Raw genomic sequence first — 141,534 nt, forward strand, 5'->3', positions numbered from 1 at the left:
GGCCATCTCTGCTCCTCATCCCCAGCGTGGTTCCCAGCAGGGTCTCCCCAGCCCCTATCAACCCGGGCAGCAAGTGGTGTGGAGCGGCAGCTGGGAGGGGCCCTGGGCTGGGGTGGCAGGGACTCGGGGGGCAGGGCCCTGTGCCCTTCTGCTTTGGGCCCAGCGGCACTCCACGTCACGTGCGGGGATGGTGGTGTGGAGGCTGGCCCATGAAGCCCCTTCCCCCAGAGTGGAGTCAGAGCCATCCTGACCCCACAAGTGTTGTTTCTGCAAGAAGGATCCAGGGCTTACCCTGCTGGGACGGGTGAGACCCGCCCCTCGCACCGCCACCCAAGCCCACCAGGCCATGGAAGGCTTCCTGTGGGCTCTGAGGAGGGGGCAGGTGTCAACTCCTGGGGAAGAGGTTGAGGCCTTCATCTCACCCCATCCTCGCCGCCCCACTCTACAGATGAAGAAACTGAGGCTAGGGGAAGGGAGGCGTGGGCCCAAAGCCGGGTCTGGCCGGTGTGTCTGACACCGTCCTCGCTGGGTGACGGGGCCAAGGGCTTCGGCCTCCCCTGAGCTCGCGATTTCACTCCTGGGTAAACCTTCCGGTAGAAGCATGATCAAGGCAGCTGTTTGTAACGGCCCCAAACTGAACTTCCCAAGTGTCCATCAGCCTGAGGATGCAGCCCATCCGGGAACACAGTGGGTGACCTACCGACACACGCGACGCAGGTGGAGTGAGGGGCCCAGAGCACCGGCACAGACGCCCTGTGAGCGCCTATGTGCGAAGTCCACGGTCAGGCAAAGCGAGTCTGGGGAGAGGTGACATGGCCGGAGGGGCTGGAAACCATCAGCCTGGGTGCCGGGGAGCAGGACACCGGGGACTGGCGCGCCCCGCACTCCAGTCACCCCCAGCACCAGAAGACGCCTGCACCCCGGCCGCCCCATCCTGCCGTCCACGGGGTCGCATAGGTCACGGGAAAGGGATCCCGGCTCCCCGGCACCTCACAGCACATGCCCGGGATGGCCGCGGGGGGGCCTGGGTGGTGACTGGGGACCTCAGGGCAGACACGCAGCTGCTTGGGGCGGAGGGGGCGCTCAGACAAGGGATATCCATCGCTGGAGGTATCTGGAACTTTCTGGAAAACCCGCCGCAGAGTGTAGAACCAGCCTGACGTGACCCTCCCCCCATCCCCCCCACCTCTGGATGAAGACTTGGGCCAAGTACAGCTCTTCTGGTCACGAAAAGTCCTCTGGATACTTTAGCTAAGAAGAAATCTCCACTCAGTCCTTGACAGGCTCCAGGTCACAGCAGGGTGGGCCCCGTGCAGAATGTCTCTCTACATCATCTCCAGCAACCCCCAGCTCGGCCCCAGAGGCAGGTGCCACCAGTGACTCCACTTCATGGAGGAGAAAACCGAGGCTCTGAGGGGGAGTCCCGGTAGGGGGCGAACGGGGGATCGAGAACCCAAGCCCCCAGTCACTAACAAGGGCTCTCATCGTGTGCTCTGGGGACCCTGGTGGGACCCCAGGCCTTTCCGGGGGACCTGCCATCCAGCCTTGCCAGCCACAGATCCCAGTGAAGCCCAGTTTCTTCAATAGGTTCTTTCAATACACAGTTGATTTCTCATAACGGACCATGGAGCCGTCAAGACGAAGCCCTGGCCTTCTGGGGAGGAAGCATGTGACCAGCTCAGAGGGAAACACACCAGGTCCCTGGTGCGGGGGGAGGTCTGGCTGGGAGGCGGGGACAGGCCCTCTGAGAAGGTGCTGTCTGAGTGTTCCCGGCAGGAAGCGCACGGGTGGGAGGGTCTGGAAGGACAACAGGGAGGCCGGGGGGGCCAGCCGGGTGGGGCCTCGTCCAGTCCCGTCCCCAGCTCTGCGCTCCTCCCTGCACAGGACGTCCGCCCGCCCGGGGACCGCCATGCATCCTCGCTGAGTCACCCGCCACCTCCCGCGGGGCCCAGCGCCATCTTCTCATGAAGGACTCGCTTCGTTGATCCTCCCCCTCTCCCTCCACCCCGCAGAGCCCAGAGGGCCAAAAGCTTGAGAGTGTGTTTGCTTTTAACTTCCAACCTTCTCATCCATTCATTTATTCACTCGAGCAAAGTGTGTGCCGTGTGCTGAGTGCACAGCGGGGCTCTGAGGACAAGCAGCCCAGAGCCTCCCTTCCCACCTATAACCTGGGCCGGCTACACCTGAGCCCGCCTCAGACTCCGCTCTCCTAGAGCCCTGATGCTGGGGTGGGGGGGCCTGGAAGCATCTCCCCCAACATCAGTGTTCGTGACAGAGGGCTGGGGGGAGGCGGGAGGGAGGGAGACGGGGAGAGGGGTTCCTCTTGATCTCAAACCTAAGATACAACCAGCTGATGAGTCTGGAGCCTCACAGCTCCACTCCGCACCTACCCAGGCTACAAACAATCCAAACACTGCAAGAAATTAAGAGATCACCAACCCACCTCTCCCTCCTAAGCTGCCCTGCAGAGAAGCACTGGCTGGCCTTCTCTGTCTTCTGATCCACAAATCTGGGCCAGAGGGCTGGGAACTATTTGCAAGGTTGGACATTTTAGTTAACCAACAAGTTCTTTGCTCACAGCCAAGGGGAGGAGCAGCAAAACCTGAGCCTGACTCTTCTTTCAGTGAGAAGCCATTGTTTATTTATCCTCTCTGGGAACTTCCCCACGGGTGGGAGGGGCCACGGCGTGGAGGGAAGTGTTTGGGACTGGAGACAGTGCGCTTACCAGCTCTGTGACCCCAGGCAGGTCAGTGCACCTCGCGGACCCTCCGTGTCCCCTTCAGCAAAGTAAGAATAATATTAAATGCATTCCCGAGGGAATTAAATGAGGTCTGATTAAGTAAAGTGCCTGGTGCATGGTGAGCCAGCCATGGGCAGCAAGTGTTTCTATTAATAGAAATATGGGAGCCTTAGGAACTGAGAATAATCACACCCCCTCCACGACGCCCACCTGACAGTCGCTAATGCAGTATCTCCACTGGCCTCGGGGGCCCAGGTGCACTCCCCGGGCCTCTTCCTTCCCCGAGTGACCGCAGGCCTTCTCCCAATGGCCAATAAGCACGTGTGCACAACCTTGCCAGCAATCAGGAAATTAAAGCAGCAAGATACACTTCTCACCTGTGAGGTTGCCAAAAAATCTAAATGAAACAGCCTGACCCTGTCCTGTGCAGATAAAGTCAAGAAGGAACGAGGAAGGTCACCCCTTGCCACTGGGAGTGAGTAGGAGTGTGCCCAGTTTGGCGACAGCCACCGAAGGCGGGGCATGCGGACCCTGCAGGTCAGAGGTCCTGCTGGAAAACATCCGCCCAGGAGAGACGCTTGTGTGTTTGCACAAAGAGGCTGCACATGTGCCCAGGATGGCGTTGCTCACACCACCAAGGAATCGGAACCTAGATGTTCCTCATTTGAGGAGGGATGGGAGTGGGTGTGGGGTTCCAGACAATGGTGAAAAAGAACACACCAGAACACACCAGGACCACAGCAGCAGCACACCAGGAATGCACTAGCCGTGTGTGCGCTAACGCGAGTTGGTCACAATGCCGGGTGAAAACAGGAAGACGTATGATGATACACACCAGAGTACTATTTATACAAAAAATTTAAAAATAACATGCAAAATAGTGCTATGTACTATATGTTCATAGATAAACACATTCTTTTGAAGGTATAAAAATGAGCCTGGAGGACAGAGCTGTGTTCATGATGGTGGTTCCTTCTGGCGAGGGGACGGGTAGGGTTAGGGCAGGAGATTTCAGAGCTTTCACTGTCATCTTTTCCTTTTTAAAAGAAAAACTTGAAGGTGAATATGCCAACCTCATATCATGCGATTCCGGGTGGTGAAAATACAGGTTTTGTTATATTATTCATGGTTATTTTCTGTATTTTTTTTTCAAAAAGGGAAACAAAAAGGAAGTTCTCCTTCCTAGAGAACACAGGCTGGGGAACGTGGGAGGAGTGGCAGGTTTGGAAAGCCACCACCCTCAGTGAAAGCTGAAGCCATCTACCGAGGTGTCTGGGAACCAGGACACACAAGATGCCAAAGCATCAGCCACCAGTGACTAGTTGGGGGGGCACCGGGGCCTATACGTGGGGACACCTGGTGTCACCACCGTAACAGGTGGTCCTGTCAGTGTCACTGCAGGGTGAGGGGAGGTGAGCTGACACCAGGCTCCACTTGATGAGATGCAACAGGAAGGACACCCATCACCTGGGGCTCTTCTCCCCAAAGTGTGTGATCCAGGGGAGCCGTCAGAGCCACCATTCAGCTTTCAGAACTCACAGAGGACGAGCACGGTGTTAAACCACACAGGGAGGAAGCAAGCAGAGAAGGGGCTGTAGGACACTCCACACGACAGGCCACGTCCATGTCAAACCAAGAGAAGACAGGAAAAGCAGAGAGAAGAAAAGGAAAAAGAGCAAAAGGGAGGGGACGATTCTAGAAGAAAGATGGCTAGAGACAAACCAATGCCACGTGTGACCCTCGCTGGATCCTGAATCAAAGGAAGCAGCCACGGGCTTCCCTGGTGGCACAGTGGTTAAGAATCCGCCTGCCAATGCAGGGAACACGGGTTCGAACCCTGGTCCGGGAAGATCTCACATGCCGCGGAGCAATTAAGCCCGTGTGCCACAACTACCGAGCCTGCACTATAGAGCCCGTGAGCCACAACTACTGAGCCCGCATGCTGCAACTACTGAAGCCCGCGCACCTAGAGCCTGTGCTCCGCAACAAGAGAAGCCACTGCAATGAGAAGCACTCGCACCGCAACAAAGTGTAGCCCCTGCTCACTACAACTAGAGAAAGCCCGCGCACAGCAACGAAGACCCAACACAGCCAAAAATAAATAAAATTTAAAATAAATTTAATAAGAAAAAAGGAAGCAGCCACAAAAGCTTCTTAGGACAACTGGGAAACTTAAATACAGACTTGATATTAGATGATGCCTTTGAATTATCACTGATTTTCTTAGGTGTGAAAATGACAGTCTATGTGAGAGACGGTCCATCTTCTTTGAAGATGCTGCAAAGCATCTAGAAGGGGTGTTCTAAGGTCTGCAGAAGGTATAGGCAGAGAGAGGGTGTGGATGACAGACACCAATGTGAACACCGGTCAACCCGCTAGAAGTCCTGGGGGTATTCATTTCACCTTACTTTTTTGTTTGTTTGTTTGTTTGTTTTCTTGGTACGCGGGCCTCTCACTGTTGTGGCCTCTCCCGTCGCAGAGCACAGGCTCCGGACGCGCAGGCCCAGTGGCCATGGCTCACGGGCCCAGCTGCTCTGTGGCATGTGGGATCTTCCCGGACCGGGGCACGAACCCGTGTACCCTGCATCAGCAGGCGGACTCTCAACCACTGCGCCACCAGGGAAGCCCCTTACCTTACTTTTAACTTTTCTCTGAGGTCTGAAGTTTTCATAATAAAAAGTTTTGAGGGGAAAAATTTTTTTAATGGGAAATAGGTCTTCCCACAAAAGGTTGGGAATTCACTGTGAAGAAACCGCTGTTTCCTTCTCTGAAGTGGGTTTTGCTAAAGTACCGGTCTCTAGCTAATTTCTGAGAAATTAGTACAAATCAAAGCAATGTAGGAAATTCAGCACATCTGAGTCGTATATGTAAATTGCCATCATGAAAATCAGGGCTTTCGCTGCATTTCTAAGAAATGTCCTTTTTTGGATACTCTTGCTTTTGTCTTGCCTGTGGAACTCTCTCAGAGAAGACTCAGCCACATGGCCTCATGGGGGCAGCGGACACCAGGCCCCAGGGAGGCCCACACAAGGTCTGGGGGCAGGGAGCTCCGGGCCCAAACCTCACAGGCGCATGCCGACAGTGGAGTGATCCCACCGGAACGTTCATTTGGCCAAGTAATTCCACTTAAGTAATTCAAGCCATTGCATGAGACATGGAGAAGGTAAATCATGTACGAAATGAAGGCAGGGAATGTTTAGAATAGCGTCTGCAATGCTGTTTTGTTTTTCCTGGTGACCACTGAAGAGCTCATTTAAAAAGATGAGGACTTGATTGATAGGATATATTAAGTGGAAAAAAGGAGACTGTTAACAGTGTGTTTAATCTGTAAGAAAAAAATGGGGGGGTGATAAGGCAAAACCCATCCCGTGGTGGCACGTACACACGTGTGCCCAGATCAGCTCATGGGTCTGCAGCTAAGCCTCCCGCTGGGAGGGAGGGGTCCTCTGTGCTGGATTTCCTCGCACAGCTTTTGAACTTCTCTTCACTGCGTGCTCATTCTACCTTTTTAAGGACACATGTAACGGAGCCGGCTCCCAACCTGGAGGTAACAAAGTCTTTGCTCCAGGTTCCCAAACCCTTCTGTCCCCTTGATTGTGGAGCTTAAAATTAGATCCCGAGCCTCCCCCGAGATGGCTGAGAAAGGGCTGGTTTCAGAATGAGGCTCAGAAACCTCGGCACCTGTTCTGAGGGAGGCCAGCACAGGGGGTCACACAGGACAATTCCTGCAGCACGGCGGGGGGAGAGGTCCCACGGGCTGCGGTTCTGTTTGAGCTTCACGTTCATCATTTGGGCAGGGGAAAACGAGGCCCCCAGAGACCCCCAAAGTTCCTCCAGCTTGTTCTGTCTGGTGTAATAAAATCTAACTTTGAGCAAAGAGGCCAGAAAAAAGAAGTGGACGATCTTGTTTGTATGTTCCCTGTTCAGGAACAGACAAAATGCATCTGTGGTGACAGACGTCAGAATACTGGTTATGCTGGGTGGGGTGGGGTGTGCTGCTTCTGGGGGCTGCAAATGCTCTAGGCCTTGACCTGGGGACTGCTGCCCGGGTTTGCACACACGTAAGCGTCACTGGCCTGCCCGCTGAGAATACTGCCTCTTACTGCGTGTACATTACACCTCTAATTAAAGAAAACAGAAAGTCAATACAATCCATTATTTGTAAACAGCGTTTAAGCAAAAGCATTAACAAGCTGTGATTAGCAGTGAGACGCTGGGGACCCCATCATTCCATTCTCGCCGCCCAAAGCCAGGCTGGATTTTGTTTTTCACTTCCTGGGTAACTGTGCCAGTGTTAAGACTCCAAAGGGCGGTCTCACCAGGCGAGACCACGCGTGACTGTGGAAACTGAGGCCCAGTCGGCTCACCCCCTGGGAGCCAGCTGCTCTGTGAGGTGGTCAGAGCCCCAGCCCCAGGGCTGTGCAAGCAGAAGGTGCGGAGGACGCGGCGAGGTCATCCCACAGGGACGCTGGGCTTGCCCCACTCCAACAGGCAACAGCATCTGTGGTTGCCCCCGCTCACAAATCCCCCCACAGCCCAGCCGTGGGCTTGTTACTTTTCACTGACACAAGGAATATGTACCTCCGTGTAAAAATTAAAACGTTACAAACAGGGCTGAAGCCCCTCGGTCCCCATCCCCAACCTGGTCCCCTCCTGCCCTACCCAGCAGGACCACTGTCATCGTGCCCATCCTTTCCATAGCTCTGCCACGCCTGTGCGCACACAATCGTAGGCAAGGAGGCCTGTTCATCTTTGTCTCACGGAAAGGCCCCTTACTGCAAGAATCATGCCACAGACTACTTTTTTTCACTCAACCATTGGTCTTGACGATCTCTCCACGTCACTGCGTACAGACCTGTCTCGCTCTTTTTGACGGCTGCGTAGTATTCCTGGTTATGGCCCTTGAGCTTCACGTGCTCGGCCATCGCTGCTGAGTGGGCACTGGCTCTGTTTCCACTGCTCCACGTCAACGGTGCTCCGCCGGGCATCCTTGTGCGCCTGTGGCCCCTGGAGAAGAGCTTCCGGGTCATGGATCAGGCGTAGGTTCTCCATCTTACGGGACCCTGGCAGGTCCCCTTCCACACAGAGGCACCAACACGCTCCCTCCCGTGGGCCCAAGCTCAGGCTTCCCCAGATCTCCTCCTCTCGGTATTATCATGCTTTAAGACTTTGCCGACTGGGTAGATGAAAATCAGCTTTTCTGATTATTGATGAGACTGGGTGCTTTTTAGGTCATCCAGTCATTCGTATTTCCTCTGCCATGCGACCCACCACTCACACCAGCCCTGCCCTAAGTCTTCCTGGGCCGCCTTGTCTCTCCCTCCACCCTGATTCCTCCTCAAACTCCATGGGCTTCCTGTGACTTCTGCACCTGCCGCCCTCCAGCCCTGTCCCCGCGGAGGTTGGGAAGGCGGGAATAAAGTGACCACTGACAAGGGCAGCGGTGCTCACCTGGACACCAAGCCCTGAGAACTCACTGTGCCAGGAAAGTGCTCTGAGGCCTGAACTGTGCACACATCCCGTTCTCATCACCACCTGCACCTTTATACCCACTTCACAGAAGAGGAAACAGGGGCACCAAGAAGTTAAGTAAATTGCCACCAAGGCTTCCTGCTGGTACGTGGCTGAGCCGAGACTCAAGCCCAGTCTGTCTGGCTCTAGTTCAGCCTCTCAAGTGCTCTGATGGGGGTAAGGCCAGGGCTCAGGAAGCACAGAGAACGGGCACCTCACCTGGCCTCGGGCAGTCAGGAATGGCTTCCCAGAGAAACTGACACCTCAGTGGAGCCTGAAGAAGGGAGAAGAGGAACTGATGGGGCAATGAAATAGGAAAGGGCTGTTGAGGAAGAGGGAAGGGCCCTGAGCAATGCCTGGCGGCTAGGCCACCCTGGCTGCAGCCTGACGTGTGTGATGGGGCAGGAGACCAGGCCTGGTGGGCAGTGCACCCTGGGGGCTCAGCAGACAGCGTGGTGGGGTGGCTCCTGGAGCATCAGGCTGGGCCCACACCCCTCAGCTCCTGAGACAGAGGGCGCAAGCGCGGAGGGAGGGGAGCCGCTGATTTACATCCTACAGGTGGGGGGGAAACCCAGGAAGTGCAGCCCGGGCACTAATCAAATCTAGGCTAATAATAAACGTCCTGAGTAATGAGTGGCCTGGGCCGGAGCAGGCGAGGTGGCCGGAGCCGGGTGGGCCAGGAGGAGCCATGTGAGTAGCCGGGGAGGTGGGGGTGGGCGCAAGGGGCTCCGCCTGGGGCTCTGTGTGGCATCGGGGACACAGGGCAAGCTCGGGCTGCCCCGGGGCCTCCCGTGCCCGTGCACGTGGAGAGCCCTGGGTCTGGGGCCCTGGGGGTCTGGCCTTGCTTTCCTATGAGCAGCTGCAATGTTGGAGGGTCGGCCTCACAGGCAGGAAGTCCCTCTCCCTCCCTCCCACCCCAAGCTTGCCCCAGGACCCACAGCCAGATGGGCCAGGACGTTTTTTAAACATCAAGAGTCTTTAACAGGCCCTCCTGCAGACGTCGACCAGTGTCCACACTTCCAGGATTACCCATGCCCCGCTGGATCACTTTAGAGACAAGTCCAAACAGCGTGTTACTGATCTGTAAATACCTCTGTATTTCTCCCTTAAAAACAAAAACTCCTTAAAAAACACCCCCCCCCAAAACTCTCATGCCATGACGACTTCTGCAAAGAATGATTCCTTAGTGTCACCAAAGCGCCCATGTTCAGACACCCCCAACTGTCTTGTCATTGTCTTTTCCAGATGATTTGTTCAAATCAGGATCCAAACACCATCGTTTTGGTTATATGATTTAATCTAGAACATTCCCACTCTGTCTGTTTTCCCTTGCTGTTTTTTTTTTATTTTTTTATCAAAGAAACCAGATCATTTATCCTATAGAATTTTTATCAGGGCAGTTTTGAAGGTTTGTTCAAAGGCCCAAATCTGGAAGCGTGGGTGCTAAAGCAGGTGGAAGGGTCCAGGCCCCTCACTGTGCAGATAGGACCCACGGCCGGGTTGGAGGGGCCACGGCTGCTCTGTCCACCACACGCCGGGCAGCGGGTACATCTCCTCTGTGAATCCTTTGGATGGGAATCCTTTGTGTCAAGCAGCCACATCCCCAGATGTGTTCCCAGCTAAGGGCTCGGATGTATAAGATTTCTGAGCGAGTTGGACCAGGAAGGGACAAGAGGTTGCCTTGACACAGGATGGAACCGCCCAGGCCCAGGCCCACGAGTCGGGAACCTGTCAGAACTGGGACCAGGCGCTGACAGAGGCCGCCAGGAACAGCAGAGTCGGGCCTGCCTCCCCTTGTCCACCGACTCGCTGTGTGACCTTGGAGGAGCCCCTTCACCTCTCTGGGCTCCATTTCCTCGGTCGTAAAATGAAGGAGAGCCTCTCCCCCACCAGAAGTCCCTGAGAAAAACACAGAAAGGCTTTGAACCTGCCTGAGCTCCTCCTGAAGAGCCACAAGCAAAGGCGCTGAGAAGGGCTGCAGTTAAAAACAACAACAAAACTTTGGCTTTCTTTAGCCCAAGGTTTTTCAAACTAATTTGACCACAGAGGCCTTTCTTGGTCCAGCACCTACAAAGCCAGGCATGTGAGGGAGATGGGCAGACAGCTGGGGTGCAGGAGAGCCCGGGCCATGAGCCCAGTCCACAAACCCAGGCCTGCGAGAGCTCTCCCCTTCTTCCCGTGGTCAACACGGCTTCTGTTTTGCTTGCCAGTGTCAATTTGGGGCTTTTCCTGCCCTTCTTTGGGGCTGGATGATGGTTCTGGAACTTTATGTAGGTTCCGGTGGTGTTGGAGGAGGGGTGGGCAGGGACAGTGCAGACATCTGGTCAGCTGGGTGTCTGCCATCTGGCCAAGTGGGCTCTTGTGTCCCTGTCAGATCCAGTGGCTTGGTGCCCTCTGACCAGGAATGGGTCTTTGAAGCTTCCTAGGCTGCCCTCGTCCGATCCAACCTGCTGTCCACTGGCCATCGCTTCCCTGTGGGTGGGGTGGTGGCAGCTTCCACCCTCCTCTCCCCAAATGAGAGAAGGCTCAGGGGTCTCTTCAGTTTTGTGTGGTCCTCTGCTTATTTTCTTTTAATTGAAGTATAGTTGATTCACAATGTTGTGTTAGTTTCTGGTGTAAAGTGATTCAGTTATACACCTATATATTCTTTTCATATTCTTTTCCATTACGGTTTATCACAGGATATTGGATATAGATCCCTGTGCTCTACAGTAGGAGCTTGTTGTTTATTTTATATATAGTAATGTGTATCTGCCAATCCCAAACTCCTAATTTAGGTCCTCTTGCTTTTATTTATTTATATTTTTTGGCTGTGCCGTGTGGCTTGTGAGATCTTAGTTTCGCCACCAGGGATCGACTCGGGGCCCCAGCAGTGAAAGCACCAAGCCCTAACCACTGGACCGCCAGGGAATTCCCAAGCCTCTTGCTTTATAAGTTTGCTTTGTGAACAGATGGTAGTCACAGGCTGGAAGCCCACAAAGTATAAAAAGGTACATAACACAGCCTTCCTTTCCTCCTGGTCCTCTGTCTGCCCAGCTTTCCTGGCCCCTCTAGAATAAACAGCTCTGTTCAGATGCTTTACATGCCACAAAGTTCACCTGTTTAAGAGCTCTGTGCAACCATCACACTAATCTAATTTTAGAACATATCATCATCCCCAAAAAACCCCTGTCACTCCTCATACCTCCCCACCCCCAGCCCTAGGCTGGCACTGACCTACTTTCTGTCTCTATAGATTTGCCTACTTTGGACATTTTATAAAAATGGCATGTGCTGTCTGGTGACTGGCTTCTTCCATTAGCATGTTTTTGAGGTTCATCCATGTGGTAGGGTGTCAGTACTTCATACCTTTTTGTGGCCAAATAACATTCCGTTGTACGGATGGACCACATTTTACTAATCCATTCATCAGTTGATGGACATTTGGGTTGTTTCTACTTTTTGGCTATTATGAACAATGCTGCTGTGAATATTCAGGTACAAGTATTTGGGTGGACATGTTTTAATTTCTCTTAGGAGTGGAATTGCTGGGCCATATGGTAATTCTGTGTTTAATGTTCTGAGGAGCTGCCAGACTGTTTTCCAAAGCGGCTGCACTGTTTTTTTTTGTTTTTTTGTTTTTTTTTTGCGGTACGTGGGCCTCTCACCACTGTGGCCTCTCCCGTTGCGGAGCACAGGCTCCGGACGCACAGTCTCAGCGGCCATGGCTCACGGGCCCAGCCGCTCCGCAGCATGTGGGATCTTCCCGGACCGGGGCACGAACCCGTGTCCCCTGCATCAGCAGGAGAACTCTCAACCGCTGCGCCACCAGGGCAGCACCCTAACCCATTTTTAAACTGGGTTATTTGTCTTTTCATTATTCAGTTGTAAAGGTTCTTTATATATTCTGGATACAAATCCCTTATCAGATATATGATTTGGAAATATTTCCTCCAAGTCTGTGGAATATCATTTTATTCTCTTGATGGTGTTCTGTGAAACACAGAAGTTTAAAATTTTTATGAAGTCCAATCGCTCAAGCTTCTTTTTAATCATTTGTGCATTCCATCTCACTGCCTAACCCCAAATCATGAAGATTTACTCCTGTTTTCTTCTAAAAGTTGTCTAGTTACATTTAGGTCTATGACCCACTGTGAGTTACTTTCTGTGTATGGTATGAGTTAGGGGTCCACAGTTCATTCTTTTGAAGGTGGCTTACCCAGTTGTCTCAGCACCATTTGTTGAAAAGACTATCCTTTTTCCCGTTGAATCTTCTTGGTATCTTTGTTGAAAATCAATTGACCATAAATGTTAGGCTTTAGTTTTTGACTCTAAATTCTACTTTACTGACCCACGTCTGTCCTTATGCCAGTACTACACTGTCTTATTTACTGTTGGTTTGTAGTAAGTTTTGAAATTGGGAAGTGTGAGTCCTACAACCTTGTTCTCTTTCAAGAGTGTTTCAGCTCTTCTGGGTCTCTTGCATTTCCATATGATTTTAGGATCAGCTTTTCAAATTTTGCAGAAAAGCCAGCTGAGAATTTGATTGGGATTGCACTGAATCTGTAGAATTATTTGGGGAGCACTGCTAGCTTAACAATATTAAGTCTTTCCATCCATGAATATGGAATATCTTTCCATTTATTTAGGTCTTCTTTCAGGAATGTCTGGTAGTTTTCAATGTGCAAGTTTTGTACTTCTTTTGTTCAATTTATTCGGCAGTATTTTATTTAAAACACCGTTTTTGGTTTCTTATGTTTCCTTACAGTGTTTCTTTATGTATATACTAATACTTATAAATCTAGATTAGAACTTTCTCCCTTTTTGCAGAAAGAAAGAAAGGAAGGGAGACTATGAACCATGCTGTTATGGACCTTGTTTTTATTTTTTTATTATTTTAAAACAATTATTTATTTATTTGGTTGCGCCGGGTCTTAGTTGTGGCAGGCGGGCTCCTTAGTTGTGGCATGCAAACTCTTAGTTGCGGCATGCATGTTGGCTCTAGTTCCCTGACCAGGGATTGATCCTGGGCCCCCTGCATTGGGAGCACAGAGTCTTAACCACTGTGACACCAGGGAAGCTCCTTGTGTTTGTTTTTCCACTTAATATATCCTGGAGTTCTTTCTAAAGCAACATACAGAGAGCTTCCTCACCCCTTTTCTACAGCTGCATAATAGTCCAGTGTATATAATTTACTCAGTCAATCCCCTACTGATGGACATTTGTGCTACTTCCAATCTTCGGCTATTACAAACATTGCTGCAATGAATTTATCATTTTGCACTCTGAAATAAATCCCAGAGTTTAATCACTGTATCAGCAGGTAAAAACATCAGTCATTTTGACTAATGTTGCCAAATCTTCCCCCTTGAGGGTTATCCCTATTCCTCTCCTTCCAGAGTGAATGAGTGCCACTCTCCTTGTGACCTTGCCAACAGGAGGTGTTATTAAACTTCTGGATTTTTAGCAATCTATTAGGGGGAAGATGGTCTCAGTGTAGTTCAAATTTGCTTGTCTCTTAGGAATGAGACCAGACAAATTTATGCTGTTCGTCCCTGTCTGTGAACTGTCTGTTCATTACCTTTGCCCAATTTTCTGTCGGGTGGCTGGCCTTTTCCTTTCTGCTTAGTCTTTTTTTATATCTGCGTTTCTCCTTTTGTATTATTTTTTTATTTATGGCTGTGTTGGGTCTTTGTTGCTGCATGTGGGCTTTCACTAGTTGTGGCGAGCAGGGGCTACTCTTCATTGCAGGTGCGCAGGCTTCTCATTGCGGTGGCTTCTCTTGTTGCGGAGCACAGGCTCTAGGCTCACGGGCTTCAGTAGTTGTGGCACTTGGGCTCAGTAGTTGTGGCTCACGGGCTCTAGAGCACAGGCTCAGCAGTTGTGGCGCATGGGCTTAGTTGCTCCGCGGCATGTGGGATCTTCCCGGACCAGGGCTCGAACCCGTGTCCCCTGAACTGGCAGGTGGATTCCTAACCACTGCGCCACCAGGGAAGCCCATCTGCTTACTCTTTAGATACAAGTTGCAAATGTTTTTTTCCTGTTTTTCATTTGTCTTTGGACTTTCCTCCTTAAGCTGCTTTTTACCATGCAGAAGTTGTTTGTTTTGTGTAGTCTATTTTATCAATTTTTTATTTTATAGAGTTGGGATTTGGGGTCACAGAAAGGCCTTTCATACTCCAAGGTTACAAAGAAGTTATTGAATGGTTTCTTCTCTAGAAGTTTTAAAAATTTTATTCTTTTTCACACTTAAATCTTCGGGCTGTTTTTTCAATCTAGGGGAAATTATTTTCTGTGCTGTTTTCTGGCCCAATCATTTTGTGCCAAGAATCCTTTCCTCTAAGTTCTGAAAGCAAAAGCCAGGGTTTCTGCTCTTCCCACCCCACACTCCAACCTCAGGACAGCTCTGTCCTGAGTCCTACTTGAAGGGAGGAGATGCAGGCAGGGGAGGGGGCAGAACAAAACTCAGACATTACGCAATGTCAACACAGCGCAAGAACGAGGGTTGCTTTCTACTCCACATGTCTTCACTGAGGACAGCTCTGTATAAAGTATTTGGTTATTTGTGAGCACTGGCCGAGGACCTACTGTGTGTCTGGTATTACAGAAGCACTGGGCTCAGAGATGAATGAGACAGTGTAAGGAGGTACATGGCTACACCCTCAGATGTCAAATTACAAAGTAAGAAACATCACCAGGTAGAAGGTGCTCAGGCCACATGGCCATCCAGGAAGGCACACCTGAGACATCTCAGAGGAGAGGTCAGGTGACACGGCAGCATACAGGGACAAGTGTCTTTGGGAAGTTATAGTGCTTCAGCCAGAGGCTGAGGTTCTGGGGGCAGTTCCCAGGCCTGGAGTGTGGATTTGCTGATTATGAAATGATTATAATTAATCCATTATATTTTAAACCACTTTATCCAAATAACTACCACTTGGCAACCGCACCTCAGGCCAGTTCCACGCGTGTCCTGTGCATGTCCTCAAGGAAACCTCCTCTGCAAAGGAGCACCCACAGTCCCCGTTTACAGAAAAGAAAACCCGAGGCTGTGCTGCCAGCCTTTCCCAAGCTGGCTGGCGACTCAGAGCTGTGCTGTCCTCCACAGGCATGGCTACGCTCACACACATTCTGTCACTGAACCATGGGAAATCGGTTTTCAGAATGAGTCAACAGGAGGCAGAAATTACAATGGGAAGAAATGGTCATCCCCACCTTTCTTTCTTCCTCTTTCTTCCTGATTCATAAAAGAGAGACTGTAAACGATCACTGTAATTCTCTCACCTGTCACCCAGAATGTGGAAACTGCTGAAACTCTTTCGGACCCCCTAGCCCACCACATGCTCAAGGAGAGACCACCCTCTTTGCTGCCAGCTAATCCATTTGCCCCAAATGCAAAACACTCTGCAGTTTTTCTCCCTCCTTCCTCCCTGTCTTATAAGTTCTGTCATTGCCCTGTTCACTGACAGTGGTCTAGGGGTGTCCCCTCTCACAAGTGAGTGACTACTGTAGACACAAAGTCAGAGTTATTCTCTGATTGTTGTTCACTTCAACATGACGATGTAAATTTTGTTCACAGCTGAGCCATGTGACCTCCCTGGAGTTGAAACTCCTTGGTTTTCTCTGCATGTCTCAGTAACTCATCCCCAGCTCTGGGGCAGATCCAGCCTGTCAACTGGTCAAGCAGACTCGCTTATATACAGTTCCCTGGTTCCACTGGAGATGTTCCTCCTGCTTTTCTCCTATTTTAGTTGAGACAGGGCTCCCCCTTGGCCTCCAGGCCATGTCCCAGGGACTCCCTTCACCATCATTCTGAGAACTTCTATCTTTCCCTCTTGACTGAGATGGACCCTGCTTTCCCCCCTCCTCCATCAGTTGAAAATCAACTGACCATAGGTGGAGAGCTTATTTCTGGGTTCCTTTCTATTCCACTGCTCTGTCTTTATTCCATTATCACACTGTTTACTTTAGCTTTGTAGTAAGTTTTGAAATCAGGAAGTGAGTTCTCCAACTTTATTGTTCTTCTTCAAGATTGTTTTTTGACTAATCAGGGTCAAATGAATTTTTTTTTTTTTTTTTTTTGTGGTATGCGGGCCTCTCACTGTTGTGGCCTCTCCCGTTGCGGAGCACAGGCTCCGGACGCGCAGGCCCAGCTGCCATGGCTCACGGGCCCAGCCGCTCCGCGGCATATGGGATCCTCCCAGACCGGGGCACGAACCTGTATCCCCTGCATCGGCAGGCGGACTCTCAACCACTGCGCCACCAGGGAGGCCCCAAATGAATTTTTAAGACGGGTTTTTCTTTTTTTGTGTAAAAAAGTCACTGGGATTTTGTTAGGGATTGTATTGAAACTGTAGATCACTTTCAGTAGTACTGACATCTTAACATTGTCTTTCAATCCATGAACATGGGATGTCTTTTATTTAGATCTTCTCTAATTTCAGCAATGTTCTGTAGTTTTCAGGGTATACTTCTTTCACCACCTTGGTTAAGTTCATTCCTAAGTATTTTATTCATTTTTATGTCTCTGAATATGGATTTGTTTTCTTAATTTCCTTTTAGGATTGTTCATTGCAAGTATATGAAAAATGCAACTGATTTTTTGTGTTGCTTTTGTATCTGCAACTTTGCTGAATTTTTAACAGTGTTTAGTGTGTGAAATTTTTAGAGATTTTACATATAAGATCATATCACCTATGAACAGATAATTTTACTTTCTCCTCTTCAATTTGAATACATTTATTTCTTTTTCTTGCCTAATTGCTCTTCCAGTACTATGCTGAATTGAAGTAGTAAGAGTGGGCATTCTTGTTTTGTTACTAGTCATAGGAGAGAGGTTTTCAGTCTTTCACCACTGAGTGTGATGTCAACTGTGGGTTTTTCATAAATGGCTGTTATCATGTAGAGGAGGTTGTCTTCTATTCCTACTTCACTGAATGTTTTTATCACGAAAAGGTGCTGAATTTTCTTAAATGCTTTTTCTGCCTCAAAATGATCATGTAGTTTTTTCCTTCATTCTTGTAGTGTATTACATCTATTGATTTTCATGTGTTGAACTATTATTGCATTCTGGAAATGAATCCCACTTGGTTATAATGTATAATCCTTTTAATATGCTGTTGGACTTGATTGGCTAGTATTTTGTTGAGAATTTTTGCATCTATATTCACAGGGCATATTGGTCTGAAATTTTCTTTTCTTATGACATCTTTATTAGGCTTCAGCATCAGTGTTATGCTGACCTCACAGATTTAGGAAGTGCTCCCTTTTCAATGTTTTTGAAAGAGTCTGAGAAGGATTAGTTTTAATTCTTCTTTAAATGTTTGGTAGAATTCACCAGTGAAGCCATCTGGTCCTGAGTTGTTTTTTTTTTTTAAATGATCACATTTTTTTCTTTTAAAAAAACTTTATTTTTGGCAGCGTTGGGTCTTCATTGCTGTGCACGGGCTTTCTCTAGTTGTGGAGAGTGGGGACTACTCTTCATTGTGGTGTGCAGGCTTCTCATCACTGTGGCTTCTCATTGCGGAATGTGGGCTCTAGGCACATGAGCTTCAGTAGTTGTGGCACACAGGCTCAGTAGTTGTGGCTCACGGGCTCTAGAGCACAGACTCAGTAGTTGTGGCGCATAGGCTTAGTTGCTCCACAGCATGTGGGATCTTCCCAGACCAGGGCTCAAACCCGTGTCCCCTGCATTGGCAGGTGGATTCGTAACCACTGTGCCTCCAGGGAAGCCCCAGTCCTGGGCTTTTTGTTGGGAGGTTTCTTATTACTGATTCAATCTCCTTACCTGTTATAGGTCTATTCAGATATTCTTTCTTCATGTATCAGTTTTTGTAGATTGTACGTTTCCAGGAATTGTCCATTTATTTAGATTACCTGATTTGTTGGTGCACAATTGTTCACAGTACTCTCTTATAATCTATAAAATATGTACCAATGCCCCACTTCCATTTCTGATTTTAGTAATTTGAGTTTCGTCTCTTTTTCTTAATCAATCCAGCTAAGGGTCTGTTGGTTTTGTAAATCTATTCAAAAACCCAACTTTTGGCTTTGTTGATTTTCTCTACTATAGTTTTTCTTTTTAATTTATTATTATTATTTTAATCAATTCTTTCTATCTTTATTTATTTGGCTGCATCAGGTCTTAGTTGCAGCATGCAGGATCTTGGCCACGGCACCTGGGCTCTTTGTTGCGGTATGTGGGCTCCAGAGTGTGCGGGCTCAGTAGTTGTGGCATGCAGGCTTAGTTGTCCCACGGCATGTGGGATCTTAGTTCCCCAACCAGGGATTGAACCTGTGCCCCCTGCATTGGAAGGCAGGCTCTTAACCACTGGACCACCAGGGAAGTCCCTATTACAGCTTTTCTATTCTCCTTTTTATCTCTGCTCTAATCTTTCTTTATGCTTGCTTTGGGTTTAGTTTGCTTTTTGTTTTCTAGTTCCTCATGGTATAGATAGGTTAAGATCTGAGAAATTCTTCTTTTTTAGTGTACCCATTTGTATCTATAAATTTCCCTCTTAGCATTACATTCACTCTATCCCATAACTTTTGGTACATTGTGTTTTCATATTCATTTATCTCAAGATATTTTCTAATATCTCTTGTGATTTCTTCTTTGACCCATTGGTTGTTTAAGAGTGTTTTGGGGGGAATTCCCTGGTGGTCCAGCAGTTAGGACTCTTTGCTCCCAATGCAAGGGGCCCGGGTTCAATCCCTGGTCTGGGAACTAGACCCTGCATGCTGCAACGAAGATCCAGCGTGCTGCAACGAAGATCCGGCACAGCCAAATAAATTTTTTTAAAAAGTGTGTTGTTGAAGTTCCACATATTTGTGAACTTTCCAATTTTCCTTCTGTTATTGGCTTTTAGTTTCATTCCACTTTGATCATAAAAGATTCTTTGAATTACTTTAATCTTTTAGAACCTATTAAGACTTGTTTTGTGACCTGATATATAGTCTGTCCAGGAGTATGTTCCAGTGACACTTTAGAAGAATGTGTAGTCTGCGTCGCTGAGTACAGTGTTGTGTATATGTCTGTTATATGGTGGCTTTACAGAGTTGCTCAAGTCATCTTGTCCTCATTGATCTTTTGTCCAGTTCTCCTACCCACTACTGAAAGTGGGGAATCGAAATATCCAAATATTATCATAGAACTGTCTATTTCTCCCTTCAATTCCATCAACTTTTGTTTCATATGTTTGCACCCTGTTGTAACACACGTGTTTATAATTGTTAAATCTTCTTGCTGTATCAAACTTTTAATCAATATATCTTGTCTTTGTCTCTTGTAACCTTTTTTTTTCTTTTTTTTTTTTTTTTTTTGCGGTACGTGGGCCTCTCACTGCTGTGGCCTCTCCTGTTGCAGAGCACAGGCTCTGGACGCGCAGGCTCAGCGGCCATGGCTCACGGGCCCAGCCGCTCCGCGGCATGTGGGATCTTCCTGGACTGGGGCACAAACCCACATCCCCTGCATCGACAGGCGGACTCTCAACCACTGCGCCACCAGGGAAGCCCTCTTGTAACCTCTTTTGATTAAACTACTTTGTCTTATAATAATATAGCCACCTCAGTTCTTTTTTGGTTATTATTTGCTTGGACGATATTTGCCCATTGTTTTACTTTCAAGCTCTTTTGTCCTTTTATCTAAAGTAAGTCTCTTATAAACAGGATATAGATGAATACTGTTTTTTTAATCCAATCTCTCAGTCTCTGCCTTTTGTAATAGCAGAGTTTACTCCATTTACATTAATATGATTACTGATAAAGGAGTTACTTCTGCCATTTATCTATGTGTTTTCTGTATGTCTTATGTTTTCTGTTCCTCAGTTCCTCCACTAGTGACTTTTCTTTTGTATTTAGTTGATTACTTGTAGTGTGCCATTTTTATTCCCTTTTTCTTTCAGTTTCTGTATGTTTTTAATTATTTTTTTAAGTGATTACCCTGAGGATTACAATGTCTTAAACCTCTAACAACTTAGTTTCAATAATAATTAGTTTCAGTAGTGTACAAACACTGTTCTATATCTCTGTCCCTTCCTATTGATATTGATATTGTCATAGATTACCTTTACCAGTGCTCCTTATTTTTTCTTATGACTTCAAGTTACTGTCTAGTGCACTTTCATTTCAGCATGAAGGATGACTCCCTTTAGCATTTCTTGTAGGACAGGTCTACTGGAAACAAACTCTCTCAGCTTTTTCTTATCTGGAAATGTCTTAACTTCTCCTTCATTCCTGATAGTTTTGCCAGATATGCAATTCTTGGTTGATAGTTTTTTTTTTCCTTTTTGCACTTTAAATGTAACAGCTCACTTCTAGCCTCCATGATTTCTAAGGAGAAACCAGCTATTAATTTTATTGAGGATCCCTTGTATATGACAATTGTTTCTTTGTTGCTGCTTTCACAATTCTCTCATCTTTGCATTTCCACAATTTTATTACAATGTGTCTCAATGTGGGCATCTTTGAGTTTATCCTGCTTATTCACTGACTCTCAAACATGTATATTCATGTCTTTCCTAAGATTTGGGAAGTCTCCAGCCATTATTTCTTCAAATATTTTCTCTCTCTCTTCTCTTTGAAATTCCTATGTGCATACGGTGTTACATTTGATGGGCTCCCACGAGTCCCTCAGGTTCTGTTTATTTTTTCTCATTCTTTTTAATTTGTTTCCTATTCTAAATAATTTCAATAGTCTTATCTCCAGGTTCACTGATCCTTTCCTTCTGGCTGCTCAGATCTGCTATTGAACCCCTCTAGGGAGTCTTTTCATTTCAGTTAATGGACTTCTCAATTCCAGAATTTCAGTTTGTTTCCATTTTTTAATAGATTATTTAGAGTGGTTTGAGGTTCACAGAAAAATGGAATGGAAATTACAGAGAATTCCCATATACCCCGTCCCCAAACATGCACAGCCTCCCTCACTATCCATAACCTGCACTAAAGTGGCACATCCACTACAATTGAGTAACTACATTAATACATCATTATTGTCCAAACTCCATAGTTTACACTGGGGTTCACTCTCAGTGTTGTACTTTCCATGGGATTTGACAAATGTATAATGACTTGCATCCACCATGACAGTATCATACATAACAGTTTCTCTGCTCTGTAGAATCCCGTGCTCCACCTTTCTCTCTCCCTCCCCCTCAACCCCTGACAACCACTGATCTTTCTTCTGTTTCCAGAATGTCACAGAGCTGGGATCATACACCGTGGAGCCTTTTTATCATGGCTGTTCTCAGTCACATGCATTTAAGATCCCTCCTTGTCTTTCCATGGTTTGAGAGCTCATTTCTTTTTAGTGCTGAATAAATTCCATTGTCTGGATGCCACAGTTTATCAGTTCACCTACTAAAGGGCATCTGGATTGCTTCCAAGTTTTGGTTCCTTTTTTACAACCTCTCTTTATTCATATCCTCATTTTGTTCTTACATCATTTTCCTGATCTCCTTTAGTTCTTTGTCTGTGGTTTCCTGTAGCTCATGGAACATATTTAAGACAGTTGATTTAACATCTTCGACTAATATTTCCAATGTCTAGGCTTCCTCAGGGATGTTTTCTGTCAAAGTCTTTTTTTCTGTGAATGTGCCATATTTTCCTGTTTCTCTGTATGTTTTGTAAGTTTTTTGAGAACTGAACATTTTGAGCATTACATTGTGGTAAGTCTGGAAATTTAACTCTCTCACTCCTCAGGGATTGCTGAATTTTTTGTTGCTGAGAGCTGGAGTCTGTGACTCTTCCAAACTGTTTTTGCAAAGTATGTATTCCTTGTGTGTAGTCACCAAAGTTTCTGTTCCTTCATCTCTGCAGTCAGCCAGTGACCTGACAAAGATTTTCCTAAATGTGTGACTCCCCAAATGGGGGGCAGTAGATCTCTTTCAATCCCCTGGGAGCCACTTCAGCCAGGGAGGCTGAAACAATGCCCACCACCCTCTGTGCTGGCTCCTCAGTGATCAAAAGTGGCAACCAGCGATTAGAACCCACAATCCCAACATTCAGAGGACAAGGTCCTTATTGCCCATCCAGGTCCCAGCAAGTTGCCCCAGGGACATGAACAGCCACCACCCCACGACAGGCTGAAAGGCACCAAAACTCCCCCAAATCTACCTGTCTCTTTGCCCAACTGTCCCATAGACAACCCCAGAGCTCCAATATCGTTACTTCAGCCAAGGCTGCCAGCTTGATGGCCACTAGGGGAGAAGCAGGTCGCTGGGGCTTCCTCCTGGCCATCTTCCCTGGCATCGCTCTCACGCCCCCACTTTGATTTGAAACGTCCACAGAGTTCCTAACTCACAGAGCCCTCCCTGTAGGTGACCTGCTTGTTCTCAAGGAGGCTTTAGAATCTCCTCCAAGTCTCCATTGCTCCTGAATTTCAGGATGGTGGGTCTTGGTTTGAGATAATTTATTGTGCAGGACACCTGATTGGCTCTTTGAATCTGGAGGCTGTCTTTCAAATCTGTTTTCTCTAGAACTCCCATCAGTCAACCTCCGGACGTCCTGATATAATTCCATATTTTTCACATCTTTTCCAATTTTCTGCGATATTTCTTCAATTACATCTTATAACCCTTCAACAGATGTTTTTATTCTGGCTATTATATTTTAAAATTCCTAGTCATTCTTATTTGTTCTATGCATACAGTTCTTCAAAAGTAGCACATCACCGGGCTTCCCTGGTGGCACAGTTGTTGAGAGTCCACCTGCCGATGCAGGGGATGTGGGTTCATGCCCCGGTCTGGGAAGATCCCACATGCCGCAGAATGGCTAGGCCCGTGAGCCATGGCCACTGAGCCTGTGCATCCGGAGCCTGTGCTCCACAACAGGAGAGGCCACAACAGTGAGAGGCCCGCGTACCACAAAAAAAAAAAAAAAAAAAAAAAAAAAGGTAGCACATCACTGAGAATTCCCTGGCAGTCCAGTGACTGGGACTCCACACTTTTACTGCTGAGGGCCCGGGTTTGACCCCTGGTTGGGGAACTGAGGGCCCGGGTTTGATCCCTGGTTGGGGAACTAAGATCCCACAAGCCAGAAAAAAAAAAAAACAGATTAGCACACCATTCTTTCTCGTGGATATAGAAGTTCTCTTCTCTTTCTAAGGATGTCTTGTTTTCATCTTGTAGTTTTTTTCTGTTCCCTGCATTGTCTCTATTGGCTCTGGATGGATTTCTTCTGCTTGCATCGTCCAAGGTCTCTTTCATGCAGAGGTGGTGCTCCAATATCAGGTGACCCTTGGCTGCGGCTCACAATTCACATTGAGGCAGTAATGGCTGATTGGAAGTTCTGGGTAAATGGACGGGGTTTTCACATAGAAGCTTTGCTCTAGTGGTCAGGCAGCGGCATGGTCATTTTCTTGAAAGAATCTCCCAGTGAGTGCCTCCACAGCTTTTCCTTTGGGTCAGTTTTTCCAGAGCAGAATCTGCTGGTTTCCTGCCAGTTGGAGGATGGGGAAGGACACATCTTTTACAAACCTGGCCACAGTACTCCTGAGGTATGGCTGGGGGGATAGTGGACCTCACTGCCACCCCTCCTCAGTTGTGTCTGAGGAGACCCCAACCTCCTGCTCGGATGGGTGAGGGGCTGTCACCTGCCTGGGGTCAAGCCCTCTTTATGTAAGTCTCCATCCAACCGTATTTCACTGCTCTGCCCTCCTATCCCCCACGGTCAGAGGTCCTAGTGCCCCAGTTCCAGGAGGTTCCTAGCATTCGGCAACTCAATTCTGCTTCCTCCCCGTGAGCTTCAACCGAGAGAGATCTTCAACTGAAGCCTGTCACCCCAGGCCCTCTGCCTTCCGTCTTCCAAAACGTTGCTGACACCTGTCCCCTGCTGCAGTCATTTCTTCCATTCCATCTTTGAGGACAACTATCTTTTCCTGCCCTTTCAGTTTGGTTTCAAGAGGGAAGGAGGATAAACCCAGGTGGTTAAGCTGCCGGGTCGAGTGGGAGCCACTGGTCTTTCCTCAGTGGACTTCCATTAAAGAATAAACAAGTGCCTCAAAAAATGTTTAAAAGAAGTTGTTGGGGAGGAAAATGCCATGAAATTAGGCAGAAAATTACAGAAGACTCAGCAACACACAACCATCTGGAATGAGTCCCAGATACCTTGCAGAGCCAAAGAATCCAGACAATGAAAGTTCAAGAACAGGCAGTACCAGCAGCCTATGGCCCTGTGGCGTTCAAACTCAGAACAGAAGTTACCTCTGGGAGCGGATGTTGGGTGGGAAGGGCTCATGGGAGTCATCAGGGTGCAAGAAATGTTCACCACCTTGACGTGGTGGTCATGACACAGGTGTGTACACGTGGAAAGATTTGTCAAGCTGTACTCTTGAGATTTGTCATTGTGTGTGTCTCACATCTCAGCAAAAGAGCAAGGGAAGGAAACGGACATTTATTGAGTGCTTGCTGTTTGCTAGGCACTGGCTAGGTCTGCTTTTCTACTTCATTCATTTAATGAGCACCTACTATGTGCTCCCAGTTAATGGGGAGACAGTATCAAATAATTGCATCACAAAAGTCAAGTGACAATAGTGATAAGAGCGTATCAGAGTGCAGAAGAAGGGGCAAGTCCCAATCCAGGGTGGGAGGGTGTCAGAAAGGCTTCCCTGAAGAAACGAAGTTGCAACAGACATCTGAGGGGTCAGGAGGAAATGACCAGTCTTGAAGCATGAAGAGCATGGGGTGCAAAGGGACCAGCACGTGCAAAGACCCCGTGGCAGGAGGCGTGTGCACGTTCATGAGGGCAGAGAACAGGGCCGAGCAGGGCTGCACTGATGCCAGAGGGGCCTCAGAACTGCCGTGCCCCAGACGGGAAACTGAGGCTCAGGGTGTCAGCCCCAGGTTGCCCAGCAAGTACAACTGGGGCAGAAACCAACTCTGTCTGTTCCCCCTAGGGAACGTGAGCGGGAGAGGCCTCCTGGGCTCCGGCCTCCAGTGGTGCCAGCTGCCCTCACATTCCCTGCCTCTCAGCCCCACAGGGCCTGCGGCTGGGGGTGGCCATGGAGCCCTGCCCCGAAGAGCAGTACTGGGACCCACTGCTGAACACCTGTGTCTCCTGCAAAACCATCTGCAGCAATCAGAGTCCACGCACCTGTGCAGCCTTCTGCAGTGAGTTTTGGGGCCCGAGCCTGGGCTGGATGCCCCTCCTGCCCCCGGAGGTCCCCTTGGCCTGCACTTGGGGCCTGAGGAGGGGTGGAGGGAGACGGGAGATGGACAATGTGGCACCTTCTACCTTTCGACCCTCCTACCCTCCTTGCAGCTTCCCAAGCATGCTCTGTTCCTTCCTGCCTCAGGGCCTTTGCACAGGGATGCATTTCCCCACCTTCTCCCCTGGGCTCCCTCCTACCCGGCCTTCAGGTCTCAGCCCCAAATCAAGAAGTCCTCTCTGACTGCCGGATGGAAAGAGGGCCCCTCCTTCATCATTCTCTGCTCTTTCTTCTGAAACTTTTTATTACAGAAATTATGACAGAGAGAGAGGACAGCATGATAAACCTGTCTACCCATCAGCAGCTTTAGAAATTCCACCTTTTCAGTCCCCAATTTTTTTACTTGTGTATTTTAAAGCCAATCCAAGAACTCGTATTATTTTACCTGTAAATACTGGATCACGAATCCCTAACACATAAGGGCCTTTAAAATATAACCTCAATATTTTATCACTCCCAGCAATAATTCCTTAATATCATCTGCACTCAGGCCGTATCCAGTTTTCTCTAATTGTCTGGAAAAGTGTCTTTTGCTTGCTTTTTCGTAACTTGTTCTTTCCCTGATGGAACTTATCACAGCTTGTACCACACGTTCTTTCCTGTGTGTTCATGTGTCTCAACCACCTGAGAGCTCAATTCCTTCCTTAAGCCTAGCACAGTGCCTGCCACATAGTAAGTGCTTGATAAATACTGGCTGAGTGGGACTCAGAGAGGCTGAGTGACTTGCCCAAGATCACACAGCACAATAATGGAAGAGTTAGGATTTGAACAACAACTTTGAGTCTGCAACACCATGGCTCTGAGCCACTATCCATTAATGAGGTGGACATTCACTGTGTTGACCCACAAACCCCTGGGAAGAGGAGTCTGACAGACCCTTCAAGGAGGTTATTATCTAGTGGGAGAAATGACTCCACTTCATGGTAAAAAGGTGAACTACCGTAAAACGTCACAGCTGGGAGAGACCACGTCCGGCTGATGGGTTGGGGAGCAAGGAAGTTTTCTGGTAAGAAGCCACACCTGAGATGGATCGTTAAGAGTCCACAGATGCAGAAGTCAGATGAGGGGGAACGGCACCCCTGGAGGAGAGACCAGCATGGACAAAGGAATGAAGGCGGGAAAATACAACAGGGAATATCGAGGCCCAGAGGGGAGGTTGTGAGGTCAGGCAGTGAGGGCTGGTGGTCTGTGGAGCTGTCACCTGCACAGCCACATGGGGGTTCCCAAGGAGGAGAGGAGGTCACGGCAAACCCGGGAACACTGCTGCCATCAGGCTAACTCCACCTTGTGAGTGTCGGGGTCAGGAGGGTCCAGGGCCACAGCAGGGTAAGGGCAAGGGGTGGTCATTGGTCCTGACAGGATCACCCGAGTCTTCCCTGAGGTCCCAAATGCATGCCTTCCTGGTTTTGTCTTCTACTCTGAAAAGGATGTAAGTGTTGGCGTGTTTGCAACACAAAGAGGCACAAGTGAACATTCTATTTAAACCTTGAGCGTTATTCATTATGTGTCAGGCACTGTGCTGGGGACTTCAAATCCTCGTGGCTTCAAGGTCTGGGCTCTTGGCCTCTGTCTTGTGCTGCCTCCAAAATGCGCCCTGAAAACCTGCATGCGAGTCACATTTTCATATGAATGAATCTTAGAGACAAGGGAAACCTACGCTGTGAAAGTATAGGTTTCTGTATGGCACTCAAAACTGCTCTCTCCAGCAAGTGTGAATGGGCTTCAGTTTGCTTGGCTTCTTCCCCTTGGCACTGATGCCCGGTTAAGCTCCTGAAATTCTCATTTATTATTAAGACAGAAAAAACACTATTAATTTGAGCTTTCTCACCTTCCTTCCAGTCCCCTTCCCCAACTTGCTAAGGCAGATTCTGGCTTTGTTCTCCATTCCTTATGTTTATATGAAATATGCTTCTCCCTTATGAGGTTTGAAAAACCCAAGTAAAGAAGTTATGTGACAATGTAATAACTTAAAAGATAACTAGAAAACCCTTATACAGTTAGTACTAAGAAATGTTCTTTTAAATAATATATAGGTCAAAGAAGAAACAATAGTGAAAAACAAGAACATTCTAAACTAGGTATAGAAAAAACACTACATGTCAAAATGTGTGTGATGCAGCTAAAACAGTACTTAGAGAACAACGTATAGTCTTAAATTTGCATACTGGAAGAGGGCTTGGATTACCCTGGAACTGCTTTTGGGGAACTGGACTAGGATTTTTTTTTAACTTTGATACCCTTTGAGGCCAGACCCCCAGTTCCTGCCTGCGTCTGTCACCCAGCAGCATCACGCATCTCTGTCTCCCAGAGTCACTCAGCTGCCGCAAAGAGCAAGGCAGGTACTATGACCAGCTCCTGGGGGACTGTATCAGCTGTGCCTCCATCTGTGGACGTCACCCCAAGCAATGCACACACTTCTGTGAGAACAAGTTCGGGAGTCAAGTGAACCTCCCACCAGAGGTCAGGAGACAGCGGACCGGAGAGGCCTTGACCCGGACAGACAACCTAAGGAGGTACCAGGGATCAGAGCACAGAGGCTCGGATATGGGTCCAGGTAAGCCACCTAAGGTTGGCCTGCGCGGTGTCCAAGGGTCAGAGTGGGTGGAAGGCAGGCACCAGGCCTCAATAAGGAGAGGCTGCAAAGCAGGAAGTCCAGTGCAGGCAAATGGCCAGAAACCAGGGGGGTGGGGGGATCATCACAGGATAGAAAAAAAGAATTAGGCAAAGTTTGCAGAAGTCTGTGGGCAAGAAGAAGCAAAAGGAGAAAGAAGACCTGACAGTTGGGAGTCTCGTAAAGGTGGCTGAATGAATTCTGAGAACACAGGGCAGCGAGTGGACAGCACAGCTAACCTGTGAGCACCCCCCACTCCATTTAGAGGCAACAGAGACTTCCCAAGAATGAGGAGGAGAAGTGCTGCCAGAAAAGCTCACGGTGGAGATGGGCCTCCTGAGATATGTGAGAGGGGTCCCCTGAACTGGGCACCTACTAAGCGCCGAGCACTGGAAATGACCTAATTAATCCTCCCAGAAAACACCTCTTGGCTCAGCAACTCGGCTCTGTGGTGTCAGAAAGGACGGGGCTTGGGTGGGGATGTGGACCCAAACACTTGATATTTATGGTGCTCTTGGTCTGCCAGGCGCTGGCTGGTTTTCCTCCTTTTCTGTGACTTTCCTCATGACATCACTTCCATGAGAACAGGCTTCATGTGTCCTGATAACAAAGTGCCCAGCCTGGTTCTTCTCAGTTAGACCGTTGTCTCTTACTCTGTTCTACTCTCCTGTCAGTAAGCTGCTGCCGTGTAACAAACAGCCCCCAGATTCCACGGCGTGTTATTCCTCATGGCGTAGGGCTTGGCTGGAGTCAGCTGGAGGGGCTCTGCTCCTGAGTCTCTCCTCCTCCCCTGGGACCAGCGGGTGGGCAGGAGCATCAGAGGTGACACACGGGCCTCTGAACCTCTTGGCCAAGAGCTGGCACCCATCATCTGCTGCATCCTATCCCTCCAGATGCAAAGCCAGCCCGATTCAAGGTGGGGGAGACAGACCCCACTCTCAGCTGGAGGAGAGGCGAAGGATTTGTAGCTGTGGGGGGTTTGTGGCCGGTTTTTATCCAGCACAGCCTCTTGTGAGAGGAAATGCAGATTCACACACAGAGGGCGTGGATATGGGGGGAGGGGGTGACGAACGGAACCACAAAGGGGGCTGCTCTCCAAGGTCTGGTGACCCCCACGCCTGCCCTGCAGTGACGTATTTGACTCTTCCAGCCAAACCCAAAACCCCGTCCACCTCCGATGCCACAGATTCCCCTTTACAGACAGAGAAATTGAGTCTCAAAACCTAGAGAGTCAGTGCACAGTTGAGCGGGGACTCGGGCCCGGCCTGAGGGTTCCAAAGTCTGTCCACTCTGCAAGAACCAAACCCCAGAACAGTGTTCTGTGGCACGTCGCCCACTTAGGGGGACCTCTTGCCAGTGTGACACCGTTAGCCCTTCCTGTCTGTGACCACCAGCCAAGCCCCCTCCCCAGAGGGCCTGGGGTGGACCCTCCAGGTACGAATCCCCCAGGAAGTGTGGACAGACATTCCAGGAGCTAGTGGGGTCAGTGTGACCACGTCTGACATGACCGCTGTCCCAGTCATTCCATGGTGCGGCCTCCTGAGCCTTGGGGGCTGGGTGACGCCTCGCCGTACCTGCCCCTGCCCCGTGTCCCTCTGGAGGTCTGGGGCTTACGTGTGTCCCACTGTGTCCTGATAGCTGGGCGTGCAGGTGGGGCGAGAGCTGGGTTTGGTGGGGACTGTGAACAGGAAGTGCCGGGCCCACACCCTGGGTGTTAAGGGCAGGGCGTGCGGGACACTGCCCGTGGCAGCGGGGCTGACCTGTCCCCCCCTCTCACTCCCCGCCCTGCCAGCCCCCACCTTGGCCCCTCCACGTCTCTCAGAATGGCCGTTCCTTCATTTGACGGTAACTGTGGAGGGCTCAGCTGTGCCTGGGGGGCGGGTGCAAGAGACAGGCAGACCCTGTCGCTGACCCCACAGAAGTCACAGTCTGATGGGAGAGACAAGACAAATGATTGAGTAACCTCAGTGCGTGGCGACGACATCCCCCAGCCAGGGTGCGATGGGGCGAGGAAGGTCTTCCCGAGGAGAGGCTTTCAAGGTAGACTGGGGACCAGACCCCTGGTTCCAACTACCACCGTGTGACCTTGAGCAAGTCACTTAACCTCTCTGAGGTTAAGTGTTTCCGTAAGACTGAGATCATCTGCCTTCACGGGGTTGCTGCGCTGCGTGTCAGGATCAGCACGTAGTAACTGCTCATTTAAAAGGAAAGCATACATCTAAGAGACGAGGTGGAGAAAGGTGTTCCAGGCAGAGGGCACAGCATGTGCAGGTGCTGGGAGGGGCTGGGAGCGGAAACACACGGATTCTCTGTGGACAGGGTACAGCCACTGCTAGTACCACTGGGGCTGCGACTGCTACAAACAGTGGGAGCAAAGACTAAGTTTTAGTGAAAATTAAGGTTTGCTTTTCTTATCCGAGCCCACGGAGCCCCCAGGCCCTATTCAAGAGCCTCCTGGGTCCCGGGTTCAGAGCTCTGGGTGGTGTGAGCACGGGTGACCTGGGACGTCTCCAGACTCTGTATCTCCCCGTCCCCACCGGGGACAGTCAGCCCGGCACCCCCTCACAGGGCTCTTGCGGGGCCTCAGCGACCCTGGGCCTTGATGCTCCAAATCCTTAACTTGATTACATCTGCATAGGCTTTTTCCCCAAATCAGGTCATGAGGTCCCACGTGCAGGTTACCAGGCCCCTTGTGGGAGGGTGATGCCCACCTTGGGAGCACATCCTGCATGGCGGCCTGGGGGTTGGTCTTGTCTCTGGCTTTTTATCTCAGGGTGTGGAGCGTTTTCTCCCCACACACGCACCGCCCCCATCCGCCCCCGACGGCTGCAAGAGATGTTACCGTGGTGGCTGCCCCAGGCCCCCCTTCATCCCCAGGGCTGAGGCTAGGGAAAGGGGGCAGAAAGCCTCGGGAGCCCACCTCACCCCTCCCCTGACCTGCCTGCTTGCTGGGCTGGGGCCATGGGGATGCTGGCGGAACGTTCCACTGGGTCAAGCTGCTACCAACAGCGCAGAAGCTGGAGCGTCCATCCCATTTCACCAGGAGGTAGGCAGGCCTGACCGTGAGCAGGGGTGGCCGCAGGGCCCAGGCTCAAAACCTGCCCTGTCATGGCTACATCAAGGCCCCTCAAGACAGGTCATAGCACTGCCGCCTGGCCAGCTCGAGCTCCAGCCCAGCAGCAGCAGTCAGGGAAATCCTGTTTCTAGGTGAGACTGACTCTGAAAACAGTACAAGCACGGAACAAATCTAATGGAAAACCCGCTTGGAAATAAACCATCCGCGGTGCCCCCTGGTGGCGGTGCTCAGAACTGTGCCGCAGGCCTGGCTCTCAGGCAAGGACAGAGCTCACATCCTTTCCGGACTGAAGCCCCTGCACCCACCGGAGTCAGCAGACAGGGAGGCACTGGGCGAGGCCGCTCCGCTCCGGGGCTAGGTCACTGAGGGCCGACAGAGGGCAGCGACTGAGCTTGCAGACCTGAACAGCTGGCGACTGAACAGAGGAAGCACAGCAGTGGCTGGGGAGCCCGTCCCCCGACCTGGCCAGCCTCTGACTCGGCTTTAACAAGCGAGGCAGCCAGCATGCTCCTTGCCGTTCCCATTTGGAAAGGACGACACACAGGGAATGGGACGGAAGAAAGAAGGTATTAAAAAAGCGAGGTTTGGGGAAAGTCTCTCCCCAGGAGCAACACCTGCTGCAGCCTGGGTTTGTCGGTTCCCACATGGTCTCGTCTAAGCGTATTTCACACCAGGCAGAGAATCCCGGGCACCCACCTCTCTCTCCCTGTTCACTTCCTGCTCCTGAGGCTCAGCCCATCTCAGGACCCACCACGGAGCTGGTCTCTGGCTCTCACTGTAAACAAAGCCCCGCAAATGCCTGCATCCACGTGCCTAGAAGTGAAGGTGAGTCCACAAGCCTGGAAAGGGCGTGTTCGTGTTGGCAGGTGGTTGTACGTGGCCCTCAGAGGAGACCACCCCACCCAGATGTGCCTGTGTCGCCAGCCTGGGACAGAGGCGGAAGGTGACATCTTTCGTAGTTTTAACTGCACCGCTCCTCTGGATCCAGGGCCTTTGCGAAGCATGTTCTAGGAGCGGGTCACCAGGCAGGAACTGGTTCCATTTCCCTCAGGAAGCCCCAAATCACCCTCCTCACATGGTGGCTCAGGGCGCCCGGGAGAGCAGAGCAGAGGCTGCCAGGCCTCGTCATGGCACAGGCCAGGCCCTGCGTCCCCTGTACTGCGTACTGCTGGGTGCAGGGGGGCCCAGCCCAGCCCAACTTGAAGGGCGGGAATCGAGGACCATCTCCGAATGCCAGCAGCCAGCCTCGAGGTAGTTTGAGTGTTAGAATTCAGCTGAAAACACCTGAAATATGCAGATGTTTGGTCTCAAATCCACCCAGCAGTTCACTGTGTACTTAGCAGCGTCTGGTAGCTGGGAATTCCACCTCCCATATGAAGGCTGCCAGCCTCTCCCCCGCTAATCCGGCCAGGCCGACGGCTTTATTTTATCCCAGGGACGCACAGGAGCCGGTGGGCAGAAGGGGGCCCGGGAGCTGGGACACATGGACGTCGCTGGCCGGGGGGGGTGCCAACAGCCCACCCAGAGCTCTGTGAACGTCAGGGTGGTGCCAGCCAGCTGTCACTTCATAAAATTCTGCCTCTAAGGAGCGTGCATAACGAAGAGGAAGTGTCCACCTCCCCATCTGTGCGCGGCTGGCCTGGAACCCCGGCATGGAGCCCATCAGACCTGTCCCCAGGTGCAGCTCTGCAATTGTGACCAGATCTGAGGCTCAGTTTTGTCATTTGAAAAACAGAGCATAAGATGGTGTGGCCAGGGCTTCCCTGGTGGCGCAGTGGTTGAGAATCTGCCTGCCAATGCAGAGGACATGGGTTCAAGCCCTGGTCTGGGAGGATCCCACATGCCGTGGGGCGGCTGGCCCCGTGAGCCACAATTACTGAGCCTGTGCGCCTGGAGCCTGTGCTCCACAAGAGAGGCCACGATAGTGAGAGGCCTGCGCACCGCCATGAGGAGTGGCCCCCACTTGCCACAACTAGAGAAAGCCCTCTCACAGAAACGAAGAGCCGGCACAGCCATAAATAAATTAAAAAAAAAAAAAAAAAAAAAAAGATTGTGTGGCCACAGCGGGAACAGGCTGCAGGATCCTCAAACAGCTCAGCAAGGAGGCGCCACCTCACCCAGCAACTACACTCGTAGGATGCGTCCATGAGAGCTGCACACACACGTGCACACGGAAACCTGCACACAAGCCTTCACAGCCGCCAAAGGGTGGAAACCGAAATGCTCATCGTGGACAAATACACACGATGTGGTGCATCCACACTGTGGAACGTTACTCAGACCCAACACACGTGGCCACACGCCTCAGCCTTGCAAACACACGGAGGGGCCGGACGTGAAGGTCCCGTGCTGCACAGTTCCATTGGTGTGAAGTGTCCAGAACAGGCGACAGAGACAGCATGGTGGTGCCCGGGGCCTGGGGCGGATGGGGGGCGTCATGTGGTGCCGGACACACCCCAGGAGCACAGGCAGCAGCTGCATAAGCCCGAGAACACACTAACCACTCCCCCTCATCTTCACGGCCGTGAGCCTGGCAGCATGTGGACTACACCTCAACCTCTAAAGGGGGCAAGCGACCCTCCTTCACAGAAGCGCGAGGGTCAGGGACACACTACACAAAGTGTTGCGTGCAGCAAGACCAGCAGGCAGCCAGCAGCCCCTCCTCCCGGGCTGGGGGCGCCCAATCCCAGGGCCCGGGACAGATTTCGAGGGCAGGGCTTTGGCTCAGGGCCCTGCGCCCCATTTCCCCAGGCCCCCCTGGTTTACACCTGCCCCCCAGGCTCAAGAGCAACAACACCGTCTCTCTCCAAGCACGTGCTCCCTGGTCAGACAAAGATCCTCCCTGGACAACTGTCCACCTGCTCACCCGTCCACCTCTGGTACTGTCCCAAGCTACACCCCACAGCGAAAGAGAACGACAAAGGGCGTCCAGCTCCGGGGTCTCCTGGCCCTCCAAGGGGGTGTGGGGGTGACCGCATGGCTTGTTTGGGGCTCACGAGGAGGAAGCAAGCGAGCAGGACGAGGAGCTGCTGGCCGGAGGGGGTGCTTCAGGGAGGGGTCCCTCCTGACTCTGGGTCCCCCGCTGTCTTGCAGCACCCCCAGGGCTAAAGCTGAGCGCCGACCAGCTGGCCCTGGTCTACAGCACGCTGGGGCTCTGCCTCTGTGCCATCATCTGCTGCTTCCTGCTGGCCGTGGCCTGCTTTCTCAAGAGGAGGGGGGACCAGGTCTCCTGCCAGCCACCCCCCGGGCCATGTCGGATGCAGGACAAGTCCTCCAAGGGTGAGCACGCAGTGGGGTCCTGGACATCCCTCTGTCCTGGCTCTGCCCCCGCTTCTAAGTGGAGAGCGGTTGCCAGTTCTCCCGGGGAGCAGCCTGGCGCCAGTTCCTACAGTTTCCTATCTGTCTTGATGAAATTGGGTCAAACATCAAGGCAAGAGACAGAGCCCTGAGGAAGGGTGGGTGTTGGGCCCCGGGGCTTGTCCCACTTGCCAGGAGAGGGCAACTAAAACCGGAGGTGGTCCCCTGGGGGTGCAGGGCGCAGGCAGGCTGTGAGGCCCGCTCCTGGGGGTGCAGGGCGGGGGAGGAGGGGTCCAGGCCGAGGCCAACGCCCTCTCCCCCTCAGCAGATCACTGGATGGAAGCGGGCAGCGCTGCAGGGGCAACGCCCGAGCCGACGGAGACGTGCAGCTTCTGCTTCGCGGAGTGCAGGGCGCCCGAGCGTGCTGGGAGGTGGGCGCGCCACGGCCAGAGCGCAGCCGGACAGCCCTGCGTGCGCGCCCCGAACGGCGGCCTCTGCGGCATTGAGGTCGTGTGCACGCCCGCCCAAGAAGGAGGCCTGGCCACATGAACCTGGGGGTGCTGAGGGGGAATGGTGATGGGAGAGAGAAATGTCGGTGGGGGGAGACTGGGGACAGAGGAAGAGAGCAAGGGGAAAGGACAGGGAAGGGGGAAGGGAGTGGAGGGATCAACGGGCAGAAGGGCCAGGGCCACCATATTGACCCCAGGGCTCCACTGTAGGTCAGTGGCACCTAAACGCACCTGCAGTAAAAGCACCCACACCTGCCGGACCCAGCCCCGGGCACCCTTTGCAGAAATAAAACCCCCCACACTGCCCACTCCTCACTGCGGCTGGTTTGGGTCGCATCTCCCCGTGGTGACTGCCCCACCCCACCTCTCCCGCTGCCCCTGGGCTCCAGGCCTGGTTTCCAAGGATCTGAGCGAGTGTGTGGACTGAGAAGCAGGCTCTGCTGTCCCGTCACCTGGAGAAAGCAGCTGGCTGATGGTGGGGCCCTAGGGCTGGGCCCGCCTGTGTTGATCTCAGAAAACCAATTTCCTCCCGTGTCTCCTCAGGAAGGCATGAAGCAGTGTGACTGTGTGTGCGCGTGTATAGTCACGTGTGTGCACGCATATGCTGCTCCCACGTGTGTCACGGGGTGTGGGGTGGACAGAGGGCAGGCGGGCTGAGCCCAGGCGTCCAGCTGCTCTCAAAGCCCAGGACCACGTCCCTGCATCACCTCAGGAGTGCTCTCATTTGGACACCAACCTGCACTACTGTTTAATATTTTTCTTTACATCCACCTACCTTTTCTTCCAGACTTATATACTAAATTTTTCGGATTCTGACTGATTTCTGAGCATTCACAATTTTTTTTTTTTTTTTTTTTTGCCGTGCGCGGGCCTCTCACTGTCGTGGCCTTTCCCGTTGCGGAGCACAGGCTCCGGACGCGCAGGCTCAATGGCCATGGCTCACGGGCCCAGCCGCTCCGCAGCATGTGCGATCTTCCTGGACTGGGGCACGAACCCGTGTCCCCTGCATCGGCAGGCGGACTCTCAACCACTGAGCCACCAGGGAAGCCCACACAATTTGTTTTTTTGGCCACACCATGTGGCTTGCGGGATCTTAGTTCCCTGACCAGGGACTGAACCCGCACCCCCTGCAATGGAAGCGCAGTCTTGGCCACTGGACCGCCAGGTATGTCCCACATTCACAGATTTTTGATACTACATATATTTTATATCTGTATTTGCAGCAAAGTCTATACTTTAAGAGCATTTAAACCTGAAAATACATAACTATTTTAAGCAGCAGCTACACAGATAAACACAGGATTATGCAAATCATTCATCCGGAAACCACCTGGCGTACCTATGTGCACCAAAGCTTCACACAACACACTCTGGGAGGTGTAGATAAGAAGCCTGATGCTCCATCCTTTCACCATCCACTGGCTAACTGGCCCTGCTACCTTCCCAGGCTGCTGGACAAAGCCCCACACGCTGTGTGGCTTCAACACCGCAATCTCCTGTCCCCCGTGTGGAGGCCGGAGCCCACCCAGGTGTCACAGGGCTGGTCCTGCTGCGGCCGTGATGGGAGAACTGCCCCGGCCTTGCCCCCAGGGCTGCAGACGGCTGACTTCCCTTGATGCGTGTCTGTCTGTCCAAATCTTCCCTTTTTATAAGGACACTGGTCACCCTAATGACCTCATTTTCACTTGATCATATCTGTAAATCTCCAGATAGGGTCACGCTTAAAGGTTCTCGGGGTTAAGACCTCAACCCATGAATCTGGGGGCACACATTCAGCCCAGAACACAGGTCCTCCCAAGTCCAGTCTCGCTTCAACGCGGTCTGAAGCCAAGTTAGCTTCTAACAAACACCCGCCCAAGACAAGCGTCTGACCCAGTGTTCAGTGGGCCCAAGGTGGCAATGGGGACATCTTGGTGCAGTGTCCATCGGTCACCAAGCCCATGGCAGCATCTCTTGGCAGCACGGACCCTGTACCTGGTGTAGCTGCCTGCCAGATGCTGGCAAAGTCCCAGCACATCTCTGAGCTGCACAGACGCACTTGGGATGCAAAGCTTCATCCGAAACGTGTGCAAACTCCTCCAGCTGTTTTCAAATTCTGCTCATCTGAGCCCAAGGGGCCCTGGGGGATGCTTCTGGACTGTGGCGGGAGTGAAGGCTGCCGAAAACACAGGGAAATGTGTGCCTGACTACGGCTTTCCACAAAAATAACCTGTTTCTTTTTGTCAGTTTCTCAATTGGTCTTTAGTGTAAGTTGATGTGGCAGGTTTTTTTTTTTTTTTTTTTTTAAAGACCAGGATCCTCTGCTGCAAAGAAAACCTGGAACTCTAAATACCATCAATTTTATCCACGTTCTGTGTTCTGCTGGTCCTACTTCCAAAATACACTCTGATTCCCGCCACCTGCCACAGCCCCAAGCCCAGCTCCCGCGACGCCAGCCCCGAATCCACCCTGTGCACCCTGCCCAGGGCTCAGCAAGCTCCTCTGAAAACGACCAGACGGCAGAGACTCTCGGCGACTACTCAGCGCTCACCCAGCCCTGCCGCGCTTGTGCCCAGGCAGCCAGAGCCAGGGGAGGCGGGTCAGACTGGGCTCTGCAGACGCGGCTCAGACCAGGCACCACAGCTCGCCCTCCCCGCCCTGCTGCACCGCAACTCGGGCCTTTACCTCCAGCTTTACTGAGACATAAATGACACGTAACTCTGTGAGTTGCCAGGTGACGCATCTGTACATTGTAATACACTCCCCACGTGGCATCAGGAACTCCTCCACTCCAGCCCACAGTCACCCGTGTGGTGAGAATGTGTAAGATCTACTCTCTGCAACTCTCAAGCACGTGACACAGTATCAGGAGGTGTCAGTCTCACCCCTGGGAGTCTGTGCCCTTTGGCCAGCATCTCCCCCTTTCCAAGCCCCTGGCAACCACAACCTACTGTTTCTCTAGACACTGGCCTCTGTGTGTCTCTCTACGGTTTTCTGAAGAGCTGTCTGCAAGCAGCATCGCCTCACTCCCGCCCCATCTTCGGTGCTGCTGTCCTGGAAGCCCACGATCCGTCGCTACTGTTTTTGCTTTAGAAACTCAGTAGCATACAGAATGATTAAAAATAACAAAAACAATGCTTTTTAGATCGACCTTCACGTCTAAAAATCTTCATTTTCTGTGTGTAGACCTAGGTCTGTCTGGTATCTCTCACTTCTTCTGTCTGAAGAGCTTCCTTCAGCCCCTCTTGTGTGAGTCTGCAGATGATGAATTCTGTTTGCTTCAAAAGTCTATTTCTGAGAGATTTTTCTGGGAAGACTCTGGGATGCCAGTTTTTTCTTTCCAGCATCTCAGAGACATCGCCCCACTCTCTCCGGCTACCACAATTTCTGAAAAGACAGCTGCTATAATTCCTACCTTTGCTTCTTTGCAACGTATGCCTTCAAATTTTTCTCTTTAACTTTTTAGAGGTTTGAATGTGATGTGCCCCGGAGTTTTCTGTTATGGGTAGGTTTGTTATTTATCCTGCTTGGGGTTCTCTGAAATGTTCGGATCTGTGGCTTGACGTTTTTCATTATAAAATTACTGGCCATTATCCCTTCAAACTGTCTGGTACTGCCCCACATCCCAGGTGCCCTATTCTTTCTGTGTTCCCCCCATTCTTCTCTTTGTTCCAGTCTGGGTGGCCCCAATGCCTCTTCCCGCAGCTGTGAGGTCACTGACGGGCCTGTCAGGGACATCCTTCCTGTCACCACGATCCTGGCTCCCAGCACCTCCATCCACGTGGCCCCTCCGCACACAACCCCCATCCCGCTGAAGGCCCCCGCCTGTTCCACACATTCTCCCAGAGAGCCGTCAACACACTAACCCTAATTATCCAGAATCTCCGCCTGACAGCTCCGACATTCAGATCATCTCTGAGTCTGGTTCTGTTGCTTTGTCTCTTGGCAGTGTTTCTACTTGCTGTTTTGTGTGTCTTGTGATTTTTTTTTTTTTTTTTTGACCAAATTCCAGACCTGTGTGGGATGGCAGAGACTGACATACCAAGTTTTTATGCCTGGAATTGGCCGGCCTTTCTCCTCCAGGCCGTCAGTGAGGGGGCCGAGTCACAGGCTGAGCTGGTTGGGTTCTGTCGTCGCTGTGATCACCCCCGGGCCCCAATGGCTTCACCTGGCCCCGTGGGGTCACTCTCTCAGGGGGGGGGCTGCTCCCTGGCAGCTGCGTGCCTTCCTGCCCTTCCTCAGCGGTAGACGCCCCTGTCACTCAGTGTTTCCTCCCCTGGGGTCCCGTCCCGCTTGCCCTCCCCCCACCCCGCCCCGAGCCGTGCCCTTCCAGTGCCCCTTCCTCCCCGGAGCAGGAGCCCACAGTACCCCTTCCGATGGAGCCTCAGGGCTACACTGACCCTGCTTCTGCTGTTGAGTCCAGACACGCAGACCATCTCGTGCCGCACAGAGCGTCACTCCCATCCACCACAGTGGGGACATTTTGCTGACTGGATCTGATGAGCAGACAATTTAATAACAGTTAACTAAATAAACCACAAGATTAAAAGTAAAAATGGCACAAATGAACTTATTTACAAAACAGAAATACAGTCACAGATGTAGAAGACAAACTTATGGTTACCAGGGGGAAAGGAGGGGGATAATAAACTGGGAGATTGGGATTGGCATGTACACACTACTGTATATAAAATAGATAACTAATAAGGACCTGCTGTAGAGCACAGGGAACTCTACTCAATACTTTGTAATGACCTAGATAGGAAAAGAATCTAAACAAGAGTGGATACATGCACGTGTGTAACTGATCCACTTTGCTGTACACCTGAAACTAACACAACATTGTAAATTAACTGTACTCCAATGAAAGTTAAAAAATAAACAAAGATAATTTAAAAAAATTAAAATCAATCAATCCATCACAAGATATAAAGTGTCCCAAACTCAGGGGTCCCCAGCTCAATGGCATTCCTGTGGATTCCGTGCTCTGAAGCAAGAAGACAGGGCACTGCATCTCCCACACCCTCCCGAGAACAGGCAGCCCTGCTGGGTTGAGAAGCAGCACAAACCATTTTGGGTGTGTTAATTCCATCCGTCTACACAGGCAGCATGTGGCTCCCAGTTAGAGGGACCCAAATGAGTTTGAAAATGCTACATGACCACTGAGCCTGAGGATGCAAGAGACCTAGTAACTCAACATCTGTGGCAAATGAGGATGCGTCACAGCCTCCAGCAGGGACCAAAGGACACCAGCACAGACCTTCCAGGCACGTCAAACCTGTCCTCCTCCGTGGGTGTTGATCCTCCGTAGAAAGAGCCTCCGCTACGCGGGCCGAGCGCCTAACCTCGGACATCAGTGACCGCGTGGCCTGAGTGCCCTGGACACAGTGAGTGCTGTCGGCCGCTTGGCCCACCCCTGGGTGTGCAGCGACGGACACTCACGTGCAAAGGTACAGCGGGAGCCGGCGGCTGTGACATCCACAGACACACCTGCTGCACAACCGCAAGTACCCTTGTGACCAGGGACCCGAGGACCATCCTTGTTTACTGTAACTTTGTTTTCAAAGTTCAGCTCGGCTGGATGGTCAAAGATTCGGAAGCAACAGGATTTAAGGACTGGCGACAGAAGACACCTCACCAAACGGGCACAGACTGTGCTCACCAAGGAGAAGCCCGACAGAGGACACTCACTGCCAGGTGGACAAAACGGCCAGTTGTGGGAGCAGACAGCTCGCTGAGAACCCCCGCCCCGCTCCATGAGCAAAGGGGCCATCGAGATGGGGACGGGGCTGTCTGAACAGGCTCGATGTCAGGCCCTGGCCCTGGCTCACCAGCTAGCCCTGCCGGGCCCCCACTTGGCAACTGGACCAGCACCGAGGCCCAGGAGCAGCCGGCCACCTGCTGGCAGGCCCACTACATGGAGGCCAGAGACGTGTCCTCATGGGATCGAACCCATCTCCTGGACGCGGATCTGCCTGCCCTGCCTGTCGGCACCACCCCAGGCGACGACAGTCCACAAGCCCCACAGGACACAGAGCAGGGGCCTCGTGCCCACGCGGCTCCCTGCTGAGACGCAGGCACGCGAGTCTGTCTGCCAGGACAGCTTAACGCTTTTAACCAGAGCCTGCGACCGGAGCGTGTGGCTCCTGGGGTGCAGGGCTTAGGGCTGGGCTGGCGCTCCACAGCTTCACACCAACAGCCCCACCACACGTCTTCCTTCTAGGCCTGGAAAACTCTGGTGGGAAGGTCTCGGAGCCCCGGGGTAGCTGCTTGCAGGCACGCAGCAACGGTCCTCCCGAATGTGGAGAGGCCCCCGGGGAGGACTGCCGCTCTGGAACCCAGGGGCACTCGCTGGCACTTCCTGATGTTTCCGCGTACGTGAAGCGAAGGAACGTGCGACAGAGGCATCCAAAAACAGCACACTTCAGAAATGAAGGGTGGACTGGGGGGGTGGGCAGAGTCAGAACAGCACTGACCAGGTCGGGGGCTGCCCTCCGACCACACCCTCTGCCTTCTCAGCGCCCAGGGAGCCGCACATCGCCGCACCGCATCCCAGGTCCTGTAATCGAACTCCAGCAGGGGTTCCTGCGTTTAAAGAAGCCCCTCGGGTGACTTTTAAGTTCGTCAAAGTCTGACAGCCCACGGTGTCCTGAGTCCCAGATTTGTCACCATCCTGCCGCTGGGAGGACGGGCCACAGGGGGCATGGACTTCCCGGCCCAGGGCAGGTCTGGGCTGGGACAAACCGAGAAGGGGCTGGTGTCACAGATGGGACTCGGGTGCTAGTAAGGGAAGACGGGCCAGTTTTCAGAATAAAATGTAGCTTTATTACGACACAGGAAAAGACTACAAGCCATTAGGGAGAAGAGCCAAACAGTCCCTCAAACACGGAAACATCCCAGTAATAAAATCCACAGCACAATCATTGGAATCTTTTTCTTACGATTTCTGTTTTCAAAGTTATAGTAAACGAAACAGTCACTTGCATTGTCAAAAGAACAGCAATTTTATACGACGAAAGCATCCACATCAAGCAGAACTACAACAGCACGAGTGTACGTGATGCAGGAGGAGCGTCCTGGACATCCTGGCGCCGACAGGAGGCCCGAGGCGGCCTGGGGAGGGCCCGGGCCCAGCCCCCCGCTCAGGACACCCAGGAGGAGAGCCCACTGTCTCACTGTACAGCGCTGACACGGCCGCCAACGTCTCACAAACACAAGTCACTGTAAACACACCAGCCGGGGAGGAAGGGTCGCCCAGGGATTCCTAGTGGTCTGGACATCGACACGGGTGGTGGTTTGAAACAGGAAACCATTTTCCCGTATTTAGTAGCCGCATCGGGAGCTGAAAGAAAACAAATTCCCCAACCCATCACGCAGTTCTCTGTTCCTGCCGAGGTGACGTCAAAGCAGGACCGCAGTGCACGGGACGGGGGTGGGTGCACATGCAGGCAGCTGAAGTCTCACCGTCCCCCCCCAGGTAGTTCTTCCAGCCACAGGGGAATCTCAGCAGCAGACAGAGAGATAAGTGCTTAGAACACCAGGCCAGAGGGAACAGAGGGTTAACTTCGACATAAAAATTCAAAAAAACACCCAGAAAAGAGAAACGGCCTGTCTCCTGAATCTTCACATTCTTGGAGCAGGTGAGCCCTGGACGTGAGCAGGCAGCAGGGGAGGGGTGCAGGGCTGACCAGACCATAGGCGACCCGCCAGAAACCCCGCAGCCAGTACATCTACTCTGTCCCCACTCTGCACGGAGGCCCAGGACTCCAGGGCCGCCTCCAGCCCAGGGTCCTCAGAGCAGCCACAGCGGACGGGCCACGCAGGGCAGGTGCCTGAGCTGCGTCACTGAGGACTCTGCCGGATACGACACCCCCGCCGCAGGACCCCAGCACCTTCCACAGGGGGCAGGAGCCATGCCGCGCCCAGACCCGAGCAGCTGATGAGCTGGACCTGGTTCACGGTCTGTCGGCTGAGAACCGGGCACACGTTTTTAAAGAGTGAAAACAGTTGAAATTTTGTGATGTGGTCAGAGTATATGAAATTCAACTTTCCGTGATCATGTAAAGTTCATTGGAACTCAGCTACACTCATCCATGTTACCTGCAGCAGAGACCACAGGGCCCACAAAGCCAGAAACATCTACTACCTGGCCCTTTGCAGAGAGTCCGCTGACCCTGCCGCAGGAAAGAAACCTCACGGTTCAGGGGACACTGGCTCACCCCCCGTCTCTGGGCTGGAATCTCTCAGAGACGGACAATCGAAGTTTGGGTGTGAACAGACAGATGCATGCAAGACGGCTCACAAGGAACAACGATGCTGCACCTCCCCCATCAGCCCCTCCAACCAGCTCAGTCCCGGCCGTCTGTCCTGCGGCAACAGAAGCTACCGGAACGCACGGCAGAGGCCAGAGCCAGAATGCAGCCCCCCAGGAGGCAGCCTGCATCATCCGACACACCCGCCACCCAGCAGCGACCAGGAGAGTTCATGGGACAGGTGGCCAGGAAGGAAACATGGGAGGGAAAACAGTGAAACCACTGGCAACGCTTCAGTTACTAAAAGATTAATACGACAGAGACCATTCCCAGTGCAGCCTGACTCTCCTCCATTGAGCCAGGCAGCTCTGACCAGGTCAAAGATGCCTGGCGGGGGCGGGCGGTGGGCAACAAAAACAGCACCGATGAAAAAGCAAGATCCGCTCTCCAGAATAAAAGGAAAACGATCTAAATTTCAGCCTGAACTCAGTAATTCATTCACGTTACCATCATTACATTTAAGAGATTCACCATCATGGAAAAAGAGAAAGGGGGACCATACGCAAACGCCTATTTCTAGAAAACGGGGAGCTGCTTCCACATGCAGGATGACGCTGCTCGTCTGCAGGACAGATGTGCTCGGAGGCCCCACGGGGTCTTCAGCTCCACAGGCTCCGGGGCTCACGCCCGAGTCCATGCTGCGCACAGACACCAAACTCACCAAGAGGAAGACCTGCGAGGCCTCCATCTCCTCCACCTCCTGCTTTCGGGGCCACAGCGTGGAACGGCTGGCGCAGGGGCTGCGCCTGCCCCAGCTCGCGGGGGACACAGGAGACACTCTGGCGCACGTCTCCTCTGCCCCCCAACCCCCAGCCCACCTCGTCAAGTGTCCACACAGTGCAACCCCGGGCACCCGGATGACTTCGGGGGACTTGCCGGTGCGCCGACGGCTACTCGTACTCCAGGAACTGTTTGTGATAGAAGAGCAGGTACCTGAGGAGAGAGGACAGAGCACGCTTACTTCCACCTCCCGGGGCGTCGGAGCAAAACCACCCTGACCAGGACAGCTGCGTTCAGCCTGTCACCACAGAGAAGAGACGGCAGGGAGGCGGCAGGGCCCCCAGTCCACGACCAGCCCGGCCTCCATCCACCTGCTGGACCCTGGCTGCGGCCGCCCCCCGGCCCTGTACACGGTCCCTCTCGGAAGGACGCCAGCCCAGGGTTCCAGCCCCAGTCCACCCGCCCGGCCTCCTCACAGCCACCGCAGAGCCTCTCAGGGCTGCCCCACTGCTCACGGCTCCAAGCCCAGACGCCTGCTGGAGCTCAGGGCAGCTGCGGGGGGGGGCAGGAGCCCCGCGGATGGTCTCGAGACCGAGGGAGGCAACGGTGAGCAGGAAGGAGCAAACGGGGCGCAGAGGGTGACATGGCCCCGGGGGCCCAAGGGACGCACCCCTCGCTGTCCAGCACGTCCGCAATGCTAGCCTTGGTGATGATGGCATCGTCACACTTGAACCACTGGTCCTTGTGCTGCCGGATGAAGCTGGTGTAGTGGCCACTCTCCAGGGTCCCCTGGTGGTTGACCACCGCAAACAAGGAGTACCTGGTTTGGGGACGGTGGCGGGAGACGGAGGTCACGACCCTGTTCCCACCAGGGACTGCAGTCCCCACCGGGTGGCCACTCAGGAGCAAACGCTGACAGGCGACAGCAGCGCGAGGGAAAGGGGAACAGGCCCGCCCGGGAGGCGCCGTGGCTGCTCCACCCTCCCCGCCGCCACCAACAGGAGGCACGGGCAGAGGGGCCTCACCACAACGCGGGGGGAAGGCCCCTCCCTGACAGAGGGTCGGTGCCAGCACGACAGGAAGCAGGCCAGCGGCCAAGAGCAAGCAGGCCCGGACGCTGCCCCTCACACGCAGCATCTCCCGGGAGACGCAGGTGGGCCTCCCGCGAAGCCCCCAGCCCCGCTCGCGCTCGAGACACTAGGAGGTGCATGAGGGGCCACTCACTTGTTATCGTTGCTGAGACTGTCCGCCGGCTGCTGGTACTGTCCGTTCATCCTGCTCTCTTTGCTGGAACAAACGGCGCAAACTCAGGCTCGATTAAAACAATTCACTAATGACCCGCAGTTCACACGGTATCGTGGGCACCGGGGATGCGCGACCCCGGACGCCATGCTGGTGCGGCTTCCATGGGTCCGCTTCTCCCAACAGCTCCATCTCAGGCAGAGATGACCCCCGAGTTATGGTGGGGAAACCAAGGGCCAGGCTGGGAAGCGGACTGCCAAGATCGAGGCTCAGAGCCCACCCAGACCCACGTCTCCCCGCCAACCCCCAGGCAGGCAGGCAGCCTCCCCAGATCCTCCTGAGGCCCCGCCAACACTGGACTCAGGCCTCTGCTGCTTTAAGCAGCCCCGCCTGTGGTTATTATTCACTACAGCAGCCCTCCTACAGCGTCCTCGTATTTTGCAAGGGTGAATTTCAAGCAGTCCCTGATACAAAGACTCCAAAACAAGATAAATGAAACCTACAACCACAAAACCACTGTGTTGATTTGTATCCAATCTCAGTGCCTATGGCTGAAACGCCTGAAATGCTGCCCTGAACCAGCTGGTAGGAGGACAGCCTCCCTCACACAGGGACAGTCCTGGGATGAGATCAGGACAGTGAGGGGTCACGGACGAAGTGACATCAGGGCCCACTGGGGCCTCATCAGGGACCTGGTGCCACGCCCACCCGACCACAGACACAGAGGACGAACCTGGAGGCCATGAAGGGGGTCATGTCCAGCTCGAGGGGGAAGGACACGTAGGTGGTGATCTTGCGCCGAAGTTTGGCGGAGTGTTCGAATCGCTGCAGAAGTGGAGGTGGGAAGGCTGTAGGGCTCCTCCGACAGCACAGCCTCTGTGGCTCCCTAAGTGGGCCTTTCCTGCATTTTCTGAACCGCCCTTGGCCACAGCTAGAGCTCAGAGTCCACAGGGCGACATAACCCACAGGGCTCAGCCCAGCCCTGAAATGATGGGCCCAACAGCAGGTGTGGACCTAGCACAGTGCCCGGTAGGAGAAACGGGTAGGGCTGGGGATTTGGTTTCTGTCTTACATCTTTAAAGGGTCATGAAATAAAAGAATGAGCAACAGAGACTGTATGCTTTACATGTAAAATCAGATCGCAAATACCCAAGACCAGCACACACACCATCTCTGCTGCCATATTCTTTTGTAATACATCATACACATGATTCATATTTGCTACTGGGCCTTCACAGGAAAGCCGTGCTGACCTCCAGACGAGACCTTAATGCTAAGGGTCCTTGCTTTTAAGTAAAAGAAAATCAGAAAACTTGGGCTGAGGACAGAAGAACTTGGAGGGGAGGAGCAGTAAATCCCTAACCACCACCCACCCAGAGTAACTCACCGTTTTCATTATGAAACAATTACTTTTTGATTCACGGGCAAACCCCCCGGTGACAGACACGAGCAGAGTAATTTATAGGCACCATCCTCTTTGCTCCACAAGCACAGATGGACGCTGCACACCCGCCCACCCTCAGGCCTTGGATGTGCTCAGGGAACTCACTTTGAGATGGAAACAGGCCACGATGGGCAGCTTCTTCATGGTGAGCTGCTTTGTGGACTCCTGGTAGCTATGGCAACCGCTACACTTGATCTTCGCACTGCTTCCTAAGTGCTCTGGTCTGGTAAACCTGCAATGCATTGAAAACATGTATTTTTAGGAAAAAAGATGGCAGCAGTAAGAGAGGAAAAAGAAAAGTTATTTTATCACTTTCATGAGGTTCACTTCCTTCCTAAAAACACACACACAATTAGGGACGTTTATAACTTCACAATGAAAAAGCTATTCCTTCCTTTCTCTTCTCTATCACTTCAAAAAATATTTATCCTCAACTTTTTTGGAAGATGAAAGTCTGGTGAACTCAAAATAATTTTCTAACTACTGTTAAGACCCAGCAATCAAATTTGTCCCTGAAAAGTGAAAACCAGCATTCACCCAAAAGCTGTACATGAGTGGCTACTGCAGCTTTATCTGTAAAGGCCAAAAAAAACCCTGGAAGCAATGCAGATGTCCTTCAGCGAATGAGTGGTTAAGCCTGGTTAAGCCGTGTACACCATGGAATACTAGTAAGCAATAAAAAGGAAACAACTGGTGATGCACACAACCTGGATGAATCTCCAAAGAATTAGGATGAGTGAAAAGTCAATCCTTGAAAGGTTATATGATGTATGATTCCATGGACATAACATTCTTGAAATGTGGAATTTCTAGAAATGGACAACAGATTTGCGGCTGCCAGGAGTTAAGGAGGCAACAGGGGTAGGAGGTGCAGGACGTGTGGTTGTGAGGGATCCTGCGGGGATGCAAGTGTCCTGCATCTTGACTGCAGGGATGTCGAGATTCTGCTGACCGTGACATTGTGCTATAATTTTACAAGATGTTACCACTGCGGGAAACTGAAGAAAAAGTACACAGGATCTCTCTGGATTGTATCTTACAACTGCACACAAAACTACAATTATCTCAAAATAAACAGTTTAATTAAAAACGTTTTCATCACCTTCAGAAAAGACCACGAGCCACAGCAGGAGGGCGGCCCTGCTGGGTGTGACTCTGGCTGTTAGTCACTAAAGGCCGTGGACCTCCAGCCTCTGCCCAGGGTGGGGGGCACTCAGGGACAGAAACAGCTCGTCTGCTGGCCATCCCGTCTCCCCTCAGCTTTCATGCGGGAACATGGGGCCCTGGGGGGGCTGGCTTTACCAGGACTTTCCCTGAGCAGCCACGAGGAAGGGCCCCCTCCCCACAAGGCGCAGACGCCTCACCTCCGCAGGCAGTCCGTGAGGGTCGTGGTTCCCGACGCGTGGCTCTCTCCGTTCACCACGCTGCCCTCGCTCCCAGGGCTCAGTGGCCAGAAGGGGGTGGAAGAGCCAGGCAGGTCCAGGCTGATGTCCCAGAAGGGGTCGATGGTGGTGGAGACCCCACTAGGAGCAAGCAGGGGGGACAGGTGAGCACCATGGCCCAGGGGCAGCGCAGTGACAAGGCCCCGCGACGCTCGGCCAGCAGCACCGGGGCTGCAGAGGCCGCACTTACTGGCACACTTGGCAGGTGACGTCGGACTGCAGCCCCCCCGTGAAGATCTGGTCTATGATGCAGCTGCAGTGGTTTGGGTTGTTGGCCTTCTTCCCATTGTCATCGCCTGGCAAGAGACGGCGGCTCTGTGACCCTGGGCCCCCAAGGCAGCCCACTGCCAGGCCGCTGGCCCAAGGGGCAGGGCTGGTGCAGCAGGAGGGTCCAGGTTTCCACAGGGGCGTGGGAGGGACACGCCGTGTGCTTTCAGTTTTTCCCCCTTGCTCCTCCCTGTGAAGAGCTCCCTGCCGTCCACCTGGCAGGCCCAGTAACAGGCCCTGAGAAACAGCCCCCGCCCTCACCTCTGCAGCACCCACCTGTATAATGCTCACCTGTACACCGCTCACCTTTGCAGTGCTCACTTGTACAGTGCTCACCTCTGCAGCGCCCACCTGTACAACGCTCATCTGCACAGTGTTCACCTATGCAGTGCTCACCTCTGCAGCACCCATCTGTACAATGCTCACCTGTACAGTGCTCACCTCTGCAGCGCCCACCTGTACAATGCTCACCTATACAGTGCCCACCTATGCAGTGCTCACCTCTGCAGCGCTCACCTGTGCAGTTGCTCACCTCTGCAGCACCCACCTGTACAATTCACCTGTACAGTGCTCACCTATGCAGTGCTCACCTCTGCAGCGCCCACCTCTGCAGCACCCACCTATACAACGCTCACCTGTACAGTGCTCACCTATACAGTGCCCACCTATGCAGTGCTTACCCGTGCAGCGCTCACCTCTGCAGTGCCCACCTGTACAATGCTCACCTGTACAGTGCTCACCTATGCAGTGCTCACCTCTGCAGCACCCACCTATACAACGCTCACCTGTACAGTGCTCACCTATGCAGTGCTCACCTGTGCAGTGCTCACCTCTGCAGTGCCCACCTGTACAATGCTCACCTGTACAGTGCTCACCTATGCAGCGCCCACCTGTACAGCGCTCACCTGTGCAGCGCTCACCTGTGCAGTGCTCACCTTTGCAGTGCCGGTGCAGGACGTCCAGGGCCGCGATGAGGAACTCGTGCGCGTCCTGCTGCTCGTAGCCTGCCAGGTGCCGGGCGTGCGTCCACACCAGGTGCAGCAGCTTGTACGGGATGTGGGGGGACCGGTGCCCCGAGTAGAACTGCTTGGAGAGAAGGAAAAGCACCCTCGTCAGGAGCACGTGCCTCCCTCGAACACAGACACACACACGCACGTCTGACAGCCGCCCAGAACCTCCGCTGGCGAGCGCGACCCAGACAAGTCATTTCCTTGCCTTTTCAGGCAAACTGTGTTTTCACGTGGACTTTGAGTCTGCTCTTAGTTTTCTCCATTCCCACCATCTGTTTTCTAGAAATAAGCCAAAACGATGAATGGCGACAAACTTTTGTCAAACACACACACACTAAAAGGTGACTTGTGCCATGTGAAACGCGTACCCCCATAAACCTGAACCTAAAAACCAACCTGACAGAGATGAACTCACCACCAACAGTGCCCTAGTGAGGCCCCCCCATCAGCCCGTTCTCCATGGCACCCGTGTCCCCGTTTTGGCCCAACAATATCATTCAGCTTGCTCACTCCTGTGACCCCAGGAGCCGCTGTCAGGCTAGGCTGTAGGTATGTGGGGACTGGCTAAGCCAGGCCAGGAGTCGGGAAACTTCTGAAAAGGGCCAGACCATGAATCATTCCAGCTCCGCAGCCAGATGGGCTCAGGCGGCCGGGGCCCAACAGGGAAAACGAGAGGATGTGATCAAAGGCTGACAAAACCAGACCCAGCCGAGTCTGCTGGCCCGGGGCCGACACCTGAAGGACCCCTGGCTCCCCGCAGCACCCGAGGGAGCAGCTGGGCTGCAGTCCCAGCCTGCGAGCCCATCGGGACAGAACGTGATGTCCACGGCAGGGGCCCAAAGAGAGAGGCCTCTGGTGACACACAGTCAGCAGGGCCAGCAATAGGAGACCTGCCCGTCCTGTGGACAAAGCCAGAAAGTGGCAGGTGACGGGGAGGGGCTGGCATCTGTCACATGCACCCGTGAGGCAGCCACGAGCCTCTGCAGATGACACAAGTCCCTCACCCAACGATCCCTCTTGGGAAGGACGTGCGATTCCACAGTCGGCACGTCTGTGGATGTTCAGAGCCCACCCCGTGACAGCCCGGCCCCCTCCCAGCCCAGGCGCACCTCCTGGAAGAGGGAGGACATCTCGCAGACCAGGCAGGAGCCAGGGCTCTGCATCTCGCAGCGGTGCCGGTCTGACAGGAAGAAGTCGCGCAGCAGCGGCGTGTGTGTCAGCGCCTGCACGATGCAGTTCATGAAGCACGTGTTCCCGAGGTTGATGAGGCCGCGAAGACCTGGCAGGCAGAGCGCAGGGTGGGGCTGTCAGGGCCCCGGCCGGGACTGCCGCTCCCTCGAGAAGCAAGAGGACGGAAGTCTGTGCCCCACGCGTAGGAAACGTCCCGAGGTGTGCTCACACCCACCCCCACCAGCCCTCATTGCCCAAAGGCTCCCAGTAACAACAGGGCAGGTCAGGGAGGAGCCTCTGCAACAAGCTGACAGCCACGCCACGACTTTGCAGGAGAACGGGCCTCCACCCGGCTGCGCCCACCCACCTATGGTGCAGTTGGACGTGATCTTCCGTCGCTTGGGGTTGTGTTTCAGCAGCTCGAGCTCCCGTTTGGTCGGCTCCCACGTTGAAAACTTCTCCCCGACGCCTAAACGGATACAAGGTGCTGCTAGCTACACTCTGGTCGTGTGTCTACGAACCAGCATGGTGGCAGCACAGGGTTTATCAGATTGTATTTCAAAGGTGGGCAACGTAGGGTCCTTCTAAGACCCTGTTCCAGACAATGGAAGGAGCTTCTTTCAGAGAGCGTGCCATGAATGAACCACATTCCCAGAGGAGGAGAGGAGAGCAGGACCTTTGGTGACAGCTGCCCCGGCACCAGCGGTCTCCTCAGCCTTAATTATGCCCCAAGCAGAGGGACCACTGCACCAGTGCCTACAGGGAGCGCTGGGTGGCGATGGGGATGAAGGGACGGCCGTACCCACCAGAGACTTAAACCAAGGACAGTAGCAGGGCCACCTGCACCCCAGTGCACAGCCTACTCTTCAGAGGCTACTGGCTCCACGGACCTAAACTCAACACACTCTGAAAGACGCACCATCCTGCTGACAGATGGAATTGTGGAATGATTTTAGAAGAACCCTACTTTTTCCTGGGACGTGCATTTCTTAGCCCTGTGGTTTAACTGTTCTGCACAAAGAAATAACATCCTCAGCCTCAGCCTCACCTGCAACATTACTAAAGTTTGGAGGTGGAAGAGAACAGGAAGTGGACTAAAGAGACTGTTCTCCAGCAAAGATGGGCTCAGCGGCTCTGATGACCGACAGCCCTGGCTTGTGCTCCATCCTCTAACATGGCACGTTTATAAAGGGGCACAATTAAGGCAAAAAATTGTAAACCACATGCTGGGTTGTATGTTCTCTGTGGAGAGATGGTCACAGGCCAGTGGGGCTTTCTACACCTCTTACTGTTGCGACCCATGACCGTGTGCTGGAAATGAGAACAAAAAAGAAAAAAATATCAGGGAAACCAAAAACAGGTAGCTGAACAAAAAAGAAAAGAGCTGCATAATGTTCACATGTGCCGCTATGTGCCAGTGCAGGGACGGGAGTGATGGCACGGCTCCACGGCCACCGCACAGCCAGTGGGACACACGTGCCGCCCCTGCCCCGTCCGTCGCACGAGCCCCGCGCCCTGATAATAAGGGCGCCTTAGCGGGAAGGGCACTAGAGGAACCTCTTGTCCTGATGAGATGACTCCGGGTGGGCTCCTGGATGGGGACTGGTCACCAGAAAGACCAGGGAAGCTTGGAATTTGCAGCACTCGCAAGACCAGCCCCAACTCCTCCAAAGAGGGGAGGGGGCTGGAAATGGGGTTAATGAACCATCAGGCCTCCAGGAAGAAGCCCCCATAACATCCCAGTAGCAGGGGGTTGGGGAGCGAACCAGGTGGGTGAACATTCCACACCGAGTGGGTGATGCACCCCAACTCCACGGGGACCCTCCCCGGCCTTGCCCCGTGCCTCTCTCTCTCCATCTGGCTGCTCATCTGTGTCCTCTGCCACATCCTTTAACGACCTGGTGAACCTAAGTGTCTCTGTGAGTTCTGTGAGCTGCTCTAGCAAATGCTCCAGTCCAGGGGGGTCCTGGGAGCCTCCCATCTACAGCTGGATGGTCAGGAGCACAGATGAGAACCCGGACTTGAGACTCCGGCATCTGAAGTTGGGGAGGGGGTCTCGTGGGGCCTGACACCTCCAAGCCGACTGTGTCAGAACTGAGTTGATCCGTAGGATACGCAGCCGGCGCCACAGTGAATTTCTTGGCAGGGAACTGACCCCCCCAAAAAACACCTGGTGACCAGAAGTGCCAGGTGTGAAGGGTTCTGTGCAAGTAAAGGAGACTCACGGGAGAGAAACACTCATCAGGGAAGAGCTGGGTTGTTCCTACACAAGAAGGAAAGCCTGGAGTTCTCACTTTATGGCTACAAAGGCACCGCATGGGAAGGAGAGCACACTCCTGAACTAAGGTGCTTCAGTGGTAGATTGTTGTATTTTTCATCTGGAAAGTTTAATTCTGTGCTGACACAGATTTAGCATAACCTAACCAGTTAAGAGGTTTTTTTTTTTTTTTTCCAGTTAAGAGTTTTTTTTTTTTTTTTTTTTTTTTTTTTTTTTTTGCGGTACGCGGGCCTCTCACTGCTGTGGCCTCTCCCGCTGCGGGGCACAGGCTCCGGACGCACAGGCCCAGCGGCCATGGCTCACAGGCCCAGCCACTCCGCGGCATGTGGGATCCCCCGGACCGGGGCACGAACCCGCGTCCCCTGCATCGGCAGGCGGACTCTCAACCACTGCACCACCAGGGGAGCCCCAGTTAAGAGTTTTAAAAGAGATTCAACAGTAATTTAATGAGAAAATAGTCTACCCTCCTGGAAGGAATCAGCGTACACATCCTGCAGTTACTGAGGAGATGCTTTCTGGGCAGCTACCAGGGACGTGGAAGCACAAAATCCCTCGTCCACCAGACGGGCCAGGGCCCTGAGGACACTGTGACTGGTTCAGCCCCGTGTCTGTAAAAACACCCGTCGACCGGAGAGGGTAGGTTGGGGGTGTCTCTCTCAAGCCCGGCTAAGCCCTCACAGCAGTCGCAGGCCTGTGGGCACCCGGGCAGGAGGACGGATCCAGGAAGCTGTGGGCACCGCACCTGCCTCCCCTGGCCCCCCATGAGCCTGCAGGAGGGAACAGGCAGGTGCAGGGGCTCCTCCTCCTCAACAGAGCCACCCCCCTCCCTCCCCACCCCCCCACCACGCCCTGACAGACAAGGGGGCAGGGAATGCAGGGCTAAGACACAAGCAGGCATACAGATCTCAGGAAAACCAAACCTTGCATTTTCCAAGCTTTCCGCTGTTCCTCTTTGGCAATGATTTCTATGTCTTTGTCATAAATGTAGTCCTGACACAAAAAGCAGTAGATACCTCCATACATAAGCTCTATGGCTGAAAAGAGAAAAGAGGGAAGAGACAAAATTTAATTAAAAGTCGAAAGGTAAAAAAAAAAAAAAAAAAAAAAGTCGAAAGGTAATGCTTCAGGACACAAATTACACAAGCACGTTTTTTAGGCATTTCACTGCACCATTTCTCAAAGCAGAGAATCCCATTATTACAAAAGGTTGCCCCCCCACTTCCGATGCTGTATCCTAAGCAGATGAGGCACGTGAACTTTTTTTGGAAGCTCCCGCCATGGGCTGAGGAACCTGAGGGAGAAAGAAGTGCCTCGACCATATTTTACGAAGGACCCAACCCCCAGGTACCAGGACCCGCCGCCCATCCTCTGAAACAAGGGAAACTCGCATTCCTATCAACCCACGAGGACTCGTGGCGTCCAGATGGGCAGCACGGCCCCAAGCAGACAGCCTGGAGGGCATGCCCAGAGCCCCCAGCGAGCGGATCCTGCGCTTTCTAAACTGCATCCTCCACAAGAGAAAAGTCCTCAAAGCACCTGGAAGGAACTCGCTCAATTCAACAATTAAAAAGAATTCTCCTTAACCTCAGAATGGGTGAAAATATTTGCAAACGAATCAACGGACAAAGGATTAACCTCCAAAATACATAAACAGCTCATGCAGCTCAATACTGAAAAAACAAACAACCCAATCCAAAAATGGGCAGAAGACCTAAATAGACATTTCTTCCAAGAAGACATACAGATGGCCAAGAAGCACATGAAAAGCTGCTCAACATCACTAATTATTAGAGAAATGCAAATCAAAACTACAATGAGGTATCACCTCACACCAGTTAGAATGGGCATCATCAGAAAATCTACAAACAACAAATGCTGGAGAGGGTGTGGAGAAAAGGGAACCCTCTTGCACTGTTGGTGGGAATGTAAATTGATACAGCCACTATGGAGAACAGTATGGAGGTGCCTTAAAAAACTAAAAATAGAATTACCACATGACCCAGCAATACCACTACTGGGCATATACCCTGAGAAAAACATAGTTCAAAATGGTTGAACTAGGGGACTTCCCTGCTGGCGCAGTGGTGAAGAATCCTCCTGCCAACACAGGGGACACGGGTTCGAGCCCTGGTCCGGGAAGATCCCACATGCCACAAAGCAACTAAGCCAGTGCGCCACAACCACTGAGCCCACGTGCCACAACTACTGAAGCCCTCACGCCTGAGCCTGTGCTCCGCAACGAGAAGCCACCGCAATGAGAAATAAGAAGCCTGCATACCACAACGAAGAGTAGCCCCCACTTGCCACAACTAGAGAAAACCGGCATGCAGCAACAAAGACCCAATGCAGCCAAAAATAAATAAATAAATGTTTTTTTTTTTTTTTTAAAGGTTGAACTATATGGACAAATGCACCCCAATGTTCACTGCAGCACTGTTTACAACAGCCAGGACATGGAAGCAACCTAAAGGCCCATCAACAGACGGATAAAGAAGATGTGGCACATATATACAAATGGAATATTACTCAGCCATAAAAAGGAACAAGACTGGGTCATTTGTAGAGACATGAGTGGACCCAGAGACTGTCATACAGAGTGAAGTCTGAAAGGGAAAAACAAGTACTGTATATTAACACGTATATGTGTGGACTCTAGAAAAATGGTTCAGATGAACCAGTTTGCAAGGCAGAAATAGAGACACAGATGTAGAGAACAAACGTATGGACACCAAGGGGGGAAAGTGGCAGGGGGCGGGGGGATGAACTGGGAGATTGGGATTGACGTATATACACTAGTACGTACGAAATAGGTAACTACTAAGAACGTGCTATACAAAAAATAAACAAAATAAAATTCCAAAAAAAAAGAGAGAATCCCCTTGACTCAGACTCACCAAGTGACAGCAGACGTCTGCCAGGCGACGGGACGCAGCTCAGAGCACAAACCCGGCCCCGCCACCTGCCGGCTGCGCACCTCTGAGCACCTGTGAGCTCACCCACATCCCCTGTGGTATAACAGGGACAGCAACAGCACTGCCACAGGTCTGCATGGTCACTAAATTCATACAAACAACTAAGCAGCACACACCTCCTGGTAAATGGTAATGTCTTAACAAGTCACGACTTTTATCATATTTCATGTCTTTTTTTTAATTATTATTTTTTGGGGGGCTGTGTTGGGTCTTTGTTGCTGTGCACAGGCTTCCTCTAGTTGCGGTGAGTGGGGGCTACTCTTCGTTGCGGTGCACAGGCTTCTCGCTGCGGTGGCTTCTCTTGTTGCAAAGCACGGGCTCTACACGCTTGGGCTTCATTAGTTGCAGCACGCGGGCTCAGTAGTTGTGGCTCACGGGCTCTAGAGCACAGGCTCAGTAGTTGTGGCGCACGGGCTTAGGTGCTCTGTGGCATCTGGGATCTTCCCAGACCAGGGCTCGAACCCGTGTCCCCTGCATTGGCAGGCGGATTCTTAACCACTGTGCCACCAGGGAAACCCCCATATTTCATGTCTTAAGGTACAAAGATGCAGATCAATGATACTGTGGTGGATAGAAAGCAGATCTATCAAGACTCAAAGTAGCAATTTTAGAGAATCCCAGGCCTACTCCTGCCCCTCCCTAAAAACCTACAAAATTCGGACCAAGTCTCTGCAAGTCCACGTCGAGGCTGTTCTGGAGGCCGGGGCCAGCTGCCCTGCATTCTGCCCGCTCCTGAGCAGTGTCACTCCTGCCCCGGGGACCAGAGCAAGCTGGCAGAGGCGGGCTTATGGTGGGGAGGAGAGACATTTTCAGGGAAGCAGCGGGGTTCAGTGAGAAACAGGCCAGGCGCACGGCAAGGGCAGAGGGAGGCCCCATGTCCCCAGACGAGCCTGCCTCCCACCCACTGCATGGGGCTGGGACCACCAGGAGGGGCGGGGGCCGACAGCGGGCGCTGGGGCCCCGGGATGAAACAAGGAGGAGGCTTGCCTCACCCCAGCCCCACACAGAACTTCACTCCACATGGTCAGCGACCTAAATCACAGCTAAAAGTATAAAAACTCAGACACAAACGGGTAAGCGTCACGACCTCAGGTTTGGCAATGGATTCTTAGTCTGACACCGAAAAAGCACGAACAACCAAAGAGAAATGCTGTTATTGCACAATTAAACTACGGGATGGTGTGAACATTATTTTTATATTCAGTGAGAAACCAAAACATTTGTGTGCCTCGCTTTATTGAGATATCTGCTTTATTGAGGTGGTCTGGAACCAAACCCACAGTATCTCCAAGGTCTGCTGGTATCCAAAAGAAATGAAAACATATGTCCACAAAGAAACTCACACATGGGGGCTTCCCTGGTGGTGCAGTGGTTGAGAGTCCGCCTGCCAATGCAGGGGACACGGGTTCATGCCCCAGTCCGGGAAGATCCCACGTGCTGCGGAGTGGCTGAGCCCGTGAGCCATGGCCGCTGAGCCTGCGCTCCGCAACGGGAGAGGCCCGCGTACCGCAAAAAAAAAAAAAGAAACTCACACATTCATGTTTATAGCAGCATTATTAATAAAAGCCAAAGGTGGGAACCCAAATGTCTATCAGTGGATGACTGGATAAACAAACTCTGGGATATCAACACAAAGGAATGCAATTCAACCACAAAGAAGTGCTATTCAACCACAAAGAAATGAACTGACACTTCATGAACCTTGAAAACCTGCCGAGAGATAGAAACAGACACAAAAGGCCGTGTGTTGTATGATTCCTTTTATATTAAATATTCAAGACAGGCAAATCCACAACTGAAGGCAGATCAGCGGATGCCAGGGCCCGGAGAGAATTATGTAACAGAGACATGTATTCTTCGAGTAGACAAAAAAGTTTTGAAAATAAAGAGAGATGGTATTTCCACACACCACATGGCAAGTGACTGAATGCACTGAACTGTACTGGTTGAAATGGTTAATTGTGTGTTCTCTGAATTTCGTCTCAATATGGAATTCAAAAACCCAATGCAACACCTACAGTCAAGGTAGTTCCTCCAGAAAATTATTTCACAGTCAAGATAACCAAGGACAAAGGCTTGACTGCATCAGGACAAAAGGCTGAGTAGACAGTCAGTGGTCCCGTGGTACCCAAGGTGGGGCCGGTTCCAGGACCCCCGCGGACACCAGGATCCAAGGATGCTCAAGCCCCTTGTAGAAAATGGTGTGGTATCTGCATATAACCTACATCCTCCTACACACTTTAAATCACCTCCAGGTTGCTTTACCTAATACAACGTGAATGCCATGTAACTAGCTGCCTGGACCAGACAAATTCAAGTTTTGCTTTTTGGAACTTTCTGGAATTTGTTTTTCGATCTGAGGTTGGCTGGATCTGCAGGTGCAGAACCCATGGAAACAAAGGGCCAGCTGCCCAGGAACCCAGCTGCCTGGATGTGGGCGAGACACTCCCAGTAAGAGAGGAGGCCGTCAACCCACTCACCCGGGAGCCCCCAGCCGACGGGCACCAGGCAGGTGCGTGTCCCCCTCCCTCCAGCCACAGGAGGATCTTGAGATGGAGGGAAACGTCACCCAGAGAGGAGCTGATATCCCCTCTCATGCCCACATACATCCTCACACCCTCTGGGAAAACTAAAGTAACTCTTCCTAGAGGCAGACACAAAGCTAAAAGCACTCCTTTTACAGCCTCTGTGGCTCACACAGGCAACATCCACGGGCCCCTGTGACTCAACATCAAACAAAAACCTGTATGAAACTAAGAAGCATGAAACCAAACCTTACTCAATGACCTGGATCCCAACACCGTCCTGCAGAGCAAACCTGCCAGCAGTGGGTCAGGGCGGGCCCTTCCTCCTGGGGGTCACTTCTGCCACGTTACACCAGGCAGGGTCACAGGGCAGGTCGGACAGAGGAGCAGAAGCTTCGTCCTCCCACAGGCCGCCAGCAAAGACCCCATAGCTACCGACATCCTGGTTTTAACTGAACACTCACAAAAAAGCAAATACTCAGACAAGACTCCCCGTGGGCCTCTCGTGCTCCTCCGCTGAGAAGCCGCAAGCCCTGGGAGAAACCCTTCTAGGAATCCACGTCAGGCCCCCGTGTTATTCTGTCTGTGGGGCTCCCGGAGGCAGGACTCGGCCCAGGAATCATGGCTCCTTGGCCCTCAAACATCAAGCCGCCACTCTGACGGGGCTCTAGAGCAGCTCGAGATGCAGGGCCGGGTGTGGGCGATCCGCTTGCCCGCCAGGGCTCCTCTCCCGCGCCCTCCCCTGCCACCTGGACACAGAAAGCTAAGCTTTAGCGTTGTTAACACACACGCACACACACGCTCACACACACAACCTGCAATAAACTCCTGGGCTCTCCCATTTTGTGGTTTTGTCTCTTGAAGAAAACCTTCTAAAACTTATTCATTCTGGCCAAAGTAGAGGCAGAGTTTATCAATCAGGTTGATAAAATTAATAAACACACCAATTTCTCGACTTTTGTGAGGGGGGGGGGACGGGATTGCTGACCCCCGCCCTGCCGGGCAGCCGCTCACTCACAGCCTGTGAAGCACCACCAGGGCCGCCAGCTCTCCTTCCAAAAAGGCCACTTAGCTCCTGGTAACAGGCTGACCCCCAGCACTGGCTGCAAGTTCTCACCTGCAAGTGAACTGAGGCACGACCTCTGGAGACGACCGAGTTTGGATGAGCCCATTCCTACTACTTAAAAGGCCTGAGAACATCTTTCACCGGAAGGCTAGGTCACACCAAGCTATGTTCTAGAAAAGGGTCTGTGATCTGGACCTTCTGAAAGTGATTTTCTTACAGATATCCTAACAACCTCAGCATCGTTTGACAGAAAACACAATTCTCAACGAGGGAAACACATTCAGTGACGACAGTCAGAAAATCAAGCCAAGAGCAAAACTTAGCCTCACGTCACCTCTGGAAGGCACTACTGTCTGACTAGGAAACGTGAGCTCACCTCAACGCCAGCCTCTCCGCAGACACTGAAAACATTGCAAACCCGTTACAGAAACCACTAAATTCACCCAGTACCCCCCACCCCCATGCTGACACCGACAACCTGAAGCTGCATTTAAGACCTGTGCAAATTTCTGCCTGACCTAATACCTAACCGTGCTTTTCAGAGAAAGATGGGTCTCTGATGTCCCGTTAAAGAAAGTCATCGCTCAGGGTTACACGACTTTATGTGACCTCAGGCACGCTGGGCATGTGCCCCTCGTGGGCTCAGTTTCTCTCTTTCCCTCCCCCTGGAGTTCCACGAGGAGAGCACAAGCTACTTCAGACAAAGGTGGACTCCCAAGAGAGTAGAAGGTTAAATTCACAGAAGGAGAGTCATGGAGGTGACCCCAAAGCCCAGGAGGTGTCGTGGGGTCTTACCCAGGTTGTGCCTTTTCGACTTGGCATGCTCGTGAATGTGCTTCTTCGTGAAACAGCCAAAGAAGACGCAGTGGAGGCACGAGTGCAGCCGGTTCAGGTGGACGCCGCACACGTGACACACGCACGACTTCGCCTGAAATTCAGAAGAGAGAGTTAGAAACCAGAGGTTCTCAGAAACACCAGGGCAAGGTAGATCCCAACGGACATAGCTCGGGAGGAAGCGAAAGCCCGGGTTTCCTCTCAAGGTCTCACTGCCTAAAGGGTCATTTCGTTAATCCTGTCCGTTGCCCCCCAAAAGGCACGTAGGTCATCTAGCTCAGAAGTGGCTCCGTGTAAGAGACCTCGGCCCTTCTCCAACTCAAAGCCGCTCAGACAAAGCGCCTGGAGCTCCAGGAGCAGTAGAGGTCCTTCCGTATCCAACAGGGCCCCCAACCCCAGGTCACCTTTAACTTGCACTTCACTTCCAGTTTGGTATTCCAGGTTCCAAGACCACAGTAAGCCTATAATCAATCAATCCAGATGAATATGAATCAAATACACAGAAACAAGAAAAAGAACGGTTTGTGTCCGAGAACCAGACCACAGAAACCTAAAGTTTTAACCTCAGCGATTATGAGCACCATGGTTAACAGTTCTCGTCCCCCCAAGACCACCCAGGAACGCCCGGCACGACAATTACACCAGTGCCAACTGTGAACCCTTGCAGGTCACCAACTTGAACTCCCAGCCTCTGTGATGACACCACACGACATAACCCTCTTGCTCAGATGGGGTGCAGGGAGCTTGGGGTGAAGGGAGGTGGAAGATGAACAGGGCCTGGGAGATAAGGTTAAAACAGAAAAGGTCCAGAAACAAAGGATAGCAGCACAAACGTGACACAGACACTGGCGCCGGGTACTGGAGCGATTATGCCGTTTGATCCTCACCGCCAGCCCCGAGGAAGGCCACGAGCCCTTCTGACGTGCGTCTGCTGGTGTCCACACAGCCGGCACGTGCACTAGGACCTCCTGACCCCACAGGCCCACGCTCCCCAACTGGGTCCAGAAGCAGCCCCTCCGAGCCTCAATGTGCACACACAAGACCAAGGCAGGAGCCGCCCGGGGGCCAGGCTGACTGTCCACCTTCGATGGAAGGCGTGGAGGGCATGGCCTGAGGACCAGTCACAAACCTCTCTTCACATGAAACTCGAGTCACAATTTTTCCACCACGAAAAGCTGCACAGAGACTTAGTAACTCCTCCAGCCTCCAGAAGAGCAGGAAGTGGTGCAGGGGAGTTGGGGGAGGGTGTGTGGATGCTCCCCCAAGACAAGAGCCCCGAGGCTGGAGCACGGGTCTGAGGACACAGCAGACTGGCTGGCAACAGGCACACAGGGCGGCCAGACCACCAAGTTCCTCGACGCCAGGGATTCAGCTTGAGAAACACAAATCCTCAAGGGCAGCCACAGGCCAACAGGCCCTGTCCTGGAAGCACAGCCTCAGGAAAACCTCACGCCCAGGCTGATCTTTCACCTCCACATACACTTTATCTCTGGACCCAAATGCAACTCTGATCATTACCACCGTATTTCTTCTTGACTAAGAGTTGCTCTCGGGACTCCCCTGGTGGTGCAGTAGTTAAGAATCCACCTGCCAATGCAAAGGACACGGGTTCGAGCCCTGGTCCGGGAAGATCCCCCATGCCGCGGAATAGCTAAGTCGGTGCGCCACAACTACTGAGCCTGCGCTCTAGAGCCCACGAGCCACAACTACTGAGCCCACATGCTACAACTACTGAAGCCCACATGCCTAGAGCCCGTGCTCCGCAACCAGAGAAGCCACTGCAATGATAAGCCCGCACACCAAAACGAAGAGTAGCCCCTGCTTGCCGCAACCAGAGAAAGCCCACGCGCAGCAACAAAGACCCAACACAGCCAAAAATTAATTAATTAAATACATAATAATAATAATAAAAAAAAGAGTCGCTCTCAATGGCTAGTTACTTACCTTTTTTTGACACCAGGAAGAGGTTACCTCTGCAAACCCTGTATGGTCAAGCCCCAACGCAGGCCTCAGCAGAGGGGACCCGTGTGTCTGCTCCGGTGGCGCACAGTGTTCCCATGGATGGCAGGATGTCCAGCGACATCCCTGGTCTCCACCCTGGGTCTCAGGGGGCGCCTGCCCCCTCCCAGCAGGAACCCCTGCTCTGGGACAATTCCACAGGAGTGCGAGGTTCACTGGAAAGACTTGTCTAAAATGCTAGAAACAGTAGTTGTATCACCTATTTACTCTTCCAACGATCAATCTAAGGAATTAACTAACTCGTCCTCAGTAACACAGGACATTTTTATTTACTTATTTTTTAACACAAGGAAATTTCTAAATTACATAATAGTTACTTGATGTGTAATAAATAATGCTTCCCAGTACCCTTGAAATTTTTCTTTATATAAATACTGTTAGGAACAGATTCCTGGAATCTGTTTACTGCTCACTACAGCTACAGATGTAAGGAAAAGATTAAGAGATATTCCTTATTTTTATCACTCAGGATATATTAAATGTGTGATCATAATTTTATTAAAATTCCTCTATGAACTTAACAAGAAATCCAATTCTGTTTATATAATTCGAGAAAGAATTCAAGACTAGCATTACCCTGAAAATACAGACGTATCAGGCTTAGTATATGATTTTAACACATCATTTTTTTCCCCTTAAAACACACAAAAGCTTTAACAGATCAAAATTAAGCCCTGAATTTTAAATGTAAATCTGTATCACCTGTTCTCTTGCAGAACTTCACAAAAGAATAAAGGCTTCAAAAATTTTAGCTGCACAAAAAAAGAACTACAGAAATTAAACAGAGGCAGATGGCCTACAACCAGAAACAAAGAAACTGGTCACATCCTGAAACAGGCCCTGGAAAAGAAAGCCCCAGGTTAAACACACACATACAATTTGACTAAACCTTTTTCACATCAATAAAGCCCATGCTCAGGACTCATTTTAAGGCCGTGAATCAGATTTTATAACTAGGGCTCCACTGACAGGCAGTCCCAAGCACTAAACCTATTTTCCATAAACACCAAAGACGCGCCACCTGCCCCAGGCAGAAACGCTTGGCTTAGCTGGTGCTTCCGTGAACGGCAGCTCCCACAAGCCAGTGACTCCAGCATGACGGGCATGAGGAGGGAGGGGAGACAGCTTGGGAATTCCCGCTGGGCAATTCTGGCCCTATCTGAGCACAAAAATGAGTAACAGAAAGAATGGGTTATATACACTGTACAAAAAAAGAATCCCCCAAGTCCACTCTGAAACTGACACTGTACGCAGACGCTGCGCAGTCTTCTTCATAGGAGGATTCCACCTACCGTAGTAGAAAAGACAAGACTACAAACCCTTCATTTTATAATCATCATAGTAACAACTGATTCAGGCAAAAAAAAATGGGGGTGAAAAAATACTAGGTCATTGACAATAGTTAAAAGGTGGAAACAGCCCAAATCTCCATTAATGGATCAATGGATACACAAAATATGGTGTATCCACACAACGGAGTACTACCCAGCCATAAAAAAAAAACAAAGTACTAATTCATGCTACAATGTGGATGAACCTTCACAACATGCTAAGTGAGAAAAGTCAGACACCAAAAGTCACATACTGTGTTGTGTGATTCCGTTTATATGAAATGTCCAGAATAGGCAAAACTAGAGAGAGAACAGAGATCAGAGGTTGCCGGGGGCTGGAGGGAGCGTGGATAGCAGGTGACACGGTTTGAAGCTTAACAAAGGCAGTTGGTGATCGTACAATGCTGGGAACTCACTGGGAGTTTAAAGTGGTTAATTTTTGTGTGAATTTCACCTCAATAAAGAAAAAAAATACATCAAAGTATTCACATGTGTATACATATGCAGGTATGTATGTATACTGGGGTGTTGGATATTTTCAAAGTATCACCCCAGAGACTACTTCTGTTAATTAAACGGGAAAAGGTTATGTTTTGCAAAAGAGAACTCTGGCCAAGACGGCCTTCACCAAACTTAACATCCCCAAAAGGAAAAACTTATGAATCCATATAAATGTACAGCTGACCCTTGAACAACACAAGCTTGAACTGCATGGGTCCACTTATATGTGGATTTTCAATAAATATACAAAATATATGCGTGTAGAACATTATATGCAAGACTTGTGGACAGCCTATCCTCACATAGGCATAAGGTAAGGGATGTTTAATATTAAATAAAGTATTCATTTCTTACTGTTTTAACTTTGCTTTCAAAGAACTACCATACAGTATGCGCCCCTTGCTCCCCCTCTCCTCGCAATCGGAGATACTGTGTATCAGTCTATCATCACGGGTAACTTTTTAATTTAACAGTGTTTCCAATACTGTATTATGAACATGACTGCGATGCTGTGTACCACAGACATTTTACAATTATTCAATCATTACTGTACAAGCTACTGTACTGATGTGATTACACTCAGCTACCATAAAGCAATCACACTGCTACTTCTTTGTTACCAATACAAAATTGCTCTACCTATAAACTAATATGAATTTCTTTTTCACATTATCTTTTCATTTCTGACGTTAGCTCCATCCCCCAACCTCCATCAACAACCTATGATTTAATCAATCACACCTGTGTAATGATTTAATCACTGCCTATTTTTAAAATAAATACATTTATTTACTTTGGCTGCATTGGGTCTTCACTGCTGTGCGTGGACTTTCTCTAGTTGCGGCGAGCGTGGGCTACTCTTCACTGCGGTGCGCGGGCTTCTCATTGCGGTGGCTTCTCTTGTTGCGGAGCACGGGCCCTAGGCATGCAGGTTTCAGTAGTTGCAGCACACGGGCTCAGTACTCGTGGCTCACGGGCTCTAGAGCGCAGGCTCAGTAGTTGTGGCGCATGGGCTTAGTTGCTCTGCGGCACGTGGGATCTTCCCGGACCAGGGCTTGAACCCGTGTCTCCTGCATTGGCAGGCGAATTCTTAACCACTGCACCACCATTAATCGTGACTATATAATGAAGCCTCCATAAAAACCCTAAATGATGGTTCAGAGAGCTTCTCGGTAGGTGAATGCATCACTGTGCTGGGGGGTGATGCACCCTAACTTCACTGGGACAGAAGCTCCTTTGCTCAGCACCCCCCAGACCTCAGCCTACGGATCTCTTCATCTAGCTGCTCACCTGTATTCTTCACAATAACTTTTATAAAAAATGGGTAAACATATGTAAATGTTTCCCTGAGCCTTGTGAGCCCAAGGAGGGGAGCACAGCCTTGCGACTGGTGTCTGAAGTGGGCGCATCCTGTGGGGCTGAGCCCTCAACCTACAGGATTGGCCGCCAACCCCAGGTCGACGAGTCAGACAGTCAGATTTGTGTGACGCCCAGCTGGTGTCAGCTGAGACTGGAGAATTACTCGGTCTCACTGGAAAACATGCCCAAATAATTTTAGCTGGAGCATGCACTTCAGAGTCAGACTGACCTAATTTCAAGGCCCAGAACTGGCATTTAATCAGTGACCTTGTACAGGGCAGGAGACTTAACTGCCAAGGCCACCTAAAGTGCACCGTGAGTTCCAAAACAAAATTACGTGAGATGCTTTACAAAACGCAAAATGCTATGTAAATACAAAGTAGGATAATCATAAATGAAAAACAGGTGAGCCCAAGAGACATGGAGCCGTCCAAGGTCGAAGGGCACATACCTGGCAGAAGCAACCCCAACCCTGCCCCAATCACCTCCCAACTGTCCATCACAAGTGCCCACAAGAAGCCATCAGATTATCCTAGAACCTCATTTAACCTCCTGCTCCCGCTGTCCTCCCCAGAACTGCTAACAGGTGATGAAAGTGACGGCCACACCCTCCTCTACAGGTGCTGCCGGGTTAAGATCAGGCCAGGCATCTGTGAGGCAGGTCACCTCAGTCTCTGGAAACCTCAGCTTCTCAACATGTGCTTGACACCTGCCTCCTCAGGTCTGGGCACTCAAGGCAGCAGGACCTTCAGGAAAGACACAGCACTGCTTCAGATATCGCCCGAGCGCTCAACTCAGGTCTGATGCAGCCTCTGAATCGGCTGCCAATTTGCAGGAAATAGAACGAAAGATGAATTCATGCCCCAAGCCTGCAACCAGCAAATCCAGACCCGGCAAAGCCGCAAGCTCTTCAGCAGATGCCACGTGCGGACCAGGGGTGAGGCGACCGAGACACATCGGTACAACCACGAGGGGACCCCACCCAGGGACGAAAGGCTGGGAGAGAACTGAGCGGGTGAAGCGCGGGGTCGAGGGTGTGGTGTTCTGTGAAGCTCGCGGTGGCAGACGCTGCTCACCTGCACCTGCCGCACCAAGTGCAGACCTTAATAAATAAAGGCTTGGGCTTCCTCTTCAAACCTGGAACCACAGCCGTGAACCATGAGGGAAACATCAGACAAACCCAAATCGAGGGACGTCCTACAAAATACCTGAGCAATACTCCTCAAACACTCCTCAAAACCCCTAAGGGCATCAAAAACAAGGCAAGTCTGAGAAACTGTCACACACACACAGGAGCCTGAAGAGACTCAGACCAAACCTCAGGTGGGATCCCAGAGGGGGTTCTGGGATGGATCAGGGAAAAACTAATCAAATCTGAATAAAGTATGACCTTAGTTAATAATAATGTATCAAGCTTGGCCATTAGCTGTGAAAAAACGTACCAGAGAAATGTAAAAAGTTAACAATTGAGGAGATGGGGGGTTGATACAGGACCTCTCTGTATTTATTTTTTTTTTTTTGGGTTGCGTGAGGTTTTAGTTGTGGCAGCAGGCTGCTTAGTTGCGGCATGCGAACTCTCAGTTGCAGCATACATGTGGGATCTAGTTCCCTGACCAGGGATCAAACCCAGGCTCCCTGCATTGGGAGCGCAGAAACTTATCCACTGCGCCACCAGGGAAGTCCCTCTGTGTTATTTTTGATCAACTTTTCTGTAACTCTAAAACTACTCTGTTATTAATTTGCATAGAACTAAATACACAGATGTGCACAAGTAAAAACTGGGGAAATAGGAATAAATGGGCTGATTGTATCGATACTGACTCGTGGTTGTAACAGTGTATTAGTTTCGCTAGATGTTACCATCAGGAGAAACCAGATAAAGTTTCTCTGCTATATATATATATTTTTAAAATATTTATTTATTTATTTATTTTTGGCTGTGTTGGGTCTTCGTTTCTGTGCGAGGGCTTTCTTTAGTTGCAGCGAGCGGGGGCCACTCTTTTTTTTTTTTTTTTTTTTTTTTGAGGTACGCGGGCCTCTCACTGTCGCGGCCTCTCCCATTGCGGAGCAAAGGCTCCGGACGCGCAGGCTCAGGCCATGGCTCACGGGCCCAGCCGCTCCGCGGCACGTGGGATCCTCCCGGTCCCCTGCATCGGCAGGCAGGCTCTCAACCACTGCGCCACCAGGGAAGCCCGGGGGCCACTCTTCGTCGCGGTGTGTGGGCCTCTCACTGTCGCGGCCTCTCTTGTTGCGGAGCACGAGCTCCAGACGCGCAGGCTCAGTAGTTGTGGCACACAGGCTTAGCTGCTCCGCGGCACGGGGGATCTTCCCAGACCAGGGCTCAAAGCCATGCCCCCTGCATTGGCAGGCAGATTCTCAACCACTGCACCAACAGGGAAGCCCGGTTCTCTGCTATTTTTCACAACAGCTGGTCAATCTACAATTACCTCAAAAGAAAAACTGTTTTCATTTTAGATCTTTTACTTGGAATGGCCTGTCCCCTGCTTAGTATGAATGCTGCAAAGCTTTGTTGTGATGACTGAGAAGATCCAATTCATCAATAAATAAAGCAAGGGTCAATTCTGCAAAGCAAGAAGTTTTGAAAAGGAAAAGAGTTTACTTTGAAAAATGGACATATCTAAAAAATGAACCAAAAAAAAAAATGACGGACAGGAGACAGCTCTCTGCAGCATTCTCATCACCATCACGTAAGTGCCTGGCAGAGTCAAAAAATACTAATTTAGTCACTGGTGGAGCCAGTAACACTGGACTTTTCACAGCTCTCGGTCTACCACCTACCAGACGCTGTGTCCTGTCACTTCAGGTATTTTTTCTAAGCCAGTGACAGCTGAACTGTTACTCTCCAAAGATCATTTCTACTAAAAAGTTCGAACACAAGGGATTCATTCAGATCTCAGGAGACAGATCTCAGACTCTAGAACTGAAGGAACACTGACAAAAAGAGATGACCAGTAAGAACCCTAGAATAAATCTTCTAAAACACATAGTAAGGACTTCCCTGGTGGTGCAGTGGTTAGGAATCTGCCTGCCAATGCAGGGGACACAGGTTCGATCCCTGGTCCGGGAAGATCCCACATGCCACAGAACAGCTAAGCCCGTGTCCCACAACTACTGAACCTGCGCTCGAGAGCCTGCGGGCAACAACCACTGAAGCCCGTGTGCCTAGGAGCCCGTGCTCTGCAACAAGAGAAGCCACCGCAATGAGAAGCTCGTGCACTGCAATGAAGAGTAGCCCCCGCTCACCACAACTAGAGAAAGCCCGCGCACAGCAACGAAGACCCAACACAGCCAAACTAAATAAATTACTTAAAAAAAAACACATATAGTAAAGTAACACTGACTCAAGATAAGTAAGACCATTTTCCACCTGAAATAACCTCCCTTTCCACACCGCAACCAAAGGCTTGAACCATGCTTCTAAAATACTGACTACCCAGAAACAGAAAGACAAATATATGATATCATTTATATATGGAATCTAAAAGACAACACAATGAACTTACCGACAATACAGACTCACAGACATAGAGAGCAGACTTGTGGTTGCCAAGGGGGAGGGAGGGATGAAGTGGGAGTTTGGGATTAGCAGATCCAAGCTAGCATATATAGGATGGATAAAAAAGGTCCTACTGTGTATCACAGGGAAATATATTCAATATCCTGTGATAAACCAGAATGAAAAAAATATGAAGAATGTATATATGTGTGAATGTAACTTTGTTCCACAGCAGAAATTAACACATTGTAAATCAACTAGACTTCAGTAAAATAAATTGAAAATAAAATGAAATACTGACTACAAAAGCTTCCCTCCTCTTAGGCAAGTGTTCATAGGCTGACAAGCTATACTGTCCCTTTGTAAAGATACGAAATGGAAGTTAGGGCATTCCACTTGTACTCTATGAAAGTATGTTATCTTAGACTTTTACATTTTACACTTTTTAAAAATTTCTCTACTCTGTTTCCCTTACATAAAACTGCACTTTTTAAATGCATCTCAGGTTTATATCAAGTAAACAAGTCACATTTCAATCCCTCAGCAAACCAAAACTCATGCAGTTAAAAGGGTCTTGCCCAAGATTATTCCTTCTTAAAACTGATTACCAGGCTTAAGTTTTACAAATTCTTAGTAAATCCTCCAAACTGAAAGCCTGGGGGGTGGGGGGAGAGCAAAATACACAATGCCATTTCCATCCAATGGAATATTAATTGCACAGTTCAACAGAGTGATATCTGTATGCATTAGGAACAAATGAAAAAAGGAAACAGTATACACAGCATGTATATTTACAAAAACAAAAATGTGTAACTTTGCTGTATACGGCTTTGGCTTTGAAGTGTTCTCTGTTTTTTTTTTTTTTTTTGGCCATACCACACGGCATGCAGGATCTTCCCCAACCAGGAATGGAACACGTGCCCCCTGCGCTGGCAGTGTGGAGTCTTAACCACTGGACCACCAAGGAAGTCCTGAACTGTTCTCTTTTTAAACACTGAGAACATATTCATATTACTTCTGCAATTACTTTTTTTTTTTTTTGCGGTATGTGGGCCTCTCACTGTTGTGGCCTCTCCCGTTGCGGAGCACAGGCTCCGGACGCACAGGCCCAGCGGCCATGGCTCACGGGCCCAGCCGCTCCGCGGCATGTGGGATCTTCCCGGACCGGGGCACGAACCCGTGTCCCCTGCATCGGCAGGCGGACTCTCAACCACTGCGCCACCAGGGAAGCCCCTGCAATTACTTTTTAAAACTATGTGGATTCACGAATTTTAATCTTTCTCAGTAAAATCAACATCTTCAGCATCTAGAATTATTTACACATTCCTTCACGTATGTTTAGGCTACAATTATCTTATGTGTAGGAACTGCCATTGGACATCTACAAATACTGTAACTTTTAAGGCAGGTATTTAGTATCTTGCTATTTGATACCTACTATTTAAATGGCCTTTAAAAATTATGATTTCAATTCCTCAAGACAGAAACCTGGGGTTAAGAGTTAGTTGGCTCTGACTCAACAACAAAAAAACAACCAACCAAATCAAAAGCTGGGCAGAAGACCTTAATAGACGTCTCGCCAAAGAAGACATACAGATGGCCAGGAGGCACGTGAAAAGACGCTCAAAATCACTAATTGTTAGAGAAACACAAATCAAAACTACAGTGATGTACCACCTCAAACCAGTCAGAACGGCCATCATTTAAAACTCTACAAGGGGACTCCCTGGTGGTCCAGTGGTAAAGAATCCATGCAGGGGACGCGGGTTCGATCCCTGGTCAGGGAACTAAGATCCCACGTGCCGTGGGACAACTAAGCCCGTGCCACAACTACTGAGCTCACGCTCCTCAACGAGAGAGCCTGTGGGCTGCAAACTACAGAGCCTACATACCCTGGAGCCCCCGCCACAACTCAACTAGAGAGAGAAGCCCGCGTGCCGCAATGAAGACCCGACACAGCCAAAAAAATAAATTAAATAAATATTTTTTTAAAAACCTCTACAAATAATAAATGCTGAGGACTTCCCTGGTGGCACAGTGTATAAGACTCCACGCTCCCAGTGCAGGGGGCCGAGTTCGATCCCTGGTCAGGGAACTAGATCCCACATACCGCAACTAAGACTTCACGTGCCACAACTAAGATCCAGTGCAGCCAAATGAATAAAAAACAAGTAAATGCTGGAAAGGATGTGGAGCACAGGGAATCCTCTTACACTGCTGATGGGAATGTAAGTTGGTGCAGCCGCTATGGAAAACAGTACGATGGTTCCTTAGAAAATTAAAAATACAATTACCATACCATCTAGCAATCCCACTCCTGGGCTATACCCGGACAAAACTATAATTTAAAAAGATACAGGGCTTCCCTGGTGGCGCAGTGGTTGAGAGTCCGCCTGCCGATGCAGGGGACACGGGTTCGTGCCCCGGTCCGGGAAGATCCCACATGCTGCGGAGCGGCTGGGCCCGTGAGCCATGGCCGCTGAGCCCGCGCGTCCGGAGCCTGTGCTCCGCAACGGGAGAGGCCGCAACAGTGAGAGGCCCGCGTACCGCAAAAAAAAAAAAAAAAAAAAAAGATACAGGGGCTTCCCTGGTGGCGCAGTGGTTGAGAGTCCGCCTGCCGATGCAGGGGACACGGGTTCATGCCCCGGTCTGGGAAGATCCCACATGCCGCGGAGCGGCTGGGCCCGTGAGCCATGGCCGCTGAGCCTGCACGTCCAGAGCCTGTGCTCCGCAACGGGAGAGGCCACAACAGTGAGAGGCCCGCGTACCGCAAATAAATAAATAAATAAATAAAAATAAAAAATAAAAAGATACTATACATAAAGAATCCTAAAGATGCTACCAGAAAACTACTAGAGCTAATCAATGAATTTGGTAAAGTAGCAGGATACAAAATTAATGCACAGAAATCTCTTGCATTCCTATACACTAATGATGAAAAATCTGAAAGTGAAATTAAGAAAACACTCCCATCGGGCCTCCCTGGTGGCACAGTGGTTGAGAGTCCGCCTGCCGATGCAGGGGACGCGGGTTCGTGCCCCGGTCTAGGAAGATCCCACATGCCGCGGAGCGGCTAGGCCCGTGAGCCATGACCGCTGAGCCTGCGCGTCCGGAGCCTGTGCTCCGCAACGGGAGAGGCCACAACAGTGAGAGGCTCGCGTACCGCAAAAAAAAAAAAAAAAGAAAGAAAGAAAACACTCCCATTTACCACTGCAACAAAAAGAATAAAATATCTAGGAATAAACCTACCTAAGGAGACAAAAGACCTGTATGCAGAAAATTATAAGACACTGATGAAAGAAATTAAAGATGATACAAATAGATGGAGAGATATACCATGTTCTTGGATTGGAAGAATCAACATTGTGAAAATGACTCTACTACCCAAAGCAATCTACAGATTCAATGCAATCCCTATCAAGCTACCACTGGCATTTTTCACAGAACTAGAACAAAAAATTTCAAAATTTGTATGGAAACACAAAAGACCCCGAATAGTCAAAGCAATCTTGAGAACGAAAAATGGAGCTGGAGTAATCAGGCTCCCTGACTTCAGACTATACTACAAAGCTACAGTAATCAAGACACTATGGTACTGGCACAAAAACAGAAATATAGATCAATGGAACAGGATAGAAAGCCCAGAGATAAACCCACGCACATACGGTCACCTTATCTTCGATAAAAGAGGCAAGAATATACAGCGGAGAAAAGACAGCCTCTTCAGTAAGTGGTGATGGGAAAACTGGACAGGGACATGTAAAAGTATGAAATTAGAACACTCCCTAACACCATACACAAAAATAAGCTCAAAATGGATTAAAGACCTAAATGTAAGGCCAGACACTATCAAACTCTTAGAGGAAAACATAGGCTGAACACTCTATGACAGAAATCACAGCAAGATCCTTTTTGACCCACCTCCTAGAGAAATAGAAATAAAAACAAAAATAAACAAATGGGACCTAATGAAACTTCAAAGCTTTTGCATAGCAAAGGAAACCATAAACAAGACCAGAAGACAACCCTCAGAATGGGAGAAAATATTTGCAAATGAAGCAACTGACAAAGGATTAATCTCCAAAATTTACAAGCAGCTCATGCAGCTCAATGTCAAAAAAACAAACAACCCAAATCCAAACATGGGCAGAAGACCTAAATAGACATTTCTCCAAAGAAGATACACAGATTGCCAACAAACACATGGAAAGAATGCTCAACATCATTAATCATTAGAGAAATGCAAATCAAAACTACAATGAGATATCATCTCACACCGGTCAGAATGGCCATCATCAAAAAATCTAGAAACAATAAATGCTGGAGAGGGTGTGGAGAAAAGGGAACACTCTTGCACTGTTGGTGGGAATGTAAATTGATACAGCCACTATGGAGAACAGTATGGAGGTTCCTTAAAAAAACTAAAAATAGAATTACCATACGACCCAGCAATCCCAGTACTGGGCATATACCCTGAGAAAACCATAATTCAAAAAGAGCCAAGTGGGCTTCCCTGGTGGTGCAGTGGTTGAGAGTCCGCCTGCCGATGCAGGGGACACAGGTTCGTGCCGGGGTCTGGGAAGATCCCACATGCCGCGGAGCAGCTGGGCCTGTGAGCCATGGCTGCTGAGCCCGCGCGTCCGGAGCCTGTGCTCCACGACGGGAGAGGCCACAACAGTGAGAGCCCCGCGTACTGCCAAAAAAAAAAAAAAAAAAAAAAAAAAAAAGTCACGTACCAAAATGTTCATTGTAGCTCTATTTACAATAGCCAGGACATGGAAGCAACCTAAGTGTCCATCAACAGATGAATGGATAAAGAAGATGTGGCACATATACACAATGGAATATTACTCAGCCATAAAAAGAAACGAAATTGAGTTATTTGTAGTGAGGTGGATGGACCTAGAGTCTGTCATACAGAGTGAAGTAAGTCAGAAAGAGAAAAACAAATACCATATGCTAACACATATATATGGAATCTAAGGCAAAAAAAAAAAAAAAAAAAGGTCATGAAGAACCTAGGGGTAAGACGGGAATAAAGAGACAGATCTACTAGAGAATGGACTTGAGGATATGGGGAGGGGGAAGGGTAAGCTGAGACAAAGTGAGAGAGTGGCATGGACATATATACACTACCAAACGTAAAATAGATAGCTAGTGGGAAGCAGCCGCATAGCACAGGGAGATCAGCTCTGTGCCTTGTGACCACCTAGAGGGGTGGGATAGGGAGGGTGGGAGGGAGGGAGACACAAGAGGGAAGAGATATGGGAACATATGTATATGAATAACTGATTCACTCTGTTATAAAGCAGAAATTAACACACCATTGTAAAGCAATTATACTCCAATAAAGATGTTAAAAAAAAAAAAAGATACATGCACCCGTATGTTTATAGCAGCAGCACTATTCACAATAGCCAAGGCATGGAAACAACCTAAATGTTCATCAGTGGATGAACTGATAAAGAAAATGCGGTACGTATATACAATGGAATACTACTCAGCCACAAAAAAGAACGAAATATCATTTGCAGCAACATGGATGACCTAGAGATTATCATACTAAGTGAAGTCCGAAAAAGAAAAACACCATATAAAACCACTTATATGTGGAATCTAAAATATGGCACAAATGAACCTATATACAAAACAGAAATAGACTCACAGACATAGAGAACAGACTTGTGGTTACCGAGCGGGGGAGGGAGAGGGATGGACTGGGAGTTTGGGGTCGGTAGATGCAAACTGTTACATTTAGGAATGGATAAACAACAAGGTCCTACTGTAGAGCACAGGGAACTATATCCAGTCTCCTGGGATAAACCATAATGGAAAAAAATGTTTAAAAAAAGAAAGTCTATATGTGTAAAACTGAGTCACTTTGCTGTACAGCAGAGATTGGCACAGCGTTGTAAATCAACTACACTTTAATAAAAAAGAAAAAAAGAGTTAGTTGACTCTGGACTGAAGAGAAAATGGGAGATCTAAAAAAATATGGAATCAGTCCACTTTCTTCCAAAGGGTGCCCGGTCCATGGTTCTTTAAATAGTAGCATTAAGCCCACAAATGCAGAAACAGAAAAAATGCTGGAGCAGGCAAGGTCTGACTTCTGTGCCTGAGAGCATCTAGAAACAGTCCCTTCTCTCCAGCCCCTTTTCTCAAACAAAAAACCTCTCATAGATTTTCTACCCAAAGGGTTGCCTTAGTCCCCAAATTTTGTGCTAAGAAAGCTTCAAGATGGTTTCCTGTCCTCCAGATTACTGTCCAAATTAAACCAAAATCAGTAATGGTCCAGAAGTGCCAACGCTTCTCCACTTTGTGGTGACGTACTTTGGTAAAAATATTTACCACAGATACAAGTGCTCCGTATTTTTGAGGACAAGCTGCTGAAAAATTTTAGAATCACAGAAACCGTTCAGAAGACAGAAGGGATTATTTAAAACAACATTACCCCCGGGCAACCCTTCCCAATAAAGTCTCTTGCTTTGTCAGCAAAAAAATAAAATAAAATAAAAAATAAAACAACATTACCTGCCCCTCAAGGTGTCTTTATATTCAAAATAGAACACAGGCTGGGTTAAGTTATAAAAACCAGAAGAACTGAAAATTCCTGATGTCTTCATTTCCCGTTTTCATTTTCACACACAAACCCTCAAGTGGTAAGACACATGCCAGAGACATCCAGTAGCTCTTGAGTTCTCAATCGGGGAACATTTTTCCATTCAGAAAATTATCAAATCTGATCACGCTCTTCTCTGTCCACCAAAAGAAAAATCAAAGTTTGGATATAAAAATCATAAACCACCTCTACTTAGAGGAGACAGAGTTTTAACCCCTGTAATTTCACTGTAGCTGAGACCTCACTGCAGCTTCTTTGAGCAACCTCAAAGAAGTTTAACTTAGGTTGAAATATTTTTATAGACAACTTCCTGGTGTTAAAACCAAACTACTAAGCCTGCACACCTGCTGAGAAACCTCTGCAAACTGCCAAACGTGCATTACTCACTGTTCACCATTCCTCAAACCAAATCCTCTTTGGCTGGGCCACCAGGGTTGTAGAAATGCACGTTCAGGGAATGACAGATGGAGGACATAAGGGTTCACTGCTGGGATACGACCATAAAGCACTGCAGCATGACAGACCCGAGTTCTGAAACAGGTTCTCACACCACTTCTTGTCTGTCTATAGCTCAAGTTCTTACTAGTAAGTAATACAGACGTGGTTCAACAGATTTCAAACTAAGCAACTGACATTTAAAGATTAATCCAAGCCACATATGAGCAAAAAAGAAAAAGAAAAAGTGATCCTTTCCTCAGGAAATTCGGCAAAGTTAATGATGGGTTAAACTTGACTCAAGTTAAAAATTACAGGGGTGGGGGGTGACAAGGAGGGAAAAAGTAAAAGGGCAGGGGCTCCCTCCTCAACCCAATGTGGAGATGCGTCACATGCATATTGACCAACAAACAATGTGCAGCAGTAACACGATTATCACCTGAAAAACAGTATCAACCAGGCGATTTCATTTTAAGGGCACACAATTCCACCAGCAAGAATCTCACTCCCATCCTCGCATAAATCTGTTTCATCTCCGATTTTAGTTCATTCTAACAGGCAGTGCTTACCAACACCAATACTGATAAAAATAGAGAAAACTGGTGCTTAACATTCTCTACATGCTCAGCTGATGTTAGTTTTCGCATAAAAAATGCTACTCAAGGTGGACACTGCCTAACACAGCGCCTGCCCTCAGGCTGCGAACTGCAAAATCGCGTTACACGGTAAAAAGTTTCTTCAGGTAAGATAAAGAAATGTCATTTTCTGATTTCCAAGTCACTAATAAACCTAATCGCTTAGACGGTACCTACGCCCGAAAAACAGGACACTGTGTACCGTTCCCTCAGTACCTCAGGGAGGCGCCCCAGTCCCACCTGCCTGTAGACAGTCCTTCCTTTAAACCCGCTCCTGCGCAGCCAAAGGGGACACCTCCAATGCCCGTCGTGCCGGGAAACACGCGACTCTAAGCGGCAGAGCCGGCTGGTTTCTAGGACTCGCGGCGCTCTGCACCTGCGCCCGTGCACACCTGCGGGGAGCTGGCGCGTCCCGGAACGTCCCTGCGGACCCTGGGCCCGGGGGTGCCCCGCGCTGAAATGGGTGGAGCGTGTCCCTGCGGACCCTGGGCCCGGGGGCGCCCCGCACTCAGAGGGCGGGGCGGGCGTCCCTGCGAACTCTGGGCGCTCGGCGGCTGTATCCGCTTCCCGGTGACCACGCGCCTCCGACCCAGCAACCCTCAGGCACCAGCCAGGGCAGCGGAGGCTTTGCACAGCGTGGACGGCACAGGCCGCGTCCTCGGCAGCTGCGTCCTCTCCCTCTCAGCGCCTCAGTCCCCAGCCCCACCCCGCCCGGAGGGTCCCTAAGACACGCCCTGCGCTACAGCGTCGGGGACCCTCCCCCTCCTACCCAGCAGCCCCGGGAGAGACCGCCCCCCGCACGCACAGCCGCGCCCACCCCGCCCCCGCCCGGCGTGCAGGAGGTGGGGGAGGGGACAGCGAAGCGCGAGTTCCCCCCCAACGCAGGGCCGCGCAGCAGGGGGTGCACCTTGCGCTTGCGGGCCTCCGCCGAGCCGCTCCACACGAAGCACTGGTAAATAGCGCGCAGGTTCTGCTTCCAGTTGTCCACCTTGAAGCTGCCCAGGTGCGCACAGCCCGGAGGCGTCACCACCAGCTCCGCGTCCATGGCCTCGCCGTCCGGCTCGCGCCGGGGCGCCGGCGGAGACGAGGACGACGCCAGCGCGACGCGGGGCTGCGGGCAGCAGGGCCAAGAGACAGGCCCGGGACAAAGCGGAGCCGCGCAACCGGGGTGGTGGGCGCCGCCCGCGCTGTGCTCGCGGGTAGCCGAGGCCACAAGAGGGCTACGTCATCGCCGCCGGGGCGCACGGCGCATGCGCCAGCCTCCAGCGGCTCGCCCACCGCCCCCTTCCCCATGGGCTTGGGCGGGCGATGGGTGGGGCTAGCGAGGCCCCGCCCCTTAGCCCCCGCCATTGGTCGGCTGCGGCCGCGTGACGTCCCGCCCTCCGAGGAGGCGAGGCGGGACTGGACCTGTTTGCGCCGGCGGGCGCTGCCGCAGGGGCGGAGCTGGCGGGGTTGGGGGGCGGCGGTCGCTGGGCCCCACCAGGTCGCAGTCCGGTGAATCCGGTCAGGCCGCCCGCGCGTGGAATCTGGTCTTCACGATGGGAAGCAGGGAACCACGGACTCGCGCGCTCGATCAGGTTTCGCCGAGGCGTCGCCGTCCAGCTCGCGAGCCGCACATTCACGGCTCCGGGAGCTCGAGTCCCGCGTCCTTCGGGCGGGCTGTGCTCCTGCCGGCGGACCCCGCACAGGTGCGGGAGGTCCGTGAAGACAGGTGCCAGCTTCTCGGGGGCTGCTCACTGCGCCCCGCTCCGGCCCACCTCCGCAGCGAAAAGACGCAGAAATAAATATGCTGTCGCGGCAGTTAGAGCTCAGGTCCCGGCGGGAGGGATATGGGGTGAAGCTTCTCTGGTCGGGACACTGGCCGGCATGCTGGCCTAGGGCCTTGGTGCCTGCAGCCCCTCCTCCTGGAGCCGGCCCGCCCCCAGCCCGTGGCTTTATCAGACGCCGCCTGCCCAGCGAGGCCTTTTCCTCCACCCTACTGGACCTCACGAGCCCCCTAAATTTTTCATCTCCTTACCCAAAGAATTTATTTACTTGTTCTTTTAATATTTGTTTATTTATTTGGCTACACCGGGTCTTAGTTGTGGCACGTGGGATCTTCTTGCCCTATGCGTGATCTTTAGTTGGCATGCGGACTCAGTTGTGGCATGCATGTGGGCTCCAGTCCCCTGACGAGGGATGGAACCCGGCCCCCTGCATAGGGAGGGAGGAGTCTTAAGCACTGGACCACCAGGGACTTCCCTGCCCTGTTTTTAAATTAACTATTCCCAACGTAGCTTGGAAACTCCCATGACGATAATGATGTTTGTGTTTTATTAACGTCAGTATCGCCCAGTGACCCGAGTAGTACTAGTTATATGCAGGTTCTCAAAAATAAATGTTTAATTAGCTAATTAATTAACCCAAACAAACTTTTATAGGAGAATCTAATAAGATCATTCTCAGAATAAAGCACAGGTGAAGTAAGGCACGTTATGGATATGTTAAAGAAAGATGTATCCGTTTAATAAAAAGTAAACTCAGAAATGGGAATTACAAATTATATGTGATTCACCTCTATTAATATTCAATGTCATGAGTATTTTAGTTTTACTGTCCTTGCAAATATGATTCGGTTTCAAGAATGTGCGCTTAGGGCCTTACCTGGTGGCGCAGTGGATAAGACTGCACTCCCAATGCAGGGGGCCCTGGTTCCATCCTTGGTCAGGGAACTAGATCCCACTTGTATGCCGCAACCAAGAGTTCATGGGCAGCCCGCCTGCTGCAACTAAGACCCGGCGCAACCAAATAAATAAATAAATATTAAGGAAAAAAAAGAATGTGCCCTTAGAATTCAGGCCCCTAATATCTATTGATCACATTTTTTATCAGTATGGTCATCCAACCTTGGGAGAATTTCTATGCTCTCTACTTGGATTATAAATAATGATTTGAAATGCCCTGTAATCAGCCTCATACATAAATAAGATTAAAACATGATATATCCTTGAGAAGCAGTTCCGAGAAGAGTCATGGATGAAACTGTTTACCACGGCATTTTTTTTCTAATGGGAAAAAAAATGAAAACACCCTAAATGACCATTAATAGGCAAATGATTGAGTAAACTATTAACTAGACATTCTAGGGAATGCTATGCTGCTGTAAAAAGAATGACCTAGGTTTCTAAGTACTAATATGGAAAGTCTATAAAACATACATGAATAAAACAAGTTGCAGAAAAATACAGATAGTATGGTGACATTTACCGAAAAATAATACTGTACGTGAGTATCTATTAAAGGGCTGGGAGAAACAAACAAATCAATCATAGTTAATGTCTGGTGAGGGAGAACTTCATCTATGGCATTTGAATTATTTTATAATAAGAATTAATCGTAGTATTTCATACTTAAAAAGTCACTAAAACTTGAAATGACAAAATGTTCTAAGGCGGGGAAAGGGGACTTGCTCAAGTTCCACAGCATCTAGAAAACAGGTCCAGAAGTTCCATTCATCCATCCACCCAGAAAACAAGTCAGACTCTTAACCTTGAGCTCTGGCTCCACCACTTTCTGCCTGTGTAACATGAAGCAGTTTGCTTATCTGTTAAAATTGGGGTGACACCAACTCAGTGCTTACATTAAAGGGTTACAGCACAGAATAAATGGTAATCCATGCCAAGCTCTTAGTACGTGCCTGTTGTTTATTAAGGGCTTGAGAAACAGGGACTTCCCTGACAGTCCAGTGGTTAAAACTCCACGCTTCCACTGCAGGGGACTTGGGTTCAATCACTAGTTGGGGAACTAAGATCCCACATGCCGCAGAGCAGCACAGCAAAAGAAAAGAAAAGAAACATTAGCAATTGATCTGGAAGTTGCTGGGCATTGAAACGATGGACAATATCCTACTTTAAGAATCCCACAGTGTAGTGGGATAAATAGGAACACTAGCAGGCAATTTCAGTACAGCCATTGCTGTGTATCCATAGGTACCACATCCAAGGATTCAAGCAACCTCGTATGGAAAATATTTGAAAAAAAATGCCAGAAATTTCCAAAAAGCAAACCGTGCACTGGCCACAACTTACATAGCTTTTACATTGTACTTACAACTATTTACACAGCATTTACATTGTATCAGGTATTATAAGTAATCTAGAGATGATTTAAGGTATACAGGATGATGTGGGTAGGTTATATACCACTTTATATAAGGGACTCGAGTATCTGCAGGTTTGGGTATCTACAGAGCGTCCTGGAACCAGTCCCTTGAGGATACTGAGGGATGACTGAAGGATGAAATTGCAGAGATAGAGGAAAGTCCAGGTAAAATGAAAACACTCCAAGACACCTCTCACCCTAACCCTGCCCAGGCGGTTGCAGTGGAGGGGATCCGGAAATGTTTCCTATGCCTGACCTAAGAGTAGAAGGATGGGCAAGAGCTGGCCAGTTTAAAAATAAGTGATATGGGGCTTCCCTGGTGGCGCAGTGGTTGAGAGTCCGCCTGCCAATGCAGGGGACACGGGTTCATATCCCAGTCCGGGAGGATCCCACATGCCACGGAGCGGCTGGGCCCATGGGCCATGGCCGCTGAGCCTGCGCGTCCGGAGCCTGTGCTCCACGGCGGGAGAGGCCACAGCAGTGAGAGGCCCGCGTACAGCCAAAAAAAAAAAAAAAAAAAAGTGATATGGTCAGGTATTTGCCTCAAAAGGCATTTCCCACATGTTAGGGACTAACATGGCCTAAAATGTTATTCTCTATATCTGTTTTTTGTTTGTTTTGTTTAGTTTTCAATTTTTTTTCATGTAAACATCCATGGAATTATGTTTTCAACATGGTCAAATATATCCTATAATCCTCTCTCAGATAACAACTATGAACTCTTGACAGAATACAAACACAAACACCTGAAGGCATTGGAGAATGAGCGAAATTGTAAGGAAGTAGACGCTTGGAAGAAGGGACCTGCCCAGACGAAGAGACCTGTTTTTTATGGTTTATAGACTGAGGACAGGGCACGCTAGCAGGAGCCCAAACAGGGAGGCTGAAGCTTTGATAGAAAACGCAGTCTTTCTGGACTGAAGAATTAGAGAACAGAGCACAGAACAGCTAAAGCCACTGAAAAGCGAGGACAGAGTCAGGGAAGGGGAGCCCCAGAGTCTGTGGATAAACAACGTCCAAGCTGACCACTGAATCACTCGTGTGTGGGGCAAATTCCAGCAGCCCAACTGGAACGAAAGGAAATGAGTGGAGATTTAAGCTGCTGCCCAAGAAATGGTTAAATTAAAAAAAAAAAAAACAAGTTTCTGTTTTTTTAAATATCCAATAGTTTACCCACGTTGCTTGATATGGAAATGGTGTGGTTTAGCTGAAACGTGATTTCAGCTCTTAAGTTCAAGTCTTTTTGTGTGTGATGTAAGAAAGTAGTCCAGTTTCATTCTTTTGCATATAGCTGTCCAGTTTTCCCCACCCTGTTTTTTTTTTTTTTTTTTTTTTGGCCACGCCATGTGGCACGCGGGATCTTAGTTCCCCGACCAGGGACTGAACCCACGCCCCTTGCAGTGGAAGCTCGGAGCCCTAACCACTGGACCGCCAGGGATTGCCCCCAGCACCACTTTTGGAAGAGACCGTCCTTTCCCCATCGTATATTCTTGGCTCCTCTGTCGTAGGTTAATTGACCATGTCTGAGAGAGTTTACTTCTGGGCTCTTAATTTTGTCCCACTGATCTAGGTGTCTGTTTATATACCAATACCACACTGTTAATCGCCCTAGCTCTGGGATACAGTTTGGAGTCAGGGTGTGCTGCCTCCAGTTTCCAGCTTTGTTCTTCTTTCTCAAGGATTTTTTGTTGTTGTTGTTTTTCTTTTTTTGGCTATTCAGGATCTTTTGTAGTTCCATACAAATTTTAGAATTATTTGTTCTAGCCTATAAATTTTTGTGAGGCTGTTTTCAGTTCTCTTGGGAATATACCTAGGGATGGAATTGTTGGGTCCATGGTAACTTTATGTTTAACCTTTTGAGGAACCTCCAGACTGTTTTCCACAGCAGCTGTACCATCTTACTTTCCCACCAGCAGTGTATGAGTGTTCCAATTTCTCCACATTCTCCCCAGCATGTTATTTTCCTTATTATTTTTTAAAATATTTATTTATTTATTTGGCTGTGCTGGGTCTTAGTTGTGGCACACAGGATCTTTGTTGCAGCACGCGGGCTCTTAGCTACGGCATGTGGGATCTAGTTCCCTGACCAGGGATCGAACCCAGGCCCCCTGCACTGGGAGCGCGGAGTCTTAACCGCTGGACCACCAGGGAAGTCCCTCCTTATTATTTTGTTTGTTTATTATTTATTTATTTATGGCTGCGTTGGGTCTTTGTTGCTGCACACAGGCTTTCTCTAGTTGTGGCAAGTGGGGGCTACTCTTCATTGTGGTGCACAGGCTTCTCGTTGCAGTGGCTTCTCTTGTTGCGGAGCACGGACTCTAGGCATGCGGGCTCAGTAATTGTGGCGTGCGGGCTCAGTAACTGTGGCGCATGGGCTCAATAATTGTGGCTCAAGAGCTTAGTTGCTCCGTGGCATGTGGGATATTCCCGGACCAGGGATCAAACCCATGTCCCCTGCAAGGGCAGGCAGATTCGTAAGTGCTGTGCCACCAGGGAAGTCCCTCCCCGGCTATTTTAGATAAGTGTGGTGATTAATATCCTGAAATGTTAAAATTTCACCAAATCATGTTACAACTTTCCAACCAGAATTGTTAGTAAAGTAATTCCAAGAGTATTATTTATTTTCAGTTTGAAATTAGTAATGCCCACTACATAAAACACTAAAACTGTTATGTCTTAGGGAAAAAGTTTTTCTAGATGCAACAAGTGTTAACTTCTGTCCTGAGCAGGTTGAATGATCACAATTTCTTAATCAGCAGAGTTCACACTCTTCATTTAAACTCTCAAACTCATTGTTAAATAATAAACCCAGGAGAGTTGGACATTTTCCATCATGCATTTGGGAAAAGTGAAAGAGGCCAGTGATCCTTGTGGTCAGATGTAACAGATAAATCTTGGAAGTATCTAGTAAGAATACAGAGACTCAGTTACAAGACTCCCTCCAGAGCAACAAACTATCAACCAAGATAACCCTCTAGAAATAATGTCCTTCCTGTAGGTTGTTTTGTTTTGTTTTTGCAGAATGTGAAAACAATTTCTAAAGCTTCTGTGTTCGAGTAACACATGCAAGAAAAAATTTATTTTAATCACGGACAGAAGTTGGAAACTGTTATATTCACACCAGTCCCAATTTTGCATCAGAAGATAGGATCTTGTGACCACTCTTAACTTACCATCCTATCAAATTGGATTATTTTAAATTGTTTGTGATTATAACAGATTGTTTAAATAGTTTAGATTATTTAAGATAGGTTATTTAAAATATTTTATGATGCACAACATTCTCTCTAACCCTTAGATCTTCAATTCTTTCTGAAACTCCCTTTGTTCTTTTTTTTTTTTTTAACTGCGTCAGGTCTTAGTTGTGGTATGTGGGATCTTCGTTGAGGCATGCTGGGTCTTTCATCACTGCGCGGGCTCTTCATTGCAGCACGTGGGCTTCTCTCTAGTTGTGGCATGCAGGTTTTCTCTCTCTAGTTGTGGCACGCAGTCTCCAGGGCACCCAAGCTCAGTAGTTGTGGCGTGTGGGCTGAGTTGCCCCCGAGGCATGTGGGATCTTAGTTCCCTGACCAGGAATCAAACCCGCGTCCCCTGCATTGTAAGGCGGATTCTTTACCACTGGACCACCAGGGAAGTCCCTGTTAGTTTTTTTTTTTTTTTTTTTTTTTTTGCGGTACGCGGGCCTCTCACTGCTGTGGCCTCTCCCGTTGCGGAGCACAGGCTCCGGACGCGCAGGCTCAGCGGCCATGGCTCACGGGCCCAGCCGCTCCACGACATGTGGGATCTTCCCGGACCGGGGCACGAACCTGTGTCCCCTGCATCGGCAGGCGGACTCTCAACCACTGCATCACCAGGGAAGCCCCCCTGTTAGTTTTTAAGACTTGTAGTTTTTAAGTCCTGGCTGTGAAATGGCCTCTTATTCAGCATCTCATGCAAAGAACATACCTGCAAAGTGCCTTTTTGCTGGCAGAAATGGAGCAAAGACTGAATATGGATCTTACTTAATAATGAAAAGAACCTGCTATATAAAAAAATAAATAAAATAAAAAATTTTAAAAAGTATTACAGACGTGTGTCAGGCAGTTACAGATTTTGTGATGTTGGTCAGCTTTTAAAATTCGTAACTTGTGATTTCTTTCCTTGGTTGAAATAAATAAATAAATAAATAAATAAATAAATAAATAAATAAATAAATAAATAAATTTTTATTTTTGCAGTACGTGGGCCTCTCACTATCGCGGCCTCTCCCGTTGCGGAGCACAGGCTCCAGACGCACAGGCTCAGCGGCCATGGCTCACGGGCCCAGCCGCTCCGCGGCCTGTGGGATCCTCCCGGACCGGGGCACGAACCTGTGTCCCCTGCATCGGCAGGAGGACTCTCAACCACTGTGCCACCAGGGAAGCCCTAAATATAATTTTTATACCTAAAAGAAAAATAGTAAAATGAAAGTGAAGAGTGTATAGAAATTTTCTTCTTTGAAACTAATTGGGCTTTCCTATATTTAACTTTCTTTTGGAAAACGCTCAAGATAGTAATAACCCCTCATGCTTCTTGACAACCACTTTCCCATCCACACCTTTGTGTAATTGTCACAGCAGCCCTGGGAAGCAGGCACTAACTTCCACGTTGCCCATGAGGGGCCTCAATGACGCTCAGGGCTTTTGTGGCAGAATGAAGACTGGAAGCCTGGTTTTGTGAGGCTTTGAGGAGGGCAGTGATATAAATAGTAATGGCAACAACTAATATTTATTTAATACTTACTAAGTACCAAGCACTGTTCGTGATATAAATGCCCTCCTAACAGCCCAATGAAGCGGTTACCAAGACTAACTCTATCTCACACTGATGCACCAGCCTCTTTTTTTTTTTAAGTTTTTCCTCCCTAACATCTCCTTACTCTTGCTATTCTTTTTTTAAAACTTTATTTTTTAATTTAATTTAATTTATTTTTATTTTGGGCTGCATTGGGTCTTCATTGCTGCATGCAGGCTTTCTCTAGTTGCAGCGAGCAGGGGCTACTCTTCCTTGTGGTGCGCGGGCTTCTCATTGCGGTGGCTTCTCTTATTGCGGAGCCCAGGTTTCAGTAGTTGTGGCATGCAGGCTCAGTAGTTGTGGCTCACGGGCTCTAGAGTGCAGGCTCAATAGTTGTGGCGCACGGGCTTAGTTGCTTTGCAGGATGTGGGATCTTCCCGGACCAGGGCTCAAACCCATGTCCCCTGCGTTGGCAAGTGGATTCTTAACCACTGTGCCACCAGGGAAGTCCCTCACTCTGCTTTATTAACTTTATATGGAAGTCAGTAAGATATATTGTGACTTACCATTTTGTCCCTCTAAAGGACAGTGTTGGGGTGAGGGTTGTAGGGTATGTGATCAGCTCGTGGACATTTTTCTGGTTGGTTGGTGGTGAGGTGACAGGGTGATGTTTTGGAAATTAACATTATCAACCTTCTGGTTCCAATTATGCTGGGGTCTACATGCTGGTGGTCAGTATGCAATTAACTTCTTCCACCTGGTGGCGGTTTTAGTACAGGCAAAATAGTTCAAGAATATGGCTCAGGATCTTGTCTACAGCCCTTGAGGGGGAAATAAATGTCCTTGACTTTGTTTTATTGCTAAACTATTATTATTTTGTCTTGCTTGATTGTTTTGTTTCTGTGTGTATATATATATATGTATGTGTGTGTATATATATATATTTTCCCCCCCTTTGGCCACACTGCACAGCATCCAGGTTCTTAGTTCCCCAACCAGGGATCGAATCCACGCCCCCTGCAGTGAAAGCACAGAGTCTTAACCGCTGGACCTCCAGGGAAGTCCCATTTTTTTTTTTTTTAACTTCTCTGATTAAATTTTTCTTTTTGGGACTTGGGGAAGGCCTAGGATGCTAAAGCTTTTCTACAAACAAGAAGCAGGAGGGGCTTCCCTGGTGGCGCAGTGGTTGAGAGTCCGCCTGCCGATGCAGGGGACGCGGGTTCGTGCCCTGGTCCAGGAAGATCCCACATGCCGCGGAGCGGCTGGGCCCATGAGCCATGGCCGCTGAGCCTGCGCGTCTGGAGCCTGTGCTCCGCAACAGGAGAGGCCACAACAGTGAGAGGCCCACTTACCGCAAAAATAAAAAAAGAAAGAAGCAGGAGACATGGGGGACATGTCCCCAGGAAGTCCCCGCAGGGTCCTGCTCGGTTTCAGTGCTATAAACCCACTTGTGGCTTCCACTGCCAACTGAAAAGAGTCCAGTCCGACCCGATCTACTTCCCCACATCTCATGTCTCATCCTCACAGTAGCCAAATTAAAGAACTGACCATTCTGTCTGTTCCTCTGTGCCCTTGCTAATGTCCCAAGGGTGAAATGGACATGTCCGAATTCTCCCATCCTTCCAAGTCCCACACAGATGTCTCCTCTTCCATGCAGCCTTCTTAGCACTTCCTAGCTCCATCTCCTGGATTCCCACAGCGATGTGACTGAAACTCCCCTACACTGCATGCCATTTCCTCCTGCCCCAGCTACATGTGGACATGTCTTCTCTCTCCCCAGGTCATGCGTGTCTTGTGGGCCAGAGCTGTGCCCGTATTTTCCTTGTGCTCCCACAGTACCCTGCACACAGTAAGTGCTGCATAAGCGTTGGTTGAATGAATACAAAGGAAATGGGAAGTGAGGAAATGTGGTGCATTTCTCCACAGGCGACACCATGATCCAGGAGAGCGCCTGTCAGTACTCCTCTGAGCGCTCACAATGTCCTAAGGCCAGGCCTGGACTCCTGGGCTCCACGGAGCTGAGCCCCAGGCTCCTGGACTCACACTGTGTGCTTTTCCACCCCTCCCTCCCCTCCCATTTTATCTCATAGATCAGATGGTTTAACTGACACAGAAATGTCATGGACCCTGCTGTGCCATGGCTGATGGGGCGTCTGTGGGCAGCAAGGGTACAAAATAGGTTTTTATAGATACTTAAACAGAATGTGTGAGAGTCGTAAGTGTTTTCAAAAACCCAAAATACCTTCTCAGTGGCTGAAAGTCTCTAAATTGCTAAATGGCGGAGGCTGCTGCTTTTTGAGCCCTGACAACTTGCTGCCTTCCTGGGAGAAACCTTGAGATCAAAGCTATTTTTTTTAATTTCAGAGACAGAATTTCCCTGCCTCAAAGAGGGATGTGACCATCTCAGGAATACAGACATGCTTAGAAATATAAAGTCTCTTTTTTGGATAAGTCTGTGCTAAAACAATAGAGAAATATTGAAGTGAGCAGCTCTCTTTTTCCTTGGCCTCCTTAAATGTCCTCTATAAACAGCGAAGGGGAAATGGAATTGCTTTAGGAAGGGGTTTCTTTAGAAGAATATAAAGAATGGAAAGAGTCTACTCTGCGTAGCCAGCATTACTTATGCACAATTCTAGTGAGAGGCACTTGGCAAGGGTAGCTGGTAAGACTGGAAGAAAGGGACAGACTAGCAACTTCCCCCGGGAGTCTCAGTACAGACGCCTCCTAGTGGCCGGTGGAAGAAGAATGGGCCCGCTCTAAGTGGCACCGTCTGCAGGCACCATGCCCCACTTGACGCTGGAGCCCCAGGCAGCCAGGCCAGGCCTTTGTCCTGGCTTCACAGTCAAAAGGTCCTCACGTTTTGACTGCAGAGTCACAGCGACACTGACGGGACAGAGACAGGTGTGGCTCCTCATGGCATCTGCGCTCCTGTCCCAGCACAGCCTCTGGGGCAGCTGTCTTTGAGTAGATTTCCCGTGAATTCTGTACTTCTCCTGTAAATAACACAAACACATCACACTGTATTTGCATGTTAAATTGCGTGATTTCTTAAATGGAAAACTTACAAATGTTCCATAAGTACTGTAATCCCATTAGGGGATTTTTTTTTCCATTTATTAAATACACCCAGAGACTCAGAAAGTGGAAGTCCTGGGACTGAATATAGGAGAGAGAAGCAAGTCGGACCATGTCTCATGAAGCCAAGATTCAGATGCAGCAACTGTAAAATTGATTTATTCTGATTCAAACAAAACCCAAATTGTTCCTGGTGAACGTAAAATTGGGTTGGCTTCTTAGGAGGCCTTCCACACTTTTTGCACACACCTGAGGCATGTGCGTGCGCGTGTGTGTTGGGGGGATGCTTCTGCGTCCACAGGACCAAGTCAGAGGGCTGACTCCCTGGGCTTTAAGTGGGGACCGCCACGTCCTGGCGCCGCGCTGTCTTCCCAGAAGGGCCGGGTGGCGTGACTGTTTCCAGGGATATGCTCTGGGCCAGACTCCCGGGTTCAATTCCCAGTAACCAATGTTTAGTTTTTTCCATTTGACAACAGCTCACTGTCTGACACGCAGATGTCTCCCACAGGACTAGAGATACTTGGTGGAAATAACAGAGGGTAGAAGGGCTGTTTGTCAAGGGTAATGTGCCCTCGCTGTGACTCATCTAGCACATTCCTCCAGAACTTTCTGGGGTGGTAGAAATGTTCTGCATCTGGTGGGACTGAGGAACTGAATTTTTAATTTTTTTGAATTAATTTACATTTAAAGAGCCATGGGTAGCTAGTGGCTACTGTCCTGGACAGCACCGTTCTAGCCCTAGATGCCACGAGCTTCCTGTGGAAGAGTCGGTCTTATTAAAATGTTCATTGCATCTGACACAGCCTTTATGGATATTCCTCTTGAATATTACATCTGATTGAGGATTTGAAGAAATACAGTGTAGATATTATTTGTTAGAATAGGCAACAGGACACTACAGGACACTTTAAAAAGTCTTCAACCCTTCCTTCCAGGGAAGGAATATCACCTTTCTTATTTCTGGGAGTCACAGCAGTCGCTTTTCTCTTAAGTTTCAGTGGGGTGCAGTAAAACTCCCCTTCCTGCCAAGAGGCTGAACATGTCCTAGGAACCACAAATAACAGAACGCGTGTCTGTGTCTCTGGCTGACACAGCAACAGCTTTCTTCTGTTATCAGATCCCTGTTCTTCTGACCATTTAGTAACCTCGGCAAAACATGGAGCTGGGCAGGAGGTTTCCAGGAGGAAGGGGTGGTCTGACACGTGTACACCACTGAGGAGGGGCCTCGAGTCATCATCCCCCAGTTCCAAGCAGCATCATACAAAGCACATCACTAAAGAGAAGTTCTTATAACTACAGGAAACCTCTGTAGGTACCAGGAAAACATGTTTTCTTTTCCGCCTTCATCAGAGGAAAGCCCACTTATGCAACTTCGTATTCTTGCAACAATCACCCCACCAACAGCAATCAAAGCAACAGCTACAGTTTACTGATCACAGCTTACGTGGTTCTTTACAACTGCCTTTCAGACAGGCAGGGACCTGGGACCCTTTGCTGCAGTGCTTGCACCTGGACACACCTCTCCTCCGGCAGCAAAATACAAGGAAACTATATAGGACTAAATATAACTGAGTGCATGCACAGTTGGGGTAAATTCTGGACAAAAGATACAAAGAGACCAAAAAACCCAGCTGCCACTTTTGAAGAGCCAGGAGCAAAAACAGCGTACTGCGCAAGCCCCCTGCTCTCAACACCACCTAAGGGGTGGGCAAAACAGCTAAGCCACTCCTCTGACCCGACCCCTGGACACACCCCTACCTTCACCCCCTGTGAGGAACAAGCCCGCCCCCTCTCAGGGAGCTGGCAAACAAGGGAACCTGTTGTTTGTTCTCCCTCCCCGCTGCTGCATCAGCGGCCCTAATAAAGCTTTGCCTGAATTTCTTGTCTGCCCTTTGATCAATTTCTACTGGTTAAGGAGGCCAAGAACTCTTCTGGGTCTCACACTTTATTATCTTCATTTTAGGTTGAGAAGCCTGAGGTTGCAGGTGGTAAGAAACTCAACATCTGTCATGTGGGGTATTTTATTTTTAAATTTTAAAACTTATTTGGAATGAATAATTTTAATTTTAATTTTAAACCTTATTTTGACTACCAGGGAAGTCCCTCTTTGTCCGTGTTTAAATTGAATTATCCATTTGTTTACTGTTGAGTTTTGAGAGTTCTTTATGTAATCTAGATATGAATCCTTTTTCAGATATATGATTTTCAAATATTTTCTCCTAGTCCGTAATTGGTTTTTGCAGCCCATTAACAGGGTTTTTTGCAGAGCAAAAGATTTTAACGTTAATTAAGTCCACATTATCAATTTTTTCTTTTATGCAACATACTTTTAGTGTCATGTCTAAGAATTCGTCAACTCCTAGTTCTGCCAAATTTTCTCCTGTCTTCTAAAAGTCTTATAAATTTATATTTTAGGGACTTCCTGGCGGTCCAGTGGTTAAGACTCCGTGCTTCCACAGCAGGGGGCACAGGTTCCATCCCTGGTTGGGGAACTAATATCCCACATGCTGCGCACTGTGGCCAAAAAAACCCCAAACCCTATAATTTTATGTTTTACATTTAAATCTGGTTCATTTTGAATTAATTTTTACAAAAGATGTGAGGTTTAGATTGATGTTCTTTATTTTTTATTTATTATATGTTTTGCCTATAGATATCCAATTGCTCCAGCACCATTTGTTGAAAAAGACTATCCTTTCTGCACTGAATTGCTTTTTCAACTTTTTCAAAAATCAGACGGACATAATTGTGTGGATCTACTTCTGGGTCCTCAATTCTGTCCCATTGATCCATGTGTCCATCCCTCAACATCACAGAGTTTGAGCTATATAATAAGGTTTGTAATCAGGTAGAGTGATTCCTCCCACTTTATTATTCTTTTTCAAAATTGTTTTAGCTATTGTTGTTCCTTTGCCTTTCCACATACATTTTATTTATTATTATTTTTTAATTAATTTATTTAGTTTTGGCTGCATTGGGTCTTTGTTGCTGTGTGCGGGCTTCTCATTGCGGTGGCTTGTCTTGTTGCAGAGTGTGGGCTCTAGGCGTGCGGGCTTCAGTAGTTGTGGCTCACGGGCTCAGTAGTTGTGGCTTGTGGGCTCTGAGCACAGGCTCAGTAGTTGTGGCACACGGGCTTAGTTGCTCCGCGGCATGTGGGATCTTCCCCGACCAGGGATCGAACCCGTGTCCCCTGCATTGGCAGGCAGATTCTTAACCACTGCGCCACCAGGGAAGCCCTTATACGTCTTTTATTTATACCTAAGTATTTCCATTATTAAAACATTATAGTTGATTTACAATATTGTGTTAGTTTCAGGTGTATGGCAGAGTGATTCAGTTATATATTTTTTCAGATTATATTGCATTATAGGTTATTACAAGATATTGAATATAATTCCCTGTTATACAGTATATCCTTGTTGCTCATCTATTTTATGTGAGGTAGTTTGTATTCTATTTTCATTTTCATTCAGCTCAATGTATTTTTATTTATTTTATTTAATTAATTTATTTTTTAAAGTTTTTTTTGATGTGGACAATTTTTTTTAAGTCTTTATTGAATTTGTTACAGTATTGCTTCTGTTTTATTTCTTGGCCCTTTGGCTGCAAGGCATGTGGGACCCTAGTTCCCCAACCAGGGGTTGAACCCTCACCCCCTGCACTGGAAGGCAAAGTCTCAACCACTGGACCACCAGGGAAGTCCCTCATTCAGTTCAATGTATTTTTAACTTGAGACTACCTTTTAGATACATAGATTATTTAAAAGTGTGCTGTTCAGCTTACAAGTTTTTGGATTTTCTTGTTATCATTCTCTTATTGATACCCAATTTTTTTAAAGTTTTTTTTTTTGATGTGGACCATTTTTAAAGTCCTTATTGAATTTGTTACAATATTGCTTCTGCTTTATGTTTTGTTTTTTTGGCCATAGGGCATGTGGGATCTTAGCTTCCTGACCAGGGATTGAACCCGCACTCCCTGCAATGGAAGGGGAAGTCTTAACCACTGGACCACCAGGGAAGTCCTGATAACCAGTTTGATCCCATTGTAGTTGGTACACACTCTATAAAATTTCAATTATTTTAAATATGTTGAGGTTAGTTTTTATGGCCAGGATATGGTCTATCTTGATTTATGTTCTGTGAGTGCTTAAAAAGAATGTGTTGTCTCTGGTGTTAGCAGGTGTTCTGCAAATCTTGATTAGGTCCTGTTGGTTAATGGTATCATTAAGCCTTTCCAAATCTTTGCTGACCTTTTATTTGTTCTATCAAGTACTGAGAGAGGTGTGTTGAAGTCTTCAGCTGTAATTGTGGATTTGTCTATTTCTCCTTTTAGTTCAGATTTTTCTTTGCATATTTTGCACCTCTGTTGTTTGGTGCATAAAGATTTAGGGTTGCTGTGTCTTCTTAGGGATTGACTCTTCTGTATGTAAGGTACCTTTCCGTCCCTGGTAATTTTCTCTGCTCTTTTTTTTCTTTTAATATCTTTATTGGAGTATAATTGCTTTACAATGGTGTGTTAGTTTCTGCTTTATAACAAAGTGAACCAGCTATACATATACATAGTTCTCTGCTCTGAAGTCAATTTTATCTGGTATTAATATAGCCACTCCTGCTTTCTCTTAATTAACTTTTACATAGTTTATCTTTTTCCATCCTTGTACTTTCTACCTACCTATACAATTGAGGTTCTTGTAGCTAGCAGTTTGGTTATATTATTTTTATCCACTTCTGCCAATCTCTTTTTTTGTATTTAGACCTCTTTTAATGTTGTAATTATTAATATGTTAAGGTTTAAGTGTATCATTTTATTCTTTGCTTTCCATTTTTGTTTGTTTGTTTTGTTGGCTTTTTTTCTTCCTGTGGTTATTTGGACATTTTTGGATTCCATTTTGATTCATCTATAGTATATATATATTTTTCTTTCTTTTTTTTTTTTTTTTGCGGTATGCGGGCCTCTCACTGTTGTGGCCTCTCCCGTTGCGGAGCACAGGCTCCGGATGCGCAGGCCCAGCGGCCATGGCTCACGGGCCCAGCCGCTCCGCGGCATATGGGATCCTCCCAGACCGGGGCATGAACCCGTATCCCCTGCATCGGCAGGCGGACTCTCAACCACTGCGCCACCAGGGAGGCCCTATAGTATTTTTTAGTATATCTCTTTGTATAACTTTTTAAGTGGTTTGCCCTAGGGATTTCATTATATATACATAACTTATCACAGTCTACTGCTGTCTACATTTTATCAGTTCAAGTGAAGTATAGAAAGCTCACCTCCTTTTATGTCTGTCCCTTCACATTTGTAATTGTTTTAAATATTTCCTTTGCATACACTGAGAACCATATTGGAAAGTGCTATAATTTTTCCTTCAACAATTCAACGTAATTTAGAAAATTTAAGAGAAGTCTATTTTGTTTACCCATATCTTTACTCTTTCAGTGTTCTTTCTTTCTATATCTTAGAGGCTAACGTTCTAAGATTCCTTCTTTATCATTGCCTTTCTGTTTATAGCACTTCCTTTAGTCATTTTTGTAGGGTAGGCCTGTTGGCGACAGATTCTCTTAGTTTTCCTTCATGTGATAATGTCTGTTTCCCTTTCATTCCTGAAGGATACTTTTGCTGGATGTAGAATTTTGAGTTGCACTTGAAAAGTGTTGTGTCACTTTCTTCTGGCTTCTGGGTTTCTAATGCAAAATCTGCTGTCATTAAAATTTCGCTCTAGGGCTTCCCTGGTGGCGCAGTGGTTGAGAATCTGCCTGCCAATGCAGGGGACACAGGTTCGAGTCCTGGTCTGGGAGGATCCCACATGCTGCGGAGCAACTAGGCCCGTGAGCCACAGCTGCTGAGCCTGCGCGTCTGGAGCCTGTGCTCCGCAACAAGAGAGGCTGCGATAGTGAGAGGCCCGCGCACTGCGATGAAGAGTGGCTCCCGCTTGCCACAACTAGAGAAAGCCCTCGCACAGAAACGAAGACCCAATACAGCAAAAATAAATAAATTAATAAAAACTCCTAACCCCAACATCAAAAAAAAAAAAATTTCGCTCTAGTTTTCAGATTTTGTGGATACTTGTGAGGACTTCCATGGTATGTTAATTGACTAAAGCGAATAAAAGCAGTGTGTAGAGTATTATGTTGTTTGTATAACAAGGGACGGTGGGGAGAATGCTGAACATATACATAATTGCTTGACCACACATAAGATGGCTCTGGAAAGACAAGCACAGCTGGCACTGTTACCAAGGTGAAGGAGAAAGGGGTGCCTGAAAAAAAGGAAGGGAGGTTTTTCAATTTATACACTTTTGCCATCTCTTGAATTTTGAATCATGAGAATTCCCCCCAGTTTCTCTCTCCACATCCTCTTTCCATGCTTCCTCTTTTACTACTTGACATCTTTACAAAATTTATTTGCAAGAATTACTTCTATATTCTAAATAAAAGTCATCTTCAGAAATACGTATTGCAAATATCTTCTCCACTCTATTGCTTGCCTTTTGCTCTATTGATGGTGTCTTTCCACGTCTTAAAGTTAACGATGACCAATTTATCAGCATTTCCCTTTAAGGTCGGTAGTTTTTAATGTCCTGCTAAAAAGTATTTTCCTCTCCCACGGTCACGATATTCTGCTGTTTGGGACTTCCCTGGGGGTCCAGTGGTTAGGACTCGGCGCTTTCACTGCTCTGGCAGGGCTGGATCCCTGGTCCCGGAACTAAGATCCCCAAAACCGCGCGACGCAGCCAAGCAAAACAAAACTAAAAACCCCCGATATTCCGCTGTTGGCTGTTATTTTCCAGAGTCGTGTCTTTCACATTTAGGTCTACAACCTAGCTTGGATTGATTTTTTTGCGTGAGGTAGGGGTTACGGTTCGTCCCCCAACCCCGCCAAGGACATTCAATTGATCGAGCACTTTTCCTTCAAAATAACTCTTCTATTTCATTACAGTGGCTCTTTTGTGGGGAGAAGACATGTAACTACATACCCGTGGGTCTGTTTCTGGCTTCTCACTTCTTTTGCATTGATCTTTTTATTTATCCCTGGGCTAGTATCACACCGCTTTAATTACTAAGGCTTTATGCTCCGTAGCATACATTCTTCAACTTTGTGTCCCCTGCCCTCTTCCCGAAGAGTGCACGGAACTCAAACCGTGACCTTCCGAATTTCCCTCCGAAGATGGAGGGACGGCACTTAGGCTGGAGGACGCAATTCAGACCTCCGCATCCAGCCCCTCCTGCCTGCGCCTCGAGGCGCGCCCCCCCAGCGCGCATGCGCAGCCTCACGACTGGGCGAGGGAAAAATACGTCACCGGAGAGGCGGGAGGATGGGGTTGATTCGCCATGGCCTCCGCCCCGACCAGGTAGGGCTGCGGGCGGGGGAACCTCGGTGGCGAGGGGCGCGAGGTCCCGCCCCGAGCTGAGGCGCGCGGCAGGTCCCGGCTCGAGCTCGTCCCGCCCGCTGAGGGGAGAGAAGTGGTGTGGAGGCCGAGCGGAGGCCGCGGACCCGGAGAGGCTCCGGGCTCAGCGTTTTCTGGATGGGGAGCCGCGCCTTCGCTGAGCTTTGAGCCTCGGTTTGCGCGGCTGCAAGTGGGTGTAGGCAGGCGGCGGACCCGATTTCCCCGATTCCGCGCCGTGCGCGGGCGAGGCTGGCGGCACCTGTCCGGTGCAGAGTTAGCGCAGCAGGTACCTTTGTTCGGAGGCAGGGCGGGGTGCTGCCTGCTGCGTACCCGCGGTGTGGCTACGGCATCTCTTGCTCCTCCTGCCCTTGCTCTGCCGTTCCCAAGCTGTGCGGCTTGGACCAGTGTCCTCAGCTGTAACTTTGGGAATAAAATGCCTCCCCCCCCCCACAATGAGTTGTCGAGAAGCATGGTGAGATTGCGCATGGGTGGTACTCAGCAAGCGTTTGGCACAGAATAGGTGCTCAACAAATGGTACCCATACAACCCTCTTTTTAGTTTCCTTTGCTATGGTGATTTGAGAATTGACGAGTTACTTTTGTTACGAAATAGTTAACGAAGTAATTTTTGAGCTTCATATACACGTGTGTTCAGTGAACATAATACTTGCTTCTCTTAATGGAATTACCAGGAAGTGCTTTTCACGTCTTCCAACCTGTGTATGGGGAAAACAGGAAGTCAGTTTGTAGAAAAGTGGCAGATAGAAAAAGGGATCCTCAACTTGGTGATACAGGGATAGAATTAGCAAAAGTGATCTAATTCTTAAGGATAGGCAGGGAACTAACTTTTTTGAGCACCCACCAAAATGACTGTTGTAGATATCTCTTATTCCTTAGCACGAGAGAGTATAGTATAGTGAGTGGTATCACCATATTTTCCAGCCCAGTTTTGGGTGCTGAGAGCACCCACAGCAAATAAGTGAGGGAAGCAGGCTTTTAAAACTAGGCTTCTGTATAAAACAAACTCATTCTAGTACAGGGATTGCTTCTGAAGAGGTCCTTGCTCAAGAATTTATTTTTTTAAAATATTTTTTTAAAGTGTATTTATTTTTGGCTGCGTTGGGTCTTCGTTGCTGTGCGTGGGCTTTCTCTAGTTGTGTCCAGAGGGGACTACTCTTCATTGTGGTGCGCGGGCTTCTCATGGTGGTGGCTTCTCTTGTTGCGGAGCACGGACTGTAGGTGCACGGGCTTCAGTAGTTGCAGTACGCAGGCTCAGTAGTTGTGGCGCACGGGCTTAGTTGCTCCGCGGCATGTGGGATCTTCCCGGACCAGGGCTCGAACCCATGTCCCCTGCGTTGGCAGATGGATTCTCAACCACTGCGCCACCAGGGAAGTCCTGTCTTCGTTTATAGTAGAAGAAATGGACTCAGAGATGGGAAGAAATTTAGCACTGAACTAGTAAGGGCAGAGCCAATTCCATGTTACTCCAAAAGCTAGTGCTTGTCTATGTATTTCATTAATTCCTTCACTTCACAGATATTTATTGAACAGCTGGTCTGTACCAGCAGGTGCTAGGTGTTGGGGATACACTGATGGCCAAAGCAGACACAGCCTCTGTCTTCAGGTAGCAACTTGAGTTGAAGTAGCAACTCATAAGCAGTGAGTCTAGCAAGGGAGACACAGATAATAGAAAATGACCAACTAAATATTGGCTGTGGTCGTGGTACCCGCCATAGGAGACAGTAGAGGGCGCTGTAAGAATATATAATGGGGTCAGTGGCAGCAGGCCGGGTGAAGAGGGACAGGGTCGCCTTTCCTGAGGAGATAGTAGTCAGCTGAGACCGTAAGGACCGAGTTGGAGTTAAAATGGGCAAAGAGAGGGCTTCCCTGGTGGCGCAGTGGTTGAGAGTCCGCCTGCCGATGCAGGGGACACGAGTTCGTGCCCCGGTCCGGGAAGATCCCACATGCCGCGGAGCGGCTGGGCCCGTGAGTCGTGGCCGCTGAGCCTGCGCGTCCGGAGCCTGTGCGTACCACAAAAAAAAGAAAGAAAGAAAGAAAGAAAAATGGGCAAAGAGAAGAGTGAAGAGAAGGAGGGACGCAGGTGAGGCCTCGAGGGTCGGAGGCGCTGTGTCTGGTAGTTTCGGAGCTACCCATGTGGCCGGCAGTGGAGAGTGCGTCCAAGGCAGAAACGGACACAGGTTGGATCCCATCCGAGCAGTGCTGCGCCCCAGGGTTTATTTGCTTCCCAGCACATATAATCATCTCCACAAACTGTGTCTGTGTTCCAGCTCCCGGCCTCCTTCTTCAGACATGGTTAGGCCTCTGGTTGCCCTGGGTGGGGACGGATGTGCGGAGGGGCAGAGACCTCAGTGTGACACTTGCTCAGTGTTGGTTACTTGCGTGGCAAAGCTGAATAGACAGGAGTGCCTGTATTGTATTTCACCCTATTTGTCTCTGGTTTGCAAAATTATTTAACATTTTTTAGTCTCCCGATGGTCCAAGTCCTATGTTAGCTACCTAGGATACAAACGTGTAAGGATAGTTATTAATTTAATTCATGTTTTATTTGCTTTCCATTTAAGATGCTACAGTTGTTTTAACAATATTGTTCTTCAGATGTGTTTGTTTACCATCTACTATGTGCTAGGCACTGTGCTAGGGACATAGCATGAGCAAATAGACATGGTCTGTGTCCTCCTGGAGCTTAAGCTCCCAGTTGGGGCTGGAGGACGGAGAGGGAGGGGGAGCGACTCAGGGAGATGGGGTTGGAGAGGTAGGCAGGGGTCAGACCATGCAGGCCTCACAGGTCATGCCAAGTATATCTGGGGCTTCTCCTAAGGATGGTGGGAGGCCACTGAAGAGTCTCAGTCAGGGAGTAGAACCAGCAGGTGTGTGTTTATGAAAGATCACTCTGGCTTCTCCCTCTGCGGAGGCGGAAGTCGATGGGTGTGAGGGCTGTTTAAAAGGTAGGATCAGTGGGACTTGGTAATAGGTTCACTCTGGGGTAAGATGGAAGAGGGAGGTTCAGGGCTGATTCGTTTTCTGGCCTGTGTATCTGAGATCGGAACTCAGAGGAAGGACATGAGTTCAGTTTTGAGTAAGACGTCTTTGAAATGATCCCGGTGGGGTGTCACAAAGGCAGGGATGTAGGAAGGTTTGGCACTCACATGACCGGAATGGCTGAGTCTCTAAAGCTCTTGTCAGAGAGGAATGAACACCTTTCCCATTTTTTTGGGGGGGGGCTGTGCTGTGGGGCATGTAAGATTTTAGTTCCCTGACCAGGGATCGAACCTGTGAGGTGTGGACTCTTAACCACTGGACCGCCAGGCAAGTCCCCACCTTTCCTTATTGAGGGAGCTGTCAAGGTGGGACCCGTGAGGTGGTCCAATGAGAGTAGAATTTCTCCACATTTATGTTGGGGAAAGGTAAAAATAAAATCTCCTGCCAACCTAGGAAATGCTCTCCACAAATGCGGAAAGAAAAGAATTCTGTTTTTCAAGCATTAACCGAAACTGGGATACAACACAGGTAATCTGCAAATGAGACTACAAAAACAGAAAACATTTACAGCCCATTACATACATAATCTCAAGATTAATGGTAATTTGTTCTCTTGTAAAAAGACTGGACAACACCATTTGCTGTATGTGTTTTCATCCTGAATTTACCTGGTGATTGGGGTGGCTGTCTGTGCTAGTCAGTTGCCTTTCTCTGAAAGAAAAATAAAACATCCTTAATTTCTATGAGCAGGTAGTCGAGGTGCCTAGGCTAAACTCCCGCAATGTTACCTTAAGAGAGGTGGCTCCCAGGCCCTTCAGAAAAAAATTCTTGGGTTTTACTTGTGGCTGGAGCTAGCTTATTTAGCCTTTAAAAAGGTTTGCTTACATACCAAAGGGACAGAGGAAGGATTTACAAACTCTAGGTTTTTCAAAGAAATGCTCTAAGAAAAAGAGAGAAAAATCTCTTTCCCTTTTTGCAACAGGGAAAAGTCAGTTTATTTATTTATTTATTTTTAAGATGTTGGGGGTAGGCATTTATTAATTAATTTATTATTTATTTTTGCTGTGTTGGGTCTTCGTTTCTGTGCGAGGGCTTCCTCCAGTTGTGGCAAGCGGGGGCCACTCTTCATCGCAGTGCGCGGGCCTCTCACTATCGCGGCCTCTCTTTTTGCGGAGCACAGGCTCCACACGCGCAGACTCAGTAGTTGTGGCTCACGGGCCTAGTCGCTCCGCGGCATGTGGGATCCTCCCAGCCCAGGGCTCGAACCTGTGTCCCCTGCATTAGCAGGCGGACTCTCAACCACTGCGCCACCAGGGAAGCCCCGAAAAGTTAGTTTAAAAAATTTACTTAGGGCTTCCCTGGTGGCGCAGTGGTTGAGAGTCCGCCTGCTGATGCAGGGGACACGGGTTTGTGCCCCGGTCTGGGAAGATCCCACATGCCGCGGAGTGGCTGGGCCCGTGAACCATGGCCACTGAGCCTGTGCGTCCAGAGCCTGTGCTCCGCAACGGGAGAGGCCACAACAGTGAGAGGCCCGCGTAACAACAACAACAGAAAATTAAACAGTGCAGTAAAATGTTGGACTGGAGCTCTCACAGTATGGGAATTGTTCTGGAGATGATCTTTAAGTGAGTTCCATGTAGTTGTGCATAGTTAGGATGCCTGCAGGTGGTCAAATCTAGCCCATAATTTCTTGTACATTGATTTAAAGAAAAATATAGATACAGATCCTGCTGGTTTCCAGCCAGAGCTCTTGTCTCTGGTAGTTAACCCTTCTAGGACTTGTCCTCTTTAATGTCAATAATGTAATTTCTCACTCCTACCCATTGTTAAAAACATAAAATTCAACTGAGTAAATTTTTTAAAATTAATTAATATATATATATATATATTTTTTTTTTTTGGCTGTGTTGGGTCTTTGTTGCTGCACATGGGCTTTCTCTGGCTGCGGTGAGCGGGGGCTACTCTTCGTTGTCGTGCACGGGCTTCTCATTGCGGTGGCTTCTCTTGTTGCAGAGCATGGGCTCTAGGGCGTGCGGGCTTCAGTAGTTGTGGCACGCAGGCTCAGTAGTTGTGGCTCGTGGGCTCTAGAGCGCAGGCTCAGTAGTTGTGGCACACGGGCTTAGTTGCTCCGCGGCATGTGGGATCTTCCCGGACCAGGGCTCGAACCCGTGTCCCCTGCACTGGCAGGCGGATTCTTAACCACTGCGCCACCAGGGAAGTCCCTAACTGAGTACGTTTTAAAGATCTTACTGGCTTTCTTTGAGTCATGAATCGGGCAGCATCCCATCTAGCAGATAGAGAGGAGCTCCGAGGAGCTGTACAAAGTGAAAGGCTTTTACAGGCAGAAGGAGCGGGAACAGGAAGCTCTACTTGGGAAAAAAACGGGTTGGTTGTGGCAAGGTCACCCCCCTTTAAGGGATGCAGGGGTCCATCAGGCAGATGACCTCACTGTGCTGACCAGGCAATTCCTGATTCCCTGGTTTAAGATTCCATTTCTGGCAGAGGCTGAAACTAATTAAGTGAAGTTTGGTGATGTGGGGCTCAGCATCGGTGACTCCACTTTGAGCATATTTTCTTGTTTTTAACACCAGTTCTTCATATATGAGATATTTGGTAGGTAAAGTTATGATTTTAATGCAGAAATGAACTCACCACTAATCTATTCTGGAAGGTCATAAATGTGGGGATGGAAATTGAGACTGAATGGCATGTAAATTCAGCTTGGAATCTGCTTTCCACTCACCGACGTAGTAAATGCAACAAACTCTCCTTTAGATCCTACCTGAGCTATCCCTTCCATCTTCTTAAGTTCACGGTAACCTGAGACTTGGCCACTAAACTGCTTACTGGAGGGAGAGACCGCTGATGGCAGCTGAAGTGATTGAACGTTGCTTACCAGTAGTTTGAACTTGTTTGCTGTTATCAGCCTTTTTTCATCATTAGTGTATAGGAATGCAAGAGATTTCTGTGCATTAATTTTGTACCCTGCAACTCTACCAAATTCATTGATTAGCTCTAGTAGTTTTCTGGTGGCATCTTTAGGATTCTCTATGTATAGTATAATGTCATCTGCAAACAGTGACAGTTTTACTTCTTTTCCAATTTGTATTCCTTTTATTTCTTTTTCTTCTCTGATTGCCATGGCTAGGACTTCCAAAACTATGTTGAATAGTAGTGGTGAGAGTGGACATCCTTGTCTTGTTCCTGATCTTAGAGGAAATGCTTTCAGTTTTTCACCTAGTATATCTTCTTTGGAAAAGAAAGTTTAGAGAAGAAGCAGCTCATTTTTTATCTGGATTATCTTTTATTCTTGTGTTGCACGAGTTCTTTTTATATTCTGGACACTTTACCCTTATGAGATACATGATGTGCAAATATTTTCTCCCATTCTGTTGGTTGTCTTCTTTTTTTTTTTTTTTTTTTCTTTTTGCGGTATGCGGGCCTCTCACTGTCGTGGCCTCTCCCGTTGCAGAGCACAGGCTCCGGACGCGCAGGCCCAGCGGCCATGGCTCACGGGCCCAGCCGCTCCGCGGCATATGGGATCCTCCCAGACCGGGGCACGAACCCGTATCCCCTGCATCCGCAGGCGGACTCTCAACCACTGCGCCACCAGGGAGGCCCGGTTGTCTTCTTTTTTGATAGTTTTCTTTGAAGCACAGAAGTTTTAAATTCTGATGTTCAATTTATCTTTTTCTTTTGTTGCTTTTGCTGTAGTGTCATAGCTAAGAAATCATTGCTTAATCCAAAATCATGAAGATTTACACTTAAATATTCTTTAAAGTATTTTATAATTTTAGCTCTCACATTTAGGTCTTTGATCATTTTGAGTTAATTTTTATATATTGTGTTCTGTAAGGTTCCAACTTTATTCTTCAGTTTAATAAAGTTATCCAGTTGTTCCAGCATCATTTATTGAAAAGACTGTTCTTTGCCCATTAATTTACCATAATGTAAAAGTCAAAGCCATTCTTTAAAAACTCACTTGATTGCTCAAAGATTTCTATTTCATTTATGGGAAATGGCTTATGAGCAGTCTTTTTTTAGGTAACTGCCTAATTCTCCTTGAGTGGTTTTTTTCCTTTCGTTTCCAAGAAAATGAAATGAGCAGGTGGGATGTATTCCATGAATGCAAGGTTGGTTCAATATTGGGAAATTGATTAGTATCTTATACAGCATTATTAAGTATTAGGAACAATGATATGATTATTTCTCTAGATGCTGAAAAGCCTGTCAAAAAATTCAATACCCATTATAATAAAAGCACTTAGAAAATAGGAAAAAAAAAAAGCCTTTACGCTATTACATACCCTAGCAATAAACATGGTGAATGCACAAAATACGTTTTCGATTTAAGGTATTTTTTTTCTTTTAATATGGGCTCTGGAATTTGCCAAGTAATTTTTTTCAATCCTGAAAAGGCTCTGCGAGAGGAATAAGGAGGGAAATATGTATGCGGAAAAGTAAATCTGCCAACAGTGTTTGGTGAAATAAACAGATCGTTTGATGGCTTACTGTGGACATGTCCTGAGGTGATGTGGCCATGTCCTTAGGGAGCTGTTTGGGGGGTTGCTGGGAAATAAAGTGATAGGTCACCGGCTAGGCTATTTTTAAATGAAAGCTTAGAAGTTGGCTCTGGAAAACCCTCTCAGGTTATTATGCTTCCCTCCTCCTTTAGTCCTCCAGAACGTGAGATTCCTTTCCATGTGTTTTCTGGCATTAAAGTCAGGACACTCTTAAGTTTTAAGTGGAAGCATTATTAAAAACTGCTTCAGAGTAAAGGGCATTTCCTAGTAAAATTTCACAATTATGTTTTCCAGTTCCAAAAATAACTTGGGGGACTTCCCTGGTGGTCCAGTGGCTAGGACTCCGCACTCCCAATGCAGGGGGCCTGGGTTCGATCCCTGATCAGGGAACTAGCTCCCACATGCCACAACTAAGAGTTTGCATGCCGCCATTAAAGATCCTGAATGCTGAAACTAAGACCCAGCACAGCCAAATAAGTAAATAAATAAATTAATAATAGGAAAAAAAGCCTTGGAACTCAGAGTGAACCATCATCCTAAATAAATTGTCTAAGAGAGAGAACAGTGGGCAGAGGCAAATAATTTATCCAAATTCATGAGGAAACTAATTTGTTAGAATTTTAAAATAATCTGATTTCAACCATGAGCCTACTTGAAATTAGACAGCATTTAATGTTTAATCCTTTATGAATGACACACTTAAAAATTTTTTTATGGTAAAAATATACATAATTTGAACTTACCATCTTTTTTTAAATTAATTTATTTTTTTTTAAATTTTTGGCTGCATTGGGTCTTCATTGCTTCGTGAGGGCTTTCTCTAGCTGTGGTGCACAGGCTTCTCATTGTGGTGGCTTCTCTTGTTGTGGAGCTCGGGCTCTAGGTGCACGGGCTTCAGTAGTTGTAGCACATGGGCTCAGTAGTTGTGGCTCACAGACTCTAGAGTGCGGGCTCAGTAGTTGTGGCGCACGGGCTTAGTTGCTCCGTGGCATGTGGGATCTTCCTGGACCAGGGTTCGAACCCGTGTCCCCTGCATTGGCAGGTGGATTCTTAACCACTGCGCCAGCAGGGAAGCCCCCTTTGCCCATTTTTGAATCAGGTTGTTTTTGTTTTGTTTTAAATTTTAGGAGTTCTCTATTTTAGATATTGCTCCCTTATCAGATATATGATTTGAAAATATTTTCTGCGACCCTGTGGGTTATCTTTTTACTCTGTGAATAGTGTCTTTTACTGCACAACATTTAAAATTTTTCATGAACCAATTTATCTAGTTTTTCTTTTGTTACCTGTGTGTTTATAGTCTTATCCAAGAAATCATTACCAAATCCAATGTCATGAAGCTTTTGCCTATGTTTTCTTGTAAGAAACATGTTTTAGGTCTTACATTTAGATCCTTGATCCATTTTGAGTTAATTTTTGTATAAAGGTCCAATTTTGTTCTTTTGCAAGTGGATATCCAGTTTTTTTTTAAATTAAATTAAATTAAATTTTTTATTTTTTGGCTGTGCCATGCGGAATGTGGGGTATTATTTCCCCAACCAGTGATCAAACCCATGCCCCATGCAGTGAAAGCACAGTCTTAACCACTGGACTGCCAGGTAAGTCACTGGATATCCAGTTTTCTTAGCATCATTTGTTGGAAAGACTATCTTTCCCCTATTGAATGGTTTTGACATTCCTGTCAAAAATTACTTGACCATATATGCAAAGGTTTATTTCTGGCCTCTCTATTCCATTGGTCTATGTCTGTCTTTGTGCCAGCACCACACTGTTTTGATTACTCTAGCTTTATAGTAAGTTTTGGTATCAAGAAGTGGTTCTTCCAGCTTCTTTGTTCTTTTCCAAGATTCTTTTGACTATTCCGGGACCTTTGAGATTCCATGTGAATTTTAGGATGAGTTTTTCTCTTTCTGCAAAAGGCATTGTTGGGATTTTGATAGGGATTGAATTGAATCTGCAGGTTGCTTTGATTGGTATTGACATTTTAATAGTAATAAGTGTTCCACTTCATGAACATGGGATGTATTTCCATTCATTTATGTCTTGTTTAATTTCTTTCAGCAATATTTTGCAGTTTTCGTCGTACAAGTCTTCACCTCCTTGGTTAAGTTAGTTCTTAAGTATTTAATTCTTTTAGTTGTTATTGTAAATGGAATTGTTTTTGCATGTATAGAGATACAACTGATTTTTTTGTGTTGACTTTGTGTCCTGCTACTTTGCTGAATAAATTTATTCTAACACATTTTAAACACATTTTTGTGGAGTCCTTAGGGTTTCCTACATACAAGATCATATCACCTGCAGATAATTTTACTTCTTCCTTTCCAATTTAGATGCCTATTATTTCTTTTTCTTTCCTAATTGGTCTGGCTAGAATTTTCAGTACTATGTTGAATAGAGGTGATGAAAGTTGGCATCCTTGCTTTGCTCCTGATCTTGGAGGAAAAGCTTTCAGTCTTTACCATTGAGTCTGATGTTTGATGTAGGTTTTTAATGTATGGCTCTTATTGTGTTGAGTAGTTTCCTTGTATTCCTATTTGTTGAGTGCTTTTATCATGAAAGGGTGTTAAATTTTATCAAATGCTTTTTCTGCGTCAACTGAGTTGATCGTGTGATTTTTTCCTTCAGTTGATGTGGCATATTGTTGATCATCTTCATATGTTGTAGGATCCTTGCATTCCAGGAACAAATCCCACGTGGTCAGGATGTATAATCCTTTTACTATGCTGCTAAATTCAGTTTGTTAGTTTTTTTTGTTGAGGAGTTTGGTGTCACTCTTCAAAAGGGATATTGTTCTATAGTTTTCTTACAGTGTTTTTTCTTGGTATCAGGGTAATGCTGGTCTCATGGAATGGGTTAGAATGTTCTCTCCTAAAACGGAGGAGTCACTAGCTAGGGCTGCCCTGGGCCGGTTGTGTGCCATGTGGCCAGCACACCAGCTTGGGTGGTTTTGACTTTGAATCAAAGCTTCAGGTGAGGCTCATCCTCTAGACAGACCACCTTATCACAATTCTAGTCGTTTAATTTTTGTGTTTCTTTGTTTATCGCCACTCTGTCTGTCTAGGCGGTGAGCTTCATGAGGTCAGAACCCACGTCTTCTTGGTCCATCACCCTGCAACCCCGGCCCCGCCAGCACCCGGTGTGAATGGCATCTCGTGTGCCTTAGGTGAACAGGTGAGCCAGAGCCATCCTGGAGCTGAAAGGAGGCTCAGCACGTGAGGTGTGGATGTAAAGTAGGGAGCTTGGTCTTTTTACGAAACGCTGTTAACGCTGCCTGTCTGGGGACTTACCTGGTGGTCCAGTGGTTAAGACTCCATGCTTCCAATGAAGGGGGCGCAGGTTTGATCCCTGGTCAGGAAACTAAGATCCCACATGCCGCATGGTGCAGCCAAAAAAACCCAGCTGCCTGCCTGGCTGCCTTTGCTCAGTTCCTGTCTGAGATCTTCTCTGGAAATGCTTTATTGCTTTTTTTCAGTTAGCTTATGAGTCAGCAGGACCTTAGCATTTACAAAGTGCTTCCCATGTGGTTTCTCATTGGAATAATCACCCCCATTTTGAAGTTAGAACACTTAGTTGCAGAGAATAAATCTGCTTGCGTCACACAGCAGGGACATGACAGTGTGAACTTGAACCCTGCTCCCCAGTGCCAACTTGGTGCTTTTTCTGCTTTACACCCACGGTGAGTGCCTTGTGTGGTTTCCGTCGAGGAGTCTGGGCCTCTTGTGTGCTCTGGGAAAGAGGGCAAGATCACTCAGGCATCTTCCAGTAATACTAAATTCATTTTATAAAGCACATTAGAAACCAAAATTGTGGGACATCCCTGGTGGCGCAGTGGTTGAGAGTCCACCTGGCGATGCAGGGGACACGGATTCGAGCCCTGGTCCGGGAAGATCCCACATGCCGCGGAGCAGCTAAGCCCTTGCGCCACAACTACTGAGCCTGAGCTCTAGAGCCCGCAAGCCACAACTACTGAGCCCGCGAGCCACAACTACTGAAGCCCGTGTGCCTAGAGCCCGTGCTCCGTAACAAGAGAAGCCACTGCAACGAGAAGCCCATGCACCACAATGAAGAGTAGCCCCCGCTCACCAGAACTAGAGAAAGCCTGTGTGCAGCAACAAAGACCCAACACAGCCAATAGTAAATAATAAACTAAAAAAAAAAAAAAGAAACCAAAATTGTTTTTTGTGACAAGGTGTCTAGGTTGCTATCATAAGTGCTGTTTTTAAAAACTGAACAAAGACTTTGGCCCATAATAAACGTTAGCCTCCAGCACCCTGTCCTCGTGTTAGGAGCCCGTGCTGCAGGGTCTGGAGCTGTGCTCAGCACCTCTCATCCCACCCTCCCAGGCTGGGCATGCTGTGCAGCGGGGGCCCAGCATCTTACTGGAGAGCAGTGCTCGCTTCTCCAGGACTGGATGCTCAGGACCTGGTCTGAAATACTTGTAGGCTTTCCTTTTGGTTCTGCCTTCACTAATGCCAGCCTGCACTCCTTTAAACTGGGGGCCCTAAGGCTGGCATCCCAAAATACACCCCATAGACCACTCGTTCATGGCTCGTTCCAGCATTCCAGGGAGGGCCTGCTGACCTGAAGGTATCCTCTGGCCTCTGGTCCAAGTTACTCTGCCCTGGGTCAAAAGACCAGAGTAGACATGGTTGCCGGGAACTGCCACTGGTGAAGTGTCTGCTGTCTGAGGTAGGATGCTATCTTTTCTTTTCAGTCAGAGATGGCCTTAGCTGCTGCTTCTCATACGCTTGAGACCAAGAAAGAGTGGCTTTACTCTGCTTTTACTTTCTGAAATTAGATACGTATTTTCAGATATGGGTCATAAGCATGACCTGTAGCTTACGTCACCTGTAATAGAACAGCTGGCTGTCAGCGCTAACACACAAAAGTGGATGTGGGCTGTGGGAACTGAGCCTGACTGCTTTTGCTGCCAAGCCCCTCCTTGCCCTGTGGCCTCAGTGTCCTGCCGTCCAGTTGGAACCCCTCTCTGCCCTTTAGCCTGATTTTCTTGTGCATAACATGGCAGCTTATTTCATGACTAATCCTTCCAGACCTGAACTCATTATCATTTTTTAAAATTAATTAATTAATTAATTAATTAATTAATTTTATCTTTGGCTGCGCTGGGTCTTCGTTGCTGTGCGTGGGCTTTCTCTAGTTGCAGCGAGTGGGGGCTACTCTTGGTTGCAGTGCATATGCTTCTCATTGCGGTGGCTTCTCTTGTGGCGGAGCATGGGCTCTAGGGGCGTGGGTTTCAGTAGTTGTGGCACGTGGGCTTCAGTAGTTGTGGCTCGCGGGCTCTAGAGCGCAAGCTCAGTAGTTGTGCCACACAAGCTTAGTTGCTCCGCGGCATGTGGGATCTTCCCGGACCAGGGCTTGAACCCGTGTCCCCTGCATTGGCAGGCAGATTCTTAACCACTGCACCACCAGGGAAGTCCCTCATTATCATTTTTCACTTTGGAGGGTTTTCAGATCCCCTCCTTTGATTTTCAGATGTAGCTCTTAATGGTTTAATTTATATGTGTGGTTTCTGAGTAGATTCTAACAACTTGTTTTTATTGACGGTTCAATTTATTTTATTTTTGTAACAGAGAAGAAAGGAATCTTTGGAACAGATTCCATCTGTGAAATGCAATGTAGAATTTTGGCTAAAGGGTGGAGAATGGAACAGATGGCATAAGAGGTGACGTGCCTGCTCCGAGTTGGTTTCTCGGTGACGGTCTTGTTTCTAGTTTGAGGTTTCAAAAGCCTCAGTAGAAAGTAGGAGAGCAGTGCAGACCCACAAACTTTCCGGCCGCCTGGCCCAAGTAACAGGCACCTGTGAAGGTGCTTTTCCACCTTCACACTCTTTTGACTTAGGTCTGGAGCTCCGTTGTGTGTGCTGCGAGAAAACACAAGCAGACACCTGGGCTTGTGACTTCCTCTCTCTGGTCACTTCCTGTGTGGGGAGTGAGTGGGTGTGGCTGGTGCGGGTGGGCGGAGCCTGCCTCCCCTCTCGCCACGTGCCTGTCCTGCTTTTGGCTCTGGCTCACAGCACTGCTGGGCTGACTGTCCCTCTGTGCTATAAGCTCATCTCCAAATGCTGGGAATCGTGAGCAAGATTTTTTTCCCACTCCCTTTTTTTTTTTTTACCACCAGTCTTGTCTTCCAGTTATATCTGAAACTAGCAGTTTTAAGAAACATTTTGGTATAAAATACAAAATTTATAAGCATGTTATATGTCATTTTCAAAAAAAACCAGGCCCCTTTTGACCTTGTTTTACATAGGAGATTTATTTCCTGATCTGGAAATGTGGCCAGCCAAGACTTAGTTCCTTTCTTCCACTTGGGAGCCCCTTTTGCTCGGAGAAGGCCCCCAGACACCACAGCAAGTCAGTGGGTCTGAGTTACTTCTTTGTCTAGCTCTCCTGGCCATCATAACTGCTGAGGGGGAGACAGGAAGGAGTTGGCACAGCGACCTCTGAGCGTCTGGGAGGCCCGGGGCCCATCGGTGTGGCGATGTGTACTGCAGAGCAGAATGGCAGGTGGGAGATCTTTAAGAATTTGAAAAACTCCCAGAAAGAGTTGAGATTGTCTATATTAGCAGCTTCACCTGGTCAGGGGAGTTATGCTGAAGTTGAACCTGACTCTAAAATTAGTGGCTTGCTCTGGGGTGTCTTTTCCTACCATCCTCCTGAGTTACTGGGCAAAGCTGCACTGGTTTATAGTTTACGTTCTGATTCTGTGAGAACTTGCCAGACTGAATGCAGATGCACTCTCCTTACAGAAAGTGGGCTGAGGATGGACCCCCTTAACCTGGTGCCATATTTGCCTCGGGCAGAGTGGTCCCTGGGGCCAGGAGACCAAGGCTGGCTCGCGATGTTGGGTCAGGTGCTCAAGGAATACCAGACATGTACAAGACGGTGTGTGGTTTCTCTCTTTTCTTCACATCAAGGGTTGCCGGCTGGGGCTTTGAACAGGTGCATGGAGCTGTGGTTGTCTGAGTGGGGCGCCTTGCTGGGTGGGTTTATCTTCATCCTGTTCCTCCCCTGGGTATGAGAAAGGGGTGGACAGGACATTGTGGCCCTTGTCTGCTCTCTCTTTGCTGTGTTGGCCTCCATGACTGTTGTGTTGGCCGCATTTTGTTTGTTTCTTTTTTATTTTTTTTAAGTTTATTGAATTGTAGTTGGTTTATAATGTTGTGTTAACTTCTGCTGTACAGCAAAGTGACTCAGTTATAGATACACGTATTGTTTTTCATATTCTTTTCCATTGTGGTTTATCAAAGGATATGGAATGTAGTTCCCTGTGCCATACAGTAGGACCTTGTTATTTTTTATTTTATTTATTTATTTTTTTTGCGGTGTGCGGGCCTCTCACTGTTGTGGCCTCTCCCGTTGCGGAGCACAGGCTCCGGACGTGCAGGCTCAGCGGCCATGGCTCACGGGCCCAGCCACTCCGCGGCATGTGGGATCTTCCCGGACCGGGGCACGAACCTGTGTCCCCTGCATCGGCAGGCGGACTCTCAACCACTGCGCCACCAGGGAAGCCCCGGTTTGCTAATATCTTGTTGAGGATTTTTGCATCTATATTCATCAAAGATATTGGCCTATAATTTTCTTTTTTGATAGTATCTTTGTCTGGTTTTGGTATCAGGGTGCTTGTGGCTTTATAGAATGTCTTTGGGATTGTTTCTTCCTCTTCAATCTTTTGGAAGTGTTTGAGCAGGATCAGTGTAAGTTCTTCCTTGTATGTTTGGTAGAATTTGCCTGTGAAGCCATCTGGCTCTGAACTTTGTTTGTAGGGAGTTTTGTTTGTTTATTTGTTTTTACAGATTTTATTTCACTTCTAGTGATCGGTCTGTTCAAGTTATCTATTTCTTCTTGATTCAGTTTTGGTGGGCTGTATGTTTGTAGAAAGTTGTCCATTTCTTCTAGGTTGTCAAATTTATTGGCATATAATTGTTCATAGTATTCTCTCATGTTTTTTTTGTATTTCTGTGGTATCAGTTGTGATTTCTCCTCTTTCATTTCATATTTTGTTTATTTGAGTCTTCTCTCTTTCCTTCTTAGGGAGCCCGGCCATTGGTGTGTTAATTTTTGTTTACCCTTTCAAAGAACCAGCTCTGGGTTTTATTGATTTTTTTTTTCTATTTTTTTTTTAATCTCTATTTTATTTATTTCCTCTCTGACCTTTATTATCTCCTTCTTTCTGCTGACTTTAGGTTTTCTTTGGCCACATTTCCTTTTCTTTCTTTCTTTCTTTTTCTTGGCCATGCCAACGAACCTGTTTTACCGACAGAGGTGCCGAGGCCTCAGCGGTGCGGCCCTGACCCAGGCTGGTGAGTAGCTGAGCCAGGATGTGAACCTGGCCAGGAGGCGACCCTGTGCTGCCACTCCATTAGTTGGTGTTTTCCAGGTGGTCTCTGAAACCTCTGAATTTTTAGAGGCAATAGGGCTGCGTATTGGTGCTTGATCCCTTGTAGCCTTCAGTGAAGTTCTGACTTAGCCCCAGGTTATGGGTCTGAGACAGGCAGACTCCACAGACCCAGAGGCTGAGCCGGTTGTCCTTCCCTGAGCAGTGTCCCCACCTCCCTGGGCTTCCTGGGCATTGTCTGGGCCCCAGCTGATTTGAGCCAAGCAGGGTGGTCCACCTTGGGACCTACGTGGTATGAGGATCTGGGATTGCCCTGGGGATAAAGCTCTTCCCGCACAGCTGTCCCGCTGGGCTGAAATGTACCCCACAGCCTGCCGTCTTCAGGGGCTGTGCCCTGTGAAGGCCCCCAGGCAGCACCCACAGACTCACAGAACGGCGGAGGTGCTCCTGCCCGCTCTCAGCCTCTCTCAGTACTACCAGGTGCCAAACAAAGGATCTTTGTTTTTGTTTTTGTTTTTTTAAATTAATCAATCAATTAATTTGGCTGTGTCAGGTCTTAGATGCGGCATGCGGGATCTTCTTGCGGCACATGGGCTTCTCTCTAGTTGGAGTGCACAGGCTTCAGGGTGCGTGGGCTCAGTAGTTGTGGCACACGGGCCTCTCTAGTTGTGGTGCACGGGCTCTAGAGCGCAGGCTTAGTTGCCCCGCGGCATGCGGGATCTTAGTTCCCTGACCAGGGATCGAACTCGCGTCCCCTGCTTTGGAAGGCGGACTCTTAACCACTGGACCACCAGGGAAGTCCCCAAACAAAGGGTCTTTGGGTTCTCACCTCTCCCCTGGGACTCGGCCCTGCCTGAACATCCAGTTGAGGGCAGGGGTTGGTACCAGTAGTACCCGGGTAAAGAGCTCGGCACTTCGCAATCCACTTGGATTGCCAGGGCATCCACGTGTGGGTTTGGCACAGTGTAGGGTAAGAGGGAAATGTGTTCACTTAGCAGACAGTAGCCGGCGTCTTTCAGGAGTAGATTAAGTGGAGGTTGATAGGAAAGAGTCATTTTTGCAGATGTTCGTCCAAGGATGTTAATTTTTTATAGTGATCAAGAATTTGGGCGTATTTGGAAAGGGAGGTGAAAAATTAAGCTAAATACTAAACTAGCTTAGTTGACAGTTCAAACTGGAGCAGAACCTTTTAACTTAGATCGGGACGGCCCCTCCCAAACCTGGACTTCAGAGTCAAAGCAGCTCAGGGCACAGGCGGATCCGTGCTGGGATGTGTGTGTTCTTGGCTTCACGGTATCCACACAGTGGGTGCTGTCTTGGGAAGGGAGCAGAGATATGCTTTTAAATATACGGAGTTGAGGGCTTGGGGGGTGGGCGAGGGCTTTACTCGGTCACCGCGGTGTGATGAGTGATTGAAGGCTGCAGGCTTGTTCACGGAGCTGTGCGCTTACTTCCCAGCCCCTTCCTCCCCTGGAAGCTGACGTGCTTCTAACATCATAGTCTGGAGGGCCCGGGTGGGCATCTCAAGGCGGCTGTGTGGTGCTGCTCCCCCGTAGCTCCTCCTCAGCGTTCCTTTAACCCCGTGTCTGCCCTCTTGGCTGCTGCTCTGGGCCCAGGGCCGTGGAGGGTGGGAATGAGGAAGGGAAGGGCAGTTGTAGAAGGAACGGATGTTTCCTAAGCATGGACCCCGCCTGGTAGCGCTCACCACGCTCCCGTGGGCTCCTGATTGGTCAGGCTGACGCAGCTCGCCAGGGGCACTTGGTGGGCACGGGCCACAGTACAGCAGGGCCTCCACTCCATGGCCTGAGTCTGCGCCCACTTGGCAGAGGGCTGCTTGCCCTGCCATGAGTCCCCCAGGCATCCGGAGGCCTGTGGCCGTGGAGCAGCCTGTCCAGGGAGGAGTGTAAAGATCGATCGGTATGGCTCCTTTTTCCTTTTAAAAAAAGTTTTTAGAAAAACTTTTCTAGTTTCACAAATATCAGGAATTGAAAATGATACTGGGTGATATTAAGTTCCTCGAAACAGATTTCTGCAGGAGGCTTGGGGCCTCCTTGACGCCCCTCAGGAGCTGGTCCTCAGCCTGCCTGGGCGACGTGCATCTGCGCCCTGCCGCCCGCTCGTGTCCGTGCGGAGAGGACACTGGTCCCACCATGCTGGACGGTCCACACGGGGCGCGGGCCTGGGGAGACACTGACAGGCTCAGAGCTGAGGTCCGCACGAGAGATTTGGGGTCTGTGTCAGACTTGGGGGAGGAGGGTTGGTGAGTCCCTGGCGTCGTCCCACCTTGTCACTAATTTATCTGCTTTGTTCTTCCAGAAGGAGTCTGCTGAGGGCGAGGGTCATGGACTGTATCACCTCCACGGCTATCCTGCCCCTGCTGCTGGGCTGCGTGGGCGTCTTCGGCCTCTGCAAGCTGCTGCGGTGGCTGCGCACGGGCGCCTGCGTCCAGAACGCTGTGGTGGTCATCACCGGCGCCACGTCGGGCCTGGGCCGAGGTGGGTGGTTGGGCAGTGCCGGGCGGGGGGCAGTGGCGTGGGTGCAGACACGCGAGGCGGGCCGGCAGCTGGGCGGCAAGGGCGGCACTGCCCTTGGTCCAGATGGAGACGGAGAGCTTAAGCGCAGGGAGAGACGGCCCTGACCTTCAGCACCGGGGCCGGAGGCGGAAGCCAGGGAGGGGGCCGCATGTGCACGTGGGGCAGCCTCAGCGCCAGTCGGTGTGGAAACAGGCACTTGTATGTGGAGACTTTCAAAAATGGACACTAACTTAGGGCCAAACAAAACGTTCCTTATCCCGAGTTCAGCGAGCATCCCAGGTTTACGGCTTTGGTGTAACCTCCAGCTTGCCGTCCCCTCATGGGGCCGTGCCTCCAGCCGTGCCCTGGCACCTTGGCAGGTGGGGACAGGAGCAGTGAGGCCTCAGCTGTTCCTCAGCCGGGTTCTCCAGTTGAGCTCAGATCTAACCTAGTGGCCACGTGGAGCTGCTGCGTCCCAGGCCCACCCCACGGGCCTGTGCCAACCGTGGCAGTGTACCAGGGCAGGTGCGGGTGTATCAGCTTCCGCACATGCTCTGCACCACCCCCGCACGCCCCCCACGCTCACGCTCAGTTCCATGGAACGAGGCCGAGAGGCGTCCTGAGTTGGGGTACACCCAGCGCTCCTGCGTCTCCTGGCCGGTGAGAGTACAGCCAGTGTGGCCCAGGGCCACGTGCTGGCCCCTAGGCCAGGTGCTGGAACAGACGGATGTGAGGCAGGGTCCCTTCCCTCTGGGAGCCCGTGGTCTGTGCAGAGAGGAAGGACTTCTCTCCGTGTGTTGCCCTTTCAGGACGGGTGTTCCCAGCGGGCTGGCAGGGGAGGCACCTAGGTGCGTGCTGGCTTGGGCTTATCTCCTGAGTCCTCACAGCTGATGCTCAGAGAAGGTGTGACTTGCCCTGTGACTTGTAGGCAGGAGCGCGGAGCCAGGAATCAAGCCCTCGTCTTGTCTCCCCGGGGGAGGGGGCAGGGTGGCCGTGAGCAGTAGGGTCATGCAGGGGCTGCTGGCACTTGAGATCTGCGGGAACACAGAGGAACAGACGGGGAGTGGCGGCAGGCTGCCAGGGGACCTGGGCAGAGAGCGGGGAGCAGGGTCCGGGCGTGCACCAGCGTGGCGTTCAGGTGAGTTCTTGGGGTGACCCAGGGTCTGCCATCAGATCTCCAGGCCCCAAGCCATAGCCGGCCTCTGACCTTACTCAGCTGCTAAATATAGGGTGTCAGCAGCCGCTGCTCCACCACAGAGAGAAGCATTTTTTTTAACGTCCTTGAAGTGTGTCTGGGGTTGGCTGTGAGGGAAAGGCACACTGCGGCGCCGACACGCACACGCGTGACGGAGGTGCTGTTCTCTCTCCATCCGCGCTTCCTCCTGTGACACCAGGGCCGGGAAGGGGATGGAAGACACAAAGCCCACTTGTCTGTGTGCGTCCGTGCTCTTTCCACCATCTCCTAGATTCCATCGGAGGGCCAGGAGGGCGTGTATCCCTCCCCCTCTGGCTGTCTCAGTACAGACACCCCTCAGCGACCGCCCAGGAGGCGTGGGGAGGAGACCCCGGCCACCCTCATGGCTCTGCCCAGCCTGTCGGCCGCTCTGGAGGCCTGGGTGGCGTGCTGAGTGTTCGGACAGCTCTCGTGTCTCTCCTGCCTTGTCTCCTGGCTTGTCCTTGTGGACTGGCAGGACACTGGGTGAAGGGACACGTCTCGGCCCCGAGGCCATGAGCCTACTGGACTTATAAGCCAGTAGTGCTGGTGGCCTGGGGACCGGCTGACAGCCCAAGATAAATGTATTCCTTTTTCTCTCCACCCTCTTGCCTCTATATCACCTTTTTCAAGAAATGAAAATGGAATTTTCTCAGCCTGTTGGCATTTATGTCATTCTCTACACGAACTTTAATTTCCTCCCTTGGCTTTCCTTGGGAAGCAAAGCTTAAGCAGAATGCGGGTGACCAGTTTCCAGAGCTGTTCAGACACTTGTGTGTCCCCCACCTTGGATCTTGGTGGCACCTCACTGAATGTCCATCGTGGTGGCCAGGCTGGGACAAAATGGGGTGAGGAAGCCAGCAGGGCTTCGGGAGTGATAGGAAACGGGCCTCAGGAGTGCCTGCCCCCAGCCCCACCCCCAAGGAGGCTCTGCAGGGCAGGTGGGATGGGGGCCGTGACCCAAGCAGACCCTGGGGCCAGAGCGGGGGCTGTGGCTCCGTCTGGGTTTGTGCCCTCGGTCAGGGTGAGCTTCAAAGGAGACAACACCGCACGCCTGGAAGTGCACCGGTTTAGTTGACTTGAACCTCCTTCCAGAAAGCTCCACCTGGGTGAGGCTGGGAGGTGCTGGCCCCAGGATAGCAAGTGAAGGTGCAGGAGGCGCCGCGTCTGGAAAGAAGGCTTTGCTGCCAGGGAGCCTCCTCCCTCCTTCCCTGAGGGACGCTGGCATTCTCCCCGCTTCGCTTTCGCTTTCGCAGCGTGGGTGGGGGAAGGACCCCACCTGGACCCCCGAGCCTCCGGCCTTCCTGGATCCCTGACCCTCCAGTGGGCTCTTGGGGCCGGCCTTGCCCTCCTAGCAGCCCGTGGCACCAAGACTCCGCTTGAGCACCCGGCCCCCGAGACTCAGTCTGGGCCCTGGGGGTGGCCGCATGGTCAGCTGGGGCCGCGGGGGCTGCACACACCTGCTCTTGGGCACACCTGCTCTTGAGGGAGACCTCAAGAGCCTCTAGTGAGGACAGACTATGCCCCCTTAAGCCCCACGTTTCCATTCGCACTAACAGTCATTCTTTAGAACATTTTAAGAAGGCAGCTTAGAAGCACGACGCAGCGCTTGTGCAGTGCTTTCTCTCTTCGCGGTGCTGGCCTGGCCGCTGTAACCCGCTCAGTCCTAGCGCTGCTGACCTGCACCTACAGAAGAGGAAAGTGGGGACAAAGAGGTCGAAACTTCCCACATCACAGGGCCAGTCAGGGTTGGGAGTCTGAGTTGGACACAGGAAGTCTCACCCGTGTCCGTCCTCTTGACTGCAGGGCTGTGCTGCTCTCCGTGGGCTGTGAGCCTCGGGGCACTAAGCACTCGGCTGTGTTTGGGGGCAGGGCGAGAGGACCTCAGCCCCTGCTTCCTCCCTCTCCCTGCCCCTCCCGTAGTGGCCTTGGGATTCACATGTGACCCTGGCTGGCCTAGTCCTAGTAATGCTGCCCCCACCAGGGCTGATCTGGTCCCTCCCAAGGATTTGGACACCAGAGCTTGGAGGGAACGGGCCAAGGGCACCCTTGTCTGGCCGGGGAGTGGTGTCCACGGGAACGCTGCGCTGTCTGCAGCCCGCCCCCATCTGGTGGAGAGGCCAGGCTGGGAATGAAGTGGGGAAGGGACCTGCTAGCATTCAGAGAGCTTGATTCCTACTGCCCAGGACCCTGGGCCACCAGCACTCCTGTCCTTCCCATCTGAACCATTCAGCTCCTTCCCTTAATCCTTGAGCTACCCTGGAATCCTGATAAATCCTCTTATTGCTTTGCCCCGGGTGACTTGAGTCTCTTTTCCTGCCACCAAAGAATATTGACTAAGAGAGGTGCCCAGATAGTTCTGGACGCCCCCGCCATGGCCTTCGTCAGTTGTCACCTGGATGCTGTAGTGACTCAGAGGAACCCCCAGCAGGAGGGAACTTTTTAAAATGATGCCACCCTTGGACTTCCCTGGTGGCGCAGAATCCTGCTGCTGCAGGGGACACACGTTCAGGCCCTGGTCTGGGAAGATCCCACATGCTGCAGAGCAACCAAGCCCGAGAGCCACAACTACTAGAGCCCATGCTCCACACCAAGAGAAGCCACCACCATGAGAAGTCCGTGCACCGCAGCGAAGAGTAGCCCCCCCTTGCCACAACTACAGAAAGCCCGCGCGCAGCAACAAAGACCCAACGCAGCAAAAAAAAAAAAAAATGATGCCACCCTTAATGCCACCCTGCTGCGTGGGCGCTCGGCATGCTTTAGCTCTTTAACCTCCTCGCGAGGCTGTCAGCCTCCCCACGTTCTGTCCCCGTTGCGTGTGTCCACGAGCCCTCGGGCCTGTGTACTCTCGGGAGGAAGAACCTGCAGGCTTCCGGCCTCGGGGGAGCCTCTCCGCCCCTTCTCACCAGAGTCCTGTGTCCCCCGTGCGTCCACAGAACCACAGAAGCAGCCCCGGCAGGTGTGTGCCTGCTGCGTTGAGGCAACGGCATCCCCGAGCTGGCGCCGCCTGCCCGTCGGGCACATCCCTTGCCTCACTGAGCTCCTCGCCATGAAAGTGGGGAGATACTGCTCGCAGGGTGGATCAGAGCTAAAGGTTATGCTGGAAAGTTCTGAGCCTGGTACCTAACAGCCTGTCCCCTAGCTGCTGCCTTCCTCCTGCCTGTGGACGTCTGTCACAGCCCCGGACGTTGGCTCCGCAGTGGTGACAGCAGAGCTCCCTGTGCCGGGTCCCTAACCCTGCCCCACGGACTTCCACAGCGGGCCGGTGCCGATGGCTGCGGAAGAAGTAGCCCTGTGGTCTGGGGCTGGGGAGCTGGGAGCTGGGAGCTGAGCTGACGGTGAAGGCCTGGGCCTCCCCAGCTGCCACACTGCTTTCTTCTTCCTCTAGAATGTGCCAGAGTTTTCCATGCTGCCGGTGCTAAGCTGGTGCTCTGTGGCCGGAACGCCGAGGCCCTGGAGGAGCTCACCCGAGAACTTGCTGCTTCCCTGGCTACCGAGGTGAGCCCAGGGGTGGTTTTCGTGGGGAAGAGGGGCAGCCGCGGTCGGCCAGCTGGGCTCAAATCCACCACTTGAGCAGCGCCGCGAGTTTAGGGAGGCCCCTCTGAGTGCCGTCTTCCTCCCCCATGTCTCCGCTAATACCTATTCACCTCTTGGCGGTGGTAGCCGGGAGACTGGCGGTGACTTTTTTTTTTTTTTTTTTTTTTTTTGCGGTACGCGGGCCTCTCACTGTTGTGGCCCCTCCCATTGCGGAGCACAGGCTCCAGACGTGCAGGCCCAGCAGCCATGGCTCACGGGCCCAGCCGCTCCACGGCATGTGGGATCCTCCCGGACCGGGGCACGAACCCGTGTCCCCTGCATCGGCAGGCGGACTCCCAACCACTGCGCCACCAGGGAAGCCCTGGCGGTGACTTTTGACACTTTAAGATGACACTTAACATTTCCTTTCCAGTTGAGGTGCCTTTTATCCTTTTTCTTGTCTAACTGCTCCGATCAGAACAACAAGCTATGCTGAATAGCTGCAGTGAAAGCAGACATCCTTGTCTTGTTCTGGAGCACAGAGGAACACTTTCAGTCTTACACCACTGGACATGATGTTAGTTGTAAGTTTTTCATAAATACCTTGGGGAATTTCCCCCGTTCCTAGTTTTCTGAGAGTTTTTATCATGAAAGGGTGTTGGATTATGTCAGATCTCTTTTCTGCGTCAATTGAGATGCTTACGTGGTCCTTCCCCCTTCGTTCTGTTAATGTGGTGGGTTATACTGATTGATTTCCTTACGGTAAACTACCCTTGCATTTGCTAGGATAAATTTAGCCTGTTCATGATGAATAATCCTTTTAATATGCTGTTGAATTTGATTTGTTAGCATCGGTACTCATAAAGGATTTTGGTCTGTAATTTTCTTGTGGTGTCTTTATCTGGCCTTGGTATCAGAGTAATGCTGGCCTCACAGAATGAATCAGTAAGTGTTCTCTCCTCTTCGGGTTTTTTTTGTTTTCTAAATATTTATTTATTTGGCTGCGCCAGATCTTAGTTGTGTAATGCGGGATCTTTTGTTGCATTGCGCGGGCTCCAGAGCGTGCAGGCTTAGTTGCTCTGTGGCATGTGGGATCTTAGTTCCCTGACTAGGGATCAGACCCGCGTCCCCTGCACTGGAAGGCGGATTCTTAACCACTGCACCACCAGAGAAGTCCCTCCTCTTCAGTTTTTTGGAAGAGTATAAGTATTGGTGTTAATTGTTCTTTAAAATTTGATAAAATTCACCAGTGAATTTGGTTCAGGATATTTTCTGTTGGGAGGTTTTAGGTTACTGATTCAATTTCTACCTGTCACATGTCTGCTGAGATTTTCTGTTTCTTCTTGACTCAGTTTAGGTAATTTGTGTGTTTCCAGGAATTTGTCCATTTCTTCTAGGTTATCTAATTTGTTGGCATACAGTTGTTCATAGTATTCTTTTATAATCTTTTTTATCTATGTAAGGTCCCACTTTCAGTTCTAATTTTAGTTATTTGCATCTTTTCTTTTTTCTTTGGTCTAGCTAATGGTTTCTCAATTTTGTTGATCTTTTCAGAACACCAACTTGTGATTTCATTCATTTTCTTTGTTTTCTATTCTCTCTCTATATATGTTTGTTTTTAAATTATTTATTTATTTATTTGGCTGTGCCGAGTCTTTAGTTGAGGCACTCGGGATCTTTATTGCCGTGTGTGGAATCTTTAGTTGCAGCATGTGGGATCTAGTTCCCTGACCAGGGATCGAACCTGGGCCCCCTGCATTGGGAGTGTGGAGTCTTAACCACTGGACCACCAGGGAAGTCCCCTGTATTTTGTTTATCTTCTTTCTAATCTGCTTTCCCTCCTCTGCTAGCTCTGAGTTTAGTTTGCTCTATTTCCCTAAGATGCAAAGATATGTTAAAGATATGTTATTGATTTGAGGTTCTTCCCCCCACCCCCGGCCATACTGCATGGCATGTGGGATCTTAGCTCCCCAACTAGGGATCGAACCTGCACCCCCTGCACTGGAGGCACAGTCTTAACCACTGTACTGCCAGGGAAATCCCCTTCTTTTTTAATATAGTCGTTTATAGTTATAAGTTTCCCTCTTAGCATAGCCTTCACTGCATCCTGTAAGTTTTGGTATGTTATGTTTCCATTTTCATTTTGTTCTAAATATTCTCTAATGTCCCTTGTGATTTCTTTTTTGAGTCAGTGGTTGTTTAATGTCCCCTTGTCTCCAGTTTGCATGGTGTTATTGGTTTCTAGCTTCATCACTCTGTGGTTGCAGAAGATAACTTTTATGATGTTTATCTTTTAAAATCTGTTGAGACTTGTTTGCGACCTAACATGTGGTCTGTCCTGGAGAATGTTCCATGTGTGCTTGTGAAGAGTATGTATTACACTGTTGATGGGTGGAGCGTTCTAAATATGACTGTTAGGTCCAATTTGTTTATAGTGTTGTTCAGGTCATCTATTTCCTAATTGATTTGTCTGGTTGTTCTATCCATTATTGAAAGTGGGGTATTGAAATATCAAAATATTATTGTAGAACTGTCTGTTTCTCCCTTCAGTTCTGTTGATTTTTGCTTCCTATATTTTGAGGGTCTGTTATTAGGTACATAAGTGTTTATAACTGTTATACCTTCTTGTTGTAATGTACCTTTTAACATTGTTATATAATGTCCTTCTTTGTCTCTTGTAACCTTTTTTGATTTAAAGTATTTTTTTGTCTGATATTAGTTTAGGCACCCTAGCTCTCTATTTGGTTACTATTTAAATAGACTATCTCTTTTCATCCTTTTCCTGTCAACATGTCTTTGGATCTAAAGTTAGTCTCTTAAAGACAGCATAGAGGGGGCTTCCCTGGTGGCGCAGTGGTTGAGAGTCCGCCTGCCGATGCAGGGGACACGGGTTCGTGCCCCAGTCTGGGAGGATCCCACATGCCACGGAGCGGCTGGGCCCATGGGCCATGGCTGCTGAGCCTGCGCGTCCAGAGCCTGTGCTCTGCCACGGGAGAGGCCACAGCGGTGAGAGGCCCACGTACCGCAAAAAGAAAAAAAAAAATGTTTTGTGAATGAAGAATGAAACTGATTTGGCCTGAGAAGGATAGCAGCTCTGTGACGTAGGACAGTGCAGCGCCAGGCTGGCACAGGGCAGCAAGGGGAGCCATGCTTCCATCATACGTGACCCCTGCCCCATGGCATTTACAGTCAGTTAAGGAGAAAGGCTGCCCAAGTCAGGTATGAGCAGGGTTGGCAGGCTCCTCCAGGTCACATCCTTCAGAGAAGTGTTGTGACCTGTCCCTTCACGGCCAGGCCCTCCCAGCACCGAGAAGCAGGGCCTGTGGCTCCCATGCCCGTTGCTCTGAAGCTACGTTTGGCTTCTGTCATTCTTGCCCAGGTGCAGACTCACAAGCCTTGCACGGTGACCTTCGACCTCACAGACCCTGGGGCCATAGTGGGAGCCGCCGCGGAGATCCTGCAGTGCTTTGGCTATGTGGATGTGCTCATCAACAACGCTGGGGTCAGCTACCGCGGCACCATTGTGGATACCAGCCTGGACGTGGACAAGAGAGTCATGGAGACAAACTACTTTGGTCCAGTTGCTCTGACGAAAGGTAACGGTTGTGGGTGAAAAGGAAGATGAGCACAGGCACGTCGGCATTCTTTGTATTTCCCTTGGTTCCTTCTTCCTAGACCTGGCCTGTCCCATCCGTTTGACCCTGGAGTCAGTAGTGTCCTTACATCCTGGGTGTTGGCTTTTCTGGGCTTTTATTTGCATTTTCTTCCACTGCTTTATGGTCTTACATCGAGATGTTCTCCTCAGCAACAGCCTCATCTGCACAGTGATGTCTTTCCACTGTGTCTGCACACCTACAGAGTGGGGCATTCTGACGTCCAGCCACGGTTCTCACTCCAGGGAGAGGCCCTCCCTCCCCTCCTGGGCGCAGGGGCTAAGAGTTCCAGTAAACAGTCCCCCCCACGACTCTCAGCATGAGCTGCAGCAACCTCTGCCCTCTCCCCACAGCGCTCCTGCCCTCTATGATCAGAAGGCACAAGGGCCACATTGTCGCCATCAGCAGTATCCAGGGCAAAATCAGCGTTCCTTTCCGATCTGCATGTGAGTACTTCCTTCTCCTCCCCACGTTTCCTTTATTGTTTTCTCCCTGTTATAAAAACAACACGTTTACTGTCCAGAACTCAGACGTTAGAGAAGCACTCAGCACAGAACGTGCAGGGGCGTCATCAGCGTGTGCTCCTGAGCAGAGGCCTGAGCTCAGCCCCAGCTCTGCTCCTCGTGCCACGTGCGACCTCGTGCCGTGGCCCCCGTGCTGTGCCTCCCGAGTGTCGGCCCACAGGTGCTGCCCCGCCACCACTTAACCGCATGTGCCTCCAGAATTCTTCTACATGGGATCAAATGTGCAAAACTGGGGTTTTGTGGTTCGCTTATTCCATTTGGCAGTGTATCTTTCTGCATCAGCACATATGGGTTTACCTAGTTCCTTTAAGTGGATATGCAGTCATTAATCGAATGGATGTGGCATAATTTCCTTAGTAGTTTTCGTGACACATGAGGATTTGCGTCCCTTCAGTCGGTGACTGGTAGCAGTGATGTGCTGTGCACAGCATCCTTCAGTATTTTTATCTCTGGGCACTCATGGGAGCGTTTCAGTAAGATTAGTTCTGAAAAGTGGACATAGGACCAAAAAATTAACGCTGCCAGCTTGACTTCAGTTCCGACTCTCACTCCCTGCATGAATGGCTTCGCCAGAATGTTGAGACTGCGCCATCACAAGCACCAGCAAGCAGATTCTACTTTTGTTAAAAGATCTGAAAGATGATTTCACAAACTGTCCTGGGAACTGCATTCTTTGCTCCACCGTCTGCAAGGAAATGCTCAGCTGTAATAGTCTCCCCCTCTCCAGAAGCTCAACGTAGCCACGGGAAGGGAGGGGAGGGGCGAAGCCGCCTCCACACCGTGAAAGCACGGCCACGCACACCCAGCTGGACAACTGGGAACCATCTGTCAGCCCGAACGCAGCGCAGCCATCCTTCTGGTGCTGGCTGTGTGTCTGGGTCAGCTGTGGGACTCGTCTGAGCCCACACTGCCCCCTCATGTCATCCGACAGGCTCCATGGCCGTGCTCAAGACAACGTGAGACACCCGCCATATCCGTGCTTGTTTCTGGGGCGGTTATTTCCCTTTGCCAGTTCTCTGTCTCACTTCGCTGGCACAGGACAGCCTCCTGAGGAATAGATATGCAGGCATCACATGTGACAGAGCAGATGAGGCAATAATAGGGAAAAGGATATGCAGGGTAAAGGAGTTCTTTGCAAAGTGTTCCTGTACTGAATTATTTCCAAACTTCACTTGGATTTAGTGCCACTGAGTTTTGTCCTCCCCTTGGCTGTGACTGCGTAGGTCACACTTGGTTGTTCTGGGTGCTTTATAACCACCAGGCCAGACAAGGCGGCGCCTCCTGGGCACGTCGGCCAACCCAACGGGCAGCAGTCTCCCCACTCGTGAAGTGTGGGTGGCTTCGTGTACCTCTCGGGGCTGCTGTGAGGCCGAGTGGGAGGATCCAGGATGTGTGTAGAGCACGTGGAGCCCTGGGGACCACAGTCACGGCGTTTAGGTTAGCACAGCCTGGCCGAGGACCTACATACAGCCCAAGAGCCGTGGAGACCGGGGGTCAGGGAGGCCCCCAGGTGGCTCAATCCTCTCGGGCCTCGGCCTGGGCCGTGCCTCTGGAATCATGGCTGGTAGGAGCGTGTCTCTAGCCACCCACCCGCAGAGCGTTCGTTCGGCCAGGCCGTTCCTCCAGAGTCTCTGCAGAGTCTGGACGCTGCTGGGCTGCTCACAGGACCTACAGTTAGGTGGCTGATGGATGCCCTTTCCTCAGGCTCGAACGTGTGGACTCCAAATCTGGAAACCGTCAGTGGAGATGCCGTTTCCCAGGAGTGCCATCGTAGGGTTCCTCTGTCCCCTCAGAGCACCTGACGCCGTGCAGAGAGGCTGTTGCTGGGGAGCGGAGGGGGCCCGGACAGCTCTTCCAGATGAAAGGCCATCCTGTGGAAGCTGTCAGACAAAAGACGTGAGAAGGCCAGCTGTGGGGTTGTACACACGCTCCTGCACGTGCAGGGAGCCTCCCTGGATGCACTGTTGCAGTGTGGCCTGTGACCACGAGGGGCACGGCAGCCGCCCCGTCTGTCCCCCGCTGGAGAGAGCTACGTGCAGGAATGACACGGAAACAGGCACAGCGTGAGGCCATGTCCGCACAAATAGGACTTCTGTGTCGCACCCCGTGTAGGTACCTGGTTGATGTGAGAAATGAATGCTGAGAAACCGGCAGCTTGGCTCCCTCTGGGGAACTGTACTGGAAGGCACGAGGAGGACTTTCACTTGGTTACTTTATTTCCTCCTGAACTATTTGAATATTTTACCCAGTAGGCATTTTTTTTTAAAAAAAAAACTTTTAATTTAGATTAATTTCACACTTAAACCTTGCAGGAACAGTACAAAGAACACCCATGCACCCTTCCTACGCATTCCCAGTGGTTCACATTTGACCATGTGCGCTGTGTAATGTTGTGTGTGAGCGTACCTGTATGTCAGTGTATCGTGTACAGTGTTTTCCCTGAACCACACGAGAGCAGGAGACCTGACACCCCCGCGCCTGTCCAGGGCCCAGACTGGGTGCCTCTGACTCAGGGAACGAATGCGTCCCCACCCCTCACTCACCTGCCTCTCTGGCCACTGACCTTTGCAGACGCGGCCTCCAAACACGCGACCCAGGCCTTCTTCGACTGTCTGCGGGCCGAGGTGGAGCAGCATGACATCGAGGTGACCGTCGTCAGCCCCGGATACATCCACACCAACCTCTCCCTCAACGCTGTCACGGCTGACGGGTCCAAGTATGGAGGTTAGGCCCTGGTGTCGCTTTTCTTCTATGCAAAGCCACCTGATGATTCTGTGGTCGTTTTCATGTTCTTTCAGAAAATAAGTTTAAAACTAAACCACTTGACACGTGGGCGTTGGTCGTATATACTGACGACTGACCTCACTCGGCATGAACCCGAGCTCAGTGAGTCTCTCGTTTCATTTCAGTGATGGACGAGACCACGGCCCAGGGCCGAAACCCCTCGCAGGTGGCCCGAGATGTGCTGGCTGCCGTGGGGAAGAAAAAGAAGGATGTGGTCCTGGCCGATGTGGCGCCTTCCCTGGCTGTTTACCTGCGGACTCTGGCTCCCAGGCTCTTCTTCAGCCTCATGGCCTCCCGGGCCAGGAAGGAGCGGAAACCCAAGCATTGCTAGTGCCTGTCCGGGCAGGTGGCGCGGCAGCACCGCTGCTCCACAGGGACAGGTGTGTTTGTGTGGACTGTACTGGATTCTTGCCTCATGGGGAGGAGGGGGAGGGAGTCACGCCTCTCCCGCAGACCCCCAGCCTGTCCTGCTGGAGGAGGACAGGCTTCCTCCGGGGGGAGGGGTAAAATGCAGCTGGATCTAAACTCTGGGACTGAAGTAAAGGGTTGAGCTGTGGAGCTGTGATCCCCGAGGGCAGGCAGAGAACCACACCTCCTTTGAATTTGGGTCTTGAGATCAGAAGACATCCTGTCATCTGACCCAGTTCTTGTATTTGACTCACCTAGCGCTGGGGGCAGAGCCCATCCCTGGGGCTCGGGGAAAAGGCTGCTGCCGCCTTAACACTGTTCACAGGGTCCCCCAGCATCTTGTTTAGCGCAGCCAACAATCAGCATGTGACTGGCTTCTCGACGTGTCCCATCGTTCAGTGTGCTGGAGCCGCCCATCCACACCTGGCTTGTTTCTGGTGACAGCTTCTGCTCAGCTGCCCCAAGGTGGCCACAGCTTGTCCGTCTCCAGCTGCCTCACCCATGAATCTGATCTGCAGGCAGATCACAGGCTCCCTTTCCAAATCTGGTCTGTTTATTACAGAAACACCTCCCAGTCCCACCCAACAGGCTCGGGAGGGTGGTGGGCACTGCACGGTCAAGACAGGTCTGTTTAGGATCACTGCCAGTTTACCCTTGTTCCAGACCATTTGCCACCCAGCACCCAACTGAGGGACCAGCATTTCCAGGCCCCGTGGAATTAAGTCAAAGTTTCTCACTCTTCTAAAATCTCTGGCTCTCCCCCTATGAACAGATGGCCCCATCACCCCCATACACCCTTTTGACACCTTCCCTGCACCCCTTGTTACTCTCTGGTGTCTGATCTTCCTGAGGGATCCTTTAAAACTACGTGAACATCAGTCTGGTTGCTGCTTAGAAAAGTGCCCTTTAGGGATGACCGAGCAGAGCCTCGGGCCAGCATGGCCCCCTTTTCTGTGGAGCACGAAGGGGGCAGCAGGTTGAACTCAGGACACATCAGGACAGCTTCAGTGCTTTAAAAAAAAATACAGATGTTAGTTTGTGTTCTCCTAAATCAGAATCTGGACAAGAAGTCCCAGGCCCCAGCTCGTCAGGTGAGCCCAATGGAGACCCAGTGACTGCCAGGCCTCGCCACCTACCTGTCCTGCCACACCTCTGAGCGGCACTGAGCTGCGCTGCCTTGGACCAAGGCCAAGGCGAGCGAGGCGTGACGCTGCTCTGGGAGGGGCTGGGCCTGCGCTACAGGTGGTGCCCCTCCTGCCGCCTGCATGCTCCCACCAGGACCATCACGGACAGAGCAGACACCTGGAGATGAAATTCTTATAATTTTAATGGTCAATAGCTTCTGGTTGGCTCTGGATGGTACAGCTAAACAACATACTTAACGACCCCCCAAGCGCGTTCATATCCCCTCAGTAGCGTTGCTTCCATCACATCCTGCTGCCTGGTCGGCCTTCCACAGCCTCAGGCCCCCGTGGGTTATGGGAATCCACATCTTAGTGTGATGAGCTGAAAAAACCCCTGGTACACTTGTGATCTGTTATTTCTTTAAAATAACAAACGTGCAGCCAGATGCCTTCCCGGGCTCCATTCTGCCACCTCGCTGCCGGGCTGCCTGCTCCCCTTACTCTGCCCTGATCATACGGCGCAGAGCTCGTAAATCTTCTTTACACAGTACACCAGGGCCGCCAGTGCTATCGTGTTGTGCAGTCTCTTTCTGTGCAAGTCGTCCTTCCGGACCAGCACCACCGGGGTGGAGGAGGTGAGTGTGTGCAGGGGCAGTCGGGACAGTTTGTAGGCGTCGTACTCCACCTGGTACTTGCAGCAGGGGTCGAACTGCCAGGAGATGCCGTAGAGGGTGCAGCAGGCCAGGCTCAGCACGCCCGCAGGCAGGGAGATATAGTGGGAGTAATCCAGGGGCAGCGCCAGCGGGGTGAAGAGGCAGGCAGTACCCGCCAGCACGGTGGTCTTGTGCAGGCAGTTGCCCACAGTGATCCAGCGGGCTGTCTCGTCACCGATGCGGGTGGGCTCGATCACGATGTACTTGTACTGGGCTTCCAGGGCCTGCTCCAGCTCGTACTCAAACTGGTCTTGGGCATTCTCCCCGTTGTAGATCTCATGCACGATGTAACAGTCTGTGGCCGCCAGGCTCACCCTTAGGAGGAAGGAGTGGGGAAAAGAAGAGCTGGTTGGAGGCAGCTGCTCTGCGGAGGTGCCGTCCCCAGAGTGGGGGCCCCTGCCCTGCGCACACCAGGCGGCCGCCGGGAGCGGGGCTCAGAGCTGCCTGGTCAGCGGCTGCACAAGGGGCCGCACGCATAGGTACCAGGGAAGGCTTGTGAAGCGAGGTCACCCCAGAACCTCTGGCATTTCCTTCCAAGAGGAAAGCTGTTATGCATTCAAGGCAGCGGAGACCGGACTGCTGGGCAAACTCCTGGGAGGAAAGAGATGCAAGGCAGAGCCGGCCACTGGTGCCCCTCCTTTTGTGCTCCCAGGGGGATTTTTTGGGGGGCCGTGCTGCATGGCATGTGGGATCTTAGCTCCCCAACCAGGCATCGAACCCGCGCCCCCTGCATCTGAAGCGTGGAGTCTTAGCCACTGCACCGCCAAGGAAGTCCCCCTCCCCATTTGGTTTTAACTCAGAAAGGAGACAAGCTCCCAGGCAGGACCCAGCACCTTACAAGGCACCTTAGCAGACAAGCAAAGCTAAGAGGCAGGGCCTCCGGCGGGAGCAGCTCTGGCACAGAGATTCCCTTTGTGTTCTCAAGTTCATCAGCCAAGACAGGCACAGGGAGAGAAGCACGGGAAAAGGGAGGGTCTGTGCCACCCCGCTGACTGTCAAGAGTGAGGCCAGGGGACGATGCCTCCCTGTCGGCGTCCAAGGTGAGCTTTCTGGCCACAGAGTCCCTCTGGAACGCTCAGAGCAAGGCGCGGGTGTCAAGGCCGGGATTAGAGAACGTTCTTGCCCAAACCCTAACCTGAGTGCAGTGACAAAACAGGCCCAACAAGGAAGCACCAGTTGAAGCCCCAGCGTCCAAACAGACTGCTCCATCTCGGGGACACGTCGGTGAGCAGACCCCACCCTCACCTGGCGCTCACCCAGGCCTTCCTGTCTGCCCTGCCCTCACGCTGGCGCCCACCCCAGGGGAGGGCTACTGGTTCCTCCCACAGCGTGCTGGGCGAGCCCATCTCCACAGGTTGGTGGCTGTGCCTACAAGTCCCTCCAGGCTGCTGGCTCTGGCCTGATGGCACGGGAGCAACTATCTGGACACGGGCAGTCAGCACTGCACAGCTGAGGGTGTGTGGATGGGGCGCTCACCCGCCAAGGCCGCCTGGAGCCCCAAGTCTTACGGTGGGCCGGTCACCCCACTCCTGTCCGTCACCGCCAACCAGTGACCAGCCTTCCACAGCGCGGAGAACCCTCCCCGGCGCCTTCCAGCACAGCAGGCTCAGGAGCCAGCCAGCCCAGCGGGCACACTGCCCTGGGCTCACCACCAGTTCTGCTTTAGAGGCCAAACCTGCTTTACCTGCTCAGGAAAGGATGGACCGTGACACACACACAAGCAGATTTCCAGGACTCCAGTGTGCAGGGAAGGGAAGCAGCACAAGGTCCAAAACACCCAGACCCACCAGGAGGCGCCCCCTTTGTCAGAGGACCCACCCTGCGGTCAGCACGCACCCACAGCCCCACCTGCGGGGCGGCGGGGGCGGGGAACCCTCTGCCCTGCAAATGTAGTTTCAAAGGCTGCCTGGACCACCAGATTCAGTCCTGCAGTTGACAGGGACTGTTGCTTCTCAAGCCAGGTGGCTGAGGACTCAAAAGTGAGCCATGGCCACCACTGCCCAGCTACCCCAGCGCCCACTGCATGTGGCCTGCTTTGTTTCTGGGTCAAAAGTAACCCAATTAAGGAAAGAACCCAGTCAGAAGTTTGCCTTGAACCATCTCAGAGCACCACCAGCCAACCCCCAACTTGAACCCTGTACACAAAAGCAGATTAAAAAAACCCAACAACTGATAGCTAATTGGGATCCTTTGAGTCCTGGGCTTCCTAAGCGACTATATTTTTGCATTTTGTTGCAGGTGTGAAGTGACCAGCAAGAGAGCATAGTAAAAAGGGTTCACGCTGAAAAATAAAACTGAGAGCGCACCGATAATGGAAAGGTCTTTAAAGTGAAAAAGTCAAGTACAGTACAGTGTTTGTAGCCTGTGATCTTCAGTGCCTTTCTGAGAAAGTGTACATGCTTTTAGATGCACAGATGTTTCTGGGCTGATATACAAAGACCCAAAAGTTACAACTGTCTCTGAGGGGAATGGAGGGGCTCCAGAAAGAAAAGGGGCTCCTTCCTACCAAATGACTTTAGAACCCTTTGAATTTGGAAGGTTCCATGGAGCTTACAGGAAGGAACTGGCCTGCACAGAAGAGCACAGCCTGCCGGGCCACAGGGGCTGCTGCAGGCGCTGCCTTGGGTCAGGGTCATGGGCTCTCCCTGGGGGCTTGTGAACCTGCCTCCAGCTGGGGTCAGTCTCCTCCTCTCCTCGTCAGAATCGGCTCCAGCAGCACCCAGGAAATAGTCCTCAAAGGAATCCTGGGGAACCTGGCAGCCACCACGAAGAGCCCACAGAACAAACCTCATTTTGCCAGCACAGTATCTGGCCCTGGGGATCCCACGCCATCTGGAAGCCGGTCTTGAAGGAACCTGGGATTACAGGAGCCTCACACATGGGACCCACAAAGTCTGGAGACAGTTCCAAAAGTCAGGGGTGCACAAGAATGTTCAAAGCAGCACTCTGGTGAGAGCAGAAGACTCGAGAGCAGAGAAAGAGACCGTGACTCGGCCAAGGGAGGGAAAGCCGTGGAGGCACAGCCGCCCAGTCCCTCCCGACCCTGAAGGAGAAGTGGGCGCACCACACCCGTGAACCCCTCCCCCCCACACACACGGTTCAGAAGCATGCAGAACCAAGCACGTGTTGTCACGCAGACGATGGAGGATAAGGTGGCTGCTGCCTGCGCTCGGGAGGGAAGTGTGGGCCAGGGAGATGCTAGCACTTGGTTTATTAATTTTTTTGTAAATTATGGTAAAATACACATAACACAGAATTACTATCTGTAAATTCTGTGTTATGCGTCCAGTTATGTGTCCAGTTCGGTAAGGTTAAGTACACTTAGACACTGTTGGGCAACCAATCTCCAGAACTTTTTTGTCTTAACAAAACTAAAACTCTGTCCCCATTAAACCACAACTCCCACCCCACCCCACCCCACCCTTCTACATTCTGTCTCTATGAATTTGGCTGCTCAGGGAGGGACCTCATGTAAGTGGAGTCACACAGTATCTTTTTTTGTGGCTGGCTTCTTTCACTTAGCATAATGTCCTCAGGGTTCATCCAGGTTGTAGCAAGTGTCAATCTCCTTCCTTTTTAACGCTGAGTAATATTCCCTGTGTGTATAGACCACGTTTCGTTATCCATCCATCCATCGATAGGTTGCTTCCACCTTCTAGCTATTGTGAACGATGCTGCTGTGAACACGGGTGTAAAAATATCTGTTTTAGTCCCTGCTTTTAATTATTTTGGATATATACCCAGAAGTGGGATTGCTGGATCATGTGGTAGTTCTATTTTTAATTTTTTGAGGAACCGCCACACTTTCCCACAGTGGCTGTACTAATATACATTCCCACCAACACTGCACAAGGGTTCCCTTTTCTCCACATCCTTGCCAACACTTTTGTTTTCTGTTTTTTCCATACTAGCCATCCTAGTGGTATGAGGTGGCATCTCATGGTGGCTTTGACTTGTGCTTCCTGAATGACAGCTTTATTGTGATAGATTCACCCACTTAAACTGCACAAGTCAGTGGCTCGACACTTTGAGTTGTGCAACCAACACCACGATCAATTTTAGAACATCTTCCTCACCTCAAAAAGTAACCCCGTCACTCCCCATTCTCCCCTGACCTCTGTCCCTGGCAATCACCAACCTACTTTCTGCATCACGTGGCACGCGGGCTTTGGAGCTGATTCCTTCATTTAGCCTCGTGTTCCCAAGGTCGTACATATGGTAGCAAGTTTATAACTTTTCATATGGTAAAGACATACTTTTGTCTTTAACATATAATTTTTAAAATTCCAAGACAAAATACCCAGTGGGAAGCATCAAAGATGCTCTGCATAAAAAAAGGCCAATACTGGTTTTCTCTGGATGGTGGCCCAACAGGCAACTTTTAAATTTTAGTTTTCTGTATTTTTCAAAAACAAAAAATAAACGTGTTTCTTTTATAATGGGAAAATTAATTATAAATTTTTTCATAAAAAGAAAAATCCTGTCCAATAGCTCTGTATCCCTTGGGGTGGAAGAAACCAGACAGGGTAGGCCCTCCCAGCCGAGGAGAGGGGGCCCCCCTCCTGCTCCAGTGGGCACTGGCCCTGCAACCCATCACCTTTTCTGGTCATGCTGGAACCAGAAGAACCGACCCAAACACCTGCTTTAAGACCCCTTCCTGGAGCGGCCCTGGGCTCACAGTCTCAGCTCAAAGAGAGGAGGAGGTGATGCCAAGCTCCTCGAGGGCACTGACTGTTTTCATCGCAGTCTGCTCTGCTCCGCCCCACCCCACCCTGGGCCTGAATGTGACAGGTTCCCAACAGACTTAGAGGAAGCACGTTTGAAAGGACTGACAGGAGATGAAAAACAATTAACAGTAATTAAGAGCACCTGTGGCTGAAAATAAATTAGGTCCATGCATCAGGTTGCTTTCCACCCAATAAGCACAGGGTCACGTGACCAGCTGTGACATGCCGCGTGGTGCCACCCCTGCATCCCTGGTCTAGGGAAACCCACTTTTAGCAAACCCCACATCACTTCCTTGGGAGCCAAGGAAAGCAGTAAACTCCTATGCTGTGGATTCAAAGGCCAGTTAGGACTGAAAGGCACAGGCTTGTAGCTCCAAATACTGAGGATGTTTCCAAACTGGCACCTGACGTTCTCCTTGTTTCAGAAGAAGCCACGTGCCAGGGAACAGGCTCCCCGTGGTGCTCCAGGGACCGGGCAGCTCTGCTTTGGGGACAAGACCATGGCGCACCAAGAGTGGGAGCCGAGAGGCCTTGGATTCCGGTTCCTCTCAGTCACTCACTGGCTTTGTGTCCAAGGACAAGCCCCCTTGCTGCTCTGAGCCAGCTTCCCTCATGTCACACGGTGCAAAGGCCCCAGCACGCAGAGTGAAGATGGGGTGAGATGGGATGGGCCGGGCATGCAAACAAGGTGACAGCTGCAAAGCGCCACCCAGTGTAAGGCCCAAGCACTGTTTAAACTTAAGTAAAATTGAGTGAAATTTGAAATCCAGTTCCTGGGCTTCCCTGGTGGCGCAGTGGTTGAGAATCTGCCTGCCAATGCAGGGGACATGGGTTCAAGCCCTGGTCTGGGAAGATCCCATATGCCGCGGAGCAACTAGGCCGGTGAGCCACAACTACTGAGCCTGCGCGTCTGAGCCTGCGCGTCTGGAGCTCGTGCTCTGCAACGAGAGAGGCCGCAACAGTGAGAGGCCGTGACAGAGGCCCGCGCACCGCGATGAAGAGTGGCCCTCGCTCGCCGCAACTAGAGAAAGCCCTCGCACAGAAACGAAGACCCAACACAGCCAAAAAAAAAAAAAAACTCAGTTCCTCAGACACACTAGCCACATTTCCAATGCTTGACAGCTGCAAGTGACCAAAGGCTGCCCTAGTGGACAGCCCTGAGTGGAACTGCCAAGACTGCCCAGGAGCCAGTGCAGAGAGGCCAGGTTCAGGACACAAGACCACCCTCCCTCCTTCAGAAAGGCCTGAAGGACTGAACCATAGAGGCACGAGTTATTGCCGTTGGAACCCCGACGGCTTGAACGAATCAAGGCAAATGGAGATTCACCCCAGAGGATGAACCCCAGCAGACCCTAACCTACAACATCCAACTTCCAGGATCAGAACCTTCTGGCAGCCAGCGGAGCGGGACCCACACCCTCAGGCCTGCACACCGCGGACCTGGGTGCAGATGCTGTACTGGCACGACTCATACAGACCAGGAGGAAAGAAACTAGAGAGAAAGAAAATCTCCACATCCCCTGGAGGTCCTCGGCTCTAAAGGAAATGACCAGGTCAGAATGAGGGGAACGTCGCCCTGGGAATGTTAGCCACCTGCCCACGTGGCTCGTGGTCCACCTGTTCTGGGAACTAAACCCTCCACCAGCCACAGGCAGAACCACATCCATCCAGTTCAAAGATTACAGCAAAGCTGTCAAAGAGGAGGGCCCAGTCCCCGGGAATAAAGTGTAGCACAAAAGACGTGGAAGTAATCCCACAGAACTGGCTACCTAGAAATGCTGGAGCAGCACCTGCATAAGCCGGGGAGGGGAAAGGCCACAAAAAGTGGTTTCACCCTAAAACCTGAGCATTCAGTGCAGCACGCCCGGCCCTCTGAACACTGCAGGCCTTTAAACAGCACTGCTGCCTCACGTCATGATCGGAATCGGATCCCATGCATCCTCACGGGCTGCACTCACATTCAACAGTCACAGAGAACCAGGGACACTCGGGGGCCCTTCAGGAGGAGGACAGGCAGCCCACATGGGACGGAGGGGGGACTCTGTGAGCTGGCCCAGGTTGGCACCAAGCGGCAGAACACACAGATACCTGCACCGCGCCTTCCCAGATGGGCAAGTTTATCTCAAAGAGGCCGACAGGACAAGTTGCAATCTGTTTGCTGTGCTTGCTGCCAGTGTGCAGAGTTTTGGACAAGAATTCAGGTTACAGCTCAGGGTCTGATGTTCTTCATTACAAACACTGTGGGTTCCCTAGATCTAATGGACTGAAGAGACAAATCAACATGCAAGCGCTCTCATTTTGCTGTTTCCACCCCTCTCCTATTTTGGTCTAGACCAGCGCTGACCTTTCTGTTCTCTATCTGCGCTGTGCAGTATATTAGCCACGAGCCATGTGTTGCTACCAAGCACTTGAAATGTGAATAGTGTGACTGAGGAGCTGAATTTTTCACTTTATTTAATTTTAATTAATTTAAATTTAATTGCTGCAAGTGACTAGTGGGCACTGAATTAACACAGCTCTAGACTCAAGAACCAGGTAAAGCAAGGATTCACACACTATGGAGTCTAAACTGGACCGTCATGAGCACACAGCAGACAACAGTAACTCCTGCGGAAGGTCTGGCGCCAAGCAGGGCCTTCGAATACAATGCAGGCTTCAGAGTTTGCAGCCACAGGGAAATCTGGAAAGTCTGCCCAAAGCGTTGCTCTGCTCCAACCGATGCCCCAAACTAGACGACGTTTCCTTGGGTGTCAGCATAAAGCAGATTCCAACCAAGTGTGTGCAGCTACTCGGGAAAGTGGTCTTACAGTGTGGAGCTGAAATCTGAGTCAGCACAAACGTGACATGGAACAAAGTCATTTAAGAGCACCATAATCAGCCTACTTTGGTCACAGGAGCCACTAGGTATGCTTGGGCCTCAATCTATGGTGTGGGCAATCAATTAATCCAGCCTGCCCCACCAGGAAGTCTTCCCACCCACTGAGCAGGAATGGAGGTGTGCCCAGGCTAGGTTTCCATCCCCTACTCAGCTTGGAGGATCTCAGGGAAACAGCCCAGGCAAACAGTCCTCCCAAAGAGCCCAGCTAGGGCCTCATGGCAGAGGCAAACAAAGGGGTACCCACAGCCACTCCATGTTATCTGGAAGGATGACAGATGGTGTCCCCCAAACCACAAAACCAGACGCCCCATCCCTGGCTGACACACGACATATGCATGTGCAAGCAGAGCCTGCCGTTCAGGCCAAAGGGTGCAACCTGAACACCTAAGGAGACCAGGCAGGTAACTGCAATGAGTCAAGCTGTCAGGTGAGGAATAATGAGCACCTGCCTTGACCAAAAAGAGCCAACACGCAGCTTTTCAAGCGGAGTTTTATGTGAAATATTCCCATTTATAACCATTGGCAACTAACTTAAATTCTCTTAAAAACTGAGGATCACAGTCAAGGACTAGTTTCAGACTTTGGGATCCTGGTTTGCAAACTCAGTTTCGAATTAACACTTGTCTTAAACCAAAGAGAAAAAAAAAAAAAACCCGATATCCAATTTCTTAGATCAGTAAAAGCGTAACTTTTGCTGGCACGGCCCCTGTGTGGTGCCTGGGGCGTCCTCATTTGGCCCTTTCTGTTGTTTTTATCCAGTAAGAAGGAATGCTTCTCTCTCTGCAACTGAGTCTTCTAAACCAGTTATTTCCTATTACTAAAGGATTAATGTTTGCATTAAAGATCTTGAAAACCTTTGCTAGTTTTTAAGGCCATCTGGAAACCATCGAGATCGCTTCTTTAACTTTTTATGGTCTGATCTAAGAAATAACCAGGTGGGAGGTGGAAAAACAAAAATACTTGCTGGCCATTCACTGCTGCTTCTCCAAGAAGAGGAAGTGCAGCAGGGACAAGGCTGGATAATTCCGAGCTCGAGAATAAAACGCAAGCTGGAGGGGTCTATCAGCACAGCTAACCCAAGAGGAAGGTGACCACAATGAGTACGTGATGCAATCAAAGAAAGAGAATAACGCAGAACAGTCGAGAGAAAAAGAGAGCGGGGCGGGAGGGGAGGAAGGGGGAAGAGAAAAGAAAGAGAACTTTTCTGTTCAACAATCCTCACCAAAAAAACCCCCAACAAACCCGGAGATACTACTGACCTATATCTACCGCACCAGCCCACTCGTGACAGAATGGTCAGGACAGTGCAAACCGGATGACTCCACGAATACACATCCTTTCCCAAACTTCTGGGGCCTGAACAGGTTCTAGTGGCTTCTACTAGCTGAAACTGTTTTCCAGAAGCAAAAACTGTAAATTCAACACGAAACACGAAAACAACGACTCCAATCTTATCTTCTAGAAATGAGTCCTTCAAATAGAGATCTACCTTGTGAGAAACAAGCTCCCGACTCCCTACTCACGCACCGTTCGTTAGGAAAGGTCGCTGCAAAGGACTTCCACGGCAGGGGCGCTCGCGGAGACGCCTCCAAAGTCCCAAGGATCACCCCCGGGGGAAGCGGCCGGCTCCCCGCCCGGAGTCACAGCGCGGAACGCTGAGGCCCCTCGGTGACCGTGCGAACCTCCCCGCCCGCCCCGCACCGACCCGCGCTGGGAAGGCTTCCCCTTCCTCCTCCGTCCCCGGAGCCACTCCTCGCTACGGCTGAGAGGACCACGCGCGCGACCAGGCGGCCGGGGTCTCCGCGCCGCTCGGCCCGCGGCATTCAGGCGGGTACCGCCGCGGCCCGGCCGTGCCCAGCCCGCCATCGCCCCTTCCTGAGCCCTCCGCGGAGGCCGCGGAGGCCAGGACCGGGACCCCGCGCGCCCAGCGGCGGACCGGGACGAGCCGCGGGGCGGAGGCGGGGACGGCGCTGCAGCCTGAGGAGCCCCGCCGGCTTCCAGCCCCGAGCCGCCCGCAGGGAGCAGCCCGCGCCTCACCTCTCTCGGGCGGCGGCGCCGCCGCCGCCGCCACCCGGGCCAAGACGCCTCCTTCCCCACGCGGCCATCTTGGAGACTCCCCGCTCGCGAACGCCTCACGCTGGACGGCCTCGCGACACCGCGCGGGCGGGAGGGAGTTGTAGTCCGGCCGCCGCCCCGGACGGCGCGCCGGCTGGGGATAGGGCCCCGCGGGACTATAAGGTCCACAATACACTGCGCGCCGGAAGCCCACCCCGAGGCCGCCTGGGAAACGCGGGCCCAGACAGGAGGAGCTGAGGGCCCACTTCCGGACTAGCCGCCGCTAGGCCTCCTGCGTTTCGAGAGCTTCGACCGCCGAGGTCACCGAGGGGCCACTCTCGCTCATCCCCCAAATTCTCGGGAGGCGAGACAGACGCGGTCCCCGCCGCCAGGGTGTCCCTGCTGGCAGGCTGTTGGCAGAGAGTGTCTGGAAGCGGAGAAAGGGGAGAATTTAACGTGTGATGACTGCTGGGAGAGACGGGGCGCCGCGCACGTCGCACCCTCGTCCGGCCGTGGTGGCGAGGACACAGCCCCGCACTCGGGCGTCTTCGAAGGCGGGTGCTGGCCCCTCACCCCGCCGGCGGGAGCCCTGCCTGGACCCTGCCAAGTCGGGAGGGAGGACGGAGCCCAGTGACTCCTGCCCGCTGACCCCTCCAAGCAGGGGCTGATCCGGGGGACCCGTCGCAGCTCTGAACTTGTAGTCCCTCCCTTGCTTCCGACCGACAGCGTTGCTAGACATATTAGTTGGTCCCATAAGCATTTGAGCAACTCTCATGCCGAAATCAGCTCCGTGTTCAGAGGGGGGAGAAGCACGGCGCCTGCTCTCAGCCCCCCGGTCTGGCCGAACCGGGCGAACCAGGGCCCGAGGGCTGTCGGGTGTAGATGCGGCTCCCATTGTTGAGGATTCCTCACGATTTCCTTCCGGTTCACAGTCTACAATAGTCTTAATAGTCTGTCACGGGCCCTCAGTACCTACAAGATGCAACTCAGGCTCCTAAGTGCAACCCAGAAGCCCCTCCGTAATGTGGAGGTTGCTCCCCTCTCCAGCTTCAGCTGCCTCCCTTCCCTGCCCAGAGCCAGGTTAGCAGTTTCGGAGGTCCCCAGATGGTCCATGCTGTGCCTAAAATGCCTTTCTCTCCCTGCCAACCATCCTTCAGCAGTACCTGCTCCTCCTGCTGGGTCACAGTCCCGCCTCCAGGTAACAGCGTGCGGCACTGCTGGAGACCTCTGAACGATGACCATCTCGCCTTGTGATCAGTCTGTTTTCTCTGGACCAGTTTGCTGATTCAGAGGGTTTCTAGGGATTCTAGAACAGCTGGGTTTGAAGCATGGATCTGGATCTGGAGTTGCTTTTTGGGGCGGGGGGGCTGCTTTTATAACCTCTCTTTCTCGGCCTCCCAGTTTGTAACCTGGGTGTGAGACTAGCACCTCTCCTCAGAGGACCAGTATGAGTGTTACATAAGATGACACCTGTAGAACTCAGAACACCACACAAGGTAACAATCAACTGACATTTAAGTCAGGCCAAGCCCTGTTCTAATTATTTTAAGTGATTAACTCTTAAATCTTCACAACAGCCCTGTGAAAGTGACACTGTTTTTATCCACATTCTCATCTTGCAAATGAGGAGGACCTACCTGAGTGACTCGCTAAAGTCATGCGCCAGGATTTGAGCCCAAGCTGTCTGGTTGCCGAGATTTCGCTATGCTATGGTGTCTCTCAGGAACAGTCAGGCCAGGATCTAGTGCACAGAGGAAAGTGCTTAAGCAACTGTGGGCCTGGGACCATCTCCCCATCTCCTTGCTCTTGCACTTAACTTCTAACAGGCCATCTGCCTCAGTCTGCTGACTTGAGTGGAGACACCCAGAATGTCACCTGTTCATCACCGCTAGTGCACAGACACCTTCTGGAAGATTCATGGGCAGGTTGATTCCCTCAGCGTGTAGTAACTGAGCTCCCACAGAGGGCACAGCCTGAATGGTGGGAGGTGAAATTCCGGTGGGCCCCCCGAGAGCCCTGATTGCTGGCAGAGAAGCAGCCAGCAGGGAAGGTGGGTCCTAGCTGGTGCTCAGAAATCTCTGCCACTTCCCTTACTACTCTTTTCATTCATTCTTATAGCAAATAATTGTCGTGTGCACAGTCAGTACCAGGTACTCTCAGGCACCAGAGTCACAGCATTTAGTAAGACAAACACTTCCTGGTCTCATGGAGTTTCCAGTCCAGTGGAATAAACAACTAAGTAATTAAGAGTTTTCAGTGCATGATAAATACTAACAAGAAACTAGGCAGGATGATGTAATAGATGACTTGGAGATTACAGCTGGCTAGAGGGCTTTTCAAGAGGTGGCATCTGCATGGGGCCTGGATGAAGAGTGTGCAAGGAAGAGCTGGGGACAGCATTGTGACCCAGTAACGGGACCAGGGTGACAGAGGAGAGGTACTGGGTTTGCCTTTGGTTAGTCGTTTCCTTTCTCTGAATGTCACTTTTCTCAACTGTAAAATGGGGGTAGTTTTATCTATATTAGTGTCTAACTAGGAAAAGAAATCCACCCGAGGTATTTCAAACAGAAGGGATTTAATACAGGGCATTGTTTGTGGAGGTGTTGGGCAGGCTGGCTGAATCACTATCTTGAACACCTGAAACTTATTTAATATTGTACATCAACTATATCTCAATTTAAAAAAACCTGCTTTCTTTTACCCGAAGGCTGCCTGCTGTGCCTGCGCGCTGTGCCTGCAGCTCTGTCCTGCCATCTAACTCCAGGCTTTGAACCTCCCAGGACCACCTTGCCAGCCAGGCTGCCTTGAGGGGACCCTGCCCCATGCTGTGAGCAAAGAGCCCTCCCCCAATCCAGATCCCACTGGGGGTGTGTCTTCCTCTCTCCCCATCCAGGCCTCAGAACACAGGCTCCTTGTTTGTATGGCTGGAACTCACCCCCAGCCTGCCCTGCAGCAGTGCTGGGAACACGAGGGGCCCCTGGGCCCCGTCATGCCCGTTCCACAGCTGGATGTGGTCAGCTTTGGGGATGGGGACTCTGCAGGCTGGAGGGGACATGGGCCCCTGAGTTGCTGCTCAGAGGACAGCCTGGTCACACCCACGTGGTCAGGAAAGAGCCACAGAAAGTGTGCAGACTCCTCCTGAGAGGTGGCCACTGGGAAGCAGGATGAGGAGGGCTGGGTGGGCATGGGTCACTCAGCACCCATGACTCCTGCCCCGGCTGCCGGCTCCTGCCCTCCCTCCTCCTGGTGGGACCTTTACTGGGTCTGTCCTGTCCCTGCCCCGCCGTTTCATTCTGGTTCAGGGTAGACGGTAACTTGGGTTTTACTTCTAGACCCCAGGTGGCTGCAGGGCGGTTGCTGGGGGTGTCCCTGGATATTGCCCTGTGAAGTCTCCGCCACGGGATGTGGACGTGGAGGGGCAGGAACTGGGCGTGGGTCATGGTCCCCTCGCCTTCCTGCAGCCTTGTCACCCCCCCGCCCCCAGCCTCTGGTTCCCAATACCTGGTGTCTCACGGAGCTGCTGTGGGAGCCGAGCTGGCCACGATGGAGGCTGGTGACCTGGTGACCGCAGAGCCCCTTTCTCTCCGTCGGGGCAGCG

At 50.3% G+C, this 141,534-nt stretch overlaps 4 protein-coding genes across 9 annotated transcripts; 2 read left to right on the plus strand and 2 right to left on the minus strand.

Moving 5' to 3' along the window:
* Nucleotides 1–8,880: 8,880 nt before the first annotated feature.
* On the plus strand, nucleotides 8,881–34,963 carry TNFRSF13B (TNF receptor superfamily member 13B; the record flags this gene model as incomplete). The annotated part of the gene is made up of 5 exons (XM_081219352.1): nucleotides 8,881–8,941; nucleotides 25,195–25,332; nucleotides 27,739–27,984; nucleotides 34,211–34,396; nucleotides 34,743–34,963. The coding sequence occupies 5 exons, from the start codon at nucleotides 8,881–8,883 to the stop codon at nucleotides 34,961–34,963; spliced, it is 852 nt and encodes a 283-aa protein (XP_081075478.1).
* A 6,741-nt stretch (nucleotides 34,964–41,704) lies between these two features.
* On the minus strand, nucleotides 41,705–77,847 carry USP22 (ubiquitin specific peptidase 22). Its single transcript, XM_081219067.1, has 13 exons — nucleotides 77,508–77,847; nucleotides 60,146–60,278; nucleotides 53,708–53,821; nucleotides 50,877–50,978; nucleotides 50,449–50,618; nucleotides 49,265–49,412; nucleotides 48,253–48,358; nucleotides 47,985–48,143; nucleotides 46,726–46,852; nucleotides 45,910–46,001; nucleotides 45,159–45,221; nucleotides 44,605–44,754; nucleotides 41,705–44,147 (listed from the first exon to the last, which is right to left on the minus strand). Exons 1-13 carry the CDS (start codon nucleotides 77,643–77,645, stop codon nucleotides 44,105–44,107), a joined length of 1,545 nt encoding a protein of 514 aa, XP_081075193.1. The 5' UTR covers nucleotides 77,646–77,847; the 3' UTR covers nucleotides 41,705–44,104.
* Nucleotides 77,848–95,850: 18,003 nt separating this feature from the next.
* DHRS7B (dehydrogenase/reductase 7B) lies at nucleotides 95,851–133,417 on the plus strand. 6 transcript variants are annotated; one of them, XM_081218778.1, is made up of 10 exons: nucleotides 95,851–95,912; nucleotides 106,535–106,644; nucleotides 110,240–110,375; nucleotides 114,145–114,323; nucleotides 118,943–119,052; nucleotides 122,450–122,666; nucleotides 123,077–123,169; nucleotides 125,819–125,971; nucleotides 126,157–126,411; nucleotides 130,515–133,417. In XM_081218778.1, the coding sequence occupies exons 3-9, from the start codon at nucleotides 110,254–110,256 to the stop codon at nucleotides 126,360–126,362; spliced, it is 1,080 nt and encodes a 359-aa protein (XP_081074904.1). In that variant the 5' UTR covers nucleotides 95,851–95,912; nucleotides 106,535–106,644; nucleotides 110,240–110,253; the 3' UTR covers nucleotides 126,363–126,411; nucleotides 130,515–133,417. The 6 variants fall into 6 exon arrangements, with proteins under 6 accessions (XP_081074904.1, XP_081074903.1, XP_081074908.1 ...); XM_081218777.1 differs by lacking the exon at nucleotides 130,515–133,417 and having other exon boundaries at nucleotides 126,157–126,821; XM_081218782.1 differs by lacking the exons at nucleotides 125,819–125,971; nucleotides 130,515–133,417 and having other exon boundaries at nucleotides 126,157–126,821.
* Nucleotides 127,749–138,085, minus strand: TMEM11 (transmembrane protein 11). The gene is made up of 2 exons (XM_081218783.1): nucleotides 137,919–138,085; nucleotides 127,749–128,591 (listed from the first exon to the last, which is right to left on the minus strand). The coding sequence occupies exons 1-2, from the start codon at nucleotides 137,984–137,986 to the stop codon at nucleotides 128,075–128,077; spliced, it is 585 nt and encodes a 194-aa protein (XP_081074909.1). The 5' UTR covers nucleotides 137,987–138,085; the 3' UTR covers nucleotides 127,749–128,074.
* Nucleotides 138,086–141,534: the final 3,449 nt, after the last annotated feature.

Source organism: Mesoplodon bidens, assembly GCF_964165515.1.
Source record: "Mesoplodon bidens genome assembly, chromosome: 19".
Taxonomy (NCBI): domain Eukaryota; kingdom Metazoa; phylum Chordata; class Mammalia; order Artiodactyla; family Ziphiidae; genus Mesoplodon; species Mesoplodon bidens.

Excerpts from the sequence above, each read along its gene's own strand:
- USP22 (XM_081219067.1), bottom strand. The coding sequence starts at position 77,645 with ATGGACGCGGAGCTGGTGGTGACGCCTCCGGGCTGTGCGCACCTGGGC. Across the intron at positions 60,279-77,507 it reads CGGAGGCCCGCAAGCGCAAG|GCGAAGTCGTGCGTGTGTCA; the intron begins GTGCACCCCCTG and ends TCTGAATTTCAG. Across the intron at positions 45,222-45,909 it reads ACCCCCTTCATGGCCTCCAG|CAAAGAGAGCAGGATGAACG; the intron begins GTTCGTCCTCTG and ends CGTTTGTTCCAG.
- DHRS7B (XM_081218778.1), top strand. The coding sequence starts at position 110,254 with ATGGACCCCCTTAACCTGGTGCCATATTTGCCTCGGGCAGAGTGGTCC. Across the intron at positions 110,376-114,144 it reads TACCAGACATGTACAAGACG|AAGGAGTCTGCTGAGGGCGA; the intron begins GTGTGTGGTTTC and ends TTGTTCTTCCAG. Across the intron at positions 114,324-118,942 it reads CACGTCGGGCCTGGGCCGAG|AATGTGCCAGAGTTTTCCAT; the intron begins GTGGGTGGTTGG and ends TTCTTCCTCTAG.
- TMEM11 (XM_081218783.1), bottom strand. The coding sequence starts at position 137,986 with ATGGCCGCGTGGGGAAGGAGGCGTCTTGGCCCGGGTGGCGGCGGCGGC. Across the intron at positions 128,592-137,918 it reads GGCGCCGCCGCCCGAGAGAG|GGTGAGCCTGGCGGCCACAG; the intron begins GTGAGGCGCGGG and ends CTTCCTCCTAAG.